The sequence below is a fragment of the Phocoena sinus genome, chromosome 3, assembly GCF_008692025.1.
Source record: "Phocoena sinus isolate mPhoSin1 chromosome 3, mPhoSin1.pri, whole genome shotgun sequence".
Taxonomy (NCBI): domain Eukaryota; kingdom Metazoa; phylum Chordata; class Mammalia; order Artiodactyla; family Phocoenidae; genus Phocoena; species Phocoena sinus.
In genome coordinates this window covers 14,116,866-14,261,044 of record NC_045765.1, presented here as the reverse complement: position 1 = coordinate 14,261,044, position 144,179 = coordinate 14,116,866, and the positions used below count along the sequence as shown (strand labels likewise).

At 43.2% G+C, this 144,179-nt stretch overlaps 3 protein-coding genes and 1 pseudogene across 13 annotated transcripts in view; 2 read left to right on the top strand and 2 right to left on the bottom strand.

The window, feature by feature from the left end:
* The window catches only part of BTNL9 (butyrophilin like 9), an 18,048-nt gene extending 12,020 nt beyond the window's left edge, over nucleotides 1–6,028 (bottom strand). For 2 of the 3 annotated variants that reach the window (XM_032628081.1, XM_032628080.1), the window contains exons 1-2: nucleotides 5,872–6,028; nucleotides 803–937 (exon numbers count right to left, since the gene is read on the bottom strand). In XM_032628081.1, coding sequence (XP_032483972.1) covers nucleotides 803–911 — 109 coding nt within the window. In that variant the 5' untranslated portion in view covers nucleotides 912–937; nucleotides 5,872–6,028. The remainder of the gene's footprint in view (nucleotides 1–802; nucleotides 938–5,871) is intronic. The other variant, XM_032628082.1, reaches the window with a different exon arrangement.
* A 46,467-nt stretch (nucleotides 6,029–52,495) lies between these two features.
* Nucleotides 52,496–68,666, top strand: ZFP62 (ZFP62 zinc finger protein). 3 transcript variants are annotated; one of them, XM_032628065.1, is made up of 3 exons: nucleotides 56,977–57,480; nucleotides 60,741–60,832; nucleotides 62,488–66,831. In XM_032628065.1, the coding sequence occupies exons 2-3, from the start codon at nucleotides 60,826–60,828 to the stop codon at nucleotides 65,202–65,204; spliced, it is 2,724 nt and encodes a 907-aa protein (XP_032483956.1). In that variant the 5' UTR covers nucleotides 56,977–57,480; nucleotides 60,741–60,825; the 3' UTR covers nucleotides 65,205–66,831. The 3 variants fall into 3 exon arrangements, with proteins under 3 accessions (XP_032483957.1, XP_032483956.1, XP_032483955.1); XM_032628066.1 differs by lacking the exons at nucleotides 56,977–57,480; nucleotides 60,741–60,832 and adding an exon at nucleotides 52,496–52,547 and having other exon boundaries at nucleotides 62,488–68,666; XM_032628064.1 differs by lacking the exon at nucleotides 60,741–60,832.
* Nucleotides 52,507–128,683, top strand: MGAT1 (alpha-1,3-mannosyl-glycoprotein 2-beta-N-acetylglucosaminyltransferase). Of its 7 annotated transcripts, XM_032628091.1 has the most exons (4): nucleotides 52,507–52,547; nucleotides 110,036–110,078; nucleotides 111,753–112,184; nucleotides 126,136–128,683. In XM_032628091.1, the coding sequence occupies exon 4, from the start codon at nucleotides 126,261–126,263 to the stop codon at nucleotides 127,602–127,604; it is 1,344 nt and encodes a 447-aa protein (XP_032483982.1). In that variant the 5' UTR covers nucleotides 52,507–52,547; nucleotides 110,036–110,078; nucleotides 111,753–112,184; nucleotides 126,136–126,260; the 3' UTR covers nucleotides 127,605–128,683. The 7 variants fall into 7 exon arrangements, with proteins under 7 accessions (XP_032483982.1, XP_032483981.1, XP_032483980.1 ...); XM_032628090.1 differs by lacking the exons at nucleotides 52,507–52,547; nucleotides 110,036–110,078 and adding an exon at nucleotides 110,360–110,477; XM_032628089.1 differs by lacking the exons at nucleotides 52,507–52,547; nucleotides 110,036–110,078 and adding an exon at nucleotides 110,766–110,820.
* Nucleotides 128,684–138,463: 9,780 nt separating this feature from the next.
* On the bottom strand, nucleotides 138,464–141,997 carry LOC116751590 (annotated as a pseudogene).
* Between the last annotated feature and the right edge of the window lie 2,182 nt (nucleotides 141,998–144,179).

The following is a 144,179-nucleotide window of genomic DNA, read 5'->3' as shown; positions in this document are numbered from 1 at the left end:
ATCCCTACCAGCTTCCCTCTCCAGGTTCTCTCCAGCTGTCCCTGCCCCCGTGCCTGACACCTGGCCCTCTTCCTGGGCACAGCCTGCCTCAGTTTACTCTCCATCTGTCATCTTCCTGGAGAATGTGCATCCTGCAAGGCTCTACTCAAATAATACCTCTTTTCTATGGCCCTTCATGGCTTTCTGGAAAAAACAAACTGGTCTCTTAGTTATGCTCCCAAATCCTTGGGTACATTTCTCTTGCAGCTCTGGTCACACAGCTGGACAGCCGTGTATGTCACGTCTGTCCCCCTCCCTTGAATGACTGAGGATCTGGGCTGTGCCTAGTCACCTTGGTATCCCTGGTTTCCAGCTCAGGGAATTAGGGAATTGTATTTGCATAACTAGTTTACACTCTCTGTTAGTTGCTTCTTTCATGAGAGATGGTGAGATTAGGATCCTCCCTGCCGTTCAAAAGCTATGGTTTATATGCAGGAGAGGAGTTAAAAATATTTTCCAACTGGTTCAGCCTAAGCACAGACCAATAAGAATCTCCTGGCACCCTGCCGCTATGCCTTCTGCCATGCTTGTGAGCTGTGGAGTTGTGGGTGGCTGCAGGGATGGTGGGGGGGCACTGTGGGGCTGGATGGTGTTTGGGGGCGGTGGCTGTTTAACAACTGGGATGGAAATCTTACATTTTAGCCCCTGGCACAGCCTGGTACCAGGCTACAAGATCTCAGCCCTGGAATCACCTGCAGGAGGGGTGGGAAGAAGCTGAGGTGCTCACGTCCTGGCTGTCTGGGCTACAGATTAGACAGGTTACCTGAGTGCATCTCCCTGGGCTGAAGCAGGAGGAGGAGGTGAGTGAGGAAGGAGAGACTGCTGGGAAGACATACTCGCTGGCAGGAGTCCAGGGAGACTGGGAAATCCATCACTTTTCCTCAGCAGTGGGGGCCACCTGGAGAGGGCAAAGAGGTACTGGAGTGACGCAGGAGAGCTGGAACTCCGTGCATCAGGCCTGACGTCTGTCACTGCCTCAATTATTTTTTGTCTGGTTCTTGCAGGCTCCAGTGCCTGGCTTCTTTTCAATCATAGCCAGATGTGAGAGCTGCTTCTAATTTTAACAGGCGGCACTGCTAATGGCATTGTTGGCCTTGCTTGGACTCACAGAGCTGAGAGAGGACAAGGCCAAAGGGTCCCAGAGGAAGCAGCTTCTGAGCTTCGCATTGTTTAGAGCCAGGAACAGAGCCATGCATTGTGCTGGGGCTGAGCTAGGATTTAGTGACTTTGCCCAAACAAAGGGAAACCTATGAGGATTCCCAGATGCATTTTCCTTCTCTCTGCCCAGCCTTGCTCCCAGTTCCCTTTGACCTGGAACATCAGGTCCACAAAACAGAGGAACAAACACAGAGTTCTAATCTTTCCAAAGTAGGATGCATGCCTGGCTGCCTTTTAACTCCAACCACATCTAGGACACCTTCTTCCATCCCTGAGGCTTCAGGTGGAGCTCCCAGGAGGTCAGCTGGTGACTGTCACTGAGTCAGTAGCATCTTTGAGACCATAGTGATGGTGCCGTCCCATCTAGCCCTCCCCGTGCCTCATCTGTGGCACTGGAGACCCAGACTCAGGCAAGGGCTGTTCCCTCTTCACTCCTGATGCCCCTTTGGGACCTGAAGTAATGCCTCACAGCTTGAGAACCAGTGAGCCTGGGCAGCTGTACATCTTGGGAGATATATAAGCCTCTCCACATTTCTCCTCTATTTAGTTGTGAGACTTTAGACAGATTATGGAACTTGCTGAACCTTAATTTCTTTGCTTAAACAATGGAAGAAACCAGTCCAACTCAGAGGGTTGTTAAGCTTAAGCCTCCTATGGGTGGCATGGGTGCTCTCTAAAGAAAAGTCAGGGACTTCCCTGGTGGTCCAGGGGTTAAGACTCCACGCTTCCAATGCAGGGGGCCCCCGGTTTGACCCCTGGTCAGGTAACTATATCCCACCTGCATGCCACACTAAACTCTCTCATGCCACAACTAAAAGATCCCACATGCCACAACTAAAAAGATTCCGCATGCCCCTAACGAAGATCTCGCATGCGGCAACAAAGATCCCGCGTGCAGCAACTAAGATCTGGCACAGCCAAACAAATAAATAAATATTAAAAAAAAAAAGTCAGCTCCTCTCTCTGCCTCCATCTTCTTCCAGAGGCTGCCTCCCTCTCCTTTCATGCCATCATAGCACCCCCAGAGCAGAAAGCCCCATGCAGTTTCTACTCTCCAGCTCCCCCAGTCTCCCTTCTCCCTCTGTCTGCCACCCCACTCCACTGTTTGGTTTTCCTTTTCCCACAGACCTGTGAGGTGGCACGTGTTCCTGGGGTCCTGTGGCTGCAGAGCCCCAGCCACACTGTCAGGAATATCACTAGCGGAATGTAGATGAAGGACTTTATTTTTTTATTGAAGTATAGTTGACTTACAATGTTGTGTTAATTACTTCTGTACAGCAAAGTGATTCAGTTATACACATATATATATTTTTAATATTTGTTTCCATTATGGTTTATCATAGGATATTGAATATAGGTCTCTGTGCTCTACAGTAGGACCTTGTTTATCCATTCTATATATAAAAGCTTACAGTAAAAAAAAAAAAAAAGTTGAACTCAAAAAGAGTAGAATGTTGGTTACCAGGGGCTGGGAAGGGGAGGGGGGAATGGAGTAAATATTGGTCAAATGGTACAAACTTTCAGTTATAAGTTGAATAAGTTCTAAAGAGCTAATGTACAGCATGGTGATCATAATTAATAATACTGTATGGTATACTTAAATTTTTCTAAGAATAAATTTTTAGTGTTCTCACCACACACAAAAAAAGGTAGCTATGTGAGAAGATGGATATGTTAATTAGCTTGATTGTGATAATCATTTCACAATGAATGCACATATCAAAATATCACATTGTATACTTTAAATATATACAATTTTTATTTGTCAATTACTCCATAAAGCTGAGAGAAAAAAGTATTAGCTTTTAGTAAATTATTTTTCTGCAACTATTCAGGCGGTCATGTATTTTTTTCTTCTTTATTTCCTTTAATCTGTTTTTCAATTGATTTATTTACCTAAATTGACAAAATTCTTAGACTAAAATTGTTAACAATAAAAAAAGAAAGCTTACAGTAGATGAAGGACTTAAAAAGCTGCTGGTCATGCAGCAGAAGACTAGTCTAAGGAGGTGTGCAGGTGAGTTAAAGGAAGGAGGCTCCCTGACTGACCTCTGTGCTGGAAGGACACTGGCTGACACGACTACAGCAGGAGGGAGGGGCAATGGCCTATGAGTCGAGTGGGCCAGGGTCTGCGGGCCCTGCCCTTCCACACGCAGGTGGGAAGACAGAGGGGCAAGCTGGGGGGGGCTCCATTCATGTTTCAGAAGGGACCCCTCAGGGAGGAGATAGGAGTCCCCTCTGAAGTGTGCCTGGCTGAGAGCCAGCAGCTACTGGAATCATTATTCACACAATAACCAGCAGAACAGAGACCTTGGGCCAGGGTCCAGGCTCAGGCTGGACAGTCCAGCCTCTGGCCCTTTTGGCTGATGGCAGGAATGTGTCTGTGACAGGCCTAGAACTGGCAGCAAAGGACATAAAGCCCCATGGGGTGAAGCCAGGAGGGTATATCAGCACCAGCTAATGCCTTCCCAAACAAGAGGGGCTCAGAGAGTGTTTCTGGATCCATCTGGATCGGCCAGACTCTGAGGAATTGGTCAATACTTGCGCTAGGTGCTAACCTGAGTCCTTCCCAAGGCAGCAATGGGGCATTAGACAGGCCCACAGCAGGGGGCAGGGGCACTCCACAGCAGGAGCACGTGCTCCAGTATTTCCAGGCAGGGGGAGGCTGCGACCTGTCAGTCAGTGTGTTCCAGACACTGGAATTACTATCAGGACGGCAGTTCTCTGCTGTGATACATTCATGGGATTTCAGTCACTGAGACTGCAGGGGGAAGAGGTCATAAACACACATATACACATGCATGTGCCCACAGTAATAAAAACTAATATAAATCGAGCGCTTACTATCTACCAAGTACTTACCTATATCAGAAGTATTATCACTATTATTATAGGACCAAATTACAGGCAAGCAAACTGAGGTGCAGGGAGGCCAAGTGACTTGGCCTGGCACACACGGCTAGAAGGTGGTGGAGTGGGAGTTCCTCCCAAGCTCTGCCCTTCTCTTGATACAGATTCCTCACCAGCTGTCGTGTGTCAAAGTTGGGTGCACCCTCAGTTTTCCTGTCCCCCAAACTGTGACCCCTGTTAGGAATCGCCTGGTCACAGACTGCAGTGCTCACCCTGACAGCATCTCACATGCACTGAAGAAGTGGCTTGAGTCCCCATATGTCAGCCACAAGACTAACCAACCAACAAATGCACAAAAATTTAAAAATCCACTTCTGATAAAACAACTTCAAACTGGAGTTTCCCTTAGACCTTATCAACAGCGTCTTCTCTAGCAGGAGGTAATGCCTTGTGGTACCTTTCCTTCCAACACTCAAGGACCTGACTTTAGAGACTTTAATAGGAGAGAGACAGTCTGGCAAATTCTTGAAGGGACTTCAGAAGGGCTGAATGCCCCTTCCTGATCTAAAGGGCACCCTACTCCCCAGTCGCTACTTGAAGTTTGCCTTTTCCAACCTCCCTTTGCAGTTGAAAGTCTCTGATCCTTACCCCTCTGAAGGGAAACACTTTCTGATTTCAGCTATTCGCATCACAGTGTAAATAGATTTCAGATTCTTTTTCTGAAAAGAAAAAGAATGGGGAGGTTTTGCTGAGGAAAGTTGAGACTGGCCACGTTGCATATTTGGGGAAGAGAGAGCACCCAGTGAGGGGAAGGACAGCCAGAAAGGGGGTCTCAGGCTGGAGCTAAGCTCTGCTGGTGGGGTACATGCTCCCTGCTCTCCAGGGAGCCTCTGAAGACGCAAGGAGGAATAAAGGTCGTGCATACCTACGCCAAAGAAATGCTGCTGAAATGCGGCTACCTTCCACCCAAGCCTATCTTTCCTCTTCCTTCTTCTTTCCCTCTCATTTTTTGCCTAGCCTCACTCCAACTCCACTCCAGTTTTCTCCTCCTGCATCCCCAATTCCTAAACAACATTTATGTTCCCCTGATTTCCAGTCCTTCAGCTCTTGAATTTCTCTTTAAAGATTTTTTTTTTTTTTTTTTTTTTGTACCATTGCGAAGCACAGGCTCCGGACGCGCAGGCTCAGCAGCCATGGCTCACGGGCCCAGCCGTTCCACGGCATGTGGGATCCTCCCGGACCGGGGCACGAACCCGTGTCCCCTGCATCGGCAGGCGAACTCTCAACCACTGTGCCACCAGGGAAGCCCCTTTAAAGATGATTATATTCTGCTTTTGCTAATTTGTAAGCTTGGGCTGCGTGTGCTTTGCCCTTCTCCCGTTCTCCGTATCCTAAGCTACGAGCCCCCAGGCATAGGGCTTTTGCACTCTTGCACCCCGCTCCCCTTCTAGCACCTGCTGCAATGCTTTGCCTTTCACAAGCTGTCAATTAATGCTCACTGGCTTGCTTTGGTTTTTATTTGAATAGGTCCACAAGAGGGTTTCCACCCCTTGTCTCTACAGGAGATGAATTGTCCCAAGGAGGGACCCTCTTTGAGGCTTCTCATGGCTTGAGGGGGAAATGGGATGTGTCAGAATCCTTCCTCTTCAATGGGGCTGCCTAAATGGGCATCTCCCCTTGGTCACACTGACATCCCTATCCTGCAGCCAGGTTCAGCTGATAAGATGGTGCCAACCCATCTTGCACTCTCTCCTAAGCCCTCATTTCTGCCTCCCATTTCTGAAAGGTGGTGGGTTGGACAGGCATTGAGAATGAGGCACATACCTGGCAAGTAGCAGCGAAGGGTCCAAAATGGCAGATGAATCCTGGTGATCTCAATTTCCCTGCAAGGGAGACAGTTGTGAAGTATTCAGATTCCAGATGCTAAGGTCTCCTAGACATGGGCTGGCAGTTCAGTTGAGGGGAACCAGCTCATCTTTGACAAAATTACCCACCCACCTTCCACCTTAAGACACAATGCTGCTTGCTCTGCCCTTTGCTATAAAAACCAAGATAGATAGAACAAAACGAGGAAGTCTCTGTCACATCCTGCCTGTGTGAGGAAAACCATGAATTGAATTTCCATGGAAAATGTCCCTCCAAGGTCTTAAAAGGAGGGGAAAAGTATCTATCTAGGAGGTTTGTAGAGACTGCAAACTACAGAGGCTCAGAGCAGGGAAAAATCGCTCCAGCTGGCTGCCCGGGATATCTGGGGCTCCAGGGAGGCAGGATGGCCATGCCTGGCTAGCCTCTCTCTCTTCACCATCATAGCAAAAGATACAGAGACAGGACAGGAATATCCACTAACTAACGGTTAGGAAAGGTCTGGGGCTCAACTCTTACCCAGCTATACCCTCCTCTGCAGGGTAAGGACAGTAAGAAAAATAACCCGGTAACTTTGCCATAAGTAAAACCTGCAAGAGCTGTTCACATACAGCTTGGAAATACAGTGGGGTGCTGTACTGGGATTTCTCTAATGGAGTGGAAATCAAAAAATAAGAAGCAATGACTACCTCACCCCACCTCATTTTGCCATATGCCACTGTGCAACTTTGGTATTAGTGGGAGAGAAGCACAGTGGACCAAGGTGCCAGCCACCTGGCTGTACCCCGACACTGACATCCTTCCTAAGGGACAAGTCAGATCTGTGACATGGGGTAACTCAAGCACATGGAAGAATCCCAGAAATGCCTGTTTGGGGAGGGGTCTGTGCAAGTGCTAGGGTTCCGGGTTAGTGGATGGAGGTGAAAACAGTGAGCTTTGGGGCACCAATTTGAAGGTAGTGCTCCATATTCAGGCAGGCTGGTGCATGCATCCCAGACACATCCCAGGACAGCAAAGGGGGCTGAGTGGTGAGCTCAGATGGTGAGCTCAGGTCCCTGGGGCTGGGGAGACAGAGGGGTGCTCAGGGACAGATTAAACATAAAATTGACACAATAGGGCTTCCCTGGTGGCGCAGTGATTGAGAGTCCGCCTGCCGATGCAGGGGATGAGGGTTCGTGCCCCGGTCCGGGAAGATCCCACATGCCGCAGAGCGGCTGGGCCCGTGGACCATGGCCGCTGAGCCTGCGCATCCGGAGTCTGTGCTCCACAACGGGAGAGGCCACAACAGTAAGAGGCCCGCGTACCGCAAAAAAAAAAAAAAAAGATAAGCTTGTGAGCACAGATGCAGATTTGGGGGAGAGTCATCTTCTCTCCTGAGTTTGAGAATACATAAAATGTTTTCCCTCATCTTCAGAGTCCATGCAGAAAATTTTCTCACCCCTCTCTCTACCTCTCAGTGCTCATTCTAGCTTTTCCAACCTTCTTTCTTTTTATTCTTGGCCCCTAATCTTTACGAGTCAAGCACCCACGGTGGTCACTTTCACCCCCATGCATTTACACCCGGCGTCCTACCCACCTCTTCTCTCTGCCAATCTCTTTCCCCAAGTTCCTGCTAAAAACTTCTTCCAATGTCTTCACGGATGAATTCCTCCACCTCTCTCTGTGCACACACTTCCTCCTTCTCACTCTTCAAGTTGCCCCGTACAGTTTGAACTTGTATAAATGTCTAATGGGGACACATTTACAAATGTCTTTATGTGACTATATTTTCTTTTCATCTACAATTCTGGCTCCCGGTGTTCAGTGCCAAGTCTCCTTGACCCTTGGCATATTCTTGGGTACCAGCAGAGATTCCTCCTCATGAAGGATACTAGCTAATCGCATAAGTTGATACACAAAAGAGGAGACGGTCATTAAGGGAGATGGTTTTTGCTCTGCACTGCTCAGGGGCAGACAGATTTGCTAATTTCTTCCTTTTTTTTTTGCGGTACGCGGGCCTCTCACTGTTGTGGCCTCTCCGGTTGCGGAGCACAGGCTTCGGACGTGCAGGCTCAGCGGCCATGGCTCATGGGTGCAGCCGCTCTGCGGCATGTGGGATCTTCCCGGACCGGGGCACGAACCCGTGTCCCCTGCATCGGCAGGCGGACTCTCAACCACTGCACCACCAGGGAAGCCCAGATTTGCTAATTTCTTACCAACCTTCCCCCAGCCCAAAGCGTGGCCTCCTGAGCTTTCCTCAGTACATACCTTCTTTTGTTGTTTTCCAAGAAACTCAGACTGAAAGTCCTGTGCCCGTCAGCTGGCAGGGCACCCACCATTGTGCTTCTGTCACACAGATGGTGAAGTGCACACATGCATTGAGAGAGAGGGAGAAGCACACTACCTGTTCTCTGAACTGCAGGAGCTCATCTTTAGCTGGGTCCTGGGAGGTGTAAAGGGCTGCAAGGGCTGCACACACCCTTCCACTGCCCAATCACCAGTCTCCAAGGTCAGCAGGCATTTCTGGGGTGACTTGAAGAGTATTGCCCAAAGGCATCAGCATTGGGCACTCCAGCCTCAGAGGAATTCCTTTCCGATAAAGAATTAGCCAGCATCCTCTTACAACGTGCAAAACCATATAGAATGAAAATTGGTTGTAAAGAAGCCACCAGCTGAATGCGGATCCTGTTGAGAACTGCCTGAGGGGGGGGAAAAAGGGGGATATTGTTCAGAGTTGACCTCTTCCGGTGACTACTAAAATGTTTGTCCCACAGCTGGGACAACACACCAACTCCTGAGCAGACCCCAGGAAGGAAAATGGAGGAGGGAACAAAGAGACTAAAGTTAGAGGTAAGTTCCTCCACAGCGTGTAGGAGACAGAATACCTTAGAGATCACCTCTCCCGAGCCCCTCACTGCACAATCCAGAATCAAACTGCAAAGTGTGTGAGTGACTCCACCAGTGTAACAGGAAGGCAGAGTTTCCATGACACCACATCCCTTGGGAGGTGCACACCCTATGGCCTGGGTGCAGTTCTGAGAATCTGCCCCAGGTGAGGCCGAGAGCTGGTCATGGACCCAGTTATCTCTGTTCAGACTTGGCTTTCAAGCCTGCCAGGGCGATGCTTCACATCATCCCACTCCTGTTGCTCTGTGTACCTTTTCTGTCTTGTCTGTCTTGGCTTCTGATGGGCGGAAATTCATTATTACACACAGAAAAAGCTGCACTGAATGTGTTCTGTGCATTTGTGTAATGATTTCCTTAGAATGGAAGGGGATTTCTGGGTAACAGAGAACATGCCTTTAAGGTTTTGATGACTACCCTCCAAAAATGTTACACCTATTGCCACTTTTAGCAGCAGGGTGTAATGGTGCCCATCCCTGTGCACACTTTTAATAAATGCTGAAGTCATACATCTCTTGCATTTTGCTAAATTTATTTTAGTGTGTCTTTTCCTATCGTTCATGTTTATGGTCTACTTGTATTTCAGGGCTGTGAGTTGTCTGTTCTATCTCGTTTATATTGGATTGCTTACCTTTTCTTATCAATTTGTAGGTGTTTAGATATTTTGTATACTGATTAGAATAATTTTACCCATTGTTTGTTTTAACTTTACTTACGGCATCTTTCATCTTAGAGAGATGTGAAGTTCTAATGTAGATAAATATGCCAATATTTTATAGCTCCTGGGGTCTGTTTCATGTTTTGAATATCAATATGATTTTCTTTTTTTGTGGTACGCAGGCCTCTCACTGCTGTGGCCTCTCCCGTTGCGGAGCACAGGCTCCGGACGCGCAGGCTCAGCAGCCATGGCTCACGGGCCCAGCCGCTCTGCGGCATGTGGGATCTTCCCGGACCGGGGCACGAACCCGTGTCCCCTGCATCGGCAGGCGGACTCTCAACCACTGCGCCACCAGGGAAGCCCTTTGCTTCCTTTTTTAAAGTGTCTGAAGTATATTTACATATTTGCTTCTCCGTATGAACTTCAGAATTGTCTTCTCTATTTTTCAAAATAAACATCCTGGGATTTGGGTTAGAATGACTGACGTCTTTATTATATGTTAATTTTCCATCCAAGAATATTGTCCACTTTTTGTCCTTCAGTATAGTCTTTTCGTTTGCTTCTTCAGGCACATTGTTAAAATTTTTTCTCCTAGATTTTATTTCATAGATTGTGTGGCTATCATGAAAGGGATTTTAAAAAGTGTTTTTATTCCTTATTATTAGAGTATGGGGAAAAATCATTGTCTTCTTGTTTATATCTTGCACCTGACCACCCTTTAAAGCTCTCTCATCAGTTCAAATAATTTTTCAGTGGATTCTCTTGGGTTTTCTAGGTAGACAACTTTATCATTTGCAAGAAATAAATTTTTCTTGCTATTTAAATATTTATGCCTTTAAAATCATATTTATATTCAAAACATGAAACAGACCCCAGAAACTATAAAATAAATTATTAGCATATTTATCTACATTAAAATTTTATATCACTCTAAGGTGAAAGATAACCATAAACAAAGTTAGAACACAAACAATGGATAATGTATCTGCCACAAGATGAAGTCTCTGTATTTTAATAGGAGAACTTAATTTGTCACATTTATTGTGGCTACTGATTTTCTTTGACTTATTCTTGTCCCTTTACCTTATGTTCCTATGAAACATGCTTTCTTGTGTATTTTCTTTCCTGACTGGTTAGATCATACAGTTTTCTTTGTGCCCCCTCTAGTGGTTTCAAAGTTCTAGAACCTATTTCTATTTGTAACTACTCTTCAAAATGTATAAGCCTGTATTTTTTCCCTCAGTGTCTAGAAGTGCTGGTTACTTCTGAATGAGACAAAATATTGGGCATGCTTTACCTCTCTTCTCTTCCTTTCTACTCATCCCCCTCCAAACTCCCAGGTTTGATTGAAATAATCTGGAAGTTTTGTTTCAGATGCTTTCAAATACAGTTTTTCCTTCTCCTATTTTAGGAACTATTGTCTAAAAATTACATTTAAAAATCATGAGTACAGCAATTACAGTAACAACCACAACTTTTGGCAGTTTTTTTTTGCCTTTTTTTTTTTTTTTTTTTTTTTTTGTGCGGTACGCGGGCCTCTCACTGTCATGGCCTCTCCCGTTGCAGAGCACAGGCTCCGGACACGCAGGCTCAGAGGCCATGGCTCACGGGCCCAGCCGCTCCGCGGCATGTGGGATCTTCCCGGACCGGGGCACAAACCCGCGTCCCCTGCATCGGCAGGCAGACCCTCAACCACTGCGCCACCAGGGAAGCCCTTGGCAGTTTTATTGCACATCACCGTTTGTGTCACATGTCTCATCTACTTTATCTTTCCTTGGCTTCATCTTGCTTGAAATATCCTCCAGTATTTTATTTCCATAAATGTCCTTCGATAGTGTAATTTCTCTGATTTCCTTCATTTCTGAAGATCTTCTTTTACTTTCTTAGTTGAAAGATTATTGTTCAAAAATGTGAATGTGTGTATGGGAGGAAATGAAACTGTAATAGTCCCGTGGGAAGAGGGGTGAGGAGGTAGAAGGTAGAAGGTAGTGTAAACAACTTAATCCTGATCTCTTCCAGCAGAGTCAATAGATAGGGACTGGTGGTATTAACACATAATTTAGACGTCAGGAAGTAATTACAGAAAAACCAAACCCAAAAGCCACAAAATTCTCCCTCTGGCAACACAACTAGGATGATTAGGGAAGAGATGAAGCAGGGAGGGAGGTTAAAGGACTACGGTTTTTTTGTTATGCTTTTTGTCCAATTTTACTCTTTAAACATGAGCCTGCATTACTTTGATAAAATTAAGGTGTTTTTTTTTGTGGTACGCGGGCCTCTCACTGCTGTTGCCTCTCCCGTTGCACAGCACAGGCCCCGTGGCCATAGCTCACGGGCCTAGCCACTCCGCGGCATGTGGGATCTTCCCGGACTGGGGCACGAACCTGTGTCCCCTGCATTGGCAGGTGGACTCTCAACCACTACGCCACCAGGGAAGCCCAAGAGGTAGGATTTTTTTACGTGCTCCCTCTGTGTTGAGTTGGGGTGTAAAACCATGGGATGGTTGCTCCTAAGCCCATTAAGAACTGCTTTTTGACCACAGTCCTGTGGGACTCCTGAATGTATGCCCTGTTGTCTATCAGAGCCAGTGATCCAGGGGCACTTCCCTCAGGCAGCAGCTGCAAAAGATCAGGTAGCAGACACGTGTATAAGATTCTTCCATGGAGATACTGGTGACTTGGAGTGAGCTAGAGAAAGAGGGCCAGGGGGATGTTCCCACACTTCCCTTGTCTCCCTGGAGGATTGCAGTCAGCCCACAGATGCAAGCTTGAATAGAAGCCTGACCCTGAGGTAGCAACTTTTGAAGTATGCAAATAGACCCCTTTAAGGGAAAAACCGGGGAGATGGGAATTTCTGCTCCCTCTACAATGAGCCCTACAATAAGCCAGTTAAGAACTGCTTCTTTGTTTGTTATAGTCTGTGGGGCTCCTGAATGGAAGCCCTGTTGGCTATCAGAGCCATGTGACCAAGGGAGATGTCCCCTTGGGCAGCAGCCACAAAAGCTGAGGCAGAGACATATGTACAAACTCCTTTCAGTGGGACAATAGCTACTTGGGGTGGGCAGGAGGGAGAGGGTGATGGGGAGTGCCTGCAGGCTTTCCTGGTCTCTGAGGAGGATTGCATCAGCCTTGAGATGTGTGCTAAATTAGAAGCCTGATGCTCAGGTAGCAGCTTTTAAAGTGTGCAGATAGACTCCATTCAGGAAAAGACTGGAAGATGGGCACTTTTTTCCTGCTCCCTCAGCTCTGAGCACTGGGATGATAGCTGCAGTAAGTGTTCGCTCCCATTAATAACTGCTTCTTTGTTTGCTATAATAGTTTGTGGGTCTCATATGCACAAACCCCATGACTTGCAGAGCTAGGTGTTTTGGAGGCACATCCCTCTGATGGGAGCCTTAAAAGTTGAGGTGCTAGTTGTGTATTCCAAACCCTTCACTCTTCAGACAGAAACTGGGAATTGGGGGTGGGGGCTCTGATTTTTTGGCACTGTGCCAGGGGTGGGGTTTTTGGCAAGAGTGTGCCCCAGCCTTTCCTACCTGTTTTGATGTGGGTATTTGCTCATTAGCCCAATGTGTAGGAGTCACTCTGCCAGTTTCTGGATTTCTTTCAGAGGGGATTGCTTCATGTATAACTACCTCTTTTGTGTGTCCATGGGAGCTGGGGACGTTGTAGCAAATATAGAAATGAGACTTTTCTGACAAACAAGGAAAATAAGCAAACAATGAGTAGGCTGGGGAAACAACATAAACAGGCCTGAAACAGTTAAGCAATCTTGGTTATTCTTTAGCTGTTACTACTAACAAACACTTGTAGCTAGACTTGTCCTTCACAAAGCTAAACAAAGCTAATTACTCTGACTCCATATGAATTGTACAACCCACCTGGCATTTACTCTCGCTGCATTTTTTTGTAGCAAATCACCCCTTGTAGCTGTTTGCATTTCAGAAAAAGGTCTAAGGCCCATAATGCAGAGATGACGGAACCAGTTACCAGGCTGCCTGATGCCAGCAGTTGTTACCGAGTCCAAGCTTGCTCTGCTCGCCACGCGAAAAGCCGGCAGACCGAGAAGATGGCAGACTGATGTCTGAAAAACCATCTTTTCAGGGCTTGGATGCCAGTTTCTTTTATAGCACAGAGAGGGGAAGGAGATGAAGTAGAGTAAAAAGGCCATAAGTTTTGCAAATATCCCCTGGCAAGGCCAGCCTCGGGGAGGGGATGTGTTAATTTCTTCTTTCTTGCAGCCATCTAGTGGTGGGCGGGGTCAGATTATCTCACTGTGAACTGAACAGAGGCACTTTAGTTTAACATTCAGGCAGAGGGGCAGGGTTCCCAGAGGCAGGCCATTATGTATGATTAAAATAACAAAAGCAAGGAAAAGCAAAGGTTAAAGTCAAAGAAACAGATCGAACACGGAGTCCGATTTAGCTCTTCCTTGTTACAATGTGACTGTTTTAAAATATTGCAAGAAGAAGAAGAAGCAGAATGCAAGACCTTCACCACTTTGATCCTTATCACTTACCCTGGACAGAGAGTTCCACCCATAAGACCCCCTGTAATTCCCCAGGACAGGGACAGTTCTTGAGGTGCTAGCCTGCTGTGTTGTGTCTTCCTTTTGCCTGGCAAAGAAGATTAAAAACCTCTCTATTTCTTATCTTCCAAATCTCTGTCTCCGTATTTTTATTCAGCATCGGTGCACAGGGAGCCAAGATTTGGCAACAGAGAGTTTAGAAGCCTCCAATGTCACCATCTTTAAAGACCACCTGTGGTACTTTACGCTTTTGGTGCCTATGGTTTCACTCATTGGGCTATTAGAACAGCTGAATCCGGAATATTGACATCAGATGCTGGTGAGCATGTAGATCTGTATAAATCTTGATCTACGTGTATTTTATCTTTTTATGTAAAATGAGGTACAGGATCAATTTCAGTTTCTTCTAAATGGATAACAACTGTGCCAACATGCTTCCTGAATGGACTGTGTCTTAACACACAATGTCAACTCTGTCTACATCAAGTTTCTGTTTAACCTTGGATTTGTTTCCTGGCTCCCTGTTCTTTACTATCGGTACACTTGGCTATCTCTGCGCCCAAAATGTTGGCTGGCTTAATCATCACAGTTCTGGGATATGTCTTGATATATATGAGACTAAGATTCCCAGTCTTGTTCATATTCTGCTGTGTCTTGTCAATTCCTGGCTATTTGCTCTACCACATAAAATTCACTTACCAAGTTCTAAGAAAACTCCACTGAGATTTTCAAAGAAATTGTTTTGAATCTATAGACTAATTCTGGGAGAAATGATATCTTTAAATTACACATATTTTATCTGAAAGATTTTATGTCTCTCCTCTTATTTCAGTCTTCTTTAGTGTCTTTTAATAAAGTTTCATAATGTTCTTTAATAAGTTTGCAAATATTTTATTGGACTTATTCCTAATTTACACACTTTTGATATTGTACGTGGCATGTTTGTTTTTCTGTCTTTGCTGTTTCTTTGCTGTTGTATAGAAATGCAGTTTATTTGGGTTATTAATCTTAAGTCACAAGAATATGATGAATTCATCTGTAGATTCTTCTAGATTTTCTGTGTAGCGGCCATTCTATTTTTTCCTTTCTAATGTTATAACTTTTTCCCATTTTATCCCTTATTGAAATGACTAGTACTCCAGTATAGTTTTGGAGAGCTATATTTAATGCAATCATCTTTATTATGTTCCTGATTATGTGTAATATTTGCTGTGATGATATACAATTTGCATGATGTTTGCTAAGTTTTTTTTTTTTGTATCAGATTAAGGAGGTTCTCTTTTAATTCTAGATTCATAAGCAATTTTCTTCTATTTTGGATTCACTAAAATTTTAAATCATGAATGGATGTTGAAATTTATTTTTCACATCTGTTAAAAAATTATACTTTTACTCCATTAATTCATTAAGATAATAATTACATTAACACATATTCCAACAGTGACCTAACCTTTCATTCCAGGAGAAGCTCAATTTGGTCATCATGCATTATGTTTTTTATACCCTTTGGTTTGAGTTTGCAAAATTTCTGTATTACTTTTATATTTTTGTTTCTTGAATAATGTTGTTCAATACGTTTCCTTTTCCAAACTGTCCTTGTCTGTTTTTTTGTTTTTTGTTTTTTTTGCGGTACGTGGGCCTCTCACTGTTGTGGCCTCTCCCGTTGCGGAGCATAGGCTCCGGACGCGCAGGCTCAGCGGCCATGGCTCACGGGCCCAGCCGCTCCGCGGACCGGGGCACGAACCCGAGTCCCCTGCATTGGCAGGCGGACTCTCAACCACTGCGCCACCAGGGAAGCCCCCTTTGTCTCTTAGATATCAAAATTGTGGGAAGCTAACAGATACACTTTAGTATTTCCTATTTTTCTACTTCCAGGAAAATTTGTTGTAAGACTAAAATTTTCTGTTTTCTTGGATGTTTGGTGGATACTGTGTGTAAAACAATATGCTAAGGTGTCTCCTTTGTGGGAATAGTTTTAAATAGTGATTCAATTTCTTTCAGGGTTATAGAACTACTTAGGTCATTTATTTTTCCTTGAGTTAGATTTTGTATTTTATATTTTTTCTAGGAACTTTTAATTTTATCATTCTTGAATAAAGGACAAAGTCATTCAAAATTGTTTATTGTATACCTCTCTGCTGAATCTTTGGCTCTTCCTCCTTGTTATTTCCTACACTGCTTAATTGTGCCATCTCTCTTTTATTCTTTTTTATTTATTTATTTATTTATTTAAAAAATTTTTGCGGTACATGGACCTCTCACTGTTGTGGCCTCTCCCGTTGCGGAGCACAGGCTCCGGATGCGCAGGCTCCGGATGCGCAGGCTCAGCAGCCATGGCTCACGGGCCCAGCCGCTACGCGGCATGTGGGATCTTCCTGGACCGGGGCACGAACCCGTGTCCCCTGCATCGGCAGGCGGACTCTCAACCGCTGCGCCACCAGGGAAGCCCTCTCTTTTATTCTTGATTGATGTTGCCAGATGCTTATCTATTTTAATAGTACTTTGAATCATCTAACTTTAGCTTTATTAATCTGTACTGTCTTTTTACTTCTACAAATCCTTCTCTTTATAATTTCTATCCTTCTATTCTCTTCCAGTATATTATGATTTAAATATAAATGACAAACAGATAAATGTTCAACTTTTTCAATTCTAATAATAATATTTAAGGATATAACTTTGACTCAAACCAAATTAGCTCCATTTCATCCATTATGATATATTGTGATTTCAATATCATTCAATTCTAAATATTTTATAAGTACTATTATAATTTTTTTGAGTCCTCAGTTATTTTAGAAGTGTGTTTAAAATTTTTCAAATATATGAGAATTTTACACTATTTTTATTATTGTTATTTAACTTAATTATATTGTATTTAGATTAGAGAACATTGCCTGAATGACACCAATTATTTGAGATTTTCTGAAAACCATTTTATGTGCTTGTACATGGTGAAAGTTTGTGAATGGTCCACGTATGCTCCAAAATAATGTTTTCTGAGGAATCAGTATTCTAAGAATGTCTACTTGATCAAACGTATTAATTTGTAGTTCAAATATTATATTCTCATTAATTTTGTCTACTTATTTAGTCAGGTTCGAAATGCATAGTATGTCAATTTTTCCTTGTATATGTATCAATATTTGCTTTGTGAATATTAAAGATATAAGGTGCATATACTTTAAATTTTTAAATATTTTCCTAGTGAATTAACTTTTTATATTGATGGAATAATTATCTCTAATAGTGCTTTTTTCTTAAAACCTCTTTTTATTTTATTATTTGACACTAACATTATGGTTCTCCTTTGGTTAATATTTGTCTGGCATATCTTTTACCACTTTTTATCTTCAGTGAATAGTTCATATATTTTATTTTTTTTTCTTATAATTGCAACACTGGGATTTTTTTTTTCCTTTTCCATTATCATTTATTACAGGATGTTGAATATACAATAGGACGTTGTTGTTTATCCATTCTATATATAATAGTTTGCATCTGCTAGTCCCAAACTCGCAATCCATCCCTCCCCCCCGCCCCTTGTCAACCACAGGTCTGTTCTCTATGTCTGTGTAGACTCCCTTTATTCTTTTTTTTTTTTTAACATCTTTATTGGAGTATAATTGCTTTACAATGGTGTGTTAGTTTCTGCTTTATAACAAAGTGAATCAGTTATACATATACATATGTGCCCATATCTCTTCCCTCTTGCGTCTCCCTCCCTCCCACCCTCCCTATCCCACCCCTGTAGGTGGTCACAAACCACCTAGCTGAGCTCCCTGTGCTATGTGGCTGCTTCCTACTAGCTATCTGTTTTCAGATAGGATTCACCCCCTTACTCAGCAAAGGAATGTGGCCCAAGTAGGCTCACTCCACACCCCCATCACTGACAACATCAGGTGGGCAAAGCGGTACTAGCCAAAGGATTGAGCAGGAACCTCCACTGACAAGAGGCCAGGGGAATCATTCTTTTTCTTTATGGGCCAGGGACTCCCCTCCATCACCTAGAGATACCAGGAAGTCTGACTTAGGGAAGCATCTCTGTTTGCACAGGAAGCACTAGAAGGGATGAGTAAGAATCTCCAACATCACCAAGTAAACCAAGCAGACCAAAACAGCACAGTGAAGTCTCTGAAAATTAAATAGTTCTTGAAACCACTACTGTAAAAAGTGGATGAGGACCTGAGTGCTAAACCCAAACAGTGTGACTGCCTGATAAAACAGAAGCATCTTTGACTAGGATCTGGGATTTACTAATGTAATATTAAAAATATCCAATTTTCAATTTAAGAATAGGCAGTTGACTGATGCCAACACTGGATTGAATCAGATGTTTGAAATGAGAAGGAAATGAAGACATTCTCAGATGAAAAATACTAAGAATATGTTGCCAGTTGACTTAGTCTTAAAGAATGGCTAAAGAAAATTATTAAAACGGGAAGAAAATGATAAAAGGAATCTTACAACATCAAGAATGAAGGAAAAAATTAGATTGATCACAAGTAAAGACAATAGATTGCCCTTCTCATGAGTTTTTGAAATTATCTTTCGTGATTTAAACAAAAGTTATAATTCTATCTCATTTGATGCTCAATATAGGTAGAAGAAATACTTAAGGAAATTTTATTTCAGATGTGGAGAAGGTAAAGAGAACTAAATGGAAGTAAGTATTCCACATTTTACTCAAAGTGATAAAATGTCAGTACTAGTAGGTTGTGGTACATATATTTATATCTAATACCCAGATGAAATGCTAAGACAACTATACAAAGTGATGTACTCAAAAATAGTGGAAATAGGGGCTTCCCTGGTGGCGCAGTGGTTGGGAGTCCGCCTGCCGATGCAGGGGACATGGGTTCGTGCCCCGGTCCGGGAGGATCCCACATGCCGCGGCAGCGGCTGGGCCCGTGAGCCATGGCCGCTGAGCCTGCGCGGCCGGAGCCTGTGCTCCACAATGGGAGAGGCCACAGCAGTGAGAGGCCCGCGTATCGCAAAAAAAAAAAAAAAAAAATAGTGGAAATAAATCTAGATGGAATTCTAAAAATGTGCTAGTAATCCCTAGGAAGTCAAGAAAAGAGAAACAGAGGAAGGATAACAGGAAACAAATATAAAACAAATAATAAAATGCCAGAGTTGAGCTCTAAATACCAATAACTACCTTAAATTTAAATGCTATAAATATGCCAATGAGGAAATTGGCCGTGGGAATTCCCTGATTATTCCATTGGCACTGGGAATTCCAGTGGTTAGGACTCCGTGCTTTCACTGCTGAGAGCTGGGGTTCCATCCCTGGTCGGGGAACATAGATCCCACAAGCTGCATGGCACGGCTAAATAAATAAATAGGCAGAATAGATTAAAAAACAAAACCCACAACCCAGTTATGTCCTGTCTATAGGAAACTCATATCAAATACAATGTCATTGGTAGAGTGAGTGGAAAGGATAGAAAAAGATATACTGCAGTGGTCGCCCTTCAGAGGGAGAATGGATCCTCTTCCTGCCTCAAAATTTGGTTCAGTTGTTGAGACTGATGATGTCATACATGCATCAAAAAGATAGGAGGAAGTTTGTTAGTCACATAATGAGGCTTTCTGGGAAAAGCAAGGCAGACTCCTAAGCAGGTGTGAAAAATGGCATAAGAAAGCAAAGAAAGGAAACTGACTTGGCTTTCACTGCAGTTAGGGGAAGCGGATGGGGTGAAAATTCCTTCATGCATGAGGCAGTGTTTCCATGGTTTGAACTTCTCTCTGATGCCAAAAGAGGGAGTGTTCAGGCTCTGTTCTCAGCTTGCCTAGCTGCGAGGTAAAAGGAAGAGGGGTGGTGGTAGTATAGACTGGAAGCTATCAGCAGTTAAACTTTAAAAGTGAAGGCATGGGGGCTTCCCTGGTGGCGCAGTGGTTGAGAGTCCGCCTGCCGATGCAGGGGACGCGGGTTCGTGCCCCGGTCTGGGAAGATCCCACATGCCGCGGAGCGGCTGGGCCCGTGAGCCATGGCCGCTGAGCCTGCGCGTCCGGAGCCTGTGCTCCGCAACGGGAGAGGCCACAACAGTGAGAGGCCCGCGTACCGCAAAAAAAAAAAAAAAAAAAAAAAAAGTGAAGGCATGGGATTTCTCTGGTGGCCCAGTGGTTAAGACTCTGCGCTCCCAATGCAGGGGGCCCAGGTTCGATCACTGGTCAGGGAACTAGATCCCGCATGCCACAACTAAAAGATCCAGCATGACGAAATGAAAATCTCACACACAGCAGTGAAGATCCCACAGCCGTAACTAAGACTCAATGCAGTCAAATAAATAAATATTAAAAAAAAAAAATGAAGCCAGGGTAGTGTAGTAAAAAATATGGTGGAACAGGAAGTTCCACTTCTCATTCCTTCAAAGAGACACTAATTTAAAAACAATATATGGACCGCAGTACATTTATAGGAACTCCAGAAACCAGCTAGGAAGTTGCAGTACCACAGGTGAATGCAAAACTGAACACAGCTGTTTTGAACTGGAGAAGACAAACGGTTGCATTTTAGCTACTACCACCCATCCCCCTGCCGGCAAAGCACAGTTCAAATGGAAGAAAGCACCCAAACTGTGATTTCTCCTTTGGGACGGAGGTGAAGAGGGAAACATGTGTCCAATATTCTGGTTCTTTGCAGGATAGACTGAGGGACTGGCTTCTGTCTCTCCTGACTTGGAGAACCAAAGGGAACCAGCATAGTCTGGATGCCTAGGGGCTGCTGAGAACAAAGAAAGGGGCATTTGGCAGCAGTGTCATAAATTCTGAAGTGCTGCAGACAGACACCAGAGGGAGCAAGAGATTATAAGCTCCCGAAAAAAGAAACAGAGAAACCTTCCTAACTGGGGAAATACACACACAAGCCCAGAGAAGAAATCACCAGAAAAGATTTGAGAAGCCCCAGACTCCATAGCAGAGGTGACTGGTGAAGGTCTTCCCCTGCAGGAAGCCAGTCTTCAATTGTCTCTGTTTGCAGATAACATGATCTTATATACAGAAAATCTTAAAGACTCCACCAAAAAAAAAAAAAAAAAAAAATGTTAAAATTAATAAGAAAATTTAGTAAAGTTGCAAGATAGAAAATCAATCTACAAAAGTAACTTACATTTCTATACACTAATAAACTATCTACAAAAGAAATTAAGAAAACAGTTGCATTTACAATAGCATCAAAAAATTAAAATATTTTTATAAATTTAAGCAAGGAGGTGAAAAATGTGAAAACCATATGATATTGATGAAAGAAACTGAAGAAGACACAAACAAATGGAAAGATATCCTGTGTTCTTGGAGTGGAAGAATTAATATTGTTAAAATGTCCATGCTACTGAAGTGATCTACAGGTTCAATGCAACCCCTATAAAAATTTTAATGGTATTTTTCACAGATATACAATAAACAATCCTAAAATTCATATAAAACCACAAAAGACCCTGAATAGCCAAAACAATCTTGAACAAGAACAAAGCTGGAGACATCATACTTCCTGATTTCAAAATACACTACAAAGCAACGGTAATCAAAATACAGAACACTAGGGGAATTGCCATGGCTAGACTACCTGGGAACATCTAGAAACAAACAAACAAATGAACTAGGTAGTTAGTGGTCTGCTCACTCACATCTTGGTGATAGTTTCATGTCCTCTGTGAGTGGCCATGCCGAAATGTGGCCCCTGCCTAGCCACAGAGTCCTTCCAGCTAGCCTTACCCAACTGTGGAGCCAAACCCACTGACCCTGCTAGCAGCCCTGTCTGACTAGAAAGACATGCCAGCAGCCCTGCCCAACTGAAGAACCTATGGCTGGTCCTTCCCAACCATAGAGCACCAGTAATGGGCCCCCCTTGACCATGGACCTCACAGACCCCACCATTAGACCCCAATTACCTAAGGATGCTGCAAGCTGGCCCACCTAGATTCCCAGGTGAGGCTGACTGGTGAAGATCTTTCTCAGCTGGAAAGTCTGAAAGGGATGATTACTTCCTCAAATGACAGACACCAATGCAAGGATACACAGATCATGAAGAATCAGGCAAACATCACATTACAAAGGAAACTAATAAAGCTTCAGTAGCAAAAAGTAATAAAATGGAAACCTACAAACTACCTGACAAAGAATTCAGAGTAATTATTTTAAAGTAGCTCAGTGCACAACAAGAGAACACAGGTAGACAACTAAATGAAATCAGGAAAGCCATACATGAACAAAATGAGAAGTTATTACAAAGAAATAGATACCATTAAAAAGGCACAGAAATTCTATGGCAGAAGAATACAATTACTGAACTGAAAAATTCAGTAGAGAGCTTCAACAACACACTTGATCAAACAGAAGAAAAAATTAATGTCCTCAAAGTAAAGTCATTTAAAGTTATCCAGACAGAGGAGCAAAAAGAAAAAAGAAGAAAAAGTCATGAAGAAATCTGAGACTTATGGGACACAATTAAATGAAACAATATATGCATCATTGGAATCCTAGAAGAAGAGAGTGAAAGGGGGCAGAAAGCCTATTTTTAAAAAGAATGGCTGAAAACTACCCAAATTTGGGGATGGAAATGGACATCCAAATTCATGAAGTCCAAAAATCCCCATATAGGTTAATCCAGAAATCTACACTGAGACACATTATAATTAAGTTGTCAAAGCTCAAAGACAAAGAGAGATTTTGAAAGCAACAAGAGAAAGTGATTCACCATATGCAAGGGAACCCCCATGAGACTATCAGTGGATTTCTCAGGAGAAACCTTGCAGACTAGGGAGAGTGAAATGATATATTCAACCTAATGAAAGGAGAAAACTGCCAATCATGAATACTACACCTGGAAAACTGTCCTTCAAAAATAAAGGAGATACAGACTTTTATAGATAAACAATAACTGAGGGAGTTTGTCACCACTAGAAGTGGTAAAGAGAATTCTTCAAGTTGAAATGAATATACACTAAACAGCAACATGAAATTATATGAGAGTACAAATTTTCCTGGAAGATGTAAATATATAGACAAACACAGAATATTATAACACTGGAATCGTGGTGTGTAAACTACTTTTAACCCTAGTATAAAAATTAAAAGAAAAAAGTATTAAGAATAACTATAACCACAAAAAATGTTAATGGATACACAATATAAAAAGAAGTAAATTCTAACAGCAGTAACATAGAGTGTAGGGGAAAGAGGAGTAAAAATGTAGAGTTTTCATGTGTGATTGAACTTAAGCTGTTACTAGCCTAAAATAGACAGTTATAACATTAAGAAGTTCTTTGAAAGCCTCATGGTAACCTCAAAGTAATAATCAAAGAGAAAAGAATAAGGTACATCACTACAAAAAATCATCAAACTACAAAAAGCAAGAAAGTAAGATAGGAACAAAAGAACTAAAAATCAGAAAACAAATAAAATGGCAATAGTAAAAAAAAATTTTTTTTAATTAAAAAAAAGGCAATAGTAACTCCTTACATATCAATAATTACTTTAAATGTAAATGAATTAAACTCAGTAAACAAAAGACAGAGTAGTTAAGTGAGAAAAAAAACAAGATCTAACTATATCCTTTCAACAAGAGACTTGCCTTAGATTTAAGAACACAACAGGCTGAAAGTGAAGGGATGGAAAAACATATTCCATGCAAATGGTAACCAAAAGAAAGCAGAGTGGCTATAGTCATAACAGAAAAAAAAAGGCTTTTAGTCAAAAACTGTCACAAGAAACAAATAAGGTCATCACATAGTGATAATAAGGCCAATTCAACAGAGAGATATAACAATTATAAATACATGTACACCAAGATGAAATCATCTGTATGTAAAGCAAATATTGACAGGTGTGAAGGGAGAAATAGACAGAAATACAGTTAAGAGTAGAAGATTCAATACCCCACTTTCAATAATGGATAGATCATCCAGACAGAAAATCAATAAGGAAACAGCCAACTTTAACACTGTAGACAAAATAGACCTCACAGGTATACAGAACATTCCAGCCCAAAGGAACAGAATCCACCTTGTTCTCAAGGGCACACAGAACATTCTCCATGATAGATCATATATGAGGCCACAAACAAGTCTTAACAAATTTAAGAATATTGAAGTCATTCCAAGTATCTTCCAAATACAATGGAATGAAGCTAGAAATCACTAACAAAAGGGAAATGAAAAAATTCATGTGGAAATTAAATGACACACTCTTGAACAACAACTGGGTCAAAGAAGAAATCAGAAGGAAGTTAGAAAATATCTCAAGACAAATGAAAATGAACTCATAACACAGCAAAACTTATAAGACACAGCAAAAGTAGGACCAAAAGGAAAAATCATAGCAATAAAAGCCAACATTAAAAAAGAAGAGTTCTGGTTCAAGATGGTGACATAGGAGGCTCCTGAACTCACCTCCTCCTATGGACACACTGGCTCTACAGCTCCATAAGCAACAATTCCCTGAAAGACATCTAGAAACTAGATGAGCAAATCCTACACATTCAGGCACACAAGAAAATAACCAGATCAAAATGTGTAGGAGAGACCAAGACACAGTATCACCATAAAACCCACCCCAGGCATGGTGACATGCAACCAGGAGGGAACTCACAACTCAGAGTTTCTCCCTGAGGAGCAAAGGGTTTGGACACCACAGACCTTAAAATGTGTCCCACCTTTCAAGTCTTTCACCTGAGAGGTGGGATCTTAACAAAACATTTAAAAACATAAGCAATATATAAAAAGAATTATACACCATGACCACAGGGGATTTAATCCAGGGATAAAAGGCTAGTTCAATATCTGAAAATTAATCAGTGTAATCTACCAAGTCAACAGGCTAATGAAGAAAATTCACATGATCATACCAATTACTGAAGAAAAAGTATTTGACAAAATTAAACACCCACTCATAATTTTTTTAACTCTCAGAAAAAGTAGAAACAGGAAACTTTCTCAACTTGATGAAGAGTATCTACCAAAACAAAAAAAGTCGATAACTAATAGGGTTCTTAATGATGGAAGGCTGATTTCTTTCCCCCAAGACTGGGAACAAGGCAAGCACCTTCACTCTCACCACTCTCATTCAACATGATAATGAGGGACTTCCGTGGTGGCACAGTGGTTAAGAATCCGCCTGCCAATGCAGGGGACATAGGTTCGATTTCCTGGTCCAGGAAGATCCCACATGCCGCAGAGCAACTAAGCCCATGCACCACAACTACTGAGCCCACATGGCACAACTACTGAAGTCTGCGCACCTAGAGCCCGTGCTCTGCAACAAAAGAAGCCATCACAATGAGAAGACCATGCACCACAATGAAGAGTAGTCCCCGCTCAATGCAACTAGAGAAAGTCTTCGCATAGCAATGAAGACCCAATGCGACCAAAAATAAATAAATAAATAAATAAATAAATAAAAATTTTTTAAAAATCGTAATAAGGAAAGTTCTAACCAGTGTAATAAGGCAAGAAAAGGAAATAAAAGACCTAGAGATTGGTAAAGAAAAAATAAAACTGTCCCTTATTTGCAGATGATATGATTGTCTATGTAGAAAATCCCAAGAAATCCACTAAAAAAAATCTAGAGGGCTTCCCTGGTGGCGCAGTGGTTGAGAGTCCACCTGCCGATGCAGGGGACATGGGTTTGTGCCCCAGTCCAGGAAGATCCCACATGCCGTGGAGCGGCTAGGCCCGTGAGCCATGGCCACTGAGCCTGCGCGTCTGGAGCCTGTGCTCTGCAATGGGAGAGACCACAACAGTGAGAGGCCTGCGTACTGCAAAAAAAAAACAAAAAACAAAAAAAAGTGAGTTAATCTAGATCACTGGGTACAAGATAAACATACAAAACTTAATTGTGCAATGAACATGGGAGCACTGAAATTTAAAATACCATGCCACTTATAATTGCTCAAAAAAGGAGAAATACTTTAACTTAAATCTCTTGAAACATGTACAGGACTTGCATGCTGAAAAATACAAAATACTGATAAAAGAAATCAATGAAGATTCAAATAAATGGAAAGACATACTGCTTTCATGGATTGAAAGAATCAACATAGTGAAGATACCAATTCTCTCCAATGTAATATATGAGTAAACCTGTGCATTTGTATCAAAATCCCCAAAAAATATCTTGTATACATAGACAAGATTATTCTAAAATTTATATGGAAAATCAAAGAATAGCTAAAATCATTTCAGAAAAGAAGAATGAAGTACAAGGAATCAGTCTACCCAATTTCAACACTTTGTACGTAGCAACAGTAATCAAGACTGTGGGGTATTGGCTGAAGCATAAACACATAGGACAATGGAACACAATAAGGATCCCAGAAACAGATGCATACAAATATTCCCAACTGATTTTTGACTAATGTGCAAAAGCAGTTCAATGGAAGAAGGATAGCCTTTTCACAAATTGTGCTAGAATAATTGAATAGTCAAAACAAGAACCACAATTTAAATGTCACATCTTATATAAAAATGACCTCAAAATGGATCACAGACTTAAGGACAAAATATGAAACTATAAAATTTTAGAAAAAAAAAAGAAGAAAATCTTCAGAACCTAGGACTAGGCAAAGTTCTTATACTGGATACCAAAATCATAACCCATAAAAGGAAAAAATCAATAAACTGGACTTCATCAAAATTGAACAACATTTTCTTTGTGAAAGGCCCTGTTAAGAGGATGAAAATACAGGCTACAGACTAGGGGAAAAATTCTGTAAACCACATATCCAAAAAGGACTATTATTTACAGTCTGTAAAGAACTCTCAAGATTCAACAGTAAAAAAAAACCAAACAATCCAAGTAGAAAATGGGCAAAAGACATGAAGAGACATTTCGGAAAGAAGATATATACATAACTAGTAAGCACATGAAAAGATGTTCAACATAGTAGTCATCAGAGAAATGCAAATCAAAACCACTATCACCTTATATCACTACACACCTATCAGAATAGCTAAAATAAAAAATAGTGACACACAGGGAACTCTGCTCAATACTCTGTAACAACCTAATTGGGAAAAGAATTTGAAAAAGAATAGATACATGTATAACTGAATCACTTTGTTGTACACCTGAAACTACCACAGCATTGTTAATCAAATATACTCCAATATAAAATAAAAAGTTAAAAAAATTTTTTTTAATAGTGACAACACTAAATGCTGGTAAGAATGCAGAGAAACTAGTTCACTCACACACTGCTGGTGGGAGTGTAAAATGCTACTCTGGAAAATGGTTTGGCTGTATCTTAAAAACTAAACATGCAATTACCATACTACCCAGCAATTGCACTCCTGGGCACTCATTCCAGAGAAATGAAACTTATATTCACACAAAAACTTGTACACAAATGTTCATAGCAGCTATTTTCTTTGTAATATCAAAAACTGGAAACAGGGCTTCCTTGGTGGTGCAGTGGTTGACAGTCCGCCTGCCAATGCAGGGGACATGGGTTCGATCCCTGGTCCGGTAGGACCCCACATGCCGCGGAGCAGCTGGGCCCGTGCGCCACAGCTGCTGAGCCTGTGCTCTAGAGCCCGAGAGCCACGACTACTGAAGCCCGCGAACCTACAGCCCGTGCTCTCCACAAGAAGAGAAGCCCCCGCAATGAGAAGCCCGCACGCCACAACTAGAGAAAACCCACGCGCAGCAGCAAAGAACCAATGCAGCCAAAAATAAACAAATAAAAATTAATTAATTAATTTTAAAAAACTGGAAACAACCTTGATATGATATTTAAATGAATTTTGATACATCACTACCATGGAAAACTACTCAGCAATAAAAAGGAGTGAACTGCTAATAAATGCAACAGCTTGGATGGATCTAAAGGGAATTATGCTGAGTAAGATAAAAAGCCAATCCCAACAGGTCACATATTGTATATTCCTCTTATATAGCAGACTTTTTGTAAAAATAATTCCCATGCTTAGCTATTTCTTTCTTTTTTTGTAGCAGCTTTATTGAGGTATAATTCACACACACAATTCACCCATTTAAAGTATAAAATTCAACGGCTTTTACCATAGTTACTGATATGCACGACCATAACTGCAGTCAATTTTAGAACAATTTCATCACTCCCAAAAGAAAGCTCGTACTCTTTAGTTGCCACCTCTCGATCTCTTCATCTGCCCCTGCCATAGCAAACTCAATCTACTTTCTGTCTATAAATTTGCCTGTTCTGGACATGTGGTCTTTGTGACTGAGTTCTATCACTTAGCACAGTTTTTCAAGTTTCATCCATGTTGTAGCATGTACCATTCCTTCTTTATAGCTGAATAATATTCCATTGTGTGGATATACCACATTTTGTGTGTCCAGTTATCAAGTGATGAACATTTGGGTTGTTTCTAACTTTTGACTATTATGAATAATGCTACTATGAACATGCATGTACAATTTTTCATGTGGACATATGTATTTATTTCTCTTGGGTATATACCTAGGAGTAGAATTCCTGGATCATATAGCAATTCTATGTTTAACCTTTTCAGGAACTTCCAGCCTGTTTTCCAAAGTGGCTACATGATTTTACTTTCCCACCAGCGACCTAAAAGCGCTCCAATTTCTACATATCCTCACTAAGACTTATTATTATCTGTCTTTTTTTTTTATAGCCTCCTAGTGTGTGTGAAGTGATATTTCATTGTGGTTTTGATTTGCATTTGTCTGATGACTAATGCTATGGAGGAGTTTTTCATGGGCTTATTGAACATGTGTATATCTTATTTGGGGATTTGGGTTATTTGTAAGAGTGATTTGTTAGAGTCCTATATATATATTCTAAATACAAATCTCTTATCAGTAATTATTTGCAAATATTTTTTCTCATTCAGTGGGTTGTCTTTTCACTTTCTTGATAGTATCCTTTAAGGAACAGAATTTTTCAATTTTAGTGACATCACATTTATCTGTTGTTTTCTTTAGTTGTTTGTGCTTCTGGTGTCATGGATGAGAAACCACTGCCACATCCAAGATTATGAAATTCACCCATTTTTTTCTCTAAAAGTTCTACAGTTTTAATTCTTACATTTAGGTATTTGATCCATTTTGAGTTAATTTTTTTATATGGTTGGAGGTAAGGATCCAAAGTCATTCTTTTGCTTGTGGATATCCAGTTGTTCCAGAACCATCTGTTGAAAAGACTCTTCTTTTCTCATTGAATTATTTTGGCATCTATGTAGCATTCTTGAAATATCAAAATTATGGAGATGGAGAATAGACTAGTGGTTTCCAGTTGTTGGGGATGGGATAGGGGAAGGGAGGGAGGTGACTGTAGCTATGAAAGGGCACAGGAAGCCACTGGGTAAAGTGTACATGAGCTACCGCTGTATTATGTTTTTAGAACTACATGTGAATCTACAATTATCTCAAAATAAAAGATTATTTAATAAATATTTTAAACATGCACACATATAGACACAGATGTCCCCATCTTTTCACTAGACCATTGTCTTGAAGCCTCAAGGATGCCTGAGAATACCAGGAATGTGCTGTTTTGGGAACTGGTATCATTTTATGATGCAGCTTTGCGCTTCACAGAAATGGAAGGGGAACCTTGACCTTGGCTCAGAGGAGTCTCTAGGTATACATGAGCCTGGAGAATTACAGAACATAGTCTCTCTGGGTTTCCAAAGTTGAATCAGGGGCCCCTGGGATGGTGGTTGCAGTGCCTCTGCTTAGCAGTTTGTTCTTTGTCTTCAAGGTTTTCCAAGGATCAGGCTGGAGTGAAGAAGGATCAGGCTTCCTACTCTAACTTTGCAGTGACCTTTGTCCATGAGTGTGGGGCTGGGTTCTGTGTGCCTATACAAATATTACCTTCAGAACATTTGCTCCCAGGATGCAGAGAACACCTACTGTGTGCCTGTTTTTTGTATGGACACTGGAGAAACAGTGGTGAACAACACAGGCAGGTTGACATTCTAGTGAGAGACAGAAAATAAGCACATGAACAAAGACAGAATATCAGAGACAAATACATGCTATAAAGGAAAAATAAGGGAGGCTGAAGGGGCGGGGGCTCTATTAAGTAGGGTAGTTCTAGAGGTTTTTGAGCAAAGATCTCCAAAAAGTGAGAGAATAAACTGGCTTGCAAAAATTTTGGAAAGATAGCTTCCAGGGAGAGGGAACAATAAGTAAAAACACTCCCTGCCCCGCCAAGCATGCCTAGCACTTCTGGGGGAATGTGAGGGGAGGGGCAATGTGACTTGAGCTCAGTAAACGGGGCAGGAGGCTGTCGGGGGAACAGTAGGGGTGGGAAATGAGATTGAGAGGTAGGCAAGGCCAGATCATACAGGGCCTTGGAGAAAATGATAGGAATCTTTTGTTTCATTTCAAGTGCCACAGGAAGCCAGTGAAGGGTGGAGAGCGGGACAGAAGCATAATCTAATTTATATTTTTAAAGTATCCCTCTGGCCTTTGTGTGGAGGATGAGTGTTTTGGGGCTCTAGAAGGGAAGCAGGGATCCTTAAAAAACTGAAAGTAGAACTACCACATGGATCCAGCAATCCCACTCCTGGGCATATATCTGAAGAAAACCATAATTCAAAAAGATACATGCATCCCAATGTTCATTGAAACATTATTTACAATAGCAAAGACATGGAAGCAACCTAAATGTCCATGAACAGAGGAATAAAAAGAATGAAATAATAAAAGAAAGATCTACTCAACAAATTTCAAGTATATACAGTATTATTAACTATAAACAAAAACAAAGAGAGGAAACAGGGAGACCACTGTGAAGGCTGTCACAGTTGTCCAGGTGAGCTGTGAAGACGGCTCTGAATAGTGTAATAACAGTGCAAAGGTGAGAAGTGATTGGGCCAGAATGGTTTTGCAGGTAGAGCTGATATCTTGTTTCTGTGGATTGGACTTTGGGTATGAGAGAAGGGGAGTCCAGGTTTGGGCCCTGAGCAACTGGTTCAACCGTAGCTCTGTTTACTGAAGACTGGGGGAAAGCTAATATAATGCTAGATAATGATACATGCTAAGGAGGAACTAGAGTAGGGTCAGAGTCTGGATCACGGCAGAGCTGGGTTGCGGAGGTTGGCAGGGGCAATTTTAGATAGGACGCCCATTGGGGCAAAGAAATATTAATAGGTGTTCCATGTAAAAGGGGGTTCCATGGGAAAAAAAAACATTTTGCAAAACAGTAGGTTAAAACAAATTGAAATTACTGCAGAATTCCTCAGAAACATCGATAGCCTAATGACATCATGAATCCAAAGGAGGGCAGGGGGAGGGCAGAATGTAGCACATAAAGGCTATACTCCTGTGATCAGGGGTGCCCTCTGGGAACAGGGTTCCAAGGAATGCTTGTGCAGATTGAAGAATACTGTTGATACACCAAGGTCGCTGCACCAGGAGCATGGAGCTCTGCTCTGGGAACCCCTGTGGCCCCTCAAGCCATTTATCATCTTGTGGTATTTTCCTTCTTGCCTAGATGTGGTGCCATCTCCCAGCTGGAGCCCAGAGAGCACCCCTGTGTTTTGGATTTGCAGGGGCTGTGAAAGCAGAGGCACAGAGGCCCACCCTGGAGAGTAAAGCTATGGAGCCTGTCTATGCACCCACTAAACGCCCTTACTTTCTTCCTCTCTCCAAAACATGATCAAAGCCTTTCTCACTTAACACACTCTCTGAGGCTCCTAAACTTAAGAACGCTCTGTACCTACCCTCTGACCTTTATCATTATCTGATTGAGAGTGACCTGAAAGCTGCACCTCCATTAGCTGACTGAGCCGCAATTGCTGTGACAAAGTGCAAGTGTATGCGCCTCTTCAAACTCTGCCTTCTCTCTGCCTTCCCTTTTTCAAACTTTCAATTTGGAAATTTTCAAACACATACAAAGTAAAATATAATAAACCCTGATGTAAAATATAATATTTTAAAATATTTTAAAATATTTTTATTTATGCTATTTTAAAAATAACATATAATAAAATATATTACATATAATATTTTATTATATGTAAAATATAATAAACCCATCACTAGCTTCAAAAGTTACCAACTCCTGGTCATCATCTGCCATCTAAATTCCCACCTACTTCCCCTCAATCCTCCACATAATTTTGAAACAAATCTCAGACATTTTATTATTTCATCCATAAAGACTTCAGTATAAATAATACCACAATACTGTTATCGTGTTTTAAAAAAATTAATAACATTTCATATCATCAAGTATCCAGTCATTGTTCTCATTTTCCCAATTGTTTCACACAAACAACATATAGATACTTTTACTTTCTGTGTTTTATCAATACCCAAATAAATTAGAAATATCATCATTACTTGATACATCTCTTAAGTATCTTTTAATATGACAGTTCTCTCTCTTATTTTTCCTTGCAAATTTTTGTTGAAGAGACTGAGTCATTTTTCTGGTAGTTTCCCACAGTTTGTATGTTGCTGGCTGACTCTCTTTTAACATGCTTCTCTGTTCCTATATTTCCTATAAATTGGTAACTGGATCCAGAGAATTGATCAGATTCAGGGTTTTTTATTTTATTTGTTTGTTTGGTTGGTTGGTTAGTTGTTTTTTGTTGGATTATTTGGGTTTTTTGTTTGTTTATTTTTTGTTTTGCTTACATCCGTTCTTCCATTGGGAGTGGCAATGACATCCTAACCCCATGGCTACCCACTGATTATCAGGAACGCTTTTATAAAGGAGATTTCTCATCAAGTATTTGGTTATACTCATGTATGTACAGAATAAATGCTTGATTTCGCAACCCCTCCCCCCCCACACACACACTTTGCCAGTTTTCAATAAAGTGGTTCCCTAGCAGTAAATGAGATTGTTACCGAACTCAGGTTTGGCAGCTCACCAGTAGAAAGCCAATATTTGAGAGGCAAGTGCTGGTAGAAAGAAAAGTTGCTTTAGGGCTTCCCTGGTGGCGCAGTGGTTGGGGGTCCGCCTGCCGATGCAGGGGACGCGGGTTCATGTCCCAGTCCGGAAGGGTCCCACGTGCCGCGGAGCGGCTGGGCCTGTGAGCCGTAGCCACTGAGCCTGCGCGTCCAGAGCCTGTGCTCTAAGGTGGGAGGGACCGCAACAGTGAGAGGCCCGTGTACCACAAAAAAAAAAAAAAAAAAAAGTTGCTTTGATTGGAAGGCTGTCAATCTGGGGAGAAGGCAGACTCTTGTCCCCAAAACCAACTCCAAAGATTCTGCTAAGCCATGACAGTTTTTAAAGAGAAAAAGGGCAGAATCTCAGTGAATCATCAAGGGAGGTGGTCAAGCTCTGCATCATTTTCCATTGTATGCAGGCTGGCTGACTCCTTGTGATCTTTCTTTAGGATGTTATCTCATCTGCGTGATCTGCCTGCAGGATTGCTAAGGGGGCTGCTGGGGGTAGAGAGCTAGTCATACTTTATTTAATTCTTCATTCCTACTTCTTTTATTGTTTTTAAATTTAATTTTATTTATTTTTTATACAGCAGGTTCTTATTAGCTATCTATTTTATACATATTAGTGTATATATGTCAATCTCAATCTCCCAATTCATACCACCACCACCACTATCCACCCCCTCCCCGCTTTCCCCCCTTGGTGTCTATACATTTGTTCTCTACATATGTGTTTCTATTTCTGTCTTCCAAACCAGTTCATCTGTACCATTTTTCTAGATTCCACATATATGCGTTAACATACAATATTTGTTTTTCTCTTTCTGACTTACTTCACTCTGTATGGCAGTCTCTAGGTCCATCCATGTCTCTACAAATGACCCAATTTTGTTCCTTTTTATGGCTGAGTAATATTCCCTTGTATATATGTACCACATCTTCTTTATCCATTCATCTGTTGATGGGCATTTAGGTTGCTTCTATGAGCTGGCTATTGTAAACAGTGCTGCAATGAACACCGGTGTGCATGTGTCTTTTTGAATGATTGTTTTCTCTGGGTATATGCCCAGTAGTGGGATTGCTCCTACTTTTAATCTAGGGAAAGAGTCAACAGATTAGGCAAGTTATTGTCTGCATTTAGTAGAGCATAAGTCAGGAGTTAGGTTAAATGTTACCTAGTGGTCTCATTTCTATAAAGTTTAAGGGGAACAGAAATAGGCAAAAAGGGAAGGGGCAAAAGAGCTGCTTATAAATCTCCACTGTTAGACATCATTCCATTTCTATAGAATTAGGGGCGAAGGTCCATCTTCTGTAACTTCTTCATGCTAACATAGGGCGTTATACACTTAGAGTGGAAGCTGTCGGCCTGGGTCTGTAGCATCTCTTTGCTAACAATTTTAGTTGTTCACTTATATATATGGCCAGAGTAAGCTGCAATTATTATTATTTTTATTTTTTTTTGCGGTACATGGGCCTCTCACTGTTTTGGCCTCTCCTGTTGTGGAGCACAGGCTCCAGACACGCAGGCTCAGCAACCATGGCTCACGGGCCCAGCCGCTCCGCGGCATGTGGGATCTTCCCGGACCGGGGCACGAACCTGTGTCCCCTGCATCGGCAGGCGGACTCTCAACCACTGTGCCACCAGGGAAGCCTGCTGCAATTATTTTGATGCCCACAAAGATATAGGTTATTATGAGCGATAATGTTAATCCCATTCTCTTGAGGCCAGTTCGTGGAATTGTGCTAGCCAAAGACCCCGTAGTGCTCAAGATGGAGCAGCTTATGTCATGGCTACAGTCTGGTCATCGTGCAGTTAGCTTTTTCCCTCTGGTGGCAGTTATAGCATCTGTAAAACAACTCGGGAATGTGCATCAGACACTGAAAGATTCTGTGACTCTATTGTCCAAATCGTTAACTACTGGAGCCCGCTCTTTTGTGACTCAGGGAGGCCTGGGAGATTTCAGCTTTTCTACAAACAAGAAGCAGAGGACACGGAGGGGCCTTTGTACTTGGCAGAGTGGGGGAGGGTTTTGCTCAGTTTCAAGGTGTTGGATATTTTTGGATGCCATTATCAATCCGCGGATTTAAATTTATTAGATGTGTTTGGTCCACTGCAGTCATAATTCTCACTGAAGTGCAAATCAGTTTGCCCAAAGAGGGTAGCTTCAGGTTGGCCCCAGATTCCTCTTGCCTGGCCCAGGTGTTTCAGGTTCACTCCCTCCCCAGTCAGCCATTTCTCCAAGGACCCCTCGTTTCTCTGCTTCACTAATGGGATTTATATATTTACCAGCCTTTTTTGTTCCTGGCCACGACTGGGGAGCTCAGAAAATGCTTGTTTCATTCTGCAGGAATTTCAGTTCATTCCTAAAGGTCTACAGCCACCCCTGGTTTTAGGTTTAACTTTGAAACATGGTAAACTAGAGCTCCGAAAGAGAACTTAAATTCTGTGGGTCAGCAGGGCGGCCAGAACCAGTGACACGCGGTCCTCCCGGCCTCCTAGAGCAAAACCAGAACTTCACCAGAGGGCCTGTAGAGCGCAGCGCCCCGGCGGCTTCTCTGTCTTGGTTACTTTTGCTCAAAGGTTGGGGTCACGGCCGCAGTTGTTGGGGGTACAGGGCAGGGGCCAAGCAGCTGTAGACTCCGGGATGTCAGATAGGTGCGCAGAGGGAAGGGCTGGAAGAGAACGTGTTCCCCTGCCTCTGGCTGCTGCGGAGGGAAAGGGTGGGCAAGCGCCTGTTCGTCCTGCGCGGTCCACTGGCTGCCGGAGGGCGGAGCGAGCGAGCAGTAGCAGAACTCGCTTAACCCCAAGGAGAAGTGACAGGGAAGTGGTGGGAGCTTGGCTAAGAGGCTTGCTCTGCGCTCTTTCACAGTCTCCCCGGTTGGGATCTGGAAAGTCACACCTGCAGCGTGAGCAACACGGTGTCCTCTCCAGAATCGAAATTTCCGCGTGGCATGGTGGATTTTTTTTTTCCTGGAACAGTGAAGAGTTATTTAAGTGGGGGTAAAATGTAGGAAAGATCATTGAATTAACCCTTCTTTGGGTGGCCCTTACTACCTCTGGCAGGGACCAGACTATGCCATCCCGAAACAGGCCCCTTCCGCATAAGGTTCGTTTTGAGCTAAAGGCAATTGAGAATCACCAGGTACAGAAAAGGGTTCTCTGCCCCTATCTGCCTAAAAACAAGGCATACATTTCCCCATGGGAAGGCGGTGCTCTGTTCGTGGGTACCTGGAAGAGGAAAGCCACTCATCCCCAAAGACAGAGTCTGCACCCCAGATAAGTCTGCAAAAATAAGCCTTACTAAAATAACCCTTATCTTCTGTTGGTTCCCACATATATTTCTTAGTCACCTATCCAGAAATTGTCCTTTGCTACCCAAACAAAACCTCTTAACTTTGTTAAGAAGGGTATATAAGCTCTTGAGTCTAATCTTTCCTTTCAGTTTTGAAACTGAGTCCCCCTAAACTGAGTTTCTCTGCCTAGTTTACGGTTAACGTCTCTGTCCAAAGCTTTTTTCTTTCTCTTATCCTGTACCTGTTCCCCTTTTGGAATGAGGAGTATCAAGGAAAAGAGGAGATTGAAACTGAGCAGGGTGCTGCAGGGCCTTTCTTGTGTAAAAGCCCTGCCAGACTGCACCCCCCACCCCTTGAGTTTGTAGGAAAAGGCTTTTGTCTCCTAGCCCTTTCCTGAGTTCCAAAGAACAGATTCAAGCAGTTACTAATTAGGAAAGTGAGGGAATGCAGAAACAAAGGAAAAGCAGTCCAGAAATAATAGTTCAGCATAAAAACAGTACTAATTCCTCCTCAAGTGATATATATACATCTATGTCAATCTATACGTATGTAATAATCTGATACATATCTTTGAATATTCAACAGGAACTAAGGCCCCTACTCAGGGGGCCTTAATTTAACTAACTACATGCTGAGACCCCAAACTGGTCCGAACCAGGTTGATGATTGAGATTCCTGGAGTACCACCCTGTTACCTCACCATCAACCAGTCAGAAGAAAGTCATGCATCCTGCAGCCCTCACCCCAAATGTTGCCTTTAAAAAACCTTCCCTAAAAGCTGTTGGAGAGTTTGGGTCTTTTGAGCACAAGCTGCCCATTCTCCTTGCTTGGCCCTGCAATAAAACTTTCTCTGATCCAAACTTCAACATTTTGGTTTGTTTAGCTTCACTGTGGGTGAGGCATATGAACTTGGGTTCGACAGCAGTTTCTGGTCTCTTCTGTGAATTCCTGTGCATGTCAAATTTTAATAGAATTATATACCTTTTTTCTCCTGTTAATCTGTCTTCTGTTAGTTAAATTCATATGCCCTCAGTCGCTGAATGTAAAAGGGTAGAGGGAAAGTTATTCCTTCCTTACACTTCTAAGTAAATACCAGTTCAAAGTGAGTCTTAATCCTTTTTAAGCTCATGGGATAACTCTCTCCCTTTACAATGCTACTGTTGTCCTAAATCAGAAATAAATCCCAGTAAAGGGTCATGGTTGTCTTAAAGCAAAAGGACAGCTTTATTGTTTGAAAGGTTTGCGAACTGGGGATATGCAGCCTTTGGCTGTGACTGAAAGTACATTTCCCGGGAGTGGAGGAGGCGATGGATTTTTAAAAGCAAAAACCACAGAAGCCACAGTTGGGAGGCTTGTAAGAGACTTGGATGGCTCTTGAAGCCTGACCACAAGTCCTTAGAGCTTGACTGAAACTCCTCAATGATTTGTTGTTGTTGGAGCTTCTTGTTAGGGGCTTTCCAGGCAGGATCCTTAGCAGAATCAGAAGTCCTTATAGCTGTGTGATTGCGGTTTTTCTAAGAATACGGAATATATGACTGAACCCCCAGCCTGTCATAGCCGCCTGGCTCCATTTTATTTTGGGTCCCTGTTAGCCATGCTGGGTCCCTTTTGTATGTTGCTTCCACAGGGGATTCCTCTTAGTTTTACTTTTCCTTAGGGGATTTTATTTTACCTTTACACTAAGGAGCCCCCCCTGTACCTGCAGAATCGCAGGCTGCATTTCCCCCCAGAACCTCTGTCCAGTCTCTAAACACTTTTTGTTTCTGTAGCTTTAACTTTTCCTAGGATATTTTATCTTTCTTTCCACCCAAATCTGCACCTATGTGTTGGTGTTCCTAATAATTACACCTAGATCCATCCTCTCTGTTCCTCCTGGTTTTTGTGCCAACAGTATTTTCCTCACAGGATTGTTCTGGGGATTAAATGAGATGGTCTGTGAAGTGCTAAGCCCTGCACTTGGCACATAGTAGGTGCTTAAAATGTTGGTTGCAGTTAATGTGGGTGCTGGTGTGTAATTTTCTCTTTCTTGGTCCTGCCAGCCCTGCCAAAGGGCCCTGCCACAAGCCAGGGTCTAGATGGCACAAACTCAGTTTTGTCTGTCTTATCTGATTCACATTATCCAGGCTCACAGTTGACAGAACAACACAAATGCTAACTTATTCATTTACAATGGGAAATCTTATGTGTCAGGGACTGAAATATGCACATGGACAGGCATCACGAGGTGCCTTGGTAACCAGGAAGCTGGATTCATAGTCAGAAGATCACCAGGATGGGCAAGGACGACTAAGAGAAGGATGTCCTTTTAAATACATGTGTGTTCTCCCTCACTAAAACTACTAAGGCAGGCTTTGATTACAGAAGTTTTGAAAAGCTAACAAACAAAAATGTCAAAATCCCACCACTAGAAATGAATTTCTTTCTAGCCTTTTTGCCCCACTGTAGAGAATGTTCTTCTGCATGTCTCTTTAAATAGGTAAATCATTTACAGTCTAACGCTTTTTATCCTGCTCTTTCTTTCAATAGGAGTATTTTCCACCTTATTATTGATATTATGCCTACTGCCTCCCTATTTTCTGCAGTTCAGTGTTTCTCAGAGCCTAATAGAATTCCTTGGAAGCTTGTGACAAATACAGTCTTAAATACCACCCAGAGCTATTAAAACAATTTCTGGAGGGTGGATCTTCCCAGGGTGATTATTTTGTACACTGGAGCTGAGAATGAAAGACAGTTCATTTCCATTAACCAGGACTATTTAGGAATGCTTTTGCTGCAGGTAATGAAAGACTGACTAAATGGCTTGAACAATGAGAACATTTCATTTTGTCACGTGTCAAGAGCGTGGTGATGCAGACCAACATCAGGACTGGTGCAGCAGACCAGTGGCATTGATGGAGACTCAGGCTTACCCCATGTATTAGTCAGAGTACTCCAGAGAAACAGAAACGATAGGGGGAGAGAAAGAGAGAGATTGACTTATTATAAGGAATTGGCTCTCACAGTTACGGAGGCCAGCAAGTTCTAAGATCTTCAGGGTGTCAGCATGCTTGAGACCAAAGAGAGCCAATGTTTTAGTTCCAGTCCAAAGACAGGAAAAAAGCCAACGTCCTAGTTTGAAGGCCATCAGACAGGAAGAATTCTCTCTTACTTGGAGGAGGGTAAGACTTTTTGTTCTATTCAGGCCTTCAGTTAATTGGATGAGGCCCACCCAAATAAGAGAGGGCAACCTGCTTTACTCAGTCTATCAAGTGTGAATCTCATTCAGAAGTAAAGAAAATGTGGCATATATATACAATGGAATACTACACAGCCATAAAAAAGAATGAAATATTGCCATTTGCAATGACATGGATGGACTTGGAGGGTATTATGCTAAGTGAAATAAGTTAACAGAGAAAAACAAATACTATATGATATCACTTATATGTGGACTCTAAAAAAATTTTTTTTAAACTAATGAATATAACAAAAAATGAAACAGACTCAAAGATACGGAGAACAAACTACTGTTTACCAGTGGGGAAGGAGAAGGGGGGAGGGAAAATATAGGGATGGGGGATTAAGAGGTATGAACTATTATGTATAAAATAAGCTACAAGGATATATTGTACAACATGGGGCTTGTAGCTAATATTTTATAATAACTATAAATGGAGTATAACCTTTAAAAATTGTGAATCACTATGTTGTATACCTGTAACTTATGTAATATTGTACATCAACTATATCTCAAGTTTTTTAAAGTTTTTAAAATGTGAATTTCCAGAATAGAAATATCTGGGCACCAGTCAGTTGACACAAAATTAGCCATCACACCCTATCTTCTGCCCTGCACTCATCAGTTGTTTGCCTTTAGATTCTCCTGTGTGCTGCTTCATGGTTACAAGAAGACTGCAGGTGCTCCAGGCATCATACGGACCTTTAAGCAGGAAGAAGAAGGAGGAACAGGCAGTATCAGCCAGCTCTCTTCTGTGCTGGTTTCCTTTTTTTAATTAAAAACAAAATCTTTCCTAAACCCACAGCAAACTTTTCCTGAACACCTCAATGGCCCAAATTGGTTACCTGGCCTCCTTTGGCTACAAGGGGGAAGGCTGGGAAATTGAGTATCTGAAAAAACAGTAAGAATCATTACACCAATCCTGAACAGTCTGGGCATATTGCTGTCCCTTATAATTTGGGGGCTCTGTTAGCCAAGAAGAAGGGAGGTAGAATAACTACTGGGGAAGCGTCCAACAGTATCATCCACAGTCCACAAACTGAAATCCCATCCCCGAGTGCCTCTCTGAGACTGCACTCTTGGCATCATTGGGATTTGGGATGTTTATAAGCTCAAACACATTTGTATAGACAATTTCTTGGCTTATCTCCCCCAAACTGATTCTCTTTATTATAGTGAAGTTTAGTATTTTAATTCCTAGATGGTAGCCTTCTTCCTCCTGTTTCTGTGTCTTTTGGGGTTGAGGGAGGGTGCCTTGCTGTGGACCCCATATGTGTCCAGATTGAAACTTCTCAGGGTGGAGGATGGAAGTCCTGGCACTGACTATCAGCGTCGGTGGCCATGTGGTGCCCAGATCCCAGGGGCAAACAGCTCAGCTCCACAATAGCCTCCCACCCCTTCTGCAATCAGAAGCCTCCCCCTCTCCCCTTCTCCTGCTGGTTTCTGACAGATGTCCTGGATGTGCTCACAGGTGATGCCTGTGCCACCTCCCTCCCCCCAGCAGCCCATCTTATGACCCAGTGCCCCATGCTGTGCCATCTTGGATTGGGTGGAGTGGTCGGGGGTGGGGGGGAGTGCACATCTCTACAGGATGCAGATGAGATGTTTCTGCTTCCATGATTCAGTTTCAGCAGATGGTACCCCATGCCTGCAGAATGAAGTCACAGGACCAGAGTTTTAGGAACACTGGTGCCCACCATGCAGGTAAAAATATGGACCTCAGCCTTTTCTGTAATTTTCCCTAGCCCAGCCAAGAACAGGCCGTGATGTTTCACAAGACCTCACTATTGGGAGAAAAACCTACCACTGGCTACACTTGATACCCACAGATCCTAGGCAGTCTGGGTCCCTTACAGATACCCCCCTGCTAGAGGCAGGCCTCTCCCCTAAGTGCTTCTCTGGGCTCCAAGAGAGCCAGACCCAGGGAGAAGGAGTCAACATTTGACCCCACATAAAGCTGCACTTCTAAGACCTCAGGTCCTGTCTCAATATCTTTCTCTTCACTGGGGAATGAAGGAGGATGATCTACTCCCCTCAGGAGCCAATGCCTATAGGAATGTGACCCCGTAACAATAGTAGTTAATACTGATATAGTGCTTATTATATGTCAGGCCCTGCTCTAAGTGCTTTATATATACTAATTTATTTTTCACAACAATTCTGTGAAGTAGGTACTGTTATTACCTATTTTCCAGATGAGGATGCTGAGACCCAGGGCAGTTAAGTACCAGCCCAGAGTTACCCAATTACCTAGAAACCCAGAGCCCAACACTGATTCAAGAGAGATGCCTTGGAGCAGGGTTCCATTTTCTAAGAGCTGGCTCTCCAAATTAGGGAAATAGAGAGCTCCTTTGATTTTCAACTTCCCCGAAGTCTTATATAACTGTGAGTTAATCCATGTTTACAACAGGAAGTCTAATTCTCTCTCTTTTTAAAAAAAAAAAAAAAAAAGGGCTCCTACTTGGTCTTGGTGTCCTGTGGTCTGTGAGCGACAAGAGGAGAAAAATGGCATCTCCAAGAGGAGATCAGTCAGCTGGGCTTGGACCAGCCGGTGCCAAAGATGTTTTCAAGACAATGTTTCAAAGATGTCAAAGATCATAGCTTCTAAACTGCCCAGCTGTGTATCCTTGGGTGATTTGCTTACCCTCTTTGTTTCCTCATCTATAGGATGCAGGGTGGTATATACAGTGCCTTCATCATAGGGTTGATGAGAAAATTCAATATATCAATATATGTAAAGCACTTAGAACAGTACCTAGTACAAAATACACACCATAAGAGTCCTCAATATTGTTGATTATCACTGCAGATACAAGTTTCAGCCAGGACTTCTGAAAAAAAAAAAGACACATCTACTTTTGCCCTAAAAATGAGCACAGAAGGAGAACTACTGTCCCTTCCAGATCTTTTTCCAGGGATCGTGAGTTATCCCTTAAGAGTCCCTGATAAATCATGTTTCTGCAGGTTCCTCCCTGTCTCTCCTGCAGCTCAACAGTGCCACATAAGAATTTTACACATCCATTGTGTAAAAACCACTGACATTAAAAGGCAAACAGCAAAGAGAATAGCAACATTTATAGCAAATTCAAAAGGTAAATTCCTTTAATACATAATGTATTCGTACAATGTATAAAAACTCCACAAAAGGTGTCAAGATGATACTTGATCTAAGAAGGGCCAGCGGTTGATGGAGGAGATCACTATAAGGGTAAGCAAATTAAACAAGATATGATTTTTTTGCCTGGAAATTTACAGAAAAAACCACACCTGTTAAAACCTAATCCTGGAGAGGTGTGTGTGTCAAGGGCTCTGTATTTATGGCTGGGGGCCTCGTAAATTGATATAATCCTTCTTGAGAGTAGTTTAGCAGTCTGATTCCATTTAAGTTTTATTAAGCTTAAATTAAAATTTTGAATAAATACTACACTCACATGATTCAAAATGCAAGGAATATAAGAAGGATATGCACTGAAAATTCTCCTTCCCACCTGTCTCCTCCAACAACCCAGCTACCTCCCCACAGACAGCCAATGTTAGTGGTTTCTGGTGCAAACTTACAGGGATATTTTAATGTATACAAATATGTACATATTCTTATCATCCTTTCTTACACAAAGTATAGCATATGATAACTTGGAACATTGACTTCTTGCATCTTAGATATTTCCACACCAATTCATAAAGAGCTCCCTATTTCTTTTTTATGGGTGAATATTAGTCTGTTGCATGGTGTTAAGTGTTGTTTTGTATCCCCTTGAGAATTCTTCTGTTGAAGTCCTAACTCCTGACCCTGAGTAGCTCAGAATGTGATCTTATCTGGAAATAGGGTCACTGCAGACATAATTAATTAAGATGAGGTCACAATGGAGTAGATGTTTCCAGTTCCAAGCTTGTACTGCTCATTGCACGACAGGCCAATAAATTGAGAGATAAGCTGTTGGGGCAAGGAATAGCGACTTTATCTGAAAAGCTATCTGATCAAGAGGGGGTGGACTAGTGTCCCAAATAACCATCTTAATTTTCAGGCTTCTTTTATACCAAAAGGAGGGTGTGTGGCTGATTGTTGCAAACTTCTTGGCACTGGAACCCTTTGTTCATGCAACTGTCCAAGTAGGTCTGGTCACAATTTTCCTATAAACCTCCAACAAGACAAAACTTGTTCTCTGTTCTGCAACTTTTTAATGGAAAAATGTTATACCTTTAAAGGTCAGAGCCTTAAGAATGGGCTATCCTGTATATTTCAGGCTATAGGCAACATTTTTTTACAGAAGGTGCAGAGCCAGCATGACTAAGCACAGGCAACAGAGCACAAAGGTTAGAGCTAAAGGAATAGATCTAATGTGGAGTCAGATTTGTTCTCTGTTACACAGGTTGGGTCCTAATCCAGTATAACTGGTTTCCTTACATAAAGGCGAAATATGGACACAGACATGCACACAGGGAGAATGCTATGTGAAGATGAAGGCAGAGAAGGAGTGATGTGTCTACAAGCCAAGGAACACCAAAGATTTCCAGCAAACCACCGGAAGCTAGGTGAGAAGCATGGAATAGATTCTCTTTCACAGCTCTCAGAAGGAACCAACCCTGCTGACACTGATCTTGGACTTCTATCCTCCAGAATTGTGAGACAATAGATTTCTGCTCTTTAGACACCCCAGTTTATGGTACTTTGTTATGGCAGCCCGAGCAAACTAGTACATGTGGATGTACAAGAATTTTTTCAGTTACTTTCCTGCTTTGGACTTTTTAGGTTTTCTTCAATCGTTTACTTTTAAAAGTGCCGCAGTGAATGACTTTTGCACACACCATTTCGTGAGTGCATGACTACACCAGTATGGTGAATTTCTAGAGCAGAGTTGCCAAGGCAAAGGATGTATGCGTAATACTGTATGGTATTACTTATATGTGGAATCTAAAAAGCACAACAAACCAGTGAATATAACAAAAAAGAAACAGATATAGAGAACAAAATAGTGGTTACCAGTGGGAAGAGTGAAGGGGGAGGGGCAAGAAAGGAGTAGGGGATTAAGAAGTACAAACTAGTATGTATAAAGTAAACTACAGGACTTCCCTGGTGGCTCAGTGGTTAAGAATCTACCTGCCAATGCAGGGGACACAGGTTCGATCCCTGGTCCAGGAAGATCCCACATGGTGTGGAGCAACTAAGTCCGTGCACCACAACTACTGAGCCTGCACTCTAGAGGCTGTGAACCACAACTACTGAGCCCACGCACCACAACTACTGAAGCCCATGTGCCCTAGAGCCCGCGTGCTGCAACTACTTAGTCCGTGCTCTAGAGCTCGCGAGCCACACCTACTGAGCCCATGCACCACAACTACTGAAGCCCACTTGCTCTAGGGCCCACGTGCCACAGCTACCGAGCCTGTGTGTTGCAACTACTGAATCCACGTGCCTAGAGCCCATGCTCTGCAACAAGAGCAGCCACTGCAATGAGAAGCCTGTGCACCGCAATGAAGAGTAGCCCATGCGCGCCACAACTAGAGAAAGCCCGTGCACAGCAATGAAGACCTAACACAGCCAAAAATTTTTTTTAAATGTTTTTTAATTAAAAAGAAAAATAAGCTACAAGGATATATTGTACAGCACAGGGAATATAGTCAATATTTTATGAAACTATAAATGGAGTATAACATTTAAAAATTGTAAGTCACTAATTATATATCTGTAACTTATATAATATTGTACCTCAACTATACTTCAATTTTTTTTGCAGGTATTGACATTTATTTTATAAATGAGACAATGGGTATCTATAATATCCAATGTTATGGTCAAGCCATAGCTGACTTGAAGAACTAGTTTCTCTTTTTTTTTTCTTTAATTTTTATTAGAGGGTAGTTGACTTACCATGTTGTGTTAGTTTCAGGTGTACAGCAAAGTGAATCAGTCATACACATACATATATCCATTCTTTTTCAGATTCTTTTCCTATATGTAGGTTATTATAGAATATTGAGTAGTTTCCTGTACTACACAGTAGGTCCTTATTAGTTACCCATTTTACATATAGTACTGTGTATATGTTAATCCTTATTAGTTATCCATTTTACATATAGTACTGTGTATATGTTAATTCCAATCTCCCAATTTATCCCTCCCTGCCTTTCCCCCTTGGTAACTGTAAATCTGATTTCAAGATCTGTGAGTCAGTTTCTGTTTTGTAAACAAGTTCATCTGTATCATTTTTTATTAGCTTCCCCATGTAAGTGATATCACATGATATTTGTCTTTCTCTGTCTGACTTACTTCACTTAGTAAGATAATCCTTATGTCCATCCATGTTGCTGCAAATGGCATTATTTTGTTCTTTTTTATGGCGGAGTAATATTTGATTGTATATATGTACCACATCTTCTCTATCCATTCCTCTGTCAATGGACATTTAGGTTGCTTCCATGTCTTGGCTATTGTAAATAGTGCTGCCATGAACAATGGGGTGCATGTATCTTCTCGAATTACAGTTTTCTCCAGTATATGCCCAAGAGTGGGATTGCTGGATCTTATGGTAGTTCTATATTAGTTTTTTAAGGAACCTCCATACTGTTCTCCATAATGGTTGTACCAACTTACATTTCCACCAACAGTGTAGGAGGGTTCCCTTTTCTCCACACCCTCTCCAGCGTTTATTGTTTGTAGATTTTTTTTTTTGCGGTACGCGGGCCTCTCACTGTTGTGGCCTCTCCAGTTGCCGAGCACAGGCTCCGGACGCGCAGGCTCAGCGGCCATGGCTCACGGGCCCAGCCGCTCCGTGGCATGTGGGATCTTCCCGGACCGGGGCACGAACCCGTGTCCCCTGCATCGGCAGGCGGACTCCCAACCACTGCGCCACCAGGGAAGCCCTGTAGATTTTTTGATGATGGCCATTCTGACCAGTGTGACGTGCTACCTCACTGTAGTTTTGATTTGCATTTCTCTAATACTTAGTGACTTTAAGCATCTTTTCATGTGCCTCTTGGCCATCTGTATGTCATCTTTGGAGAAATGTCTATTTAGGTCTTCTGCCCACTTTTTGATTGGGTTTTTGTTTTTTTAATATTGAGCTGCATGAGCTGTTTGTATATTTTAGAGATTAATCCCTTTTTGGTCACATCATTTGCAAATATTTTCTCCCATTCTGTGGGTTGTCTTTTCATTTTGTTTATGGTTTCCTTTGCTGTGCAAAAGCTTTTAAGTTTAATTAGGTCACATTTATTTATTTTTGTTTTTATTGTCATTACTATAGGAGGTGAATCATAAAAGGTCTTGTGATTTATGTCAGAGAGTGTTCTGCCTATGTTTTTGTCTAAGGGTTTTATAGTGTCTGTCCTTACATTTAGGTCTTTAATCCATTTTGAGTTTATTTTTGTGTATGGTGTTAGGGAGTGTTCTAATTTCATTCTTTTACATGTAGCTGTCCAGTTTTCTCAGCACCATTTATTGAAGAGGCTATCTTTTCTCCATTGTATATTCTTGCCTCCTTGTCATAGATTAGTTGACCATATGTGTGTTGGTTTATCTCTGGAATTTCTATCCTGTTCCCTTGATCTATATTTCTGTTTTTGTGCCAGCACCATACTGTTTTGATGACTGTAGCTTTGTAGTATAGTCTGAAGTCAAGGAGCCTGATTCCTCCAGCTCTGTTTTTCTTTTTCAAGATTGCTTTGACTATTCGGGGCGGGGGGGGGGGGTTCTTTGTATTTCCATACAAATTAAAAATTTTTTTGTTCTAATTCTGTGAAAAATGCCATTGGTAGTTTGATAGGGATTGCATTCAATCTGTAGATTGCTTTGGGTAGTATAGTCATTTTGACAATATTGATTCTTCCACTCCAAGAACATGGTATATCCCTATATCTGTTTGTGTCATCTTTGATTTCTTTCATCAGTATGTTATAGTTTTCTGAGTACAGGTCTCTTACCTCCTGAGGTAGGTTTATTCCTAGGTATTTTATTCTTTTTGATGTGATGGTAAATGGGATTGTTTTCTGAATTTCTCTTTCGGATTTTTTTGCTGTTAGTGTACAGGAAGGCAAGAGATTTCTGTGTATTATTTTGTATCCTGCAACTGTACCAAGTTTGTTGATGAGCTCTAGTAGTTTTCTGGTAGCTCACTATACCTCAATAAAAAAAAAAATTTTTTTTTTAAAGGATGCATGCATGGTGATCCATACTGCCCAGTGCCTTCCTGGGCGCTAGGAGAGTCTGCACTTCCTCCAGCAAAGCAGGAGAGGGCTGCTTCCTCCCTTTTCCCATCACCACAGTGTGTTCTCAAACTTTTGGATCTTTGCCATTCTGATGAGAGAAAAATGGCATCTCCGTGAAGTTTGGGTTTGCATTTTATTATGAATCATTTGTACATACGTTTCTGTGAACCCACTTTTCTATCAGATTGTTGGTCTTTCTTTCAGTTTTGGAAGAGCTCTTTGTGTAGCAAGGAAATTTACCCTTTGTGATACAAAATGCAAATACTTTTTCCCAGTTAGCCATTTGATTTTTCACTTTTCTTATGGTGGCTTTAAAATAAAATTTATTTGTGTGTATTTGAATTGATTACTCTTCACTTTTATGGTTTCTGGATTTTGTGTTAGAGCAACAAAGAAAAAAAGAAAACCCTTCCTCATTCCAGTATGATCTAAAAAATGTCCTGTGTTTCTTTTTTCTAATATTTTTATGGAGGTGCTAGCAGCAGCGGTGATGGTTAGTGTGGGCAAGTTTTACACTTAATTCTTTGACACATCTGGAGTTTATCCTGGTATAAGAACAGAGGTTTGAATCCCAACATGCTTTTCTAATGCTTGACAGTTGTCCCCACACCATGTTTTCCCCACTAATTTGAAGTGCAACATTTATCAGACTCTAAATACCCATGACTCTTTAGGTCTATTTTCAGACTTTATGTCTCATAATTATACCAACTTAATTGTTGATATTCTGTAACAGTGCTCCCCCATCACATTTTCTTTTTCTCAGGCATTTTCTAGCTAGAAACAAACAAGCAAGAGCTTGTTCATTTTCCCACATGAACTTTAGAATAAATGGTATGTTGCTAAAGAAGATTCTATTGCTATTTTTTTAAACATCTTTATTGGAGTATAGTTGCTTTACAATGGTGTGTTAGTTTCTGCTTTATAACAAAGTGAATCAGTTATACATATACATATGTTCCCATATCTCTTCCCTCTTGCATCTCCCTCCCTCCCACCCTCTATTGCTATTTTTTATTGGGATCATTAGTTACAGATTAATTTATAAATGACATTGTTCTGATGCTGAATCCATGTCTGTGAATGGTGCATCTGAGAATCTTTCCATACATTTAGCTAATCTTTTGTGACCCCGGGAGCAATGTAACTTTTCTTCACATAGGTCTTGCACATATCTTGTTAATTTCTGGGTATTTGGCCTTTTGTATATTTGTTTCTACTGTAAACATAAGCTTTCCTTCCATTATTCTAATTCTAGTTTGTACATAAGGAAATGATTGGTTTCTGTATGTTAATTTGGAGCCACACGCCTTACAGAATTCTCTTCCTGTTTATTCTAGATTTTTTTTTTTTGGCTGAATCTCTAGGGCTTTTCAAAAATGAAATCTTTTAATCTACAAATAGGATAATTATGCCCCTGCTTTCCAGTGTTTATATTCTGCTTTCTTTTCCCTTATCCAGCTGCAGTGGGAAATAATAGTAGGAGGGGGTAACATCCTTGTCCACTTCTCTGCTCTGATTGCTTCCAATGCTTCTTGACTCTTCTTACTATTCCAAGGAAAACATAGAAAAGACTTTTGCACACTACTATGTATTACAGCACCGATTTATTATTTTTTTAAAAAAAGACTTAGTAAGAACTTAAATTATTAAAAGCAGAGAAGTTGAAGAGATTATAGGTCAGTAGAATATCACAAAGAGTAACAACATGGAAAATGTTAATGTATAATTTAATTTGTAAAAACACTATCTAAAAATTGGAGATATAGTACAATTAGAACTATCTAAAACTGAAAATTGGCGATAAAAAGGGAAAGAAGTTTACCAAGATGTTAACAGTGGTTGCCACTGGGTAACAGGATTAAAAGTGATTAGTTTTCCTAATTTTTCTTTTTTTTCCAAATTTTACATAATGAGGTGATATTATGCCATAGTGGGAGAAGGACTTTTGACCAAATTCAAGGACTAAAAGTGGAGTTGTAAGCAAGCTCCTTTGGGCATAGCTCAACATTAATCTCTACTTGAACCACTCCAAAGGGGGCAGATGAACCCTAAAGGAAGGGCAAACTCTGGGCAGTCATTGCAGTACCTTTTGGCCTTCTAGAGCAGCATCTAGAAACGTAATCTAGAAATGTTAATGCCAGCCATGTATGTGGTTTCTGATTTTCTGGCAGACACATAAGTAAAAAGAAACGGGTGAAATTCATTTTAACAATATCTTTTATTTAACCCAATAAAACCAAAATATTATCATTTCATTATGTAATCAACATAAATAATAATATTTTACATTCTCTTTTCCTACCAAGTCCGAAATCCAGTATGGATTTTACATTTACAGCACATCACAATTCAGGCTAGCTGTTTAATATGCTTACCATATGTGGATAGTGGCTAACACAGTGGACAGGGGAGGTCTAGACACTGCTCTGATTTGTAGATTTCCAGAAGAGACAGGTGTTGGAAAAGGTGCGCACACGCGCGTGTGTGTAGACACAAGGCCAAACAAAAGGTGCCTGAAGTATAGCAAAACTCATGGAGGAAAAAAATTACCTAAAATAAAAATCAAGATTATGCGGGCTTCTCAATAATGATCCCTGTCTCCCACTCCCTACCCCACCAAATACCTTTCACTGAGCAAAGCCACCCAGCCTGGACATAAATATTTTTCTACTTTGCTACATAAAGGATAAAAACAGTCTTCCTCTGCCATGTATGGTAGGCAAGCCCAACATAGCAACCTTCAATCTAGAGTGTGAGGCATCTTTCTGGAGGCATGTGAGGACTGCCCAAAGCAACATCTAGAGCCTTGCTGTCCAGTAAGGGGCTATTAGCCACATGTGACTATTTAAATTAACTGTAATTAAAAATTCAGATGCTCAGAGAACTAGCCACTTTTCAACTGCTCAATACCTACATGTGTTCTAGGCTACTTTTGGGGGTAGCTCAAAATCCCAGTCCTCAACATGTGCATGTGCTATTGCCTAAAACCACACAGCTGAAAACGTCCTGGGACTCTCCTCCCAGGGTTTGAAGCTGCCTGGGTCTTTTCTATGACAGAGCACACCTCCTACTGGTATGGAGCCAGATGGATCAAAGACCCATTGCTACAAGGAATCCCCTTCTATTCCCACTATTTACCTGCATCTATAAAAAATGTAAAAGAAGTGTGGAAATGATGCTGAACATTTGCTCACTCAGAGCAGGCAGATAGCTAGATATGAGCAGAGAAAGGAGGTGCACAGGCCAAATGTCAGGAAACCATATATCTTCTGAACACCGGGGCTCCTTGGGCAAACAAATAAAAGCAGGAACCTCCAGACTGACAGGAAACCACATATTTTGGGGTGATGTGTCCTGGAGGCAAAGAAAGGTGAGAAAAGGTGGGAATCTCCAGGGTCCAAATGTAACATTTTGCTCAATATGCCCTCATTACAATAAAATTAGCCTTGCAGATAAAAAGTTCCCATTATGCACCAATGCCATGACACTACCGATCAAGGCTAAACAAGGACAAAAATCACTCCTCCCCTCGGGAAGGTGGAGTTGGGATGAAAATCAGGAAATACGACCCCAACCCCCCCCAATGAATATTCCTTCCATTCATTTCTGCACCCCACATCACCGGCTTGCCAAAGAAACTCTGGGTAGCTACTCACCTGGGTCCGCCCGCTCTTCCGTTCAGAGCCTACTAGCTAGTGCTTAAACCCTCAGTTTCTTTCTTGACCTCCATGTCTCATCTCTGAATTTTTTCTGCCGTGAGACAAGAACCTACTCTCCTGTAACAACTACAGCGATAAGTAAAATCCATCCAAGTAACTTGCATATATTGAACTATTAAAAAATCCATCTTATTAAAAGTTGTGCTTCCAAAGCATTTTACTTTTTGTCTAAGAATTGATACTGATATTGTGCTATACACTTTTATTAATAATTCAGAAAATATTTAACACGAGAAAAAAATGGTAAACTAATTTTGTTATGGAAATGCATGCTAGGGTGAACGATAAGACTTAAAGCATAAAACTACTTTACATTAGAATCAAATTCAGTGATGCACATAGAACTAAAATATTTTAGATTAGGATAAAAACCCTGTGAGGTACATAAAGATATAGGTTCAAGGAAAATACCCAAAAAGATGTAAAATTCCTTACTATATAAAGTGGATAATAGTATCAAATCGTCACGTATAATAGTTGATAATAATATCAAATCGTCACGTATTTAGAGTCCTTTGGATGCGTCTTAAAGAATGAGAAGCTGTTTGGTTGTTATATATTTTTTTAATGTCCGTATTCACAATGTGCCCTCAAGATGTCTTCTGCAATTACTTAAACTTAAGATAAAAGATATTTAGATGTTACTTTAAAAAAAGGATCGCTTTTCAGTCATTTCAAGCTAGGGTTTCAGAAGCCGACACCGGAGGTCACTGCCCCGCTGCCGCAGCTGCAGAGTTGGGGTCAGGTCTGGTCTCTGAGCTGCCCGTCCGGGAGCGCTTCGCTTCGCTCTGAGGGCAGGAGCTCTCCAGCCGCCGCGCCAGCCCGTGTTAAGACCCTCAGGGGCCCCAGTCCCCGCCCTCTCCTCTGCCCTCATTCCTCCCTCCCGGGGTCGCCCACGCAGCCTCACTTTGTAACAAGTTACGTTCAAATACAGAGGTTATCAGGTGTTTATTCTACCGAGCCACTTATTTGCTTTATTATCTGCCCCACCCCAGAACGTAAAGTCCTTGAAAACTGGAACTTCGTCAGTTCGCCCCCCTGCTCGCGCCACAACGAGCACTGAATTTATCTTAATAGTAAAGGAACAATACTCTCTGCGCCCACTCAGTCGCGAAGCGCCTCGGGTCACGTGCCCGAAACGGGAACTATCATCGAGTCAGTCCTCCAACCTCCCAGAGATGACTCGGAAGTGCCCCAGAGCCGGCGTGAGTTATTCCGGCCGGGCCGTCAGCGCTTTTGTCCCGCCGGCGGCCGGGCTCCCGCGGTGCCCCCACAGCCAGTACGTGAGTCCGAGGCCGCCCGGGCTCCCGCCCCCGGCCCTAGCCTGCCACGCCCTTCCCTTCTTGGCAGGGTGCTAGCTACCCCTCGGGTCTCGGGCGGGATCCGGGAGGAAGCGCGCCCCCTCCCCACACATACATCAGGAAGCGCGTTCGGGGAAGTGGAGGGGAGGGAAGATTTCGGGCCGGCCGAGGGGTTTAGGGCTCGCCCCTGGAATATAATGGGCTCCCTGCACGCCCCACCTCCGGGCGGGTCCGAGGGGGTTAGGGCCGGGTTGGGGCTACCCGGTGCGTGCAGAAGGGCTGGGGCCCCGCACCCGTGTTTTTCAACTCTTCGCTGCTGTTTCGGGCGGGAGGGGAACACTGAAAATTAGTGCTTTAAAATAAGCCCCCGTGGCAGTTCAGTTTGGCCTTGGGATTTGAGAGTGAATACAAGCGTTGGAGGGACCCCCCCCCCTTCATTTTTCTTTGATGGGGCAGTGATGTTGAGAGACTCTTACCGCAGGTGTGGATCGAGCCGCTGGGAGGCGCTTCTCGGCCTTCGCCCTAGGGGAGCTCACCTGTTTTACAGACAGGGGATCAGGCTGCCTGTAGCTGCCTCTCACAAGATGAGAAGGAATTGACTAGGTACCAGGGAGAAGAAGGTCGAGGAGGCTCCTAGACCTGGGAACAGCCTGTGGGAGCCCAGGCGTGGGGATGTGAATTAGGAATGGGGAATGTCGGGGCTGGGTGTGCTGCTCTAAGACTTTTGGACTAGGAGGCCACCAGGAGTGTTTTCTTTTTGAAAACACGAGGATTTTTTCTTAAATAAGTTTTTGACTATGTAATGTATTCATATGGTTCAGATATTAAAAATATGAAAAGATGTCAGTGAAAAGGTTTTCTTCTGCCCAGACGTCTGCCTAGGCCCAACCCCAGTATATAACCAACCACATGTGTTAGGTTATTTGAGTGTATCTTCCCAGAGTTTCTTTATGCAAACACTGGCAGATCTGAATGTAGTTAGTTCCTCTTTTTTTACACAGGTGGTAAGGTACTGTTCAGAGTTCTGACCCTTGCTTCTTTTGGTAAATCTATGTTAGAGGTCATCAGAACACAAAGGGTTTTTTTGTTGTTGTTTTTTTTTTAATACATTGCTGTGGTATTGGACTGGACATTGTTTGGATGTTTTGGATGTCCTGTAATTTTTTAGATCTATTCAGGCTATTTGCGTTGTTTCCAGTTTCTTTGTTACATCAAACAATGGCACACCCAGGGACATTGTACCAGAGCTTATCTGAGCAAGGGTTTTTAAAGAAGGGATTAACAGTGATAAAAAAATTTTGTTTTACATTAACTCTGCCATTTATCGGTAGATTGTTAAATATGGCAATACATTATTATAATAAGTCATGTAGAGTGTTTAAGGAACAAGTTAAACCAAGTAACTTTTCTCTCCAGAGACTTGTGTTTATGATACTTAGACTTACAGTAGCCTAATCAACCATCTATTAATGACTGTCTTCAAGCCAGTCTTTGCCCCTTTAGCTTCAGAAAATCTCCTTTGCTTACCTTATTCCTTAGGATGACTAGAAATCTCTTCTCCCCTACCAAGTTTGAGAGTGCTCTATTTCATTTTTTACTTTAAGGAAAAATCACCTTTAATCATAAGGATTAAGCAGTAGAACCAACTTATGTTAACCAATTACAATTCTGATACTCGTAAACTTAATGCAATAACTAAATCACAAATCGTACTCTCTGTCCATCTGCGTATCACTTTTCTCACTCCTTAGTCTCATCTTTCATTCGTCTCATCCTCCCACTTCTGTGTTCTGAGTTGGTAAGCATTTTGCCCTCACATTCCCTCTTATTTTCTCTTTTCCTTTCTCTGGTCACCTCCAAGTCCAGTATAATATCCAAGAACTTAAGACACTTAATTCAGATGGTAGATTGATTTATGGAATATGGTTGGTACTCTGAAAATCCACGGCAGCTGCAGGTGTCGCACCTGTTGCTTATTGAATTGTGTGGTTAAGGGAGGAATTTTCAACCAGAGTGAGCCACAGTTCCTCTCTTGTGAGTTGTCTACTCTTGAGAAGTGGCTCCTGACTCTCCTGGGCAGGGATAGTAAGAGTTACGGACAGATTCTTACTATCTGCATGTTCTTTTCTAGGCATTGGTGGTAGAATATGAACAGCATGAAGCACACATTTGCCCGGAGGTGTGGGTCATGTGTAATTTGGAAGGAGTGGATGGCTTTCTGTGGCTGAAACTGTTAACTGATGTAACTAGGTTATTGGGATGTAACCAGTTCTCTCTCTGTTGAAAACTGATTAGAGAGGAGTTCCGCATCATCAGCTTTGAGAACTTTTAAGAAATTAAACCTGTCTGTCCCTCTCTGTATGCAGGAGTTGTGCTTTTGGAGCGATTCCTTTCTTGTGTCATAGGGGACACATGAGCTAGCCACCACATCAGTCTTGATTGGATTATAATAACCTCCTTCTAGACTGCAGGACTCAGTTCTCCCCCCGCCTCCCGCTCCCAATCCATTCTCCCATTGCAACTAGTATGAGTGATCTGTATTTCTTTTAATTTTATATTATGAAAAAATGTAAACATAACTGGAAACTAGAATAGTACAGTGAACTCCATACATCCATCACTCAGATTCAACAGTTATTAGGATTTGGCTACATTTGTTTCCCTCTTCCCTTTTACATTTTTCTTTGTTAAAGTATTTTAAAGGAAATTCCAGACATCATGCCATATTATCCTAGCATACTTTAGTCTTAAAAAAAAAAAAAGATAATGGCCACAATGCCATTATCTCACACCATCCTAAATTAATTCTGATTCCTTGATTTTATCTAACAGGAATTGGTAGACTTCTGGGTCTGTGGTCTGTTTTTGTATGGCCTGCAAGCTGAGAATGGTTTTTACATTTTTAAAGGGATGTTAAAAAGCAAAGCAAAGAGAAAAAAAGAAAAACAAGTAATAGAGTTGTATGTGGCCAACAAAACCTAAAATGTTTTCTGTCTGGCCCTTTACTAACTCCTGATTTGATCGAATAAGTGATCTTTCAAAATGCATATCCGAGTTTGTCCCTCTTTGTCTAAAACCCCTCGGGATCAAGTCTGGACTCCTTAGTATGATGGGCAGAGCCTGGTGCAGCCTTTCTTTTTGCCCACTTATCCAGCTGTGCCTGCCATCTTCTGTTCCGGATGTCCAGAGGGTGGTGGACACCAGCCCCTTTGCACCTGCTCTTCCCTCTGTTAGAACTATTCCTCTCTTCTCGAAGCTCTTCCTAGTTCTTTGAAGCAGAGTCTATCCCTACCCCTTCTTCCCTCATCCATGACTAGTGTCTGCCATTTTTATCGTGTTGGTTGTTTTCCTGCCAGACTCTCATACTAGTTTGCAAGTCCTTATTGGCCAGGACTTGTTTTATCCATCTCTGTGTCCCTAGGACTAGCCCAGTGGCTGCAGAGAAAAGTAGGATATGGATCATTATATAAGTTTGCTGGGTAACGCTCAGTCGCAGAGATAACTGAGATACTGGAATGTATCTTCAGTAATGTTTGTAAGGATAGCTTAATATTTTGTTATTCTCTTGACTGTCTTTACAATTTAGCAGCTGTCTTAGTCCTTGTGGGCTGCTATAACAAAATACCGCAGACTAAGTGGCTTATAAACAACAAATTTATTTTACATAGTTCTGGATGCTGGGAAGTCCAAGACCAAGGCCCCAAGGGGTCTCTGTGGTCTCTTTTCTAAGAACACTAATCCCATTCATGAAGGCTCCACTCTTCGTAACCTAAGTATCTCCCACAGACTTCCCACTTCTAATACCATCATTATGTTTTAGTGCTTTTCTGCCTGTGTTTTTGACTGAACTTTTCTTAGTCTTAGTATTGATTAATATGAATTTCATTGCAAACCATCTGTTTTCAATGAAGCTACATGTTTATATTGCTCTGTTTTGATTTGTGGTTAAGGGGATTGGATGAACTACAATCAGATGATGGGAAACTCTGCTTCCACCCAAACAGAGGAGGTTAAGCAGGGCTAGAACAGGGAGACTCCTGGAGTCTGCCTAGGTTAGAGAGGTAAACAGTGAAGTATTTGTGATTTCATGTAGACCCAGCCAGTCAGCAGCCAATCAAACAAGGAATCCGAGAGGACATGAAGGGAACTGAGAATTAGCCTGTCAGAGAGAGGGGAAAGGGTCCATCTGGGTCAAGCATTAGTAAGTGTGGTGTCAGCAAGGGGTGAGTTAGCATGGCCCCTTTGGTGTTTAGCAAGTCATTCCAGCTGGCCAGATGCAGAAGGCTTCAAGCACACTGGGTAGCCTGGGAACACCCACTGGGGAGTGTTCACGTGTGCATTTTACAAAATTCTTGACAGTCATTGGAAGAGAATTGGAAAGGGATAAGAACGAAGGTAGGGAGACTATGGCAGGAGTTCAGAAGGGAATTTAGGAGGGCTTCAACTAAGGCCCTAGCAGTGGAAATGGAGTGGGGGGTGGCGGCATGAGAACTGTGTAGGCAGTGGAATCAGCTGGTCTTAAGCGGTCTTTTGGATGTGGAGTGGTGAGGGAAAGAGAAGTGCCCGAGACAGGTGGATATGAGGCTCTATAATTGAAGAGAGGAGTGTGAGCCAGAGATGAGGTTCTACAAGACAGCTTGTAGGAGCCACGCATATATATGGGACTGCCCAGGGAGAGCATTTAGAGTCACAGAGGAGAGGTTCAAGACGGGACAGGGAGCCAGGAACATCCAAGGGCTAGCAGGCGGGGGAGTCAGCACCTGGCCCTGAAGAAGCTAATGCAGCATGGTCTGAGTGGAAGAATTCAGATTAAATAGATGAGGCATGAGGGGAGACGGGACGTGAAGACCACTTTTCCAAGACAACTGTGAACAGGAGACAGGATGGCGAAAGCAGTACCTGGAGGGGAAGGTATAGTTGAGAGAATTTTAAATTTACATTTTGACATTTTTAAACGTTTTATTTGGAAATAATTTCAAATATGTAGAAAAATTTTAAGAGTAAGAATAGTGAAAAAAATACCCTTTACTCATTTACCTGTGGTTAACATTCTACTTCATTTTGTCTTCTCTCTCTTGCTCTTTCATGCATATCTATCCATCTGTTTATCTATCTATCTATTTTTTTCCTAAACCATTTGAGGGTAACTTACTTTATCCCTAAACACTTCAGTGTATATTTATAGGGATATTCTCTTGCATAACTACAGTATAATTGTCAACTTGAATAAATTTAAATTTGATATTACTTTTGCCTAACTTATCATACATACTCCAGTTCCATCAGTTGGCACGATTATTTTTTATAAAGCTTGTCCCTTCACTACATATCCAGGTGAGGTCAGGTATTGAATCTGTGGTCAAATCTCTGCAGGCTTCTTTCATATGGAACATTTCTATAGCCTTTCTTTGTCTTTTATGAAAATGACATTTTTGAAGAATACAAATAGCTTTTAGTAGAATGTTCTTTATTTTGGATTTATCTGATCTACCTGATGTTTCCCTGTTTCATTTCAGGTAATGCATTCTTACAGGTGATGTGTCCTTCTCAGGGTATCACTTCTGGAAGCACATGATGTTTATCTGCCCCCACTGACAATATTAACTTAAGACCCCTAGCCAAGACTCTCCACTGTGTAATTACTATTTTACCCCTTGCGGTCTATGGGAGAATATTTTAAGACCATGCATATATCCTGCTCCTTGTCAGAATTTCTCCCTAGATTTAGAATCCATTGATAATTCTCCCCTGATCCAGTCTTTACCTTGATAGTTGCAGAAGGCTGAGTTTTTTCTTGCAACTCTACTACTGCCTCCACATTTACCAACCGGCCCTGGCATTCTGCTGTCAGCAAGAGGCCTCCCTTTCTCCCCTGTTTGTGCCTGTATGTACTCATGAAATCCTATTTTCAATGGCTTACAATTCTTTACATAATTATTATGGAGCCTATATTCGATGTTGAAGCTGGGTCTTGTGCCCACATTTTTGTTTTGTTTTAAGCATCTCCTTATTTGCTGGCCTAACAGGATGTCTCAGCTCCTTTTGTACCTATCCTGCCCCCAGCCTGGAATCCTCCTGCTTCCTTTTACTAGGTTATGGTAGTAGAGACACAGAACAAGGTGCTAGATGTGTGCTTGTTAACTCAGGTATTTTTGTTTCTTAGCTGTCAGCAGACAGAGCTAGAGAATATATATACATTTACACATGTATACATACAAATTTAAATACATGTGAATATACATTTATATGATGTGCACATTTATATATAATTTAGAAATCATGAGTTCACACCAGTACCTCCAATTTGTCCACAAAGGGTTCTTTCTTATCTTCCCCTGTTCCATATTTTTATATTCCTTCTTCCTCAGGAGGGCCCTGGCTCTCAACTAAATCAACACATTTACTCAGTCTCATAATAGATCTAAAATTGTTTCTGAGTTGTTTTGCCCATTCCACTACAGAAAGCAAACCTGCTAAAAAGGATTGTTTGCAGCTCTTCCCCACTTCCCCCTCCAGCCTTCCCAAGACTGAGAGTATATAGTATAGTCACATACTATGTACCCAAGTGACATGGGTTAGTTCTTTGTTTCTTTTTTGTTTCCTTCTTGTTATGGTATTCATGTGAAACACAAATGAGTTAATTTGTTTCTGTTCACTTTCTGGTTTCACTTTCCCGTTGTCCAGTTTTGTCATTGATTTAATTTTATTCTTTGAGTCTGCAGAACATGATCATGCTTCCGTGGGTAAAGACTATACAAAAAGCTGTACTCTGAGCATCTCTCTCCCCTGTCCCTTCTGTTCTGTTCCCCCACCCTACCCCTTATAGGTAACAGGCTTCACTGTTCTGTGGATTCTCACATTACTGAAAAGATAAGCAGCTGTGTGCTTGTTTTTTTTATTTTCTTAACGTAGAATGTAGCATATATGCTTTTCTTCACTTTACAACCTATCATGGGAACTGCTTCCTATCAATTTATAGAAATATTCCTCATTCTTTTTTAGTTCTTCAGTGTGTATATGTGCTGTTGTAGATTATTTAACCAGTCTTCTGTGCTTGGACGTGTAGGTAGTTTTCCAAATTTTGTAATTAAAAATAAGGCTACGATGAATAACTTTGTGCATATATACTTTTGTATTGTTGGAAGTGTATCTTTGGTTTGAATTCCTAGATGGGATTTCTCGATTAGAGAATAATGCATACATAGTTGTGTAGATATTGGCAAATTTCCTTCAACAGGGGTTGTGCCAGTTTGCATTCCCAGTAATGGATGAGAATGCCTGCTTCCCCACAGCCTCACCCACAGAGCATATTGTTAAGTTTCTGAATATTTGCCAATCTGATAGATGAGAAAGGGGATCTTTGTATAGTTCTTATTTGCATTTCTCTTATTACGAGTGAAATTGAAAACATGTTTAAGGGCCATTTTAGTTTTTCTTTTTGTGAATTGTCTTCATGTCTTTTGCCCATTTTTCTGTAGGATTTTTAGACTTTTTCTTGAACTTTTAAAAATTCTTAGTATATTAGAGATATTATCACTTATATAAGCACTTATATATGATGTATGTTGCAAATATTTTCTTCCACCTTGTCATTTATTTGTTGATTTTGCTTATGGTATTTTTGCCATGCAATTTTACTTTTATTTCTATATAGTCCAGTTTATTAATCTTTTCATTTATTGCATCTGGGTCATAGAAAACTTTCTCTATACTTAGGTTGTGGAGGCATTCACCCATGTTTTCTTCTAGCATTTGTATAGTGTTTTTAATATTTAGAGATCTGCTACGTTTGGAGTTTATTCCTGTGAATGGTGTAAAGAATAGATCTAATTTTATTTTTTTCCAAATGGCTTTATACTTGTTCCAACACTATTAAAAAGACCGTTTTTGCCTCAATAATTTGATATACCATCTTTATCATATACTTGATTTCTTTGTGTAATTGGGATTATTCTGAATTTTTATTCTATTCTGTTTATTTATATAACAGTACCACACTGTTTTAGTTATAGCAGCCTTTTGGCATATTTAGATATCTAGTATGGTTAGTTCTCCTCCCTTGTAGCTCTTCCTTTTCTTTTTTTCCCCCTGACAAATTTTGTGGGTTTCCCTGGCAGTTTTAGGGGATTAGTTTTATGGCTGTAGAAACTTGAACATCTTTCTTTTCTCAGGGCTAAGGGTGAGTAGAGGTGGAGGGGCCAAGGCCAAAGGGAATGGATGGAGCAGTGTCTCTGATGTGATGGGAGCAGGATTCAGATGAACGGTGTGTTGCTGTTGATGGTCTGGAATTCCACTGCCCACCCAGTAGCACTCACATTTTAAATGGCATGGACTGCTCTGCCCAAGGAAGTAAAGAAAGGGAGCAAGGAACTAGGTCATGCCAGCATTTCTCAGTGACTTCTAATGATCTCTTACCTAATATTACTTAATAATCATTTTGTGAAGCTTTCTCAGAAGAACCACCTTTTTAAAATGTCTACTGAGTGATTCTTTGTTTTATCTTCCTGGTGATATTCTGGGTTCCTAGCTCCTCCTGTTCTGTAAATTTTAATTCAGAGTCCATCATTCCAATCCCATAAGCATAAGTTCGATCATGAGTGTGATTCTTTATATGTGTCTACTCCAGAGTATATATCTTACTTTTAGTGCCCTTGCTTTCTCATTTCTAAGTAGAACTACAGAGTACCAACCAAGAGGGTCTGATACCCAGGGTAAGAGGGGAAGTCTGAATTTTAACTAAGTCTAATCACAAATGTCTAAGGTTGGGGAACAACTAGTTTAGAACTGTTTCTTTTGTTCTCAAGAGTCAGTCTTTTAGCAGGTGGATGCTGATGGAGTGCCAGCTGTGTGTAGAGTGCCTTCAGGGGAACAGAGAGTCACTGCCTGGGCCCTAAAATCTGCTTTGAGAAGGGGTTTACCTTTCCTGAGTCCTGTGGATTATCCTCAGGTTGTAGCCCTGATCCAGTAACCTGACCTTGATTAAATAATAAAGTAGATGGTATGGCATATAGAACTACCCAAGTGACTGGCATTGTTCTCCATACCTTATATATGTTATTTAATGTAATACTCACAACAGTTCTGTTGCCCTCATTTTACAGATGAGGAAACTGTGGCATAAAGAGGTTAAATAACTTTCTTGAGGTCATACAGCTAGGTATTTGAACCTAGGCAGTATTATTATCCTTTGCTTGATGGTTTGTGTTTTAGCTTCTGATCTTTGATATGCTCTGACTGCAGTTAGCCTGTTCATAAAGTAGGAGTGAAAGCCTCTGCCTGGCAAGCCAGAGTGTGTTCTTCCATGTAGAGTTCCTCCCTGACTAACCGCTCTCCAGGGTCAGTGTTTTCCTTGGAAGGGAAATCTAGGAGGGCCACACCAATGACAGGCAGCAGCAGCTTGTTTTCTTTCTCAAGTCTGATGTGACTGTCCTCATGATTTCATAACCAATTCCCCAATACCTCTACTCATGTACTGATTTCTCCTTTAGTTTTGCTTGCCTGCCCTCTGCTGATTATGTCTTCTTAGCTTTTGTTTTATTACTCTTTCAGTCTCCTATTTTTCAGAAATTACTTCTACCCACTGTTTGTTTTTCCAAGACTAGGTGGCATTTTTCAGAAATTGATCAATGTTGCCTTTGGTTCTGTGCGTCATTCCAACCCGTTTCAACTTGCCCTCATGCTAAGCTGTTATGCAAGAATAGAAAAGCTCTCTGTTCCATTGACAATCCAGGGCTCTAGCATTTTAGCATTAGCTCCACAGGGACAGAAATTTTGGCATGTCCACCACTGTATCCCCAGCAGTTAAAAATGGTACCTATCACACAGCATGTAGTCAATAAACATTTGTTGAGTGAATTTGGATGTAATTCCTTCAGTTTCTTCTAAAGTGAAGGTATCATTTTCATTTTCTTGGTTTAGTGTCACATTTGAAGACGAGGGGCACTGAGGATGAGGAATCAACTGAAAAGTGTGAAAATATTGGAAATGCAGAATCTGTGTGGCCAAAAGTGGAAGGTCTTCACAAGGATCATATGCAGGAATCTAAGGTTGGTGAAACTTGTGATTGGGATAGCAAGGTAGAGAATCAGATGGAAAAGCCTGAGGGAAAAAGAATGAAGGAAGACAAAAGTGGCATCAGGGAAAAGATTGGCAAAACCAAGAATACAGCAAATATAAAGACAGAACAGGAAGATGAGGCATCTGAGAAAAGCTTACATCTGAGCTCAAAACATGTTACACACCAACCTGTCTGTATAGAACAGAAAAGCAGTGAACAAGGCAAATGTGTGGAGAGCATTAATGGAAACTCTCATCCCATTCTACAGCAGAAAACCAGTGCTGTTAAGAAATCACATAAATGTGATGACTGTGGGAAATCCTTCAAATATAATTCCCGACTTGTTCAACATAAAATTATGCACACTGGTGAAAAACGCTATGAGTGTGATGACTGTGGGGGGACTTTCCGGAGCAGCTCGAGCCTTCGAGTCCACAAGCGGATCCATACTGGGGAGAAGCCGTACAAGTGTGAGGAATGTGGGAAAGCCTACATGTCCTACTCCAGCCTCATAAACCACAAAAGCACCCATTCTGGGGAAAAGAACTGTAAGTGTGATGAGTGTGGAAAATCCTTCAATTATAGCTCTGTTTTGGACCAGCATAAAAGGATCCATACTGGGGAGAAGCCCTATGAATGTGGTGAGTGTGGGAAGGCCTTCAGGAACAGCTCTGGTCTCAGAGTCCACAAAAGGATCCACACAGGTGAGAAGCCCTATGAATGTGACATCTGTGGGAAAACCTTCAGTAATAGCTCTGGCCTTAGAGTCCACAAAAGGATTCACACAGGGGAGAAGCCCTATGAATGTGATGAGTGTGGGAAGGCCTTCATTACTTGCAGAACACTTCTAAATCATAAAAGCATCCACTTTGGAGATAAACCTTATAAATGTGATGAGTGTGAGAAATCGTTTAATTATAGCTCTCTCCTCATTCAGCATAAAGTCATCCACACTGGAGAGAAACCTTATGAATGTGATGAATGTGGAAAGGCCTTCAGGAACAGCTCAGGCCTTATAGTGCATAAAAGGATCCACACAGGAGAGAAACCTTACAAATGTGATGTCTGTGGCAAAGCATTCAGCTATAGCTCAGGCCTTGCAGTCCATAAAAGCATTCACCCTGGGAAGAAAGCCCATGAATGTAAGGAGTGTGGAAAATCATTCAGTTATAACTCACTTCTTCTTCAGCATAAAACGATTCACACTGGAGAGAGACCTTATGTATGTGATGTGTGTGGAAAAACTTTCAGAAACAATTCAGGACTCAAAGTCCACAGGCGGCTTCATACTGGGGAAAAACCATATAAGTGTGATGTGTGTGGAAAAGCCTATATCTCACGCTCTAGCCTTAAAAACCACAAAGGAATCCATCTTGGGGAGAAGCCCTATAAATGTAGTTATTGTGAGAAATCCTTCAATTACAGCTCTGCCCTTGAACAGCATAAAAGGATTCATACAAGGGAGAAACCCTTTGGGTGTGATGAGTGTGGAAAAGCCTTCAGAAATAATTCAGGCCTTAAAGTACATAAACGAATCCACACTGGGGAGAGACCTTACAAATGTGAAGAATGTGGGAAAGCCTACATCTCACTCTCAAGCCTTATAAATCATAAAAGTGTACACCCTGGGGAAAAGCCCTATAAGTGTGATGAGTGTGAAAAAGCCTTCATCACATACCGAACCCTTATAAATCACAAAAAAATTCATCTTGGGGAGAAGCCCTACAAATGCGATGTGTGTGAGAAATCTTTTAATTACACCTCACTCCTTTCTCAACACAGAAGGGTCCACACTAGAGAGAAACCTTATGAATGTGACAGGTGTGAGAAGGTCTTCAGAAACAACTCAAGCCTTAAAGTGCATAAAAGAATCCATACTGGTGAGAAGCCCTATGAATGTGACGTGTGTGGAAAAGCGTACATCTCACACTCAAGCCTTATTAACCATAAAAGTACCCACCCTGGCAAGACACCCTACACGTGTGATGAATGTGGAAAAGCTTTTTTCTCAAGCAGAACTCTGATAAGCCATAAAAGAGTCCATCTTGGGGAGAAACCCTTCAAATGTGTTGAGTGTGGGAAATCTTTTAGTTACAGCTCTCTCCTTTCTCAACACAAAAGGATCCATACAGGGGAAAAACCCTATGTGTGCGATAGGTGTGGGAAGGCATTCAGGAACAGCTCAGGCCTCACAGTGCATAGAAGGATCCACACAGGTGAGAAACCCTATAGATGTGATGAGTGTGGGAAGGCATACATCTCACACTCAAGTCTTATCAACCATAAAGGTGTCCACAGTGGGCAGCAGCCGTATAATTGTGAGTGTGGGAAATCCTTCAATTACAGATCAGTCCTTGACCAACACAAAAGGATCCACACTGGAAAGAAGCCATACCAATGTAACGAGTGTGGGAAGGCTTTCAATATCAGATCGAATCTCACCAAGCATAAAAGAACCCATATTGGGGAGGAATCTTTAAATGTAACAAATATGGGAAGTCATAGTAGCGCATCACAGAAGAGAACTCACGAGGGAGGGAATGCTCTGGATGGGACCAGGATGAGCATGTCTCTGTAGGAGGCAGAGCTTATCTAGTATTAGAGAACCCAAATGGAAGAAAAATCTTATAAGAGTGTCTGAGGTCCTTGTTCATGGCTTATAGTTTACGTAGTATAAGTGAAACCATGAGTAATTTTTTTCTCTGAGATTTTCAATCATAGCCAGGAAGGAAGGTTCCAGTGTCAAAGTAGTTGAGCCCTTATGGAATATAAAATAGTTCGTACTGGGGATAAAACCTATCAAAGTTATGGAGTATGAGAAAACCTTCAAAATAAGTAGGTATTTCTGGACATAAAAAACACAAATGAGAAAAAGACTTCAATTAGAAGTCTCATAGTCACCATCAGAAAGTTCATATTTGGGTAAATTATGTGAATAGAAATGTAGGAAATTCAGGTATAGCTTTGAATTCCAATTATCCATTGGTCAGTGGAAAAGATCCAAGAAGGACCTCCAGTAGGCAAATTCAGGGAGAGGCAGGCTTCAGGGAATATAAATTAATATCATAGTGGTCATGAAGAATAACTTTGATTTAACTGATTTGCGGGGAGTGATGACAACTTCTGAGATAAAATTTGGATTTCATTGTAGGAAATGTAAAAAGTGTAGACGTATAAATCTAACAGGAGATAGAAGAGAGTCACTCATAAATAAATTCAAGTTGATTGGACTGTTGTAATGTTGTGCTATACGTTATTGAATGGGTGAAACTTTAAAATTTTTCAAATGAACCCTCTCAATGAATGATGAATGTGTGATAAGTGAAAACCTCACACATTATGCTACAAATGAAGAGTTATACCATGGACAGAAATTCAGCACATTCAATAACTAATGGAACACATCTTCAACATGAATTTGTACCTTACACAAAAAGAATTGATTCAGGGATTCCTATGAATAGGAATGATGAGAAGGAGAGCATTTTATTGCAAGAGCTAAAAAGCTAAGTAGCTACCAATAATGGAGGAATAGGAGGAAACTCATGCTTCTTAACAATCCTGTTAAATGTTTGATTGTGTTACTGTAAAGATTTCATGCACTGCGTGTGTGTATTGTCTGTTGTAAAATGTTGTGAATACTTTATTCAGGGCTCACTCTCGGCCATGAAGAGCCAGATAGTTGTGGCAAGGTAAGGTGAAGCTCCAATAAAGGAATTCTTCAAAAGTAAACAGGCTGTTACATACTTTAGGTGGAGTATCATACAGAGAGAGCCATTTGTGTGTCTTATCTTTGGGGGGTAAGTTATACCAGATCCAAACCAAGGAGTGCCCAGGGGACTCATCTCACAGGGCTAGTAGCTCACATTTCATGAGAAATTAGGTTGTGCCTCCACCAGGAGAAGTGCAAATTGGATTAATCCTCATACTAGGGCTGGATCATAACCCCTGGGAGTGGACAGGCTGTGTGAGTGAGGAGTCATAACAGAGAAACAGTTCTCTTGGGAACAGATAGAATTTAACAAAATATTGTTAACTATGTGTAAGACTGTTAACTAGGTAACCCAAAGAGTGAAAAGCAAAGTCTTCTGAGAAGTCAAGTCTGAGAATACTCCAGGTGGGGCTTATCAGTAGAGACGGAGTTGTAAGTCAGGTCTCTCTGGCTCCAAAATCCACTCTTTACAAGAGAATAGTCTCTGGACAGATAGTTTTCTGATTCTCTCTAGGATTCCTGTTTCCAAACATACAGTTTCCATACCTCTCTTTAGAAGTATTTCTTTCACTTTGCCTCCAAACAAGGTAAGTTTTGATGGAGGAGGGTGGAGGTGGGGGAGGGATGGTTGTAGAAAAGGGAGAGGGAAAGAGCATTTCTGCCACTCAATTTCACTTTGAAATGTCATGACCACACTTGCTCTTTGTCCTTCTCTACATGCAGCACTGGCAAACCTGACCCTATCCACAGACTTAGATTAGTGTATTCAGCAAATACTTGTTGAGGATCTGCTAGGCGTATCCATTGTGCTAGGTACTAGGAAGCAGGAGTAGATAGAGGAGAGAGACCCACAGCAAAGCCACCCTAATGGATGCTGAACTAAACTGTGGGCTTTCCAAGGAAAGTGACTTCCACCTACTGGGAAGGGAGGCACCGATGACATCTGAGCAGGATGTTGAGTTGGGTCCTTTTAAGAGAAGAATGGGAAAAATAGGATGGCCTGATCAAAGGGAGCGTTGGAAATGCTCATGCACTGTCCAGAGTGGCCAGTCCCTGGCAGTTCTGGTGTACAGTGGGCAGAAAGGAAAGAGGCCATGGAGTATTGATTCCCAGTGGTCACTGAGCATCGACCAATCTTTTCATTGGCTGAATATAGGGCCAGCTCTAACTGTTTTAGATGTTCAGGTTACTTAAGGTTTCCATGTGGCCAGGGCTGTTGGTGTGCCTGTGGCTCGAAGTTCCCAATCCCCTCACACACACACATCTACATGAGCTCCACCTGGACCTGATGTGTCACCTACTTTTGAAAGAGACACAGGTTAAATAACAAGGGAGAAGACAGCTACCACAGGAATGGGGATTCTGAGTGCCCCAGCCCACTGAGCACCTCCTCGTGCTCATGTTCCTACTACAGCCTCCGTTGACTTGGACACATGGAAAATGGGCCCACAGTCTACCTAGGGCCAGATATGTGCTTCTTGGACTGATCCCAGATGAGGAGGGGTCTTCAGGTCTCCAGCCACTCCAGACAGACTGTGAAGAACAGATCCAGTGAGCTGGTGCAGCTGCATCTGTTCAAGGCCACCTCAGGACTTGAGCTGGTTTAGGGACCACCAGCCACCACCACCTCCCAGAGGACGTCTGACATACAAGAAAAATAAAATTGCCAAGGTGTAGGTAAATTGAAACACTGTGTTTTTTAAAATGCCATGTCTAATTCTCAAGGCTAAAAGATAAATAGAATTGGAATATTGGACAATAGTCGGTAAATTGGAAGCTGGGACATCTGTGTGAAAGCAAGCTGAAGTGCTTGTATTATTTAGGAGGAGGGGGAGGATGCTGTTTAACTCTAGATTTTATTGAGTTAAATATGGCAAAATGTCATGGGCAAGCACTAGAAGGATAGAAATAAAGTATATAAATCTAAAAATCTTGACTGGAAAATCTCAAAGTCTAGAAAAGAAAAAATGATGTTGAAAAGGTGAGACAGTACTTTGTTTCTGGTGAAGGTAGTCTAGGCTCTTTGGATCAGTTTCCCACCTGTTTTTTAAAATGCAGGTGGTGTGCCCTCCCTTCCCCTTAAAAGAGCATGGAGGCTGAAAAGACTGCAGTTGAAACAGGTAGGGCTGTTTTAAGGTGGGATCTCGTCATCAGAGGTGAACACCAAAGCAGCTTAGGCCGCAGACTTTGCTGACGATGCAGAGTTAGGCACCACTTCACCAGCCACAGAGAGTGAGAGAGAGAGGATGATAGGGCCAGGTTCACCCAAGGTGATGAATCTTATAGGTGACTCTTCTGAAGTTAAACTGGGTTCCCAGCATATTACACCGTCAGGACAAAAAACCCAAATCTAGACCCATCCCCCTCCCCACCCCCAGGGTACTTTAGAGACTGACCTCGTTAGGGAGCATAGCAATAGGATTGAAGAAAAAGAGAAAAGAGAACATCCTGACAATTTGTGGTCCCTGACCAGCCCTTACAACCCAGGTAAACACAACTTGAGCCCTGGCAGAAGCAAATAAAAGTTCCTCAGAAGAGGACTCCTTCAATTTAGACCTCAGGTAACAATTTTTCAGGGGAAATAGTCAGCAAGCAGTCAAAGATAATCAGGCATATAAGGAAAAAAGGCAGCACGGCTGGAAACCAGCAGAAAAACAGACCCACATAGACGTCACATTAGAATTATTGGGTGCGTTTGTGAAAACGACCGCTTAAAATATTTAAAGATGTATTTGGCAACAGATTGTGAAACAGGAGGAATGAGAATTGGTGAGCTGAAAGATAGGTTTGAAGTAGTTATCCAGAATGCAGCATGGAGATGGAGAAATATGGGAAAACTCAGAAAGATGGGATGGTCTCACTAGGAAGTTTTAACATATATTTAACCACAGTCTTAGAAGGCAAAGACAGAAGAAAAGGGACAAAGGTAATTGGGCTGAGAATATTCCAGAACTGATGAAAAATAACAGGTCTATAGATTTAAAAGCTCAAAGGATACAAATTAGGATAAATTTACAAAGTCATATCTATGTGCATCATAGTGCAACTGCAGGAAATCAAAGAAAAAAATTAACAGCCGAAGATTTAAAAATTACCTTCAAAGGAACAGACTTCTCAACAGCAACAATGGAAGCCAAATGAGTGGAATGAAAATGTCAGTATAAAGGTAGAAAATAACTGTCAACCTAGAATTTTATACCTGATGAAGATATCTGTTATGAATGAGGACAAAATAAGCACATTTTAAGACAATTTGTTCCATTCATTCCCTGCTGACCCTCACTAAAGGAAATTTTAAAGAATGCACTTTAATATAGAAGGAAAGTGATCCCAGGTGGGGTTTTGAGATGCAAAAAGAAAGAACGAAATAGGTGAGCAAATGTAATAACATTTTATACCAAGCAATAAAAACGTAGAGTTGTTAAGATAGGCTTAAAATACCAGACAAGACTGATAAATAAGAGTGAAAAGGATTGAGGTATTAGGGTGAAGGTTTTGGTTACTCTCGTGAATATTGTAAAATCTAGAGGAATCATAAAAATACAACATATAATTTCAATACTAGTAGAAAATTTTAAGCAAAAAGGTAAATTTAAAAAGGGGGTGACACTACTGGGCATATACCCTGAGAAAACCATAATTCAAAAAGAGTCATGTACCAAAATGTTCATTGCAGCTCTCTTTACAATAGCCAGGACATGGAAGCAACCTAAGTGTCCATCACCGGATGAATGGATAAAGAAGATGTGGCACATATATACAATGGAATATTACTCAGCCATAAGACGAAACGAAATTGAGATATTTGTAGTGAGGTGGATGGACCTAGAGTCTGTCATACAGAGTGAAGTAAGTCAGAAAGAGAAAAACAAATACCCTATGCTCACACATATATATGGAATCTAAGAAAAAAAAAAAAGTCATGAAGAACCTAGGGGTAAGACTGAAATAAAGACACGGACCTACTAGAGAATGGACTTGAGGATATGGGGAGGGGGAAGGGTAAGCCGTGACAAAGTGAGAGAGTGGCATGGACATATATACACTACCAAACGTAAAATAGCTAGTGGGAAGCAGCCGCATAGCACGGGGAGATCAGCTCGGTGGTTTGTGACCACCTAGAGGGGTGGGATAGGGAGGGTGGGAGGGAGGGAGACACAAGAGGGAAGAGATATGGGAACATATATATATGTATAACTGGTTCACTTTGTTATAAAGCAGAAAGTAACACACCATTGTAAAGCAATTATACTCCAATAAAGATGTTAAAAAAAAAAGGGGGGGTGAGACCAAAAAAAGATGGTAAATCTTCCCCCAAAATACCAATATTTAATTTAATTTCACTAAATGACAAAGATTGTCAGACAGTCTCTCTTCGGGCTGCTATAACAAAGTACCACAGACCGCGTGGCTTTTAAACCACAAAAATGTTAATTCTCAAGTTTAGGAGGCTGGAAGTCCAGAGTGATTAGAGATCAGCATTGTTGGGTGAAGGCTTTCTTCAGGGTTGCAGACTTCTTGTTGCATCCTCACATGGCAGAAGGGGCTGGGGAATCATGTGGGGTCTCTTTTATAAGAACACTAGTCCCATTCATGAGGGCCCCACCCTGATGACCTAATCACCCCCCAAAGGCCCCCACCTCCTAACACCATTACACTGTGTATTAGGATTCCAACCTGTAAATTTTGGGGAAACACAAACATATAGACCGTAGCACATAGGGCGAAAGTACAAAACCCCACTATGTTGCTGCTTACAAAAGACTCAAATATAAGGACACAAAGTCTGAAAGTAAAAGAATGGAAAGAAGTTATATGAAGCCAGTAGAAAACTGGTGTAGCTCTACTAATATTAGATGGAACAGGGACTTCAAGGCACAAACCATTCCTAGAGATAAAGGGAGGTTTACATTAAGACAAAAGTTTCAGGGAAGAAAAAACACTGGGAAGATAGAACAATTATAAGTTAGTATCTACCTAATAAATATGCAGAACTCAAAGGAGAAATATAAAATCTACACTCATGATGAGAGTTTTTTTTTCACCTCTCTTTAGTTAATAGGACAAGCAGACTAAAAATTGGTAAAGACACAGATTTAAACAATAAGATTAACAAGCATTCTAACGCATATGCATGGAACAATGCACCAGTGTATCAAGGATGCATATTTTCTCTCAAGAACACATGAAAATTTTCAAAAATTGATCTACACAATGGCATGTGTCAATTATATTCCAATAAAGTTGGGGGGGTGGGGTTGACATATATGCTGGACCATAAAGTAAATCTCAACAAAATTTAAATAATTGAAATTAAATTAGAAAGTAATAAAAAGTGCCTAGAACATGTCTATTAAGAAATTTACAAATACACTTTAAAATCATGGTTCAAAGAAGAAAGTATTTTCAACTGAATGACAATGAAAATACTACATATCAAAACCAGAGGGGTATTGTTTAGGCAGTGCTTAGAGAGAAATTTACAGCCTAGAAAGATATTTCAGAAAACCTGGTAATCACCAAAGCAACATCTCAAAAAGTAGAACAATCAAAATAAATCCTAACGAAAGTTAAAATAAGGAAGTAATAAAGAGCAGAAAAAAACAAAATAGAAAAATAGAGAGAACAGAACTAAATGTCTGTTTCAAATCTGGTGAGACTGATCAAGATAAAAAGAGAAAGCATGAATAACCAAAGTCAGGAATAAAAAGGGGAATGCAGAGAACTGTAAATTTTTCTTCTCTGAACATACACTGACCTCCTTGCTCTCTGCTATTCTGAGAGAATAGCTCCTAAATTCCTGAGTCAACAATTCCGAGAACAGGATGTAACAGGCCCAATGAGCCAAATCAGGAAGAAAAACTAATTTCTGTAAGATTGCAATACCAACCTGACCAAAACCCACCAAAATCGCACTGTTCGGTGCTGCTTTTGTTTCTTTCCCCTATAAAACCGCTTTCATTCCTCAAGTTTGATGAGACGTTCCCTTTCAAACTCCCTGTTGCAACAGTTTGAATAAATTCCCTTTTAGTTGAAGTCTCAGCGAATTTCTAAAGTTTTATGTTACAAATGCTACAGACATTAAAACAATAAGATATTATGTCACAATTTTTTGCCAATAAATTAGAAATTTTATGTGAACTGAGGAAATTCCTAGGGAGGAGAAAAACTTAACCAAAACTTACTAAAGGTCTCACGGTTTATGGATGTGGGGAGTATGGGAAAGACTCTGAAATGAGTTTAGTTCGTATGGAATTCACAGGAGGGGCAAGCGGAGGGAGGAGCAATAAAACAGGAAGGGAAAACCTTAATAAACAGTGAGTTTAGAAAAGGCTTCCATAGGAGTGTGCTCTCTATTTCTAGCAAATTTGTCGGAAAGTGAAAGCCTGAAAAATAATTTCATCTTGGTTTATGTACAGAGACACTAAGGGTGAAATGGTACTGAATACCAGGCATGCAATGCAAGGAACTTTTCCCTCATGAGATTCAAAACTGAGAAGTGGTCACCTGAGGATCAGTTAGCTGAGGACAGACAGTGGGGACGTGAAGTCTGCATCAGGAACTTAAGGTTTCCCACGGAATTCCCTGGGAGGTCTCTCCATGCCTCTTCCCCAGCCTCAGCTGAGGGCCTTGGCTGGAGACATGCAGAAGGAAGTCAGAATACTTAACTCGATTCTTCTTTCCATTGAGTGTTCCCATTTAGACCTGGCAGATCTTCTCAGGCTATGAATAGTATCAGTTATGCTCAGGAAGGAGTTTGTGTGAATCCCATGTAGAGAGGTGACATAGTGTAGTAGCCAAGAGCACAGTCCGCCATGAAGCCTGGGTTCAAATAAGGACTCTCACTTATTCCCTGATGACTTTAGACAAGTAACTAAACCTTCTGTTTTTTGCTTGTGTGTCCTCATCTACCTCTTGTTGGGATAATAATAGTAACAACCTCAGAGGTTGTAATGAAGGTTGGAGAAGTTAGTGTTATTAGAGCCCTTAGAACTGTGCCTGGACTGAGAAGCATTTGTAGAAGGGTGTGGGAAGTAAGTCTGGCAGTGTGGTGACCCCTGTCCAAGGACTCGAACATTTGGACACTCAGGCAATGGAATGTAGGCCCTTCCTCAAGCCAAGAAAATCCTCCAAGGACCACCCTACACAATATTTGAGAAAAAATTTTTTCTTGGATGAGTTTACTCAGTGGTATCTTGCTTCTAAGCAAGCAATCCACTGTTTCTAAGCAAACATGCTTTGTCTTTTTTATTCTGGAAAAGGGGTCAACAGGAGGAGCCTCCAGCTCTAGTCCAGTGATCAAGAGTATGGGTGGGACAAGGGCAGCTTCACACTTTCCTTGCTGGCTAGGCAGCCTGCCCACTCATGTTGTGCACATTTTGCTCCCCACTTCCTCCCCACCACTATGTTTTCTTGGCAATAGGTGTGCTGGTGATTACTGAAGTAAGGGTTGTTCAGAGCCAAGCTTCCACCATCTTAACCATGGGGTAAGTGTTCCTTAAGTTCTCAGAGAATAAAAGGAGGCCCTGGGACAGGCAGGAGAAGTTTCTCTGGTCTTGGATGCAAACCTTAGGGACAGTATTTCAGTGAATGCAATAATTATGTCTATAATTTCCCCATCTGTAAAATGAGGGAAAAGACCTAACTCACAATGTTGCTTTGAGGATTAATGAAAAAGCACTTTGTATTTTTGTAAAACTTCATGCGAATATTATTGTCAAGTTAACTAATGATCTATCCCATTGTTTTAAAGTTAAAGGAAGGTAATAACGAAGATGAGAGCAAAAATCAATGAAACAGAAAGCAACACAACAGAGAGGATCAAAAGTCAAGGTTGGTACTTTAAAAAGAGAATCCAAATTGGTAGACCTCTGGTGTGATAAGAAAGAACAGAAAATACAGATAATTACAACAGATCCCATAGGTTATTTAGAAGTATATTTTAAATTTCTAAACATATAGGGACTTCTTAGTTATATTTTTTGTTATAACATTGTGGTCAGAAGTCATACTTTATATGATTGCTATCCATTGAAGTTTGTTGAGATTTGTTTATGGCCCAGTGTGTATTTGACCTTAGTGAAGGTTCCACAGGCACTGGAAAAGAACATGTGTTCTGCAAATGCTGGGTGCAGTCACCTAGATAAAGATATTAGATCAATTTTGTAATGTATTGTTCAGATCTTCTCTGCTCCTTATGAATTTTTATCTGCTTGTTCTATTGATTAATGAGATAATTGTTGAGTTATCCATTTCTATTTATAGTTCTGTGAATTTTGCTTTATATATTTGAAGTCATGTTATTAGGTGCATGAAAATACAGAATTGTTATATCTTCCTGGTGTATTGAAACTTTAAGAAGTAAAACTCTATCTGTAGTAATGCCTTTGGCTTATTTAGGCTATTTTTTTTCTGGTATTAATAACATCAGCTTCTTTTTGATTATTGTTACCTGGCATAGCTCTTTCCATCCTTTCACTTTCAACCTTTCTGTGTTCTTATTTTAAATATGCCTCTTGGAAATAGCATATAGTTGTTGTTGTTTTAAGTTTGATAACTTTTTTTAAGAAGAGCATTAGGCCTTTAATATACAAGTTCTGTTATGTTTTGGTTTCAATCTTATTCACTGATTTTATTTATCCCACATAATCTTTTTTTTTTTTTTTTAACATCTTTATTGGGGTATAATTGCTTTACAATAGTGTGTTAGTTTCTGATTTATAACAAAGTGAATCAGCTATACATATACATGTGCTCCCATGTGTCTTCCCTCTTGCGTCTCCCTCCCTCCCACTCTCCCCCTCCCACCCCTCCAGGCTGTCCCAAAGCCCCGAGCTAATATCCCTGTGCCTTGCGGCTGCTTCCCCCTAGCTATCTACCTTACTACGTTTGTTGGTGTGTATATGTCCATGACTCTTTCTCGCCCTGTCAAAACTCACCCTTCCCCCTCCCCATATCCTCAAGTCCGTTCTCCAGTAGGTCTGCGCCTCCATTCCTGTCTTATCCCTAGGTTCTTCATGACATTTTTTCCCCTTAAATTCCATATATATGTGTTAGCATACGGTACTTGTCTTTGTCTTTCTGACCTACTTCACTCTGTATGACAGACTCTAGGTCTATCCATCTCATTACAAATAACTCAATTTCATTTCTTTTTAAGGCTGAGTAATATTCCATTGTGTATATGTGCCACATCTTCTTTATCCATTCGTCCGATGATGGGCGCTTAGGTTCTTTCCATCTCCGGGCTATTGTAAATAGAGCTGCAATGAACATTTTGGTACATGACTCTTTTTGAATTTTGGTTTTCTCAGGGTATATGCCCAGTAGTGGGATTGCTGGGTCATATGGTAATTCTATTTGTAGTTTTTTGAGGAACCTCCATACTGTTCTCCATAGTATCCCACATAATCTTAAATCCTGTTATCTCTTTTCTTGCTTTCAGGTTGGATTAGAATTATTCTATTAGAATTCTATCACAATTATTCTATTTTTCCCTCTGTTGATTTGGAAGTTGTACAGTTTTTCCATTCTTTTAATGGGCAAGGAATTAAAAGATCCATTCTTGACTTATCAAAGCCTAGTGATAATTGATACTTTTTTTTTTTTTTTTTGCGGTACGCGGGCCTCTCCCTGTTGTGGCCTCTCCCGTTGCAGAGCACAGGCTCCGGACGCTCAGGCTCAGCGGCTATGGCTCACGGTCCCAGCCGCTCCGCGGCATGTGGGATCTTCCCGGACCGGGGCACAAACCCACGTGCCCTGCATCGGCAGGTGGACTCTCAACCACTGCGCCACCAGGGAAGCCCGATAATTGATACTTTTATCTTCATCCTAGACAATGCAAGGATCTTAGAATACTTTAACTATTTATCTCATCTTATATGCTATTGTTTTTGTGAATTTTAATTATGTATGTATAAATATATAGATATGTATTAAAATACATTATTATTATTTTCTACACCAAATATTTATTTAGATTTATCCATATATTTACTGTTATAATTATTTTCCATTGCTCTTCATTCTTCTCTCCCTCCCTAACCTTCCTTGTGCGGTCATTTTCCTTGTGTCTGAAAAACTTTCTTTAGAACATTCTGTCCTGTTAGAGGTAGAATCTTCCAACTTTTGTTTGCCTAAAAACAGCTTATTCCACTTTTGTTCTTTTTTTTTTTGGAATTGAATAATGCCATTTATTTTATTTTTTTAATTACTTAATTAATTTGGCTGTGTTGGGTCTTAGTTGCGGCATGAAGGATCTTTCATTGTGGTGCACGGGCTTCTCTCTAGTTGTGGCACATGGGCTCCAGAGCATGCGAGCTCAGCAGCTGTGATGCACGGGCTTAGTTGCCCTGCATCATGTGGGATCTTAGTTCCCCAACCAGGGATCGAACCCACGTCCCCTGCATTGGAAGGCGGATTCTTAACCACTGGACCACCAGGGAAGTCCCCCACCTTCGATCTTAACAGATATTTTTTCTGGGAATAGAATTCTAGGTTGAACATCACATTCTTTTGTCACATTGGAGGCATCAAGCCACCAATCTCTGACTTCTTCTCTAGCTGGTGAGCAGTCAGCTGTTCATCTGCCTGTTTAATATGTTCTTTTGTTAATGTCTTCTTTAAGATTTTTTTCTCTGTCTTTAGTTTATTCCAGTTTTACTATGATATGTTTAGGTATGGATTACCTTTTTAGTAAGTAATCCTGCTTGGGATTCTTAGGGCTGTTAAATTTGTAGATATGTATCTTTCTTCAGTTTTGGTAAATTTTCAGCCATTGTGTGCTTGAATATTAGTTCTATACCATTATCTTTCTCTTTCCTTCTGGGACTCCAAATAAAGGTATGTTAGACCTTCTCACTGTATCTCTTATGCCTCTTAATCTCTCATTTCCATCCCTTGGTCCCCTCACTCCCTACCCAGGCTTCATTCTGGATATAACTTATCTTCCAGTTCACTGTGTAATCTGCTATTAAATATATACTATATTTTTCAGTTATGGACTTTCCATCTGCCTCCTTTCTTGTAATTTGCCAAATTCTCAAATTTGTCTTTTATTTCCTTAAGCATTGTTATTTTAAAAGCTGTATCTGTATCAGCTTTCTCTGATCCCTGAGTATGTCACCAATCCCTTGCATTAGATTCCCTCCATCCAAATACTTAGAGTGGTTTATATGTTCCTGGTTGGAACCTGACTGTCACACTGCTATATGCCAAGCTCTCAACCCTGCGCCTTATAACTTTCTACAGAATTCTTTCACAGCCTTTCCTTAGACTTTTAAAATCTTTTAGCAAAAGGGAACTTGGTTCAAGACCTTTAGAAGTTGTGATCTAAAGCCAAGTAACTCACTGCATATTTTATACCATAATTTATTTAACCAGTCACCTAATGATAAACACTTCAGTTGTTTCCAGTTTTTTCTAGTATAAACAGTACTGCAGTAAAATATATTTCCTTACCCTCAGCAGAATTGCTAAGAAAAATTTGCTTTAAAATTTTTGATAGATATTGTAAAATTGCCTTCCAAAAATATTACAACAACTTATAATTCCAACCATGGTGTGTGAAACTTTGTTTCCCATACCTTCACCAACACTAGGTGTTACACACGTTTTTCACCTTTGCCAAGCTGATATTTGACAAATGGTATCTTGCTGGGTTGTTTTTTTTTTTCAAAATTAAAACAAAATCTTGAAATAGTCTCAAAGAAAAATGGAAATGATAGTTTAAAACTGTTTTTTTCCCTGAATCATTTGAGAATTAAGTTCCTAACAAGGCACCTCATTACATCTGAATACTTTTAGTGTATATTTCCTACAAGCAAGGACCTCCTACATCACCACCACACAACCATCAAAATCAGGAAATTAACATGGATTCATTACTATGAATGCTCTGACTCCATCCAGATTTCTTTAATTGTTCCAATAATGTCCTTTGGAATAAAAAGACCCAGTTTAGAATTGTGCATTGCTAATTCATTTTTGCTTCTTTTTAGTTTCTTTCAATCTAGAATAGAGCCTTAGTCCTATTCTCAAACTCGAGCAAGTGTCAGAATCACATGGAGGGCTTGTTAAACACAGACTGCTGGGCCCCGGAGTTTCTGATTCAGTCGGTCTGGGTTGGCTGAGAATTTGCATTTCTATAAGTTCTTAGGAGAGGCAGATTCTGTTGGTCTGGGGACCACATTTTGGGAACTCCTGTTCTAGAACCTCCCCACATTAAAGTCCTCCAGCCCTGACTGGTTCCCGCGAGTTCACGAGGCAGTCAATAGGCTTGTGCATAAGGTGGAAAGTCAACACATAGTCTCGTCTTCTTAAAATTTAAAATAATGCTTCATACCATTAATAGGTACTTCTTTAAAAAATGAATTACCAAATTTGGTTGTATTAGTTTCCACTTGCTGCTGTAACAAATCTCCAAAATTTGATGGCTTAAAACAATATAAATGTATTATCTTAGAGTTCTGGAAATCAGAAACCTGAAATGGGTCTGAAATCTGAAATTGTGCTAAAATCAAGGTATCAGCAGGAGTTGTATTCTTTTTGGAGGCTTTAGAGGAGAATCCATTCCTTGTCTTTTTTAGCTTCTACAGGCTGCCTGAGTTCCTTAGCTCATGGCCCGCTTCCATCTTCAAAGCAAACAATGCCCAGACAAGTCTTTCTCATGCCGCATCCCTCTGATACTAACTCTCCTGCCTCCCTCTTTCACTTATAAGGACCCTTGTGATTACACTGGACCCAGGGGGATAATGCAGAATAACTACCTCATATCAAGGTCCTAAACATCTGCAAAGTCCCTTTGCCATGTAAGGTAACATATTCACAGGTTCTAGGCATTAGGATGTGGACATTTTTGGGGTCCATTTTTCTGCCTACCACAGTGGTGAAAACCACTAGCTGTGTATCCAAACTCTGTTCTCTCCTGTGGGCACACAGCTAGACTAACATCTTCCAGCCCTTTTTATAGTTGGTTGAGGACACATGACTCAGATCCCTCCAAAGGAATGTGAACAGAAATGTGTGTTCCTTCCAAGCCAGGTCCATGAGAACCTCCTTTGCATGCTCTGCACGTTCTTCCCACTTTCTCTAGACCTTAGAGGATGGTGGAGCCTGTGTGCCTACATGATCAACAAGAGGGGAACTACCCACTGACCTGGATACCCATCCCGGACTGCTAAGCGTACAAGAATTAAATTTCTATAGCATAGAGACTACACTGTAGAGCCATTGTATTTTGAGTCTACTTGTTATAGAACTTAGTCCTAACTAATACACTAACAAATGAGCATATTTCTTTTTTTTTTGAATTTTATTTTATTATTTTTTATACAGCTGGTTCTTATTAGTTATCTATATTATACATATTAGTGTATATATGTCAATCCCAATCTCCCAGTTCATCCCACCACCAGAGAATATTTCTTGATTCTCAATGCCCATTTTTCATAAGACCTAACCTCCTATTTCCCTAAGAAGACTGAGGTCATCTGAAATAGGCAACCACAATTTTTCACCTCTCCCCTTCAAACATTTATTGTGCAACAGGTACAGGGCAGGTACACTACTAAGATCTGTGATGCCTGCTTTTTTTTGTCTCTTTGAGCATACTTTACTTTCTTTCTTGTTGCCTTTTCGAAACCAGGTCCCCTTCCTTCAACTCTACTCCCCTCCCCACCTTCTCAACTTTCTCCTCTCCACTGGCTCCCTAGCTTCCACTTTCAAACATGCTGGCTTTGACCCCAGTGTTAAGTCAGCCTTCCTTTACTCTGTTGTACCCTGAAATACTTCTCTTTTCATGTGCTTCCTTGCACTGTCAGACTTCAGGGAAGAGTGGATGACAGCTGGGGCCTCACTTTTCTCCCGCTCTACACCTCTTTTCCACCATTCAATCAGGTTTCCACATCTGCTTATCTAACTGAAATTTCCTGAGCCCCTCCTTGGTGCTAGGGATGAAGCAAGAATGAGAGGGTTGCTACCCTTATGCTGCTTCATTCCAGTATGTAAAACCATTAGATGGTCATGACAATGACAGGGAGACAGGTAAGCAATGGTGGTAGAAATGATAGAAATCCAGAGGTAGGAGGGAGTGGAGACTGACCTGGTTTGGAGGCTCAGGGAAAGACAAAATGAAGAGGCAGTGTTCAAGCTGACAGCTGAGGGCTGATGGCTAGGTTGAGTAGGTGTTAGCTAAGCAAAGGAGGAGGGAGAAATTCACAGGTAGATGGACGCACAGCTGGAGAAAGACTGACTTTGGAAGGCACCAGCAAGCACACATGGTAATTGGGGTCAAGGATGGGTATGAAAGAGAGAAGGGGAGTACTCTGGGGACGGGGTAAGGGGTGGGGGCTAGGAGTTGGTGGTGGGGTAAGGAGAGGAATTTTTAGGGAGCAAGGTGAGGCATGGGGGTCTGGGGAGGGGCCCGCCCCTGAAGTCATAGCTCAGACCCCGATCCCTGCCGCTGCACTTTCGGAGCCTCCAGAAGTGCAATCCAGACCACCCTGCTCCCTGCTCCACAGCCCTAGGAAGCAGGGGACTCAGATTTTGACTAAAGGCCCATTCTAGCTTATCAAACCATGAGAGAAACCAAGAAGAAGGATAGCTTGTTTTCCAATGATTTTTCCCCTGGCTGCCCTGCCTCCTGCAGAGGAGAGGGCCTGCATGTACGGGGCTGCTAGCCAGGAAGCCCTGGATCTGATTCACTCTCCTGAGGTCCTAAGCGCCAAGCTGTCCTGGGACCGCCCCACAAAGATCCCAGATCTGGGAGTGAGGTGGACTGCGAGCACTGCAGAAGGAGCTCTTGGCACAAAACAACTCCACCCATATCCTTCATTTAGAGACAGACAAACACTAGCATAGTTTTTTTTTGCGGTACGCGGGCCTCTCACTGTTGTGGCCTCTCCCGTTGCGGAGCACAGGCTCCGGACGGACGCGCAGGCCCAGCGACCAGGGCTCACGGGCCCAGCCGCTCCGCGGCACGTGGGATCTTCCCAGACCGGGACACAAACCCGCGTCCTCTGCATCGGCAGGCGAACTCTCAACCACTGCGCCACCAGGGAAGCCCACTAGCATAGCTTTTAACAGCTCGAGGCCATGTCCCTGAGGATGACTACTCCAGCCCCTCTGAAGTTCCTGCCTGGGAAAACTCAAAAGAATGTTCTGTTTGTTCCAACCAACACTTGAAGATAGGGTCCCTGTCTCCCAGTCTCTGTAGGAGGATAGGAGCCTAGCTTCCATAAACTGTCAGTTAGCAAATCCCAATGGCTTAATCACACTTTTTGTTTGTTTCCATTTCCCTGACTCTGCTCCCACCCTTCCTCATTTCCTCCTCCCTCCTCCCTCATTCTCCCTTTAAAATGCCCAGTTTTACACAAATTGAAGTAGAGTTTAGTTTACACTGGACCCTCTTCCCTATTGCCATAGTTACCAAATAAAATCTGTTTTTACTGCTTTGATTAGTATCTAGCTTTTTCTTTGACAGCTGGAAAGTAGTATTTCACCCATCTCCCCCATCACCACCAATTAGAATGGTGACGGATGCTTTAAGTGGGATCTTAAATGAAGGTAGTTTAGACAAGATGAAGGTCTGAAACACCAGCTCAGGGTGGCTATGGTAGTTCTGCAATCTTCAGGGACTCAGGCTCCCATTATCTTGTTACTCAGCTCCTTCCTGTGGGCCAAGGAGGCTACCCCAGATCCAGCCTGCATTCCAGTCAGCAGGACCTTCCTGGAGGAGCAGGATGTGACAGGCACACTTGGCTCAAGGGGAGATCAGCATTTGCCTTGAGGAAATGGGGTGGGGGCAGCCATGACACCTGACAAATACCATTCTCACGTCAGAAGAAGAGCCAAATATGGGGATAACTAGCCCCCCCCCAATCCCACCTCACCTAGTACCTCTGAGGACACTGGGTGAAGGGGAACTTTGGTGGTAATTACTGGGGGAGAGTGAAGATGTAGCACATCCATCGTGAAGACATTTCATGAGGAAACCCAGTAACTGCCCTTGAAGCAAAATGGAATTTTTCAATCTTGGTATTCTTATTTTCTCCTGAGGTTGAGAACTGTTAGGTATGAGTGTGGCGGGGGGAGATTGGGTGGGGGGAGGGTGGGAAAGCAGATGAACTTCCTATGTGAGGAGGTGGGGCCTGGCTGTGGACAGCACCACCACCACTCACCTCAGATTCCCCTGACTGAGTCAGAATGGCCATGGCCAGGGCTTCAGGCCTAGTTCCAAGTTGTAACAAGTGCTTTGGGCCGAGTCCCCTCACTGATTTGAGCGTCTCTCTTCTTTTTAAGCAGAAAAACTAATTTCTCAGACAGAAATTTAGATAGAAACCTCAAATAGGTGACAGGGGAGCTTCTCAGGTAGAGAATAGAAAACTGGAGTGTTGCCCACTGGGTCAGATTCTTATGAAGGATTTGAATAACCTCCAAAGAATTAGGTATGTCAGAGACTCCTAGCTACTCAGAGGCACCCGGTGTAATCAGATCCCTCCCTGCAGTTTTTGGCAGGGCGTGCGCCCAGCTTCCCTTCAAGCTTTTGGATAAAGGGATGTGAGCAGAATTGAAGGACAACTTTCAGGTAATGTCCTTAAAAAAAAAAGCTTTTTAGCCCTCTGCTTCTTCTGTCCCTTCCACCTGGCTGGGAAAGGGGACAACTGAAGTGGCACTGGAGTGACCTCTTGGATCCACAGGTGGATGCCATGTATCGATGATGGCAATGCCAACATTCCTGCCTCAGTACCCAGTGACCTTGTGGAGCAGTTCAGCTAGTGCTCTGTACCGTCTACCTGCCCATCTCTGTACTGTTACCTAAAAGAGAAACGGAGGCCTGTCTTGTTAAAGCCGATGTGTTTGGGGTCTTTTTGTACAAGTGGCTTAGCCACTTGCCTAACTAGAAAACCAAGTCTAAAAGGAGCACTGTTTGATACCCTCTACATTACTTACTCCAAGCCTTCAGCAACACTCAACTTATGAAAGACCATGTTGCTTATTATGACACAGGTCCCCATGTGGCTTTGGCCCACTTTTAAAGCTTCCTCAGTTCCACCCCAATGGAGAAATCTGTAGCCTGGCTGGATGAGAGTATCAGAAAAGTTGGTTTGTCCAATCAGTCAGATGCTAATTTATAAACTGACACAGAAACACCAAGAAAATTAGTAGAAAATATGATTTCTGTTCCTTTTTCTCCTTGCCTCGTTTCCTGCCAACTCCCACCTTTTCTTTATTCCTATCACTCTTCCTCACTTCTCTTTCCCCTTGGTTTTTCTCTGGAGTGCCTAAATAAGTTGTTCAAACATGCACCATTGCACGGGTCATCAATGATGGCTCATGGAAAAGTAGGAAGGCAAAGCATCCCGGACACAGCTGACTGCTGGCAACTCAAGCGCCAGGAGATGGTGAAACCACATGAGAACTATCCACTGTAGCAAGGAATTTTCTTCTTGTTGATACACTGCTCAGTTTCAGAAGGAAAACAGAAAGGGTGGAGAGTCACCTGCAAATAAAAAGCATCAGTAAAAATACTGATACGTAGAGTGTTCAATGAACCTTCTTTTCAAATTGAAAACTTAATAATTGTCACCATCTGTCAGGCGTAAGTCTAGGTGTTTCACATATATGATCTCTTAGTTTTTACAGCTCCACTCAAGGTGACCATTCTTATTCCCATTTTACGAATTAGAAAACTTGAGCTCAGATGAGTAAGATTTGGGATTTGAACCCACCCTTTGACTTCCCCCCCCCCACCTGCCATATCACTCTGCCTCCCACTTTAGACAAGAAATATAAAGTGTTAAAAACTAGCCTTGGAAGATGTGATGTTTAATTTCATGTGTCAGCTTGGCTGGGCCATGGTGCCTAGATATTTGGTTAAACATTATTTTAGATGTTTCTGTCAGAGTCTTTTTAGATAAGATTTACAAATTGATTGACTTTAATATGGGTGGGCCTTGTCCAATCAGCTGATGGCCTGTATGGTACAGAAAGACTGACCTCCCCTGAGCTAGAAGGAATTGTGCCAGCTCTGAGCCTTTGGACTTGAACTGCAACATCAACTCTTCCCTGCAGCTCTCCAGCCTGCTGGCCCACCCTGCAGGTTTTGGACTTGCCAGCCTCCATAATTGCATGAGCCATTTCCTTAAAATCAATCACTCTCTTCTCCTTTTCTTCCTCCTCGCTTCTCCCCCTCCTCCTTCTCCCTCTCTTCCCTTTTTCTTCTTCTTCCTCTTCCCCATCCCCTTCTTCTTCCTCTTCCCCTTCTTCTTCCTCTTCCCCTTCTTCTTCTTCTCCTCCTCCCCCTCCTCCTCCTTCTCCTCCTTCTTCTTCCTCTTCCTCTCTCTCTCTCACGCACGATAAGTAGATAGATAGACAGACAGACAGACACATGCTCTTTATTCTGTTTCTATGGAGAAGCCCAACTAATACGAGGAGGAGAGAGAATTATAAAATGGAGGGAAGAAAACAGTGTTCTCAGAAATGAATGGTGGTAGATTGCAACCGACAAGAATCAGAGGAAGTGAAGGAAGTTGATTTACCGCTGTATGCTGCTCTGAACTGCTTTCCTGCAAATTTCAGGGATTACTCTGAGGATGGCACAGCCACACACATACTCAGGAGGTAAGTGAGCTAATCTAAAAAGGCTGAGGCCAGAGCAGAGTCCTCTCCTCGTTTATAACTATGCATCTGTGGCAGAGTTCCTCTTCCTGGCTTTGTAGGAGGACTACTATTCCCACTTTCCTTTGCAGTTAAGGGTGATCATGTGACTGAGTTCTGGCCAAGGAAATGTGGATGGTGTGATATAAGCTACTTCCTGGCTTGGCACATAAAAAATTCTGTAATCTTCCAGCTCTCTCTTCCACTGTTCCCTAAACCTGGGAAGTTTATATTTCAAAATTAGTTGACTAGAGATGTAGGAGGGCCACCAGCACCATATTAGACTTTGCATGAGCAAGAAATAGACCTTTAAGCACATTAACTCTGAGATTTGGGGTTTATTTGTTCCCTTCTCTAGGCTACTCTGTCCTAAGGAAGGCAACATCCATTAATCTCTGTCTTGCTTTTGCTCATTGTCACTTCCTCCAAGGCCTAGCACAATGCCTGGCACAGAGAAGACACTCAGTAAATACTTGTTGAATGAATGAGTGAATGGTGTACTAGCTAACTATGGTTCTAAGATGCCGTTACAGGGATGCAAAAATCCAGCAGTGTAAATGACATACGTGTAACAGTCCAGAGGTAGGACTGGCTGTGCCATCTGCCTCTGGGCCAGATGACTGCTGCAGTCCCACCATGCCCCCAGGTGATGGGCAGGGGAAAGACAGGGCATTCCCGATTCTTACAAGGGCAAGGCTGCACACATTGCTTCCCCTCACATCCCTTTGGCCAAAACTTAGCTGCAAGGACACACCAAGCTGCAAGGAAAGCTGAGGTCAATTGAATGATCTGCCTGCAATTCTTCCTCCCCTCCCCGCTCTTGGCGATGTTCCCCAGGATGGAGAGTACTTCCCTACCCCATTGATTTTGGGCTTCGGCTGGAGGCATATGTGGCAGAAGCGACAGTATATCAGTTCTGAGCCAAGGCCTTAAATGGCCCCTTGTGTTTCTGTTCGCCCTAGCGGCACAGCTGCCACCCTACATTGAGAAGAGCCTGCCCCGGGTAGCCGCTGGTCCAGAGGATGAGAGACAAGTGGAGCAGCCCTAAATCAGTTCGTAGCCTGAAGCAGAGCTGCCTCTGCTGATCTGAAAGAAAAATAAATGGCTTTTTTGGGAAACTACTGAGATTTGGGGGTTGCTTATTATGCAGGATTAATGCAGCAGACACCTAATGCTGTGGTCATGAACTCAGCCTTAACCAAAGAGTTTTACCATTAAATATGGGGAAATGAGCATTATTCGTGTACTATGACCATTCTGTGGGTATAAGAAGGACCCCTCCCTGGGTGGAGCAGAAACAACCGGACCTGTGGGGGACTCCTTTATGAGTCCAGAGCATTGCCTAGCCAGCCTAGTTAGCATGAATATAATGTGAGGTGGCACGCTTTCCTGGGACTCTGTCATGGGTGGAGGCACTGAAGGTTGGCTAACCTGGGGCCAGTCACCTTGGTGAGAGCAGAAGGGGGCGTGGGGGTAGCAATTCTGTCTGGAGGCATCTTGGGAATAAAGTGCAAGTTGTGGTGATAATAGAAAACTCTGTCAAAACAAATGCAATAGTCACATTAACAAAAATAGTTTGGGAGGAGTTTTCCCCATGAGTCAAGAGGTGGTGCTAATAATAGAAGCCTGAAATAACTGTGTATATTACTATATTTGTTAATTCGTGTCTATCTGTTGCCAGTACAGCTGTAGAGAATGATGCCATTTGTATCTGAATCCTATACGAGATTTGCCATGCATGGAAAAGATAACTGATGCCTCTATCAGATCAATCAAAATTTACGTCTAAAATACATTTTCTCCATGGTGCCTGAGTACCTCAGTACTCACAGTTTGCGCCCTGGAAAGGTTTTTCAAAGGAAGCAGCTCTGTACTGCTCGCTGGTTATTCTGCCAACTAAGAATTGAGGTGTGCGTAATGGCATCAAATATTTTCTCCTTGGGAAATTGCTAGAGACCTGCAAGAGGTAAAAAGCTTTTGAAAGCATAGCAATTTGGGTGTTGACTATCCATTTGGAGGTGGATGAATTAATCCCTGATAAAGTATTGGCTGCTTACTGGAAAATGAGGAAAATAAAACATGGTTTAAAACATTTCTTCAAATGTGAATATATCCTACATTTTACCTAGATTTTTTCGGTGTTTATCTCCCGACATTTTATTGTGAAAATTTAAAAGCACTTAAAAAGTACGTTATGCCTTCCATCTAGATACAATGGTTGTTAATGTTTCACGATATTTGCGCTCTCTCCTTCTTCCCCACCCCCAACCACACATACACCAAGACACATCAGTTTTGAAACTAAGTTGTCAGTATGACATCATGATTCTTAAATACTTCAGCGTGAATCTCCTAAGAATTAGGACAATCACCTGTATAACCACAGTGCCACTATCACACCTAAGAAAATTAACAATCATTCTACAATCACAACTAATATCCAAGCCATAGTTAAATATATATATATATATTTATACAGCAGGTTCTTATTGGTCATCCATTTTATACACATCAGTGTATACATGTCAATCCCAATCTCCCAATTCATCACACCACCACCACCACCACCACCCGCTGCTTTCCCCCCTTGGTGTCCATACACTTTTTCTCTACTTCTGTGTCTCAATTTCTGCTCTGCAAACTGGTTCATCTGCGCCATTTTCTAGGTTCCACATATATGCGTTAATATACGATATTTGTTTTTCTCTTTCTGACTTACTTCATTCTGTATGACAGTCTCTAGATGCATCCACATCTCTACAAATGACCCAACTTCGTTCCTTTTTATGGCTGAGTAATATTCCATTGCATATATGTACCACATCTTCTTTATCCATTTGTCTGTCAGTGGACACATATTTAAATATTTTTAATTGTCCCTTAAAGACTTCTATGCAGTTTCGCCTGTGATCTAATCAAGGTTTGTGGAGTCTATCTGGAGGTTAACCTAGAAAATCTCCCCCACCTTAACTTCTGTTTGGTTTTGACTTATGACATCGACTTTTGAAGAGTCCAGGCCAGGGGACTTATAGAGAGTTGCACATTCTTCACTTGTCTGATTGTTTCCTGACGGTGTTCTTTAACTTTTTCTTTTATGCCTGTATTGCCCTTAAAATGGAAATTCAGTCTGGAGGCTTGATTAGTTTTGGGTTAAACGTCATTTGCAAGAATACTTCAGAGGTATCTCATGAAGAGGTTCACATGTTGGGTTTTTCCACTACTAGTGATGCTAAAGGTGATGACTGGGTTGAGAAAGTGACTGCCATACTTCCATGGAGAAGCACTTGCCTGGGAACAGAGACTGAGGCAAAGTTTACATGCTAGTGTTTTATGATGGGTACGATCCACGGGAGCCAAAAAGGGGAAAAAGAATTAAGGCAGAAAAGGAGGGAAACGAATCAAAGGTGTTCATTGCTGAGCTGGCAATGGCTTCATAAGCAGCCTGGCTGGTCACTTGGTCATGTATGACATCTTCAGAGTTGCCATGTGACACTATTACATCCTGGAGGACTCCTCCAGGATAAAGCCTGTGGGGTGTTGATGTATCTGTACTTCTGGACTGTGTTACTAGGTGCCTCTGGGCAGCCACTGGAAAAACTAGGGCCTCCGTGGGTCCTGCTGCATCGGACCTGGCCACGGGAGTGGCTGCAGCTTCGGCCCTGGAAGGTGTAATGACAGCCTTGCCAAAGCAGAGACGTCTGTCATTGTAGGAGATGAGGTGACCAGGTGGAGGCTGAAGCTTTACAACCATCACTGGGGCCAGCTTATCCAGCAATCAGGGCAAGTGGGTCCTGAGGGACAGGCAAGGCCAAATGCATCTGTGGGGGTGGGTATACATTGCATCGGGTACCAAAGGAACATCTTTCCCTTTGAAATTAATAATGATCTGTGGAGTGGTACTTCGCCCCTGTGGGAATAACCTATTGCCCAACCACCTTTCATGTAGTGATTGTAGTACCCATTTGATTATTCTTGCCTGTGCCAGTTATTATATTGGGAGATGCAAGATGAGGGGGCTAGTTGGACCCATTGCCACTAGAGTGTTGTTTCTAGGCTCTTTCAGGAACACAACTAGGGGACCATATATACATATATATATATGGGGGGGAATATGAATTGTATGAGTTCATATTGTCATTGGCATTCAACATAATTCTTTTTCTTAAATTCTCTTTTATTTTATTTTTTCCCTCTTATACTAGAAATTCCTTGTTCCCAATAATATTACTGTATGTACAGTCAGAGTAGATTGTTCAGGTTACCCCAAGTAAGTTTCTTTTTCATTGTTGTTTGAATTACCAATTTCATATAGAATTGGGCCATTTGCTTCTTTTAAGGTCCAACTTTAGGGCGGCCATTTGTTTCTTTTAAGGTCCAACTTTAGGGCGGCCATTGTTTCTTTTAAGGTCTTTTAGGGCATTTTTCCTTTACGATTTACTCTTATTTCTGAATATGTAAACTACATGGTTCAAAAACCAATACTGTATAAACACGTTTAGTCAGAGAAGTCTCACTGCCATGAATATCATGTCCACCCTGTTCCAAGATACCCCTTATAGATAACCATTCTTATTAGTTTCTGGTTTCTCCTTTCCTATACTTTTTTTTTCAAAGATAAGCAAATACATATGTACATCTTAATTTCTGCTTCTTTCTTATATAAGATGTGGCACAGTATATATTGTCTCGCTTTTTTTCTCTTAATATATATCAAAGGACTCATTCCATATTTTAAGGTTCATAGATAACTTCAATGCTAAAGTTTACTAGCTGTTTACTATCTATCTATCTAGTCTATATCTCTCTATATATCTCAAGCGTATTAGTCAGAGTAGGCTAGTCAGTGCTGCAGTAACAAATAAACCCCAAAATCTTAATGGCTTTACAAAGAAAGGTTGATTTCTTGCTTACATAAAGTCTTACGTGGGTTGGGCAATCTTCCTTTGTCTTGTAGCCACATGAGCTAAAACATGTGCCCCCATGGTAGCCAGGTTAGGTAGCCAGGCCTAGAAATAGCCCACACCACAGCCCAGTCACACGACCCCAAACTAACTACAAGGGAGGTTGAAAATGTGGTGTCAAGCTTCATAAAGAGGAAATAGAAATGGAATTTGATGAATATATAGCATTGTCTCTCCCATGCCAGGCTTTATTTTATATTTATTCTCTCATATAAACCCACAACAGCTCTACAGGTTAGGTACTTTGGGTTTTCCCATCTTACATTTAAGGATGTTGAGGCTCCAAGGCCTTATGTGCCTGTCAAAGTCACAGTGTTCCTGTGTGTCAGAATTAGTTTCAAATCCTGGTGTATCTGCCTCCAAAGCCGGTACATTCCATGGCCAACCAGTATTGTCCACTGAAAAAAGCTCCAAGGCCTTATATGCCTGTCAAAATCACAGTGTTCCTGTGTGTCAGAATTAGTTTCAAATCCTGGTGTATCTGCCTCCAAAGCCTGTACATTCCATGGCCAACTAGTATCGTCCACTGAAAAAAGCATGGCAAATCCATTTCATCCACACATAAATGCAAAATTTGGAGAAACAGAGGTTGGAGCAATTGGTACAGGACAATAAGTATTTATACTTAAGATTTATAAGCTATTTTCCTACAAAAGAGCTCAAGATAAAAGTTAAATCCCTGGATCAGTAAAGATTAAAACATCACAGGACACAATGTTTTAGTAACAGTGGATGATAAAATAGCTTTATTTATTTATAATTTCTGAATCAAGAGCTAATTGTTATAGGAATTTAAAAAAATTTCCAAGTGAAACTGCAAACATTTTTTCTTCCTCTTTCTAAGTAAAAGCATCATATATTCTTTGAATGAGAGAAATTATGACTCTTTCAAAACCATTTAGGGTAGCTTTGGGCAATTATCCCAAGTAAGCTCCATGGATTTCAAAGTTGAAAAGCTTTCCCTTTAGAGGAGGAAATAAAACAAATGTGAAAAACCACTATGGCCATTTGGACAGTGCCTTCCACATTAACACTTTTATTTAATGCCTAAGATTGGGTACAACAATATATGATTCCAATGTATGCTTTTAGTAAGTGATTACAGCAAAATGAACAACACTGGGAACCCTAAGTGATTTAAATGAAGGATTGGCCATCTTTATGCAGAGACTGCAGATTCCGTGAAAAGATAAGGTGGTTCCAGAGGGTGATTTTTCCAGAACAAGGCAAAGCTTACCCTATCCTGTGAGTGTGAAACCAAATCATCCTGGCTGTTGATCCAATACAGTTTTCACAATAATGCCCTGCAAGTCTCAACATCATATCAGTACCTTTCAAACATTTTGGACCCTGACCACAGTAAGAAACATCATTAACTATGTACACACACAGTGACTTACAGACACAGAAGATTTTTTTGAGATAAAATGCAGGCAGTACACTCTGATTGCCTCCCCTAACCCACCCTACCCCCTACTCAAAATGCTGGCATGACCTGGGTTCACAACCTGTAGGAGTGGTGACCCGCAGTTTGAAACCCCTGAGCTATTGCCTATTGCTTTGGCTAGCCAATCAAACTAGGCTGTGTAGAATATTTCTTTTCTCTTTTTGTCTCACAGCTCCCAGAGGGAAGAGGGACCCAGTGCTTAGAGAGGGAACTATCACCTGGGAGTTAGTAACCAAATCCCAGAGCCTGGAGAAGTCAGCACCATTTGTGGAAGCTCCCACCTTTGCCAAGACAAGACAAGACCCTACTACTTTAATAACATCCTCAAAATGTTGAGGTTCACTTAGCATGTTGTCCTGTTACTAGAAATGCCAGATTTAGCAAAACAAATTTTTTTAAAAAGGACACCCAGTTAAATTTGAATTTCAGATAAACAAGGAATAGTCTTTTTTACTGTAAGTATGTCTCATGCAGTAACAATTATTCCGTTTGTCTTTTTTTAGTGTAAGTATGTCTCATACGATAGCAATTATTCCTTGTTTGTCTTTTTTTAGTGTAAGTATGTCTTATGCAATAACAATTATTCCTTGTCTGAAGTTCAGATGTAACTGGGTGTCCAGGATTTCATCTGGCAACTCAACTGGTTGCACGCCCTGTCCCTTTACTTTGAAGGTCCTCAATCTGATGGATGGATCTAGGCTGGACAGGATGTGGGCACTGCTGCTGGGAGGAAGGGGGGACACCTAGTTCAGTCTCCTTCTGCTCCCCTCAATTTTCATCGCTGGCTTCACACCCCGCAGCCCCCCTGAAGGGTTCCCTCATCTGGAAGGCAGTGTATTTCGGTGGATTGGCAAGGTGGCACAAACCCTGCTCCTGCTGTGTCCACTTGACTCCTCGGTCCTCCTGGACTTTGGCACGCCAAACCTCTGGGATATATGCTGTCCCACTGCCACCTCTAGCTCAGTGGCAAAGGGACAGTCACCAGCCCTATCCAGCTGTTGAACAGAACCCCAGTCTCTCCTTCGTGTAGTCACTCCAGTCCCTGCAAGTGATCTGCTCAGTGAGGGAGAGCCCACTGGGAGGACAGGAACTCACTTCCTACTTCACTCCTCCAGAGCCTACATCCCCAAGCCCCCTCTGCCTCCCCTTGCCCCCAATTCTATACATCCCAAAGGAGAGTCTTGCCTTTCCATCGAAGCACACTCTCTGTCCCACATCGGCCAAGTCTATTCACCCCCTCAGAATTAGGAACACTGGACTTGGTTTTTCTTCTCAGTTCCCCTTCCCCACCCCCCGGCAGAAAATTGGTTAGTTAGAAATGGCTTACAAATGGATGGTTTAGTGAAGTGATTCGATCTTCCCTGCCTCCCTGATGTTCCCAGTGGTTCCCTTAATGTTTGATTAACAAGAAGGACAAATGTCACCTCCTGGTCAAAGCTTCAGGTTGAGTTCTGAGCTCTGGGGCTTTGCAGGGCCTCCCTCCATGGCCTGGGTTGTGTTGTGAGGCTGTTGACCTGTCTGTTTCTTCAATGGGCTGTGAGCAGCCTGAGGACAGGGGCTCCACATTTGTGGAATCACACATGAAGTGGAGTCTGCTGTAGCTGGACAGAGAGGGGCACTTGAAAAGTATGGGCCATAGTCCTTGGTATACCTTCTGTTTGCTTTCATCAAACTTTTTCAGTGAACACGCCTTCTTCCCTCTGACTACCAAGACCCAGCGAGACCTGCTGCCCAGGTCACAATTCCTTCTGGGGCCTTCTCTCCCTTTGTTAACACTTACTCATTCAGACCTTTCTGCCAGGGCCATCTGGGTCTTCCAAAGTGGCATTAAAATAAATAAGTAAATGATTCATTGCTAATGTGTAAATGATTGTCATTGGGATACATTTGAAATTTTGTATTTTAAAGAAATTCACAGGTATTATTAAGCTCCGCTCTATGTGCCTCACACTGTTAGTGTCACGTAAGGTTAAGACAGAAGTTCCTGCATTCAAGAGTCACACTGGAAGACAAGATTTAAATACATAAAAACCCATTTTAAAATGACCCAAAGAGGGCTTCCCTGGTGGCGCGGTGGTTGCGAGTCCGCCTGCCCATGCAGGGGACATGGGTTCGTGCCGCGGTTTGGGAAGATCCCACATGCCGCGGAGTGGCTGGGCCCGTGAGCCATGGCCGCTGAGCCTGCGCGTCCGGAGCCTGTGCTCCGCAACGGGAGAGGCCGCGTACCGCAAAAAAAAAAAAAAAAAAAAAAAAAATGACCCAAAGAGACTAGTAGGTAATAAAATGCATTTCAAGTGGCTTATAAAGGTCATATAATGACACCGTGTTTCATCATCTGTGGAGGACTTGATAAGGTTATTCCTGAGGTTTCTTTATTTGTTCCAAATAAATCACCAAGTGGATCTTTCAAATTTTATAATGTATAGTAAAGTACCATGATATGGTACTCACTATGTGCCAGGCACCATTGCTGGCAACTCCTTCAATCTTTACAAGAATACCATGAGGTGGCCATTATTCATTTCCCATTTGGCAGGTGGGGGGAATTTAGGCATTGAGAGGTTGAAGAATTGCCCATGGCGCAGAGCTTTGTGGTGGAGCTGGAAGTTGAATCCAAGGCATGAGGACCTTGAGTGTGAACATAATGGCTGTGCCATGCATGGCGTCTCTCTACACGGGCCTAAACTTGCACTTTCCCATACTTTTCAGATGGCACTTCCTTACTTTTTAACTGGGAACACCATGTATTATTCTTGGAATGCCTATTCTATTTTCCGTTACCCCACCAACTTGGCCCTCTTTGTTCAAACCTGTACAATCTGCAACCAAGTTTCTAACATTTTCTTGGCTGTATCTCTTCTCTAGGGATTTGTTTGAGTGGCATCTATAAATTTCATTCAGATTTGAGCCCAAAGTCCTGCCTCATCCACTACACCACATTTCTTCTTTTTCTCAAAATGTATCAGGTTAAATCTTCAACATTTTGTATCTTTCTTTTCTACCTTTCTTAATTTCGATTCCACAGCCTCCCTGGGAGGATTTCCATGCTAAAGGGCTTCATTGAAACTTTGATTTCTTCCGTGGCTGCTCACAATCCACCAGAGTCTCTCGAGATACCGCTGGGGGTGAGGTGGAACTGAGGGATGAGGAAAGGAGTGAGACTAGGGACAGCTGTACCACAATACAATTCCAATACAAGGCAAAGAAGAATCAGCGCTGACAGCTACTGAGGATTCAAGGAGGGAATGGCATTTGAGCTGGTAATAGAGGACTTCTGAGGACTTTGGTGGGTGGAGGAGGAAGAGGTGGCACCCCAAGCTGAGGGAGGGGAGATGAATCTGGAGTCTCTGTGCTCCTCAGACCAGCCATCCCTGATCTCTTCCCTGGAGCAAACCGCCTCTGGTTTTTCAGGTACTGACAAAGCCCAGAAAAAAAAAGTAAACCAAATGTTTTACTTGAAATCTTCTCCTCGCTCTGGGTTGCAGCTGAGTAATGCGATCCATTTCATACATCACACCCAATTCTCTACTGAAATTCCAATTATTTTTTGCTCACTCAAGAAGGCATGTCAGAATGCAAGTTTAATATTCCCCGAGACGTGACCTCAAATGGGTCTGATTTTATTTAAAAGCAGCAATCATCTGAAAAGTTCAGTCCTTTAACAGTTACCAGGAGTGAATCAGTGCATGACACAATGCAGAGGTGATTGCCACATAGCAGTGAGATAACTGGGAGGTGGCAGGCAGAAGAAGGAGTGGATTAACTCCAAGAAACTGGTGGCTCCTTAAAAAATTTTTTTACTTTGCCATGAACAGTTTCCACATGATACCTAATGAGTGTTTGCTAGGGGTGTTGGATTACTTTTAATTTAGGTTCTTCCATTATTCTGGAGGAGTCTGTATTGGTTTGGGGGTGGGGGGTAGGGCATGTGAAAACCACACCTTTGTCCCAAAACAAGGTGGAAAACAGTGAATCACACACCTAGCAAAAGATCAGAGATGGTATTATTTTTTTAGCATAAAAAATTTCATTAGAATTGTTCAAATATGGTTGTAATAGTTTCAAGATGGAAAATGCTATGATTTCCTGACTGCTAGTGTATATTTCCTCATGACACAGAATTTTTTTTTTTATACAGCAGGTTCTTACTAGTCATCCATTTTATACACATCAGTGTATACATGTCAATCCCAATCTCCCAATTCATCACACCACAACCCCCTCCCCCTGCTGCTTTCCCCCCTTGGTGTCCATACGTTTGTTCTCTACATCTGTGTCTCAACTGCTTCCCTGCAAACCAGTTCATCTGTACCATTTTTCTGGGTTCCACATATATGCGTTAATATACGGTATTTCTTTTTCCTCTTTCTGACTTACTTCACTCTGTATGACAGTCTCTAGATCCATCCACGTCTCTACAAATGACCCAATTTCGTTCCTTTTTATGGCTGAGTAATATTCCATTGTTTATGTCTACCATATCTTCTTTATCCAGTCATCTGTTGATGGGCATTTAGGTTGCTTCCATGAGATGGCTATTGTAAATAGTGCTGCAATGAACATTGGGGTGCATGTGTCTTTTTGAATTATGGTTTTCTCAGGGTATATGCACAGTAGTGGGATTGCTGGGTCGTATGATAGTTCTATTTTTAGTTTTTTAAGGAACCTCCATACTGTTCTCCATAGTGGCTGTATCAATTTACATTCCCACCAACAGGGCAAGGGGGTTCCCTTTTCTCCACACCCTCTCCAGCATTTGTTGTTTGTAGATTTTCTGATGATGCTCATTCTAACTGGTATGAGGTGATACTTCATTGTAGTTTTGATTTGCATTTCTCTAATAATTAGTGATGTTGAGCAGCTTTTCATGAGCTTCTTGGCCATCTGTATGTCTTCTTTGGAGAAATGTCTATTTAGGTCTTCTGCCCATTTTTGGATTGGGTTGTTTGTTTTCTTAATATTGAGCTGCATGAGCTGTTTATATATTTTGGAGATCAATCCTTTGTCCGTTGATTCGTTTGCAAATATTTTCCCCCATTCTGAGGGTTGTCTTTTCGTTTTGTTTATGGTTTCCTTTGCTGTGCAAAAGCTTTTAAGTTTCATTAGGTCCCATTTGTTTACTTTTGTTTTTATTTCCATTACTCAAGGAGGTGGATCAAAAAAGATGTTGCTGTGATGTATGTCAAAGAGTGTTGTTCTTCCTATGTTTTCCTCTAAGAGTTTTATACCGTCCGGTCTTACATTTAGGTCTCTAATCCATTTTGAGTTTATTTTTGTGTATGGTGTTAGGGAGTGTTCTAATTTCATTCTTTTACATGTAGCTGTCCAGTTTTCCCAACACCACTTATTGAAGAGACTGTCTTTTCTCCATTGTATATCCTTGCCTCCTTTGTCAGACTAGTTGACCATAGGTGCGTGGGTTTATCTCTGGGCTTTCTATCTTGTTCCATTGATCTATATTTCTGTTTTCATGCCAGTACCATATTGTCTTGACAACTGTAGCTTTGTAGTATAGTATGAAGTCAGGGAGTCTGATTCCTCCAGCTCTGCTTCTTTTCCTCAAGACCGCTTTGGCTATTCAGGGTCTTTTGTGTCTCCATACAAATTTTAAGATTTTTTGTTCTAGTTCTGTAAAAAATGCCATTGGTAATTTGTTAGGGAGTGCATTGAATCTGTAGATTGCTTTGGGTAGTATAGTCATTTTCACAATACTGATTCTTCTAATCCAAGAACATGGTATATCTCTCCATCTGTTGGTATCATCTTTAATGTCTTTCATCAGTGTCTTAGAGTTTTCTGCATACAGGCCTTTTGTCTCCCTAGGTAGATTTATTCTTAGGTATTTTATTCTTTTTGTTGCAGTGGTAAATAGGAGTGTTTCCTTAATTTCTCTTTCAGATTTTTCATCATTAGTATATAGGAATGCAAGAGATTTCTGTGCATTAATTTTGTATCCTGAAACTTTACCAGATTCATTGATTAGCTCTAGTAGTTTTCTGGTGTCATCTTTAGGACTCTGTATGCATAGTATCATGTCATCTGCAAACAGTGACAGTTTTACTTCTTCTTTTCCAATTTGTATTCTTTTTATTTCTTTTTTTTCTCTGATTGCCATGGCTAGGACTTCCAAAACTATGTTGAGGGCTTCCCTGGTGGTGCAGTGGTTGAGAGTCCGCCTGCCGATGCAGGGAACACGGGTTCATGCCCCGGTCCGGGAGGATCCCACATGCTGCAGAGCGGCTGGGCCTGTGAGCCATGGCCGCTGAGCCTGCGCATCCGGAGCCTGTGCTCCGCAACGGGAGAGGCCACAACAGTGAGAGGCCCACGTATCGCAAAAAAAAAAGACAACAAAAAAACCACAAAACTATGTTGAATAATAGTGGTGAGAGTGGACATCCTTGTCTCGTTCCTGATCTTAGAGGAAATGCTTTCAGTTTTTCACCATTGAGAATGATGTTTGCTGTGGGTTTGTCATATATGGCCTTTATTATGTTGAGGTAGGTTCCCTCTATGCCTACTTTCTGGAGAGTTTTTATCATAAATAGGTGTTGAATTTTGTCAAAAGCTTTTTCTGCATCTATTGAGATGATCATATGGTTTTTATTCTTCAATTTGTTAATACGGTGTATCACATTGATTGATTTTTGTATATTGAAGAATCCCTGCATCCCCAGGATAAATCCCACTTGATCATGGTGTATGATCCTTTTAATATGTTGTTGGATTCTGTTTGCTAGTATTTTGTTGAGGATTTTTGCATCTATATTCATCAGTGATATTGGTCTGTAATTTTCTTTTTTTGTGTATCTTTGTCTGGTTTTGGTATCAGGGTGATGGTGGCCTCATAGAAAAGTTTGGGAGTGTTCCTTCCTCTGCAATTTTTTGGAAGAGTTTGAGAAGGATGGGTGTTAGCTCTTCTCTTAATGTTTGATAGAATTCACCTGTAAAGCCATGTGGTCCTGGACTTTTGTTTGTTGGAAGATTTTTAATCAGTTTCAATTTCATTACTTGCAATTGGTCTGTTAATATTTTCTATTTCTTCCTGTTCAGTCTTGGAAGGTTATACCTTTCTAAGAATTTGTCCATTTCTTCCAGGTTGTCCATTTTATTGGCATAGAGTTGCTTGTAGTAGTCTCTTAGGATGCTTTGTATTTCTGCGGTGTCTGTTGTAATATCTCCTTTTTCATTTCTAATTTTATTGATTTGAGTCCTCTCTCTCTTTTTCTTGATGAGTCTGGCTAATGGTTTATCAATTTTGTTTATCTTCTCAAGGAACCAGCTTTTAGTTTTATTGATCTTTGCTATTGTTTTCTTTGTTTCTGTTTCATTTATTTCTGCTCTGATCTTTATGATTTCTTTCCTTCTGCTAACTTTGGGTTTTGTTTGTTCTTCTTTCTCTATTTCCTTTAGGTGTGAGGTTAGATTGTTTATTTGAGATTTTTCTTGTTTCTTGAGGTAGGCTTGTATAGCTATAAACTTCCCTCTTAGAACTGCTTTTGCTGCATCCCATAGGTTTTGGATCGTCATTTTTGTTTGTTTGTTTGTTTGTTTGTTTTGCGGTACGTGGGCCTCTCACTGCTGTGGCCGCTCCTGTTGCGGAGCACAGGCTCCAGACGCGCAGGCTAAGCGGGCATGGCTCATGGGCCTAGCCGCTCCGCAGCATGTGGGATCTTCCCGGACCGGGGCACGAGCCCGTGTCCCCTGCATTGGTAGGCGGACTCTCAACCACTGTGGCACCAGGAAAGCCCTGGATCGTCGTATTTTCATTCTCATTTGTCTCTAGGTATTTTTTGATTTTCTCTTTGATTTCTTCAGTGATCTCTTGGTTATTTAGTAACGTATTGTTTAGCTTCCATGTGTTTGTGTTTTTTACGGTTTTTTCCCTATAATTAATTTCTAATCTCATAGTGTTGTGGTCAGAAAAGACACTGGATAGGATTTCAAATTTCTTAAATTTACTGAGGCTTGATTTGTGACCCAAGATGTGATCTATCCTGGAGAATGTTCTGTGCACACTTCAGAAGAAAGTGTAATCTACTGTTTTTGGATGGAATGTCCTATAAATATCAATTAAATCTATCTGGTCTATTGTGTGATTTAAAGCTTGTGTTTCCTTATATATTTTCATTTTGGACGATCTGTGCATTGGTGTAAGTGAGGTGTTAAAGCCCCCCAGTTATTGTGTTACTGTTGATTCCCTCTTTTAGAGCTGTTAGCAGTTGCCTTATGTATTGAGGTGCTTCTATGTTGGGTGCATATATAACTGTTATATCTTCTTCTTGGATTGATCCCTTGATCATTATGTAATGTCCTTCCTGTAACATTCTTTATTTTAAAGTCTATTTTATCTGATATGAGTATTGCTACTCCAACTTTCTTTTGATTTCCATGTGCATGGAATATCTATTTCCATCCCCTCAGTTTCAGTTTGTATGTGTCCTTAGGTCTGAAGTGGGTCTCTTGTAGAGAGCATATATATAGGTCTTGTTTTTGTATCCATTAAGCAAGCCTGTGTCTTTTGGTTGGGGCTTTTAATCCATTCACGTTTAAGGTAATTATCGATATGTATGTTCCTATTACCACTTTCTTAATTGTTTTGGGTTTGTTTTTGTAGGTCCTTTTCTTCCCGTTTTTCCCACTTAGAGAAGTTCCTTTAGCATTTGTTGTAGAGCTGGTTTGTTGTAGAGCTGGTGCTGAATTCTCTTAGCTTTTGCTTGTCTGTAAAGCTTTTAATTTCTCCATCGAATCTGAATGAGATCGTTGCCGGGTAGAATAATCTTGGTTGTAGGTTCTTCCCTTTCATCACTTTATGTATATCATGCCACTCCCTTCTGACTTGTAGAGTTTCTGCTGAGAAATCAGCTGTTAACCTTATGGGAGTTCCCTTTTATGTTATTTTTCGTTTTTCCCTTGCTACTTTCAATAATTTTTCTTTGTCTTTAATTTTTGCCAATTTGATTACTATGTGTCTCAGCGTGTTTCTCCTTGGGTTTATCCTGTATGGGACTCGCTGCGCTTCCTGGACTTGGGTTGCTATTTCCTTTCCCATGTTAGAGAAGTTTTCAACTATAATCTCTTCAAACATTTTCTTGGGTCCTTCCTCTCTCTCTTCTCCTTCTGGGACCCCTATAATGCGAATGTTGTTGCATTTAATGTTGTCCCAGAGGTCTCTTAGGCTGTCTTCATTTCTTTTCATTCTGTTTTCTTTATTCTGTTCCCCAGCAGTGAATTCCATCATTATATCTTCCAGGTCACTTAACCGTTCTTCTGCGTCAGTTATTCTGCTATTGATTCCTTCTACTGTATTTTTCATTTCAGTTATTGTATTGTTCATCTCTGTTTGTTCTTTAATTCTTCTAGATCTTTGTTAAACATTTCTTGCATCTTCTCCATCTTTGCCTCCAATCTTTTTCCGAGGTCGTGGATCATCTTCACTATCATTATTCTAAATTCTTTTTCTGGAAGGTTGACTATCTCCACTTCATTTAATTGTTTTTCTGGGGTTTTATCTTGTTCCTTCATCTGGTACATAGCCCTCTGCCTTTTCATCTGGTCTATCTTTCTGTGAATGTGGTTTTTGTTCCACAGGCTGCAGGACTGTAGTTCTTCTTGCTTCTCATGACTCAGAATTTTGATGGCCCTCTCTTGCCTGTTTTAGCATGTAGATATCTATATTTCTCATCCTATTAATTACTTAGACCTCCTTCATTGACTTCCATCCCCAACTTAAATATTTCTCTTTCATTCTGTCTCCCATCTCAGCCTCTTTGTTTTGTTAGGTCCAGTTATGTTATTGTCCCTCACATGCTTTTACTTGCTCTTTTCTGCTGTTTTTTCTTAAATACTAAAAAGGCCTAATATCAGAGATGGTACTTTCAAAGACTAATGTATGTGTTTCTCTTTTTATGATTAATAAAGACTATTACTGACAATTATTTAAAATGTTTCTAACAATTAAAAATAGTTGTTCTGGTTTAAAACCCATTTCAAAAAAGATAAAGGAATTATGAACAGGTTATAATTTTGGTTTGGGGGTAATAGTTGTAATTGTTTTTTCCCCAAAGTACTTTTCAACTGCTCCTGCACAAGGAAATGCTTTAAAGGATTTGATGCGGGTATGTGAAACCTGGTCTCTGCAATCAGGACAAGCATCCAAGCTCCTGGCACCAGGCTCAGCTTAGATGATAAGGATTAGAAATATTCCTATTTGAGCTTGGTTCTACTTGAAGTAAGGGAGGATTTATGACACCTAAACCAGGGGTTCCTCTCTCCTGGTTCCCTTCAAGACCTTGCTGGTGAGCCACCTACCCTCAGGAAGTATTCCTAATTTAAGCTTATATCCCTCTAAACACTTCTTTATTCTTTACACCAGCACTTCTGCATGTCTTCAGTGTTCTACTTGTAAGCTTCTTTGTTCTTTCTTGAGAACCAGTCTCCTCTCTCCCTGTGAACTGATACATCCTGAAGGCAAAAGACACTTTTATTTCAGAGTGTTCTCACTTGACTGCCCCTTCTCCCTCTCCACCCCTCTCCCCACCACTCCCCACCAGTGGAGGCCCGTATAGGAAAACCTCAGCTTCCTGGCATCAATATCTGAGGTTTCAAATATTCACTAGGTAATTGGACAACCCCTGCTGATGGAACTGGTCTAAGGGAATACTGACCTGAGAAAAATGCTTCTGGTTTAAATGCAAATTCAGATTTAAAACCAACCAACCCACCAACCCACCAACCCAGTGACAATTAGAACTTATAATATTGTTAAAGAAAGGTGTTTAAGAGCAGACTGGCTTTCTCTATGACATGATAACACTTTGAGAGCCCTGAAAAAGGGAGAGGCCAGGTGAGAAACGGAAGCAGCTTCCTAAGGGAGGGGATGCTGAGGGCTTTCTCTGTTCTCAGATGGAGAGGGCATTGAGGGGTTCTCCCCTGAAAGCGCAAAGCTACTAGCACCCTGGCACTTTCTGATTGCTATCTGGAAACTTCTAAACACAATAAATATTTACATAGCTCTTTTCAGTTTTAAAAGGGTTCTCACAGTCTTGGTTTCATTTGATCCTCATGAATGCCTTGCCAGGAATGAAGGATAGATTTTACAACCTGAGCCTTGGGAAAGGAAATCGAATCTCCTGAGTCCACTGAAATCAGAGGAGCCAGAATCTGAGCTGGCAGGTAAATGTTTATTGAATTGAACAAATTCAGAAATATATGAGTCTGATAAGGTAAACAGGGTCTCTTCCTTTCAGAAGCTCATAATCTAGTTGGGGAGGAATGCCCCAAATTAACATAATTAAAATAATACTAGGATTAAAAAAGACCAGACACAAGATAGTAAGTTCATCCTTCATTGTGAAATGAAGCAAGAAAGTGCTATGATTTTATGTACTTAAATAGCTTTCATCCCATGATTGAACTGAAATTCCCAAGTGTCCTCCATCCACCACCCCACCTTCATCCTAAGTCTCTGCTTAATATTCTGAGTTTCACTCAGATTCCTTACAGCATCTACACAGTCTTCAGCTTTACACCTTAGCTCTGGAGACGTCTGGGCTTGTCACATCCTCTTCAGTTCCATATTTGCAGTGCAACTCCGGGCCCCCACACCCAATTATTAATTTATTTATTTACTTTTAGCCACAGGGAACATAAAAAAGGGAGTGGGGGTTATCTGCCTTCAGTGTTCCAGAAAGTCCACCCTCACCTCCTGGAAGTGCTGAAGGGAGCAGATTTTAGAAAATGGCATAATGACTAAGAAATCACACATGAAGAGAGACCTATAGGCAGAGGGCATTTCAGGAAGGAAAACCAACCAGGCCAAGGACAGAGTGAGTGAGAAGACAAGGGGAAAGTCAGAACATGCCTATAGTCAGGACTGTCTCCACCTGACACAGAAGAAACATGGTGTGATGATTATGTGCATACTAAGAGTGGGGATAACAGATCATTTAAAATTGGGATTTCCCCACATCTAGGAGGGCACTGGCCCATATCCACTGCTTTCCAGAAAACACAAATTCCTCCCAAATACCTCTTTCTTCATCTGGGGATTCTGTAGGCTTCTATGTGGAGGCTGTGGTCCAGTCTCTTTATTCATCCTTATATCACACTGGGAAAAACAGATACTACACAGTGGAAACAAGTTAAATATCCATCAACCAATGAATGAATAAACCACATACATACAGTGGAATGTTATTCGGCTACAAAAAGGAACGAAGTGCTAATACATACTATATAACATGGATGAACCTTAAAAACTATGCTAAGTGAAAGAAGCCAGACACATAATGTCTGATGCCATTCATATGAAATGTCCAGAACAGGCCAACTGGTAGAGACGTAAAGTAGATCAATGGTTGCCAGGGGTGAGGGAGGCAGAAATGGGGAGTGACTGCTAATGGACATGGGGTTTCTTTCAAAGGTGATGAAAGTGTTCTGGATTAGTGGTGATGGTTGTATAACTCTGCCAGTATACCAAAAACCACTAAACCATACACTTCGGAAAGATGCAAAAAAAAAAAAAAAAAAAAAAACCAGGTGTACAATGTTAGAGTTTTAGTTATCAGGTTAATACAATTGACTATTAACTAAATTGTATTAACTTGATATTTGCCTGGGAACATTAGAAACATCAAAAATAGAATAAGCATAACTAAAAAACTATTCACAAAACATGAAAAATGGCAAAGAAACAAAGACATAAAAATGAGGGAGGTGGAAGATAGTCAAATGAGTCCCAACATATACAAAATGGGTATTCCTAAGATGAGAACAGAACAAATGAAACAGAAAGAAACAGTAAAGAAGTACTAGCCTGAAACTTTTCTGAATTAATCGTAAGAAGAGTAACCGACATTTACTGAGCACTTACTATATAGGTTGGGCATAGTTTGAAGAACTTGACATGCACGATCTCATTGAATGCTCACGATAATTGAATAACGTTAGGTAGTGTTATCATCCCCACTGTATTCATGAGAAAACTAAGGCACAGAGAGGGTTAGTAACTTGCTAAAGGAAATCCTGCAGTAAGTGGCATAACTGAAATAAAATAAAACTCGTACCTGCAGATTTAAAGGGTGTAATGTGTCCAGGAAAAACTGGTATAACTAAGTTACTCTGGTTATGTGTACCGCACTTCATGGATAATGGAAAACCTACATGGGCAACAGACTGAAAAATCTTTCTCCCAAAGGGAAACATCAAGTGGCTTCAGATTGCTCCTTAGCATCAACTCATGTCAGAAGGTCAGAAGGTTGAGCAGGGCCAACAAATCTTGAGCAAGTGTCCTCCAAGACTTTTGTCCTTTAAGTAGAAAATCTGAAACTATCGCCATTCATGTTTGAGCTTTGCTACCTGAGAGAAACTTACTCTGAATTCAGCAAATCTCAGGAAGGAGCTGGCTGGCCAGGCTTGAGTCCTGTGTGACCGAATTCCTATGGTCACAGTATGAGCTGTACCGACTGGCCCAAGGTTGGGAAGAGACAGAGAGAAGCGCAGAGTCATGAAATAATTGGGAGATGAACCTTGAAGGGTGTGCTGATTGATTGGATGTGGGAACTTTGTGGAGGACTTGGATTTCTGGCACAAGCATTTGGCTGCATGATGGAGCTACTCACTGAGAAGGGGAATGCTGGGAGAGGAGCTGGGAGGAATACTGTGAGCTCAGTTTTGGACACTTGAATTAGAGCTACCTGTGAGGGGACCAAGTTGAGATGTCAAGCACACAGCTGGATATGTGGTCCTGGAGGACGGAGGAGAAGGGACCTGGGGGGCTTATTTGGGTGTCTCTGACACAGAGTTGATAACGGAAGCCACGTGACTCCTGTGGGATTGTAAGCAGTTTTTGGCAGGGAAGAGCTCTTTGCAGGAAACAGCTCTCTGCGGGAGGCCCCTTTTGTCTTGACACTAACGTTAAACCTGGCATCCCCATGCTCTACTCATCTCTGGCCCTAGCACACCTTTCAAATCTTTTGATCACATAATACCTTGCCTAACATGTGGGTTCTTTCTGTAGATCAAAGAAGTAGAAGTGAAGAATAAGTAACCGATGACCAGATCTCTTCCCTAGCTTCCCCTTCAGTAACCTCGTGAACAAACTGTGTGAACAAGACAGCACCTAAAGAAAAATCACAGGAAGTCGACAAACATGCACACAGTGGGGAATCGCCGATTCTGACCCCCTGTTTCAGTGGTTAACTGAGATTACTTCCTTTTTTCCCTTTAAAAACTTTCATGGCTGAGCAGAATCTTCAGAGATGGCTTTGGGGGGAAACTGAGTCCACCATGTCCCCAGATTGCCGGCACTCGGATTAAAAGTAACTTTCCTTTCTACCAACATTTTTCTCTCTTGAGTACTGATTTTTGAGCGGTGAGCAGCCAGACCTGAGTTTGGTAACAGGATCATCTAAAGAGAAAGTGTTGGGTAGAGAATAAGAGGGAGGAGGAGGAAGCTAGTCAGGAAGGCTGAGAAGGAGTGGTCAGAGAGGGAGGAGGGCACCCAGGAGACTGTGGTGGCATGGGAGTCAAGGGGGAAGAGTGTTGGAAGGAGAGGTGCCCAGTCAGAGGTGCACAGATGAGTGGGTCAGAAGTTGCTAAGAGGTACAATAAGATAAAAGGAGAAAATGAATATGGCTGTTTCCTTATGGGTCAGAATTCTAAAACACATTCCAGGATAAAAGAACATGTGAAAAATAGCAAATATACAAACTGACTTTTGTATCTATCTGACTTTGGACTAAAATCAGTACAAGGAACACTTGAAAAGGTAAGGAGGAGCCCATTAAATTATAAAAGAGTATCTAGCTTCTAAAATGAATCCAAAATAATTATCATCTGAAAAATATATGTTGGAAAAAATATATTTGTGAAAATATCCAAGAAAACATTGCAAAACAAGATAATAGGGAAGACTTAAATGGTGCTGGCAGGGTGTGAAGAAAAGGACCCTCCTGCTCGCTGGAATCAAAGCAGTGACACCTTTCTGTAGGTCTCACATGCGTCAAAAGTCTTCAACAGTGACTACACCTTTTGACAACAGTTTCAGGATTTTATCCTGAGGAAATAATTAGGGATATGCTCAGACATTTAGCTACAAGTAATTTCGCAAAAGTAAAAAGTTGGAAACCAAATGTACAAAAACAGGGACAATAATTATGGTACATTTGTATAATGGGAGATCACACAGTCATTAAAAATGCCATAGATGTATATTTTCTGACATGGAAATATGTTTACAATGTATAAAGCAATTATAATAGGATCTCAAATATGCATATATATGAAAAGAACAAACTGATTATTTCTGGCTGCTGGCTTTACATATGGTTACTTTAAAATTTTGCTATTTGTGAGTTACTATTTTTCTGTAATGAATATATACTTCTTTTACAATAATTTTTAAAAGTCTGGTAATTTTGTAAAGGTGAAGGGAGAAAAGAGTTCACTAGAATTAGACTATAACTGATCATTAATAAATAAGCAAATCATAAAGTGCTAACATTTATCCTGAGTTAACCACATTCAGTTTTTCTGCTATCAGAGGCAATGAGGCCTAAAAATAGAAACTGTCTTGTGTTATACAAAATAAAGTTACAGTTCAGTCATACTTGTCTTTGAACTGTGACATCTGTATCTGTTACATATATATGTGGGTATGGAGAAAATATTTGGAAAGATATCCACTAAATTTAAAAGTAGTTCCCTTCGGCAGGAAGGGATTAGTGGAGGTGGGACGATAGTAACTTTTTCTTTACACAACTCTGTTGTTTGCTTTATTATAACAAGCATGCAAAAAGTCTAAGTACGTTTTAAAAAGTGGTTGTAATTTTGAAAGTATTTAGAAACATGATACTATCTTATGATGATAAAATATCATAATGCAAAATATGCATACTATGCTTATCACTATGTTCAGGTATCTGCAGGATAAGAAAACTCCACCATGAAAACAGTTGTTCAAGTTCATTCCTTCATTCATTCCACAAATGTTTGTTGAGCACCTACTAAGGGCCAGGCACATGGCCCTGTTCCAGGGATACAGCAAGGAATCAAACAGCCAAATATGCCTCCCCTCATGGAACTGACATTCTAGCAGGGAGAGACAGACAGGACACAGTAAGCATAATAAATATGTTGGGAGCTGGTAAGTGAGTGCTACTGAAAAAATTGAGCAGAGTAAAGGGAAACTGCCAGTGCTGTGGCTGAGGGGCAGGGTTTAAATAGGTTGGCCAGGGAAGGCCTCACTGAGAAAGGTGACATTTGAGAAAATATTTGAAAGAGTAATGAAAGTATCTGGAAGAAGAGCTTTATACGCAGAGAGAACAGCTAGTGCAAAGGCCCTGAGGTGGGTTCAAGGAATAGCAATGAGGGTAGTGTGGCTGAGACAGAGTAAGCAAAGGGAGAGCAAGTTAGGGGTAAGCAGGCCAGTTGGTGTTGGGCTCTGTAGGCTGCTGTAAGGACTTTGGCTTTTTATTCCAAGTGAACGGGGGACCCACTGTGGGGTTTTAAGCAGAGAAATGCCAGGATCCCTCTAGCTGCTGTGTGAAGACTAGGCTACTGGAGGAGGGGAGTAAGGACAGAGGGACCTTGTTGTCCAGGTGCGTGGTGAAGGGGGCCGTGAGAATGCTGAGGTGTTGAATCCTAGACAGAGCTTGAAGATAGAGCCAACAGGGTTTCCTGACAGACTGGATAGAGGAGGTAAGAGAGGAAGATGAGGATGGCTCTTGGCATTCTGACCTGAGAAAATGAAGTGGAGTTAACATTAATTCAGATGAGAAAGACAGCTTTTTGAGAAAAGATCAGGAACTTATTTGTGGACCTGTATTGTTTGAGTGTAGCAGCAATATAAATTTTGTTTTAAGAATGTTTCTAATACTATGACATCTTTCCAAATAAAAAAAAACCATTTCACGACTCCTGACCTAGCAACTATTACATTTCCAGTATTGAAAATATGCAAGTTGGTCACTGCTAGTAATCTGGAGAAATCACATGGATAGAAGATATTCCAGAAGACTGGAACCTAGGTTCCAGTTTTCAAAAAGGGGGGAAAGACAGATGCTGTAAATCCGTCCATAGTCCTGGCAAGGTTCTAGAACATGTCATTAAATGGATGAACTCTTAAAATTAGTAGTAGCTCCTCTTGGATTCAGCCTTAAGAGCAAGTCAGATCAACGTATGTACTAGAAAAACCCAGTCTTTTATCCTATGTGTCTTCTTTACTACTCATACAGAGCACTTAACTTCTGACACCAAATGTGTGGAGGTTTTCGCCCACCAAGCAGTTCTCTGTGACACCGGCTGCTTGTCCTACAATTTAACTCAATTCTGACACAATCTGGAATAACATCAGATCCCACAGGTTAGGGGCTCAGTACCACCAAACTGACTCTGCTTCAGATACCAATTGCAAGTCACAACTTTTGTTCTACCTGGAGGTTCCCGTGACCTCCTACCCCTTGGATTCGATTATTTGCTAGAGCAGCTCACAGAACTCAGGGAAACACTTATGTGTATTAGTTTATTAAAGGATACAGATGAATGCCAGATGAGATACAGCGGTCAAGGCCTGGGAGGGTCCCGAGCACAGGAGCGTCTGTCCTTCTGGAGTTGGGGGTGTGGCAGCCTCCCAGTCTCTGGATGTGTTCACCGACCTAGAAGCTCTCTGAACCCCATACTATTGGGATTTTAATGGATGCTTCATCACCTAAGCCTAATCTATCATTAGCTCCGTTTTCAACCCTTCTCTCATCTCAAGAAAATGGCGGGGCTGGGGGAGTGCCTGGGGAGGGGGTGCTTAAAAATTCCAACCTTCTAATCACAGCTTGGTCTTTCCAATGATCAGCCCCCATCCAGAAGCTATCCAGGAGCCCACCCAAAGTTGCCTCATTAGAAAAAATGACACTCCTATCACCCAGGAAATGCCAAGGGTTTCAGTGGCCCTGTGTCAGGAACTAGGGTCAAAAATCAAATATTGGAACAAAAGATCCTCCTAGTGCTCTTATCACTTACGAAAATTCCAAGGATTTTAGGAGCTCGGTATCAGAAACTAGACAAAGACCAAATACATATATTTCTTCTCATAAATCACAGTATCAAAGAAGATATGCCAGAAGACTGGAGCCTAAGTTCCAGTTTTCAATAAGAGGAGGAAAAAACAAAGGCTGCGAATCCGTCCACAGTCCTGGCAAAATTCTAGAACACGTCATTAAATGGATGACATATGAACAAAAATTAGTAGTAGCTTCTCTTGGATTCAGTTTGAAGTCAAAAGCAAGTCAGACCAATACATTTAGAAAAAAGCAACCAGGGAAATTTTGGAACTTGGAAGTCCAATGTTTGAAGGTGTAGAAAGGTTTAAGAGGAGAATGGTCACAGGTGGCACACGACAGTGGCAACATAGGTTAGTGTCACAGACTGCGAAGTTCGCGTCCAGCCTCTATCACTGTCTAGCCACGTAATCTCGGGCAGAGCTCTCTGCTGCTCAGGGAATGGTAACCGTGGTTCCGACCTGTGGGTACTAACAATTGAAAAGTGTTTCACACGAGGCGTGTACAACAGAGAGCTGTCGTGGGGGCGCGGGGGGGGGGCTTAATTTATGAGTAGTCTCACTCTTTTCTTTCTCTTTTCAGACCCAAGGAAGGTCCTGCCTCCGTGAGATGCAGCGAGAAAACAGTAAGCAATGAACAAAACAGCTTCCCTTCAGTACGGCTACAGAGCTCTCAGCACAGGGACGGGTGAACGCAAGCCTTGGTGCTTCCAGAATTGCTTCTCACCAGGACTCGCATCCAGAGAGGGGTGCCCTCTGGGCTTTCTCCAGAACTCTGAACACGCGGGCGGTTGCTAGGCGACCCTAAGACCTGAGTGGACTAGGTGAACCGGCGCCACGCCGGCTCCGCCCCCACTTCCGGGCTCCTCGCTCCGCCCCCTTCCCGCCCACTCCCTCCAGGCCAGGCAGTCCAAGCACCCGACCGAGGCATCGTGACGCATGCGCTCTTCTTCCCGTGCGGCTCGACTTGACGCGAGCTCCCGCTTTCCGCCACAAACTCTGTCCCGCCCTTTCTTGCACGGCCGGTACTGTCGTCCCCAGCTCCGTTCTCACTCACACCCTGTCCTGCCCACGCCTCGTCCCCAGTCCTGTTAATAGTGACTGCAGAGCAACCCCAAGTCCTGCTCCCTTGGTGGCGGGGGTGATGGGCTGCGGGGAGATAAGGCGGGTGACGGGAGGGTGGCAGTTGCCACGGACTCACTTCCGGAGGACGGACGGAAGTGGCTGCGGTAGATGGTGGGAGGGGGAAAGGAGTGCGAGGGGAGGGCCAGGCCGCCGGAGGTCGAGGGGGTGGGGCCTGGGCGGGCAACCGGGACCCGGCCTGGGCCCTGGAGTCCGAGCTGGGGCGGGCCGCGGCTCCCTGCTGAGGTTGGGGTGGGGTGGGGGAGGGCCCAGGTAACGACCCAGCGCAGATAGGGCGAGGGTCGTCTGGGCAGCGGAGGGGTAGGGGTCAGAACCTTTCCCCGTGAACACCGAACGCGGGGTTCTGAGAAGGGTGGGAGGAGCTAAATTCTTTCCTGAGTTGGGGGGCGTTCTTGTGGGCGCCACGCCCCTACAGGAAGGAAGGGGGAGAACGCGCGCGCGCGCGATTGTGTGTGTGTGTGTGTGTGTGTGTGTGTGTGTGTTTAGGAATACACTTAGAAGGGAGGGGGCGGCCAGGGTGGGCCACCGGATTGAAAAATTGGAACATCACTGGGGCTATTGCTGGTAGGACTCAGGCTTCTAACGTTTCAGGAGAGTGCTCTCGGGAGTTGGCCCCGGGAAGGAGTTTGACGGAGATTGGGAATTACATCCATGGCACAGTTTTGGAAGCAGAGGGGGAGGTGCGGGTGAAGGGAAGGGAGCAAAGAATGCTTGTAGAAGGTGCCAGCATCTAGGTGTGGAATGGATTTAGTTCAGACTGGGAGAGTTGGCCGATTAAAACACTGCACACCCTAAGAAGCTTGGGAGATGTAGGGCGATTAGTGTGTGGCACTCACAAGGCGAGAACAGGAGGAGAACGTTCTTTTCTGTATTTCTTAGAAGACAGTCTCCACACACTAGTGCTTTTGGTTACTTTTCCTATAGTGCGGTTAGGTGCTGTCTCTCCTGTATCTTGAGCCTTATATGTGTATGCATATTGATGAGATGACTGTTTTGGGGTGCAATATGTGAGTGAGGTAGGAACTTTGTATAACCTTGTGGAGTGTTTAAGGAAGGGTTTTTGATGATAGAGTCAAGGAGTCTAATTTAGGTAGGGAGTCTTAGAAATCCCTTTGGGTATATAATAGAGAGTGTCATGATGTTTAAATATTCTGCAGGTTAACACAGAAATCAGCCTCCTGGACCATGTCAGTTCTAAGGCCTGTTTCCTCTCATGAGCCTCAGCAGAAGACGGACTCGCCAGCCCTCACAGTGGATGACTTCCCCTCCCTGAACAAGAGATGGGATAGTACCAGGGATCTGCCTATCACCAGACTCTGGGCTTAATAAACCAGCTGAATGAAGGGATGTAATAGACCTCTGGGAGGGACACTGAAGCCTGCAGTGGGGGGGGAGGGGCCTGGACATACCCCTTCCCCCCCAGACTCCTCCCCCTCAGAGTCCACTCAGCCATGGACTTTGGACCTGGACAAGAGGAGAGAAGCTGCACTTTGTTTGGTGTATCTGATTTGGGATTCTCAGTTTGGAAATGGAGTGCTGGATGGGGGTTTGATGATCTCCAGGGGAGCAGCTGAGAGAAGAGAAGAAAGGTAAGGTTTCTGTCTCATTTCCCACTTGGTGTCTTTCTGCTCCTGTGCAGAAAATGTTGAGTGGGGTAAGTCTGGGGACACTGTCACTGAGGAGTTGCCGTGATGGGAACCCTTACCCTGAGGGGTACACAGGAAACTTCACCTCTCCTTCACTCTCTGGGTGCAGGCTTGTTCCCAGCTGCTCCTTACCCAGGTAGGAGTACCTTGTAAGGGGTTGTGAGCAATGGCAATTGTGAGGTTAGTGCAAGGAGAACATGAAAATTATTTTAGGCCTCTGAAGGGAGGTTGTGTTAGATTACTTGTGAGGGCTTTTTCAATGCGGAGATAGTAGCATTCCAAGCCAGTTTGGGCTAAGCACAACACTGGAATGGATTACCCAGGCTGAGGCAGGCTGCTGTGTTTTGGGCAGCTAACTGAATAGAACTGCCTTGGGGGGCAGGTAGCAGATGGTCTAGGTAACCTCCTAAGTTGCCTCTCCTCCTTCCCCTATAAGGGAGTGTAGGCCATGAAACCTCATGGTAAGAGCAGAGGAACAGAACACAGGTTTGGGAATCAGGATTTGTGTTCTAGCTCTGCCTTTCTTAGTGTACACCCCTAGGTATGTTGGTTAAGCTCTACCATGTTCTCTTCACTTGCAAAATGGGGATAACTAACTTTCCAAGTCCCTCACAGGTTGTTCACAAGGAACAAATGAAATGATAGATTTTGAGAAGTATCCAGGGCCATGTACATGTAAAACAGTAACATTGCCATTGCTTCATATGCTTGTATAGTTATATAGAGAAAAACTCTAAATTAGTTTTGTTCTTTTATTGAAATAGGCTTCTGGCAAAAGCCTTATTTGTCCTTAATTAAAAGCCTGCCCTGAATTTGTCTCATCCTGTTGCTGTTAAACAATACCTGGGGTCATGAAGTGGTGGCAGAGGTGCACGGGTTCAAGGAGAACTGAAATTGAGGGATTCTGCCAGATACCTTGTTGGCTCTCAGAGCTCTCCGGTCAGCTTGGCAAGTGTGCCTCTTTGGGGTAGCAGATTAAAGAGGGGTGGAGAAAACTGGAAGTCTCAAGGACCGAGTGTCTGTTTAGGAGATGGAACCCTGGGCCTGTCCTTCCTGTGCCATATCGTGGTCTTCTCTCCTGCTCTTTAAGATGCCAGTGTTTTTCAGACTGTCATTTTTTAGCCCTCTATAGGCTGTTCGTGGTTACCTTACTTTCTGCTCACTCCTCCTTTGAAAACTCCAGTTTACCTCTGCCAAGATGCCTGCTTTTCTCAGTGACAATAACAGTAGAAGGGAGAGGTGTTGGGAATTTTGATAGACAGTGGGGTCTGGTGGCCTGGGCAAGGGGTAGGAAGCTTGGCTTCTAGCATTTCTTTGCCTCTCACTAGCTGTGTAACACCTGGGCCTCACATACACTGGGTGCTGGCAACAATAACAGAGGTCATTTGCAAGCTGAAAATCACATATTTATGACTTAATTTCTTTTTTCCCTTCCTTCCTTGCCATAGGAGTCCCTGAGTCCCCCAGGGGCCTGAGGGCTGGGCAGGCAGACCTGGGTGGAGTTCCTGGCCCTAGATGTTTCTTCTCTAGTCTGATGCCTCAGGTAGCCCCTTTGAGGCCAGGCTTCTACTTTAGAAGGTCTGGATTTCAGGGTGGGCCTGTCACCTCCCCTAGCTTTGTCCAGCAAATTCCTGGTGCTAGTCTTTGCTTAGATACCGGGATCACAGCGATCCCTCAGGGATGTGCGGTCCCAGGCTGCCTCTGCAGCCCCCGTCGTGCCTGGGAGGACGGTGAGTGCTTCGAAGCCCTTGAAGTGCCACAGCGTCGTGCCGTATCTGTACAGTGCTTGCATTATGTGAAGTGTCCAGGCCGTTGTGTTGTGTAAGGTTTTCGTCACCACATTGTTGTGGGGAGAACAGAGCAGGGATTATTCTCCCAGTTTGATACTTGAGGGGAAGCTACAGAAGCCCTGATTAGGAAGGGCTTGCCCAAGTGTGGAGCGGCAGATTCTGTGATTGCCTGCCCAGTGCCGTGCTGCTCCTACAGCATCTGACCTGAGAAGGGCCATTCGGATTCTGCTGCAAACCTCCAGGGAGGGGAACTCAAGTGCCCTGTCAGACGGCCTCTCTGCTAAGATGTTTCTTCCCTGGAGTGAGCCAGAATTCCTCTCTCCTGTTGTTTCCACCAAAAGCAGTAGCCCTGCCCTCAGCCTGACCCTTCCACAAGACAGTCCTCTCAAGACAGTCACAGCCTTCTCACAGGGGTACCAGGATGTCAGGGCACAACACTCATTGGGTGTCCAGCTACTTATCCACAATGATAGACTGAAACCACATATTGTGTGTGTGTTGTAACTGAATTTATTTATACCCTTTTTTTTTTCCCAAAAGGAACTGTAGGTGGCTAACCAAAAGTTCCATTTCACAGACATTGCTCAGTGATTATTGTATTAATCTTTTTTCTTTTATCTTAATGAACTGAGTTTCTGGGTCTTTATGGGGAGTAGGGATATTGAGAGGAAGGGAGAGGGAAAAATAGATACATCATTGATTTAAAACTTTGCTTTTACCACCACTGATGGTTTCAGAGCATGAATTCTTAAGTTCAGAGCATGAATTCTTTCCAAATTATACAAAAATTCGGGTATCTTAGGCATTGTTTATGGGAGGGTAGTTTCCTGGAACAACTTTCACTTCCTTCTTATCTCTCCTCTCCTCTTTTGGAAGTGGTGGGGGTTGGCTGGGGCCAGATCTTCCTATTCCTTCCATCTTCACATAATCCATTCCCAGTTTCATCCCCAGAATTCAGGCACCTGGCTCCTTGTTTCTGCCCTCCTTCGCCTATAACCCTTCTGCATGAAACCTCCATCAGGAGCCCAGGACCTCTTTTCCCAGGTCAATTTGGCACTCATCACCCTGTTTCTTGCGTCTCAGACCAAATGTTTTCTCTTGCTTCCATCCAAGAATTCAGCTCATTCTGGTTCTCTAACCAGGCCCTTTGTTTTGGGACAGTCATGGAATTTCTACTCTTAGATCTTCCTGTGAGCCTTGGAATTTAAACAGAGGACTATAATGATGGGGCGAGAGTTTTGGTACACAGTTACCTGTCCTGTTCCCCATTGAACAGCCTTAGATGAAGAAGGATTATTGGTAGAGGTGGGAATCTGACATCTCATGGGCTGGTTGGTTTCTCCACCTTTCAGCATCCCACTCTGGCCTTTGTCCTGGGACAGTGATTTTAGCTCCTGATATCTTGGCCCTACAGTGTTTCCCAACTTTTTACATTTTAAGAAACTCTGGTTTTCCCTCTTGCCTTGACATGGAGTGTTAGTATGTAGGCCTTCCATGTCTCCTACCTGAGGAAAAGCTTAGAGAAGGGGCAGAGGTACAGAAGCATTGGCTGCTGGCTGGCACATGGGAGCTGGTTGGCTCCCATCTCCTGCCACAGTCCACACAATCAGCTAAACTGGAGACCTTGCACACACACACACACACACACACACACTCACACACACACACACACACACACACGAGTCCAGCCTCACTGAGGTGTCAGCTCTTCTTTCACTCTTCTCCTTCAGGGCTGGGCTCCAACTGCAGGATTTCCCTGCTGCCCCACTGTGTGCCTGTCGTGCTGGACACACAGCTATAACAAAGAGCACTTGCACTCAAGGCTGCGTGAGGAGAGGGAATGAGTGCCATCTTTGGAAGCAGGAATGCCTGGGGCTAAAACTTGGCCATGACCCTCATTAGGTCTTGTGACCTTCAGCAAGTTGGCACTTAGCTGGACTCTCAAACTCTTCATCTGTAGAATGGGATGACAATGTGTACTCTGCAGAGCTGCTAGGAGGGTTAAAGGAGAGGCTGGGGGTGGGGCAGGATGCAGGTCCGGCATGTGATGGCCTCTGTGCAATTTTGTTTTAGCTCCCCACCCCCACGCAGGGACCTTTAGGGCATGTCCTGCCTTTGTTTCTCTAAAACCCCACAGAATTCCTAGTTTCACCTAGAAACAAGTTAGTGAGTGAAGTCAGTGACCATATGCCACAAAGTTCTGGCCTGCTCTGTGCTCTGGAACACAGGGGAGGGAAGTGGATGGGGGCACGTGCTGGTGCCAGAGTGTGTCCTGATCACATGGTAGCGCTGGCCCTGGACTCAGTCCTCCTCAGGAAAGTCATCTGCATGAGTAGCCGGTAGTTCTCAGCTCCCCACCCTCACTTGTTAGGGTCAGATACGGACATCTAGGCTTTTCCAGGGTCCTCCCTCACCCCCTTTCACAGGGCTACCACAAAGCCTGATTGAGGCCTTTTCTCTTCAGGTCTGGTGGGTCTACCCTAGGGAAAGGTCTGTCTCTCTTTGCTCTTTTGCTCCAAACTAACAGCACTCATTACCCACCCCGAAAGGAAAAAACAAACAAAACAAAAAACAGGAAGAAGAAAAAGCCAGCTTGCTCTTTCTCGGTTTTGGCTGCAGGTGTTTCCTCCTTGGCTTCCTTTTTGGCATCCTGGTTCGTGTTCTTACTTCCCTGCACCCTCTAGCCTCTCAGATGCCCTGGACTCCTCCCTCCTGGAAGCCAGGGGTTGTGGGGAGGATCCTTGGCCTTGGGTTTGGTAAACGCACTACTGAGGCAGGCTGCTTGGCCTACCTCTGGCAGGGCTCTGCCCCTCAACCCCACGAGGCCCTGGGCTCTGGGGCTGGGGAGACGCGAGAAGTCTGACTGGAATGGGTTGAGTGTGGTTGGGTTGATGGGTATAGACCCGTGGAGTTGCGATTGAGAGCGGCAAAGGGCTCAAAGGTAACAGCTGTCTCCACAGCATCTCCAGAAGTTGGGGACCCCGGAAAACTTGGGGTGTCCAGACCGCGAGTCGTTCTGAGAGGTCGGGCGTTGGAGGCGAGCCGGGGAGAAGGGGTCGCGGGCCAGTAGGGGCAGCCGGCCCCGCCCCTCGGCCTGCCCCGCCCCGCCCTCCCCGGGGAAGGGCCACGTTGCCCGCCCGGCGGTCCGGCCCTCAAGCGCCGCAGGAAGAGCCTGCCTGGCGGAAGGTGCCGGCGGCCTCCGCGCTAGCGCCTGGAACGCGCCGGGGCACCGGGCTCGCTCCCCAAGCCCCGGGGCGGGCCAAGTTCAGGGCCGGGAAGTTGGGAGGACCTGGTGAGTGGGGGCCGGGGGACGCCAGCGTCCGTCAGTTCTGGGGCTTGTCCCCGGAACGGGACCGAGGTCTGACTGAAGGAGGCCCCGCAGGAGCAGAGAGGGCGCTCCGGAGCTGGAGTCCCGGCTTGGGAAGCTGTCCCTTTCCGAGCCCTCCGTGTCCTCCGACAGCCCCGGTGCCCGAGAGAGGGACTTGGCCCGGGCCGCCCCGGGTCCCGGCCACGGGCCCCTTTGGAGCCGGGAAGTGGAGCTCTGCGTTCCGCTTTCGGAATCCCGGGCCTCCAGCTGGTGAGAGAGGGCGGGCTCCGCGGGGAGGGGGCTGGTTGTGAAACTCAGCCTCTGGGCCGACGTGGGTGTGGGGCCTGGAGGAGCTGGGGTCGCTGGAGAGGGTTTGGGGAGCGGAATGCGAGGTGGCCTTTCCCCAGACCCCACCCGCGCGTCCATTCCAAAAGTTACTAGGGGTTCTTTCTCCTCTGCCGGGAGGTAGAATTGACTCGATGTGGAAATAAGTGAATTGTCAAGAAAACTTTCTCCTACTTGTTGGCTAATGTGTGTGTAGTAGGGAGCCCCTGAGACGTGCAGGGCCCCATCTTATAAACGCTGGAGCACAGGGGCTGTGGCCGGCTGGTCTGTGTCCCCACGGGACAGTGAACCCTGGAGTGAGGCTCCACCTTGGTTAACCTTTGACCCTGTGATGTGATTAATTAGTCCTCCCTTTAGGAACATCACTGGCTGAGATTGTCCAGCTTTATCTTATGTCGTTTATAATACTTTTCAGACCGTGTAGACTTTTCTTTTGGATGCTTACATCCCCCCTGCGTCTGCCTCGAACTGTGAATCACCCCTGCCTGACCCCATTACCCGAGACCGTTGAGGCCTCTCGGATCTCCCCTGTCCTTTTCTCAGATTAGAAGGCAACGTAGTATGTCTAACGTCAGTGGCATATGTGACAGGTTAAACTCATTTCCTGTTTGGGGCACTGGGGAAATTGTCACTGTCCTTTTCATCTTCAGAGCCCAGGGGCCTTGGAGATGATCCACATCAACCCTCTCCCTGTTCAAATGAGGGAACTAAGGCGCAAGTGACTTGCCCAAGGTTGCTTGGTTTCCCAGGGCTTCCTGCTTTTTGCTGCACTATCCTCCAAGTCCTTCAATTATTTCGTGTACCTTCTCCCACTCCCTTTCAGTTCTAACTTCCTTTTGAAATGATGGAGCCTGGTACAAGGTACAGGAATCTAGCAGAGGTCTAATGAACAAGGTGATTCAGTTCAGTCTCCGTTATCTGGGGCATGTTCTATGCTTTCTGGTTTTTTTCAGGCAGTGCTTTTTAACGTACTGAGCAACACAGAGACAGAGAGGAAGGTCTGTCAACATTCCTTCAACTTGCGTACTTTCTAAAAGCTAAATAAGACTTCTCCATTATCGCTTACAGTGAGAAGTTGACTATCTGGTGTTCTTTTGCTGTTTAAGAAACATTTTCTTGTCACAGAGAGAGAACTGGCTAGAGAATACCATAGGAATCAGAGTTTTAAATAGGGATCTCACAGCTCATAGGCAGTTTTTCAAAAGAAGAAACTGAGCTAGCTAAATGTCCATCAACAGAGGAATGGATAAAGAAGATGTGGCACATATATACAATGGAATGTTACACAGCCATAAAAAGGAACGAAATTGGGTCATTTGTAGAGACGTGGATGGACCTAGAGAGTGTCACACAGAGTGAAGTAAGTCAGAAAGAGAAAAGCAAATATTGTATATTAACGCATATATGTGGAATCTAGAAAAATGGTACAGATGACTTTATTTGCCAAGCAGAAATAGAGACACAGACATGGAAACCAAACATATGGACACCAAGGGGGAAAGGGCTGGGGTGGGAGGAATTGGGAGATTGGGATTGACACATATACATTATTGATACTATGTGTAAAATAGACAACTGATGGGAACATACCGTATAGCACAGGAAACTCTACCTAATGCGCTCTGGCGTTCTAAATGGGAGGGATATCCAAAAGGGACGGGCTATATGTATATGTATGGCTGATTCATTTTGCTGTGCAGTAGAAGCTAACACAACATTGTAAAGCAGCTATACTCCATAAAAAGTAAAAAAGAAAAAAGAGAAGAAGCTGAGACCCACGGGAGTTGGCGGAACCTGCCCAGAACCTCCTGGGTTTTCGTTGAGGGTCTTATTCACTAAAAAGGCTCACTCCTCATCTCCTACCACAGTGCAGATGTCTTTGTACTTGGTGGTGTGGACCAGCTATGTGACTTCCCTGAAGGAGTTGTGAAAACTCTGGCAAAAAAAAAAACTGTGAGTTTGTGCTTTGCAGGCAAATGTCATTAATAACAGAACATCAGGTACTCAGGTCAAGGTTAAGGACTGTTGTTCTATTTTAGAAGAGGAAGATGTAGCAAATTGTATTTTCCCAAAATGGCCACAACTTTAAATATCCCACTCTACATTGTTACAATAGGACATTGCCCTCCTCCCACCCGGTGGTGGGGAGTCTGTGTTCCTTTTCGCTTGAATGTAAGCAGCGACTTGTGATACCCCTGGCCTGTGAGTAAGTCGGAAGTGATCCAGGGCTTCCCTGGTGGCGTAGTGGTTGAGAGTCCGCCTGCCGATGAAGGGGACAAAGGTTCGTGCCCCAGTCCGGGAAGATCCCACATGCCGCGGAGCGGCTGGGCCCGTGAGCCATGGCCGCTGAGCCTGCGCGTCCGGAGCCTGTGCTCTGCAACGGGAGAGGCCACGACAGTGAGAGGCCCGCGTACCGCAAAAAAAAAAAAGAAGTGACCCAAGGTTTTGGATCACTGTGGTTTTGCTCCTGGCCTTTCGTGTACTTGCAGTCATATGTGGCTAGGGTCGGAATCATCTGGAAGGCTTCCTCCCATGTCTAGTGGCTGATGCTGACTGTTAGCCAGACCTTAGCTGCGGCTGTCAGCTGGAATACCTAGAGGTATCCTGTCCACATGGCCTGGGCTTCCTCTTACTTTGGTGGCTGGGTTCCAAGAGCAGGCATCTCGGGAGCACCAAGTGGAAACTGTATTGCCTTTCATGAACTAGTCTTGTAAGTCACATAATCATCACTTCCTCTGTAGTCACAGATCAAAGAGAGGGAACATAGACCCCATCTCCCCCAGCTCTAGAGGGAGGAGCGTCATTGTCACTTCGTAAGAAGAACATGTGGGATGGGATATTTGGTAGTCATCTTCGGAAAATGTAATCTTTCACTGTTAGGCTGCTAGTTTGGTCTTCTTTCTCCCCGATTTAGTGAATAATGCAAGCAGCCCTCCATCTAGCTACTTGAACTTCGTACATGTGCCAAGCACTGTCATAGGTATACAGATCATAGAGCCTTTTTTCTAAGGAGTAAGGTGAGAGCCAGGTAAGTACAGCCACAGGTTCTGTTACAGTGTGGAGAGGAAAGACAGGAGGTACGGAGAGAGTACGGTGGGAGTATAGCTGTGGGAAGCCTGGCTCTGCCTGGATGTTAAGGAACTGGGTTCTTAAGGATGTATAATGCTTGTAGGTGGGGCTTTGGATAATATTTCAGAATGCGGGACCAGCCAGAGGAGAGAAAGCAGGGTACAAAGGGTACTGTGGAGGCCAGAACACGGGGTTCATGGGGTTAGTGGTTGGAGGTGAGGTTGAAAAGGAATGTTTGAGCCAGTTTGTTGTGAAGGCCCTGTGTGTCATAATGATGCTTTTGAGTTCTAGTCTGTGGGCAGTGGCAGTATGGTTTTTAATGCAGGTTAGTGTTGGGACCAGTTGTGTACTTTAAGAAGGATGCTCTGTTACTGTTGGGAAGATTGCTTAGAGGGAAGCAAGGTGTGTGATAGGTGAACCAGCTGAGGAGCCACATCAAGAGTTCAGTATTTAATAACAAGGAAAGAGAGTTCAGCTTAAAGCGTTTGAGATCTTGAAATGGGGTGATGGCAGTGAATGGGTAACTTTCTCTTCCATTTTCATAATTCTGAAATTCTTGGGGCTGGATATGTTTCAGAATTTAGAGTTTTTTAGATTTAAAAAAGATGATCTGGTGCATTTATGGTGTAGTGAAGGTCTGGAGCAGCATACGATAATCCAGCATGTTTATTTTCTGTAGCAAAACATATGAATGGGATAAATAAAGACTGTAAGTTAGCCTCACATTAGATCAGATTTCTCCAAATGAGGTTAAGCCAAACAAGTGTGGAAAACTTCTGTTTTTCAGCACTTTTTGGACTTGGGAATTGCAATTAAGTGATTGTGGGTGTGTGGCATCCACATGGAAGCCACTTTTTCTGCTGCAGGCAAATCTGAATGTCGAGGATCCTAGCAGAGCAGCGTGGCAGCACTGGGGGAGTGGGTCCGCCTCCTCAGGTAGCTGGTAGTGGAGGGGATTGGACAGATGTTGAGTACAGCGTCGTGCTGGTGCTGTTGGTTGTGAAGCGGAGGTGGGCCTCACAGGGTCCGAAAGCATCAGGGAAGGTGTCCTGGCGAGGTGTGAGTCAGAACACGCTAGGTGAAGAGAGAGAAGAGCCGACCAGGCATACCGGCCCATGCACAGGCCCTGAGGCAGGCTCGAGTGTTTGGGTCCTGGAAGGAATCTAGTAGAGTGGGGTCAAGAGAGCCAGCGAGAGAGGGGACTGGCTAGCAATCACGTACTCCTTCGGCAAGATAAGCAAGTCCTGTTTGAGAATTTAGAGAAAAGGGTTGTGGGGTGGAGAACAAGGGCCTGAGGGCTAAGGTGGAGGCCTGGCTGGACTGGGGCAGCTGTTTCCTGTGGGCTGTCTAACATTTCTCGAGGTTTATAGACTTGCTAGGAATACAGTCTGCAGAGGGGCTGAGAAGATTGCTTTGATCTGCCTGGCCTAGAAGGTGTTGGGAGGTCTTCCAGGCCTCAGGGTAGTGGGTGTGGGCCACCTAATTCTAATGTCTGGAGCAGGGTGCAGGGTAGAGAGGATGTGGTCCCGTGGGGTTTTGCTACCACTCTGAGAGCCTGCTGGTTTGAGGTGGCTCATTGATAAGTCAGAGACAAGCCTGCTCCTCCGGCCCTGAAGCCAGCACTTCGGCTGATGGAGTCGGTTTCTCTTTTCTTTCCCCCATCTCTTTATCTAAAGACTATTCCTGCCCAGTCAGTTGGGAGGCAGGATGTTGGGGGTTAGGGACTCCAACATTGACCACACCCTGAGGGGGGAGTGAGGAAGAAACTGGAAATCTGTGTGTGTTTCTCTTCTAGGAAACCCTAATTGGTATATGAGCACTAATCAAATGGAAATTTAATGACACAGTAAAACTGAAATGGACTTGAGGTTTCTGAGAAGACTGCTGCGATGGAGTTGTGAGGGTGGATGGTTTCTAGGAGGAAGACAGGGGGTGGTAGTGCTTGCAGGGGCTGGAGGGGTCTCTGAGGAGGGAGGCAGAATCCATTCCCTTTAGAGACTCTTAAAGATCAGCCCTTTGATCCTTGGATACTGGATCTGCCTGCTTGAGAGTCCAGGAGCACAGAGATGAGATCTGGGACCCAAGGTTTTAGCTAGGGTTAGAGAACTGGTCTGTGAGGCAGAGGGGAACTGGCAGAGCCGTCAGCACAAGCGAGTGCAGACCTGAAGCTTTGGGATGTGAAGTGTTGAGACCAGAGGCAGGAACGCCAGGGAGAGAGTTGCATGGTCAGGAATGGCAGCTGTCCTGGAATGGGAGAGTATGGTAGATCCTTTCAGTAATGAGGTCTGGTAGAGTGAGGGAGTTGGCAGGACCATGCCTTTTTCTTGTTAGATGTGTGTCCCAGTCCCTTCCCAGAGCCTGGCAGAGAGCAGGTGTGTGATGCATGTCATGGCGTGATTGAGGAGTTCAGGAAAAATGGATTGTGTCCCGGTTCTTCTTACTGATGTGCCCAGCTGGGGCCATATTGGATGAATCTAGTCAGAGCTGTGGGCTATGTCCCTATATTTGATTTTAAGAAATTTTATTTGACAGTAACTTCAAACTATAAAAAAGTTGTGAGAATAAAAATGGTATAAGAATACTCATATTCCCATTACTCAGATCCATCTATTAACATTTTGCTCCATTTGCTCTTCATGTACATACATGATATATTTGTTCTGAACCATTTGAGAAGTTGCATCTACCATGGCCCCCTACCCCTAATTACTTCAGCGTGTATTACCTAAGAATTGGGATATTCTTTTATATAACCACATTACGGTTATCAGTCAGTCAACACTGATACTTCGATCTATGGTCTATATTCTGATTTTGTCATTTGACCCAATAATATCTTTTTTAAAAAGCTTTATTGAGGTATAAATGATATACAGTAAACTTTACATAGTTAAAATGTACATTTTCGTAAGTTTGTACATATGTATATACCCATGAAACTATGATCCCACAAAGTTTCCTAGAGTCCCTTTGTAATACCTCCCCTGATGTTCTCACTGCCCCCATCCCCAGGCAGCCACTGAGGTGCATGTACTCTTTCACATCTTGAATAATTATTTTGAGATTCGTCCATGTGTCGTGTGTTATCAGTAGTACGTTCCTTTTTAATTGCTGAATATTATTCCATTCCATGGGTAAACCACAATTTGTTTGTCCATATTCCCATGTTGATGGGCATTTGAGTTGTTTCCACTTTTTGGCAATTATGAATAAAGCTGCGGTAAACACTCCATGTAGGTTTTTGTATGGACATATGTTTTCATTTCTCTTGGGTCTGTATGTAGGAGTGGACTTGCTGGGTCATATGGTAACTCTCTGTTTAGCATTTTGACTAGTTGCCAAACTGCTATAAAAGGACGTTAGTTCCATATCTCACGCCATATACACAAATTAACTCAAAATAAACCGTAAACCTAAATGTACAACCTAAAACTATAAAACCTAAAAAAGAAAACATAGGGAAAAATCTTTGTGACTTTGGCAAAGATTTCTTAGATACAACGCCAAAAGCATGATTCATAAAAGAAAAAAACCCTGATAATTGGACATCATCAAAATCAAGAACTTCTGTTCTTCAGCTGACTCTGTTACGAGAATAGGACAAGTGTTTGAATTTTTGCCAGTCTGATGGGTGGAGAAATGTTATCTTAGTATAGTTTTAATTAGAATATTCCTTATGAGTGAAATTAAATACGTTTTCATATGTCTAAGGACCATTTTAATATTTTTGTGTGTGAGTTGCCCTAGTCATATAGACAAGAGTTTGAGCCTTTTTGCCCCTCAGTTTTTAAAAAGTCCTTTGTCTGTGAGGGTATTGGTTTATTATTTGTGATGTATGTTGCAGTATATCCTCTCCCAGTTTGTTATTTGTCTTTTGACTTGGCTTATGGTGTTTTTAGCCATGCAAAAAGTGTTTTATTTATTACTGCATCTGTATTTTAAGTCATACTTAGAAAGCCTTTCCCTATACTAAGGTTACAGAGGAATTGACATACATTTTCTTTTAGCACTTGTATGGTTTTATTTTTCTCCTTAGATGTCTAGTCCACTTGGAATTTATTTTTGTGTACAGATCTTATTTTTTTCCCCCAAGTAGCTATATTAATTGTTGTAACACTATTAATAAGACCATTTTTTGCGCCAGTAATTCTGAATATCATACATTAGATTTCCGCGTGTAGTTGGGTGTATTTCTGGCGTTTAAATTCTATTCCTTTGGATGATCTGTTTGTTTACATACCAGCACCACATACTTTTAATTATAGAGGCTTTGTAATGTTTAGTATGTTAATATCTGGTAGGGCTAGTCCCTCTTCACTGCTCGTTCGTTTTCATCATTTTCCTAGATGTTCTGTTATGAACTTTTGTCTAGCTCTATAAAAAAGTATTTTTATTGAGATTTTTGATGATCCTGAGATGCCCTAACCAAGAACAAGGGATATTTAAGTCTTATTTTGTGTCTTTTCGGGAATTATAGGTTCATGTAGGTTTTTGAATATTTCTTGTTAGTTCCTAAATAGTTTATCATTTTCATGGCTATTATAAATAGGGTTTTCTCATTTGTTGTTTTTTAATGAGTTATTATTATTTGTGGATATGAAGGCTATTGATTTTTGCGTGTTAATTTTTATATCCCACTACCTTGCTCAATTCTTTGACTGTTTAGGTTGGATTTATCATTGATCTCTTAGACTTTTCCAGGCATATTCTCATAGCATCAGTACATTGAGATACTTTTGCTTCTTTTCCACTTCCTCTGCCTATAATTGTGTTCTGCAGTCCAGTTGCATTGGCTGATCCCTCCAACAGAATGTTAAATAGTCGTTAGATCTGGGGTGGCTTGGCTTTGCTCCTGACCTTCGTGAGAATGCCTCTGGTGCTTCTTTATTAGGTAAGGTGCTGGCTTTAGCCCTGAGGTGTGATATTAGAGTTTTAAAATCAGTAATCTTTGGGTAGTTTGATTTGAGGCATGGGAGGCAGGTGGTCTAACCCCTACCTCACCTAAGCTCTGGACAGAAGATGGTAAACAAAATCTGTCAGGTAGGGAAGGGGGAAGCGGGATTCCTTTGCTTCCTCTCTTCCACCAACATCACTCTCTACACCACCCCCACCCCCCACCCCACCCCCCCAAAAAAAACCACATTGCTCTTCAGAGGACTCATGAACTCATTTTGGAGTGCGGGAACATGCTCTCCTAATCCTATTCTTCCGCAGAGATTGACCCTCCAGATTAGGGAACAGGCAGCTATCTTTTAAGAGAGCTTTGGAGTTAACGTCCTGGCCTTCCTTGTCCTGCACTTTTTCATCTGTTTCTGCGCCCCATTCTTCCACTCCAGGGCAGCCCCATGCCTCGTGATGATGGTTGTTTTTCTCCTCTCCTCAGGTGCATGGCTGCTTCCTAATCCTGGAGCCCAGAGGAAACATCCCTAGAACAGTGCAAGTGTGAGCCAGGCAAGCCAAGGGCAGCCTTGAGCCCCACCCTTGCCCGCCTCCCCCGCGGGGGCCAGGATGCTGAAGAAGCAGCCTGCAGGGCTCGTGCTGTGGGGCGCCATCCTCTTTGTGGCCTGGAACGCCCTGTTGCTCCTCTTCTTTTGGACGCGCCCGGCGCCTGGCAGGCTGCCCTCAGACAGTGCTCTCGATGACGACCCCGCCAGCCTCACCCGGGAGGTGATCCGCCTGGCCCAGGACGCTGAGGTCGAGTTGGAGCGGCAGCGGGGGCTGTTGCAGCAGATCAGGGAGCACCATGCTAGGTGGAGCCAGCGGTGGAGGGTGCCCACCGCGGCCCCGCCTGTCCTGCCGCGCGTGCCTGGGACCTCTCCGCCAGCTGTGATCCCCATCCTGGTCATCGCCTGTGACCGCAGCACTGTCCGGCGCTGCCTGGACAAGCTGCTGCATTATCGGCCTTCGGCTGAGCACTTCCCCGTCATCGTCAGCCAGGACTGCGGGCATGAGGAGACGGCCCAGGTCATCGCCTCCTACGGCAGCGCTATCACGCACATCCGGCAGCCTGACCTGAGCAACATCGCAGTGCCACCTGACCACCGAAAGTTCCAGGGCTACTACAAGATTGCTCGGCACTACCGCTGGGCGCTGGGCCAGGTCTTTCACACGTTCAAGTTCCCAGCAGCCGTGGTGGTGGAGGATGATCTGGAGGTGGCTCCAGACTTCTTCGAGTACTTCCAGGCCACGTACCCGCTGCTGAGGGCCGACCCCTCCCTCTGGTGTGTGTCTGCCTGGAATGACAACGGCAAGGAACAGATGGTGGACTCAAGCAAGCCTGACCTGCTCTACCGCACAGACTTTTTCCCTGGCCTGGGCTGGCTGCTGTTGGCCGAGCTCTGGGCTGAGCTGGAGCCCAAGTGGCCCAAGGCCTTCTGGGACGACTGGATGCGCCGGCCAGAGCAGCGGCAGGGCCGGGCCTGTGTGCGGCCTGAAATCTCCAGAACGATGACCTTTGGCCGCAAAGGTGTGAGCCATGGGCAGTTCTTTGACCAGCACCTCAAGTTTATCAAGCTGAACCAGCACTTCGTGCCCTTCACCCAGCTGGACCTGTCCTACCTGCGACAGGAGGCCTATGACAGGGATTTCCTTGCACGTGTCTATGGTGCTCCCCTGCTGCAGGTGGAGAAAGTGAGGACCAGTGAGCGGAGTGAGCTGGGGGAGGTGCGGGTGCAGTACACGAGCAGGGACAGCTTCAAGGCCTTCGCCAAGGCCCTGGGAGTCATGGATGACCTCAAGTCTGGTGTCCCCAGGGCCGGCTACCAGGGCATCGTCAGCTTCCTGTTCCGGGGCCGCCGTGTCCACCTGGCCCCACCCCAGACCTGGGACGGCTATGATCCTAGCTGGAATTAGCAGCACCTGCCTGTCCCTCCTGGGGCCCCTCCTGGCCATATCATGGCCTAAGATGGGACCGTAGTCCCTGGGCTGCATCATCCTCTCTGTGTTTCTCTCTTGGGTCCATTTATCTTGTTTTGTTTTGTTTTTCTTTTTTTGAGTGGCATTCAAGTGCACAGATGATAAGGTGATATTCTCCCGTTCTCAAGGGGGTCAAATCAGGGGAATCTTTCTGGGGTATGTTGGGGGAGTTATTAAGCAGGAAACCACTGTGTGGTAGGGAGAGACTTGGGCTCGTTGGGGCCACAAAATCCACGTTCCAGGTTTTCTCCCAGGACATCTGTGGAGAGGTTGGCAACTTTAGTTCTCTTGATCAGGCCTCTTTTTCCTGTCCTGGCTATTCTAGCCAGAGTATGAGCCCTCCTCCTGTACCTGTCCCCCACCATCTCCACCTTCCCCCAGCTGGAGCAAGGTGGGAGGCTGGATTATGTGAGAAGGAGATGTATTTGTGGCCAAAATGAGACTAACCAAAGGGGTTTCATCATCATCAGGGTCTGGGCAGAGCTGTTAGGTTGTCAGGGTTTACTCCCTCCTGCCTGTATTTCTCTTCTTCCCCCTCTCCTTTATCCCTGACCGCCTCTCAGCTCTTCTTTCCCTGCAGCCTAGCAGTTCGTGATCCTAAGATGAAACGGTGAAGGGGAAAAGCAGAACCTCTCCTCAGCTCACCTGCTGGGGTGGGGAGAAAAGCCTTGGGTGCTGGGGCGCCCCTCCCTCATCCTTCCTCCAAGAAACAGACTGCCCCCTATCCCGTCCTTTCTGAAAACCAATCCTTTCCCTGTCACTCTGGGACGGTTCATGCTAGCCCGGCCCGTGGCTTCTGGAGGCCCTCTCAGTGTGAGGTAGGGCAGCCAAGACCATTCAGCCCAGCCTCCTTCCCTTCTCCCTCAAGCATTCCCTCCCGTGTGCACAGATTAGGACGCAGATGGCGGGTTGGAGAGCAACATGTGTGTCTTTCTTTCTTGCCTGACCTCAGTTCATGGAAGAAAGTTGAAGCTACAGAATTATTTTCAAAAATAAAGCCTGAATTGTCTGAAAAACTGTGTGTGTTTGTGTGTTCTGGTAGAGGAGTTGGGGGTGAAAAAGGGAGGAGAAAGGTGGAGGAAGCAAGGAAAAGAATGAGGCCTAAAGGAAGGGGCCGCACAGGCGAGAGGAAGGAGGTCAGTTGGAGGAAGGAAAGCAGATGACGGGAAGATAGGAGCAGGGAGTAGGAGAGCTAAGGAGGAGCCTAGGTGGGAAAGAAAGACCAGGCTTGGAGGTGGAGAGGGCCCAAGGCTTCACTCCCCCAGTGCTAATCTTCTCTAGAGGTGGGCTGTGGGGCCCTCAAGCCCTGGTCCGAGAGAGAATGCAGGCAGTCCCTCCTGAAATGGGCACCTCGGGTGGGATGCCCTCCGCTGGCCCAGGCAGCATTCGCTAGGCATCCTCCAGCACCTTCCGGGACGCAGAGCTGACAACTGGATCAGTGCTGGCAGTGGCACTAAGAGTGTGAGGATGCCTTTTACACTGCCACCCAAGACACCCACACGTAAATGGCAAACTTTGCCTGAAACTACCCTAAGAGTTTCTACTTTCCACTATTTTTTTTTTTTAATGCTGCTTGTGACCTACCAACTTGATTTCATCAGTGGGTTTGAAAACCCTGAGCTAGGTGACTTTGTTGACAGAAACCATCCTCGAGCTTCACACTACATGGATGAGTTGTGGAGAAGGGGGTGTCACCAGGTCACTGAGGGAGCAACTCTGGCCTCACTTCTGGGCTAAGGGAACCGGGGTCAGACATTCATCTTAACCTTTTAGATTGTTGTAGAGCTAGTTTTGTCTTCCCACGTGCTCTTAGATGGATGTTTAAACCCTGTTTGGGGGTAGAGAGGTGATCATTAGCTGTGATTTGCAAGGCTTGGGCCAGGTGTGCTTTGGCTGCCAGAATCCATGTTCTTAGCACTAAATTAACAGTTGCTTACCAAGTGCATTGTTCTGAGCGCTCCACAAATTAAAATGAACTCCTTTAATCCTCAGATCATGGGTAGTTAAGTATTGCTCCGTTTTACAGGTGAGGAGCAAACTGGGCACAGAGAGGGTCCTTTGCCCAAGGCCACACACCTGGTTGGGGTGGAGCCAGGATTTGAATGGAACCCATGTTAATCACTACTTAATCAGGACCCTCCCCTTTCTCTCCTTCACAGCCTTTCCTCCTAGGCCGTCTCCTCTGCCTCCCTTGTACTCTGGTCTCCCCTCCCACAGGCTCCAGGTTGGTGGGTGGGCCTGGGCTCCCAGGCCAAACAGCAGGTGGGGGTCCCAGGGAGATTGTAGAGGAGACCCTCTGAAGATTCAGGCTGGTTTCTCAGGTTTGTCCTCAAGTGAGGAGCACTTTCAGGGGTCTCTGTGTCCTGTTTCTCTTCCTTTTGATGTGGGTCCCCAGAGAGGCCACATTCACTATGCTAAGGCATCGTCAGGTGTGATTCATGTGTGCATGGCTGCCAACCCTCATAGAGCATTAACCTCCTGTGGATAACAAAGCAAGCGGACATACCAAATGGAAAAACTTGGTGTCATTAAATCCTGCAGAATTCTGCTAACCTTGACTTTGGAGATTAAAGATAATACCAAAGAGCTCACCCAGCTCAACACGGCTCCCCGGCCAGGTGGGCCTGATCTCGGGAGAGGGCAGTGAGTGGTGGCTTAAAGCAGGATCTTAGTTCCCTGCCCAGGAATTGAACCTGGGTAACCTGGGTGAAAAACCAGGAATCCTAACCGCTATACCACCAGGGTCTAGAGACTAAAAGCAAAGTTCCCCTGGCTCTTGCCCCATTTGAAAAATGAATTTCTCAATGAGGAAAAAAACTGTAAAAAACAGGTACAAAGTTTATTATCAGAGACACAGCATAACATGTGGGAGAGCACACAGAGAAACTGTTGATTTATTTAAGACAGAAGCAAGGCAGAAATATACACCAGGAGAGAAAGGGTGTAGGTGTCCTCCCTGGTGGGGAGAAGCACAGTAAAAAGGCAGTTAAATCATTTATATAGGGCAGTTTTTCCCGGTCTCTGTTTACCTTTGGCCAATTATCTTGTTTCTTTTCTCACACCTGACCTGCCCTAGGACCCTCCCCATATGCGTGCACAACATTTTGCCAAGATGGATTCCAGCATAGAGGCCTGTGGGAGGTTTGGCATCACCTATTGTGGGGTGGCACCCCCTCCTTTTTGACCCCCTAGGAGCCTTTCTGCGCATGTGTAGTCAGGGAGGTCTCCTTGGTCTCAGGAATGGTCATCTTATCTCTTTACTCCAGCAGAGCTCAGCTCCTGCCATTAACTTTGGCCTTGGAGTGTCTAGGGAAAAAAAGCTCCAATTTTACTCCACTTGGCAAACACCAGCTGTCCAGCCCAGGGGCCCATCTACCTCCTACCTCAGGCCCTCACTGAAACGTCGGTGACCGACTGGCAAGGTGCTTGCAGGTTGCAAGTTCCCGTGGGCAGAGGGTTTGTTGGCGTCTCAGCTGCCCACGGGTGGCCTCATGGGGACCTGGTGTGTTTGTGGGCCCAGAAACGGCTTGAGCCATCCCACCACTCCTGCGCCTTGGCCTTGGCCCTTCAGCCTCTGCCAGGGACCCAAAGCCCTTCCTCCTCCATTTCCTGCCATTCTCTCCAACCACTGGTGTTTCCGCCTTCCCTCCACTGCACAAGTCTCTTGGCCTAGGTCCTCTTCTCTTATCTGGGTCATTCAGGTGGGATTTTATTTGTGGGCTGAGTCATCCCAGTGTGGACGGATGTGTTGGATAGAGTCTCTGGCCAGGGTCCCCCTGAGCCTTGGGTTGATCCCCTGGGGTTTGTTCAAAACCGGACCAAGGCTGGGGGGGTCGTACCTGGGGGCGTGGTAGGGGGCCAAGTGTAGGGCTGACAGCGGAGTTGAGGATGGGGATTGGGACCGGTGGAGGTGGGGTGGGGGGAAGGGGAGCTTAGGGGTTGTGTGTGCTGAGTTTAGATTGTTAGATGCAATAACCTTTTAAAGTGAAAGGCGGGCTTCCCTGGTGGTGCAGTGGTTGAGAGTCCGCCTGCTGATGCAGGGGACACGGGTTCGTGCCCCGGTCCGGGAAGATCCCACATGCCGCGGAGCGGCTGGGCCCGTGAGCCATGGCTGCTGAGCCTGCGCGTCCGGAGCCTGTGCTCCGCAACGGGAGAGGCCACAACAGTGAGATGCCCGTGTACCACAAAATAAATAAATAAAGTGAAAGGTTTCATTTCCTTTTTTCTTGTTACAAAAGCGAAATATATTCATTTCAGAAAGCAGATAATAAAACATTCGCACGTACATACCACCCCCCCTCCCCCAGTCCTATCACTGTTTACTCCTATCAGGCATCTTTCTCCTATATGTAGATAAATCGGTAAATCATCTATAAAAGCCATAACTTTACATAAATATTTATTTAGCTTTATGTAAGTTAAACATTTACATGTAACCATGTCAAATAGTCACCTTCACCATAATTTTAATCATTTATCCTCTTCCTTAAATATCTTTAACAAACACTTGGGACTTCAGGCTACCTGAAAGGATTTCCTTAGCGATCAGGGGTTTGCCTACAGCCCAGCCGGGGCCTTGAATCTCTGTTCTCCCACACACCCTCCACCTAGGAGCAGAGGTCAGGGCCCTTGCTGGTATGGGGACAGACACCACATCTCCTGTCTTGAGGCACAGAATCTTGCTTGACTGTTTTCCAGTGCTTCTGCATTTTCTCACTTCTCTGATTAAATCTGCTCTTTGGAACTCAGGGAAGGCCTAGAAAACGAAAGCTTTTTCACAACAAGAGTGCAGGTGGGGGTGGCGATCTGTCCCCAGAAAGGCCCCACGGGGGTCCTGCTCCGTTTCACAGGGATCTGTGTGTCCCTTCCAGGAGATGCACTTGTATTAAAAGCAGCAGGCTTTTACCTTATAGGGTATCGAGTCTGGTAGCCAAAGCACAGAAACGCAACACGATGGTGGCCTAAATAAGATGTTTTATTTCTCATTCACTCAGAAGTCCAGGTGGGTAGTATTTTGAGGCTGCTACAGCAGATTCACACCCACCAAGAACTCAGTCTTCTGTTTCTTTGTCCTACCATCTTCAACACATGGTTCCCAGCACCCAGTCAAAGATGGTGCCCTGGCTCCAGTCAGATAGGAAGGAAAGAGAAGGGGAGGGCAAGCCTCTTTCTTTTTAGAATGAAACCTAGAATTTGTGCATATCTCCTTCCCTCATCTCCCAGTCACCAGAACTTGGTCTAGTCCCCCCAGGTGCAGGGGAGACAGGGAAATGGAGAGGCAGCCGTGTGTTCAGCTAAAACTTCTCTTACCGTGGTGGTACTAGCCACCTTGGCCTACATGAAACCATGCAGTGGGCAGGAGTGAGGCCCCAGGTCATGAAATGGGAGCTGGGTTCTGCCTCGTTTGCTGGCTGAGCCTTGAGCTGTGTGGAGCTGGCTTGTTAGAAGTCCAATGACCCTGAGACTGCATTGCTGGAGAGGCTACAGCCCTGTGAGTCACCCACATTGCATATCCAGCCCGGGGGTGGGGGGGGGGTGGGGTCCTGGGACGTCTGCTGCTCTGCTGACACCTACCTGAAACTGCATGGGACACCCCAAGTGACAACTGCCCAGCCAAACACTTCCTGAATTTATGACCCACAAATAGGGAGTAAAATAAAACAGTTGTTTTATGATGCCAAGTTTTGGGGTAGTTTGTTAAGGGACAGTGGTACCTGGTGGTCTTAGGTACTATGTTCTGTCACTGAAATGTAAGATTTTATGTAACCAGAAGGGAATGTTTAAACAAATATTTTGAGAATAAGAATTTTTTAACATTTACTCACCAATCCCTAGGGGTGAGGATATTGCTATCTAGGAGACTGGCTCTATTTTTTAGGTAGAAGTGGTCCTTGAATTAATAGATGTGAATATCTTTTATTTCCTCCCCAAGCTTTTTTTTTTTTCAAATTTATATTCAAAATATTCCCCAAGTTTTTATTATGAAAATTTTCAAGCCCATAGAGAAGTTGAAAGACTAGTACCAAGAAGACTCATATCCCTTCCATTGAGATGATATGACAATTAATATTTTGTAATATGGCAAATATATATAACTTTCTATATACCATTTGACAGAAAGTTGCAGAATAAATCTTATTTTCACATAATTTTGGTGATATTATAAGTCGTGTATATTTGCATTGTATAACTCTTGTAAGATGTAGAAAAAGAAAAAGAAAACAAAGTTCATCCATAACCCTACTGCCCAGATTAACTGCCTTGAAACAAGTTTTTCATTTGGATTTGGTCTTCATTGGGCAGGGGCGCCCTCTGCTGACAGTAGTGTGAATTGTCAGGGAGTGGAATTTTCATTTACATAGTCTCTTGGGGACTTTGGTTGCATTGATTCCTCAGATTTATGAATAAATCAAGAAACCTGAGTTTCTGAAACTGTAGACCTGAGACCCATGGCCACCTACCTGGGGATTTCATCAAAGTCTTGGGCGAGGCCTCACCTGAAACAGCTAGTCTGACCTACCATTCCTCGTTCTATTGCTCCCTTTTATTGTCCGAAAGAGATGGACATCCAACCCCAATCCACACCCTGGCAGTTCTACATCCGGTTACACGGCACACACATGTGGTTCCAACACCCCTCTCCCCAAACTGAACTGTTTTTTCCTAGATTCTTTTTTCCCCCTTCCTTTGATTCATCCTCCCTATCCCCTTTTCTCCAACCACATCTTGTCTTCTTTATACTTCCCACCTTCTAGGGCCTCTGGTGTAAACTCACTTCACATTTGTTCTTTTTTCTACCAATTTCTGCCTTACTGAAGATTAGCAAATTCACGTATTCACATTTATACAGCAAGGCCTCTACAAGATTTATAAAAAGAATATTCTCCTTCTCTCCCTTTCTATCCTTCCCTCCCTCCCTCCCCACAGGAAGTCGCACTTTCCCTGGAAGTAGCATTCTGCCTGTTGCTTCGGGAGTTCCAAATAGCCATGGCAGTGAGCTCACACTGAATTACCTTGTTGTCTTGGACCTGCTCTCATCTTACCTCCACTAGCAGGTGGGAAGCCTTCTTAAATACCTGACCTCTGCCACTGCTCACAATGTCGGACCCAGTCTTCAGTGGGTACCAGACGACTGCCCTGCCCCAGGCCACACAGAGTTCTTTGAGCTACAAACCTGTGGAAATAGACAAGCTCCACCTAGACAGGTCTCCGACCCCCATTCTTGTTTTTCAAAACACCCTCCTTCCTGGTCTACTCCGATGTTCAGCAAAGTCACATAGACAGGGAATACTTTTTTTTTAAATTGAAGTATAGTTGATTTACAGTATTATGCCAGTTTTAGGTGTACAACATAGTTATTTGATATTTATGTAGATTATACTCCATTTGAAGTTGTTATAAAATATTGGCTATAGTCTCCGTGCAACATATTATATTGTATCTTATTTATTTTATACCTTGTATTTTGTACCTCTTAATCCCCTACCCCATATTGCCTCTCCCTCTACCCCTTTTCCTACTGGTAACCACTAGTTTATTCTCTGTATGTGTGAGTCTGTTTCTGTTTTATTACATTCGTTTGTTTTTAGATTCCACAGATACGTGAAAACATGTACTATTCGTCTTTCTCTGACTTATTTCACTCAGCATAAAAGTCTCCAGATCCATCCAAGTTGCTACAAATGGCAAAATGTCATTCTTTTTATGGCTGAGTATTATTCCATTTTATATCTATCTATACCTTTGTCTATAACTAGGTATATAATTATATGTATAACTAGATATATAATTATGCATGTGTGTGTATATTATATACCTAGATATATAACTAGATATATATATCACATCTTCTTTATTCATTCAACCATTGATGGACACTTAGGTTGCTTCCAAATCTTGGCAATTGTAAATAATGCTGCTATGAACATTGGAGTGCATGTATCTTTTTGAATTATGGCTTTTGTTTTCTTCAGATATATACCCATGATGGAATAGCTGGATTTTTAGTTTTTTGAGGAACCTCCACACTGTTTTCCGTAGTGGCTGTGTTAATTTACATAACTGTCAACAGTGTATGAGGGTTCTCTTTTCTCCACATCCTGCCAACACTTGCTATTTTTTGGTCTTTTGATGATAGCTGCTCTGACAGGTATTAAGTGACATCTCATTGTGCTTTCGATTTGCTATTCCCTGATAGTATGTTGAGCATCTTTTCGTGTGCCTGTTGGCCATCTGTATGTCTTCTTTGGAAAAATGTCTATTCAGGTATTCTGCCCACTTTTTTTTCACTTTGATCCCTCAGATTCCTTTTTTTAATTAAAAAAATTTGAAGTATAGTTGATTTACAATGTCGTGTTAGTTTCAGGTGTACAGCAAAGTGATTCAGTTATATATACACATATATCTATATACATATATATTATTTTTCAGATTCTTTTCCCTTATAGGTTATTACAAAATATTGAGTATAGTTCCTTGTGCTATACAGTAGGTCCTTGTTGGTTATCTATTTTACATATAGTAGTGTATATGTGTTAATCCCAACCTCCTAATTTATTCTTCTCTCCCTTTCCCCTTTGGTAACCATAACTTTGTTTTCTGTGTCTGTGAGTCTATTTCTGTTTTGTACATAAGTTCATTTATTTGATTCCACATATAAACAATATCACATGTTTCTCTGGCTTACTTCGCTTAGTGTGATAATCTCTAGGTCCATCCACGTTGCTGCAAATGGCATTATTTGATTCTTTTTATGGCTGAGTAATATTCCATTGTATATATATACCATATCTTCTCTCTTTTTTTTTCTAGAAGGACAATACCATTTATAACAGCTCCAAGAAAATAAATACTTAGCTATAAATCTAACAAAACTTATATAGGATCTGCATGCTGAAACTACAGAATGCTGATAAAAGAAACCAAAGATGTAAATAAGTGAAGAGATATATCATGTTCATGGATTAGTAGACTCACTACCATAAACATGTGAATTCTCCCCAAACTTATATAGATTTAATGTAATTTCAATCAAAATCCCAGCAGTGTTTTTGTATAGATAAGCAGATTCTAAAATGTATACAGAAAGGCAAAATTGATAGAAAAGCCAAAATAATTTTGAAAAGAATAAAGATGGAGAAATCACACTACCAGATTTTTTTTTTTTTTTTTGCAGCACACGGGCCTCTCACTGTTGCAGCCTCTCCTGCCACGGAGCACAGGCTCCAGAGGCGCAGGTTCAGCGGCCATGGCTCACGGGCCCAGCCGCTCCGCGGCATGTGGGATCCTCCCGGACCGGGGAATGAACCCGTGTCCCCTGCATCGGCAGGCGGACCCTCAACCACTGCGCCACCAGGGAAGCCTCACTACCAGCTTTTTAAGACTAATACAAGCTACAGTAATCTTGGCCATGTGGTATTGGTAAAAGGAGAGACCCATAGATCAATGAAAGAGAATACAAAGTCTGGAAATAGACCCATACAAATATGGCTGATTGACTCTTGACAAAGATACAAAAGAAATTCAGTGAAAAAGAATATTCTTTTAAACAAATGGCTCTAGAACAACTGGACATCCATCTATCTGCTCCCCAAAACAAAAAACAAACCTCACATTTAAAAAAAATTAACTCAAAACAGATCATAAGCCTAAATGTAACATATAAATCTAGAAAATATTTAGAAGAAAATATAGGAGAAAATCTTTGAGAACTGGGGCTAGACAAAGATTTCTTAGACAAGCCAAAAAAAGCACAATCCATAAAAGGAAAAAAAGTTGATAAATTGGATTTCATCAAAATTAAAGTTTTTGCTCTGTGAAAAATATGGTTAAGTGAATGAAAAGACAAGTTGCAGACTAGGAGAAAATACTGCAAAGTAAGTATCTGACCATAGATTTGTATCCATAATACATAGAGATTCTAAACACAACAGTAGGAAAACTAACAACTCAATTTAAAAATGAACAAATGAGGGACTTCCCTGGTGGTCCACTGGTTAAGACTCCGTGCTGCCACTGCAGGGGGCATGGGTTTGATACCTGGTCCCCTGGTTGGGGAACTAAAATCTCACATGCCATGTGACATGGCAAAAAAACAAAAAAAAACCAGGGCTTCCCTGGTGGCGCAGTGGTTGAGAGTCCGCCTGCCGATGCAGGGGACACGGGTTCGTGCCCTGGTCCAGGAAGATCCCACATGCCGCGGAGTGGCTGGGCCCGTGAGCCCTGGCCGTGGAGCCTGTGCTCCGCAACGGGAGGGGCCACAGCAGTGAGAGGCCCGCGTACCGCAAAAAAACAAAAAACAAAAAATCACAAGGCACATGAAGAAAGAGGGAATCATGGCCCAATAAAAAAGGAACAAAGAAAGAAAAAGAACAAATGAGCTGAACAAACACTTTGCCAGAGAAGATACACAGATGGCAAGTAAGCACATGAGCAGATGTTCACCATCACCAGCTATTAGGGGAATGCAAATTAACACCACGATGAGAATTCACTACGCGTCTATTAGAATGGCTAAAATAAGAAGCACTGACAATATCAAGTACTAGTGAAGATGCAGCGCAACCTGTAACTACCTTTTTGCTGAATAACAAATTTTTCTCAAACACACTCTAAAAATACACACTATATAAATATGTTTTTATAAGAGGTAATATTTTGACATTGACATTGTGGTTTCAGGCAAAGACACACTCACCAGTTGACTCAACACAACAGTTTCTCATCAGAGAACATATGGAACAAATTTAAATTCGTACCGTATTTGAATGAACTGTAAAATGATTTTCTTTGCATGGTGGAATCTTCTGGATTTCAGCCTGTTGTGTGCATTCACTCTTTACTCATTTTAAAAAGCTCTCTTATATTCAGCCTTGATTTTGTCCTAAAGCAGGGTCAGCAAACATTTTCTGTAAAGGTTCATAGTAAATATTCTCAGTTTTGCGAACCATAAGGCCTCTGTTGTAACTACTTAACTCTGCCCTCAGCAGAGCAGCCGGAGACAACAGGCATTCATTTCTACTGGGCGGGTTCCAATGAAACTTTACAAAAATGGACTGCCACTTGATTTGGCCCATAGGCCCAAATTCACCAGCCCCCATTCCAGGGGCTGGAGTAAGAGATGATGAAGCTGTGGCACGTTTAGAACATGGTTGGCAGCGATGGGGCAGGGCCAGCCTCCATGGACACTAAGCATCTAATTAGCAGCTGCCTGGATTTGTTGGAGAAACATCTCAACTACTTGCACGTACTGGTCCTGAGGGAGTTTCAAGAGATGTTCCCTTCCTAACCCAGATCTCCTGCTTCAGCAGCACGTCCACGTTCTTAAGTCCTTTCACCATCCGTGCAGCAAGGGTGGGTGGAGCCTGAAGCGTGGAGGGGCTGAGGGCCTCTCTTAAGTGGCAGAGCTGTGTCAAGAGCCCAATTCTCCCGACCTCAACTCCAGGTCTTACCACTGGAATGAGGCCCCCTTTACAGGCAGGGCGCTCCCCAGAAAAAGGCTAAAATTCAGCTGAATTCTAACAACCTAATTACAGAGTGCTGTCAGCAGACCAGGCAAGGCTGGGCCTGGGTCTTCCCCGAACACCCAGCAAGCTCGGCCTCCCAGCAGGCCCGAGCCGCCGTCCCCCTGTAGCCCACAGAGGACGTTTATATACACTTGACCGAACCCTCAGCGACAGGATACCAGGCAGGATGGCACCAGAGACACAGACGTATAGACACAGATGAAGGCTGAGACTGCCGAGCAGGCCCGAGGGCCTGGCTCAGCGCTTCTTCAGGCTGTAGGCCAGGCTGCCAGGGACCCTGGTGCCCTGCAGGGGCGGCGAGTTCCACTCGGCAGAGCTGGTGCACTTATGGTAGCGGGGCTTGCTCTTCTTGAAGATGTCCTCCAGGTCCAGTGGGAGAATGGTTCCGAAGAGCTGCAGGAGATTCCGGGGGTGGTAGTACTGCCGGATGATGGCCTGGCTAAGCTGGGTGCCTCTGGCCCAGTTGGGGATGGGCCTCGTCATCCGGGGAGTCATCGCCGTTCAGATCCATCCCGTAGTTATCTGGGTTGATCTTGGGGTGGGGGGTGCCCTGTGGAGTCATTTGATGCGAGGTACAAGCTGGAGACTGCACGTCCGCTGGCCACCGCGGCCTCCTTGGCTTTTCTCCTGCTCCTCCTGCAGCCGCTGCGCAGTCAGGCGCTGCTGTTCTTCCTTCTTTTTCTCCTCCAGCTCCCTCTGCAGCCGCTCCTTCTGTAGCCGCAGGGTATTCTCCCTCTCCTGCAGCTCCCTCTGGGCCTGGAGCCTCTCCCGCTCCCGCCGCCGCTCCCGCTCCCGCCGCCGCTCCCACTCCTCCTCCTTCCTCTTCTACAGCAGCTTCTGGGGGCGCCTCTCCTCCTCCTCCTCCTCCTCCTCCTCCTCCTCCTCCTCCTCCTCCTCCTGCAGCAGCCACCTGAGCCTCCGCGCCTCCTCCTCCTGCTGCCTCTTGAGCGCCTCCACCTCCTCCATCTTCTTGGCCTTCTCCTCGGCCAGACGCTCCTCTTTGGCCTTCTCCGTCTTCTCGTCGATTTGAGCAAACTGCCGCTCGATCTGTTCCTTCTTCTCCTGCTTCATCCTTTCCACCCGTTCCCGAGCCTGCAGCGCCTTAGGGAGGCGCTCCTCACGCTTCAGCTTCACCTCCTCCAGCCGCCGCCGCTTGTCCTCCTCCACCTTCTGCCCTCGGAGCTGCTCGGCCTCTTCCTAACGCCGCAGGTTCTCCAGCCGCTGCAGCTCCTCCTTGGGGTCCACGCGCAGAGTAGCGTTGCGCTTTAATGAAGGATTTCATGATGCTGCTGTTGGGGGTCGAGGTTGGGGTCATGAGCAGCTCGTTCCTCTGCACGGTCTACAGGAGGGGCCGGAGGGGCCGCACCACCTTGCTAGCGGGACAGGGCGGGGAAGGGGTCTTGCTGCTGGGGGGCTGCAGCTCCTCACCCCCCAGCTGCTGCTCCTTGTCCAGCTCACTCACTGCCTGCTTGTAGCTGCACTTCCTCCTGACACTCGGAGGCGGCTCCTTGGGGCCATCTGCTTGGTCAGTCTCGGCCTCCTGCCGCGCTTCAGAGGGCGTTCCCTGGCCGCCGGCTGCAGGCTGCGAGCCGGGCATGCTAATGGCGATCTTGGTGGCACTGCGGAGCCGCAAGGCACTGCCATTGCTCTTGGGGGCCTCCGGCTCGGCCGTCTCCTCCGGCTCAGCTTCCTTGCTGGGCTCCTCCGCCTTGGGGCTCGCTTTCTGGGGCACCTCGACATGCAGGAGCCTCTCCAGGTAACTGTGGCAGATGAGGCGGGCGGAGGCGGCCGGCTCTTTGGTGGCCTTCCTGGAAATCCTTCTGCTTGATCTTCGGACGGTTCTCTCCTCTTTGGAAACCAGGGAGTAATTCTGGGCCAGCGAGACCTGGGGCTCCGGGGAGGACGGGGCGATCAGGCTGCGCCGCACCGACCCGCGGCCCACGTGGGAGCCCGTGGGCGTGGAGAAGTTATCCGGCAGGATGGGAGCCAGCACCCGCTCCCGCCACGGGGAGGCCGGAGAGCTGGGCGAGTCCTGCGGGCCTGGGGAGGTCGCGGCAATTCTGAGCTTGCAGGCGGACCTTTCTGCCCCGCCCCCTTGGCTCTTGGGGTCCTGGGGTGTAGTTATCAGGGAGCTCAAGGGGACAGACTCCAGTCTCCCGGCCTCTGGCTTCTGGGGTGTTGAGTCCTCCTCCGAGGTCAAGGTGATCTGGGAGGCCGAAGCCGTGGCCGGAGCCGGGGTGGGGGACGGAGCCTGGGCAGACTGCAGCTGGCTGAGCTGCTGCTTAGCGCTCCGGCGCGCGCTGATGCCAGTCTCCACCACGGGTACCAGCTGGCACTGGGCCAGGCTCTCCTTGGGCTTCTTGGTCAGCACCGTGGGAGACTCAAGGGTGGACGAAGGAGCGGCTGCCGCGGAGGTCGCTGCAGCTGCGGCCGCAGCACGGGTCACCCGCCGCAGGACGGAGCCGTTCTCCCCCACCACTGTGGCCAGCTTGTCCTTGTTACGGAGGTGCCGGGAGCTCTGACGACTGCTCCGCGTCTTTCTGTGGGACAACGTTCTCCGGATGGGTCTCTGTTTTCATCCTGAACATAAGAAATCCGTCTCTTTTTCCGTCGGTTCTTCTGAGAAGGTGTTTTGGGCATCAGCTCGGGCTCTTTGCTGAATTCTCTGGTGAACGTGCGCTCGGCCTCCTCCTCGATCTCCTCCAGCCACACTATGTCCTTATTGTCCACGTTGTAGACAAGCCCCATGAGCTTCTGGTCACAGAGCTCCAGCAAGTGAATGGGCCCTAGGGCTGTCGTCCCCATGATGGCTCTGTTCGACTGCACCGTGTCTCCTAAGTGCTGCTCCGATACAAGTCCGGCGCCCTTCCCAGCACAGATCTCAGCCCGCCCGAGTTCCACTGCTCCCGGCCTCCAAAGCTCACGGCTGCAAGGAAGCAACCTACCATATCTTCTTTATCCATTCATCTGTCGATGGACATTTAGGTTGCTTCCTTGTCCGGGCTATTGTAAATAGTGCTACAATGAACGTTGGGGTGCATGTCTTTTGAATTATGGTTTCTCCAGATATATGCCTAGGAGTGGGATTGCTGGATCATAAGGTAGCTCTATTTTTAGTTTTTTAAAGGAACCTCCATACTGTTCTCCATAGTGGCTGTACAAATTTACATTTCCACCAACATGGTCGGAGGATTCCTTTTCCTCCACACACTCTCCAGCATTTATTATTTGTAGACCTTTTTTTTTTTTGCGGTACGCGGGCCTCTCACTGTTGTGGCCTCTCCCGTTGCGGAGCACAGGCTCCGGACGCGCAGGCTCAGCGGCCATGGCTCACGGGCCCAGCCGCTCCGCGGCATGTGGGATCTTCCCGAACCGGGGCACGAACCCGTGTCCCCGGCATCGGCAGGCGGACTCTCAACCACTGCGCCACGAGGGAAGCCCTGCCCATTTCTTGATTGGGTTGTTTGTTTCTTTGATACAGAATTGTATGAGCTTTTTGTATATTTTGGATACCAACCCCTTATTGGACATATCATTTGCAAATATTATCTCCCATTCAGTAGGTTGTCTTTTTGTTTTGTCTATGGTTTCCTTCACTGTACAAAAGTTTTTAAGTTTAATTTGGTCCCATTTGTTTATTTTTGCTTTTGTTTCCCTTGCCTGAGAAGACAGATCCCCCAAAATATTGCTAAGACTTATGTCATAGAGTGTACTGCCTATGTTTTCTTCTAGGAGTTTTATGGTTTCTGGTCTTACATTTTCAGGTCTTTAATCCATTTTGAGTTTTTTTTTTTATACAGTTTGAAAAAATGTTCTAATTTTATTCTTTTACATGTAGCTGTCCAGTTTTCCCAACACCACATATGGAAGAGACTCTCTTTTCCCCACTGTATATTTTTGCCTCCTTTGTCGTAGATTAATTAACCATAGGTGCATGGGTTAATTTCTGAGCTTTCTATTCTGATCCATTAATCTATGTGTCTCTCTTTGTGCCAGTACTCTTTTGACTACTATAGCTTTATGGTATAGTATAAAGTCAGGGAGCATGATCCCTCTAACTGTGTTCATTTTTCTCAAGATTGCTTTGGCTATTTGGGGTCTTCTGTAATTCCGTATAAATTTTAGGATTATTTGTTATAGTTCTGTGGAAAATGTTATGGGTATTTTGATAGGGATTGCCCTCAATTCTTAGATTGCTTTGAGGAGTATGGACATTTTAACAATATTAATTCTTTCAATTCATGAACAAGGGATATCTTTCCATTTCTTTGTATTATCTCCAGTTTCCTTCATCAGCATTTTATAGTTTTCAGAGTATAGACCTTTCACCTCCTTGGTTAAGTTTATTCTTTGGTATTTCATTCTTTTTGTGAATGGGATTGTTTCCTTGCTTCCTTTTTCTGATAGTTTATTATTAATGTATAGAAAAGCAATAGATTTATGTATATTAATCTTGTCTCCTGCAACTGTACTGAATTCATTTATTAGTTCTAATAATGTCTTGATGCAGACTTTAGGGTTTTCTATATAAAGTATCATGTAATCTATAAATAGTGACAGTTATACTTCTTTCCTTCCAATTTGTATGCCTTTTATTTCTTTCTTTCTTTCCTTTTTTTTTTTTTTTTTTGGTCTGATTGCAACATTAAATAGAAATGGTGAGAATGGGCATCCTTGTCTTGTTCCTGATTTTAGAGGAAAAGCTTTAGCTTTTCACCATTGAATATGATATTATCTATAGGTTTGTCATAAATGGCCTTTATTATGTTGAGATACATTCCCTCTATAGCAACTTTGTTGAGAGTTTTTATCATGAATGGATGTTGAATTTTGTCAGATACTTTTCCTACATCTATTGAGGCGATCATGTGATTCTTATCCTTTCTTTTGTTAATGTGGTGTACTGCGTTGATTGATTTGGGAATATTGAATAAATCCCATTTGATCATAGCATATGATTGAATTCACTTTGCTAATGTGTTGTCGA

Coding starts and splice junctions, on each gene's coding strand:
- ZFP62 (XM_032628064.1), top strand. CDS start 57,453: ATGGCGAAAGCAGTACCTGGAGGGGAAG. Junction 57,481..62,487: donor AGCAGTACCTGGAGGGGAAG/GTATAGTTGAGA, acceptor TTCTTGGTTTAG/TGTCACATTTGAAGACGAGG.
- MGAT1 (XM_032628091.1), top strand. CDS start 126,261: ATGCTGAAGAAGCAGCCTGCAGGGCTCGTGCTGTGGGGCGCCATCCTC.